Raw genomic sequence first — 144,179 nt, forward strand, 5'->3', positions numbered from 1 at the left:
GATATATGTGACTAAATACTTCCAATGAGATCTAAGTGGAAATGTTATATGGAACTTCTAATAATTTTCCTTAAAAGAAAAGGGGCGTGGCCTTCTATATTTCTCTTTCCTTCTGTGTAGAATGTCCATATAATGGCTGGAGCTCCAGCAGCCATCTTGTACCATAAGGTAGAAGCCACATGCTGATAGTGGAGCAGAAAGAGATGCTGTGGAGCTGTTACACCATTTCAGGACTATCTTCCTCCAGACTTCTTCATATGAGAGGGAAATAAACTTTAACCTTGTTTAATCCATTGTTACTTTGGGTTTTTCTATTATATGCAGTTGAATCTAATCCTAACTAATACACTGTATTGGTGAAAGTATTACCTACACAGATGTGAACTACAGAATAATGCTGCACATCCATGTTCATGGCAGCATTATTCACAACAGCCAAAACATGGAAACAACCTAAGTGTCCATCAGTGGAGAAATAGATAAAGAAAATGTGGTGTGTATACACAACAGTATATTATTCAGCAAAGAAATGAAGGAAATCCTGCCTTTGCAACAACATGGATGGACCTTGAAGGCATTATGCTAAGTGAAATAAGTAAGATAGAGAAAGAGAAGTATTGTATGATCTCACTTCTATGTGGAATCTAAAAAACAGAACAAAGCACCTGAACTCATAGATGCACAGAACAGATTGGTGGTTGGCAGAGGCGGGGGGTGGGCAAAATGGGTGAAGAGGGTCAAAAGGTAAATACTTCCAGTTATAAGATAAACAAGTCCTGGGGATATAATGTACAGCATGGTGACTACAGTTTGAAAGTTGCTAAGAGAGTAGATATTTAAAGTTCTCATCACGAGAAAAAAATTTGTTAACTATTTGTGGCCATAGATGTAAACTAGACGTACTTTGGTGATCATTTCATAATATATATAGAAATTATTATATGGTACACCTGAAACTAATATAATGTTATATGTCAATTATATATCAATAAAAAAATTGAGGTTAAAAAAACTGCTGAAAAAATTAACTACAGGAGTAGTTATACATAGAGAGAGGTGGAAAGCTTGGTGCTAAAATCTTCACTGAATGAAGAGGAGTAAATGGGAGGTCCGTAAATAATTTCAAACAGGAGAGGTAGTGGGTGCTTTAAAGAAGCTGAGGAATTTGAGAAAGCAGGGAGAAACAGCAGTGAGGACCAAGGCAGCAAGGAGGATCAAGGAAGACACGCACCCCACCTTCGTTCCTGCGCTAAGATATTGCCTTTTTAAATCCTGTGTTTGATTGAGGAAATAAGTTATGGATAGGACATGTCACTTGTGTTTCAAACCAAACAGAATATTAGAGATGACATACTGACTCAGATCAATGATCTATTCCAGAATATTTTGTGGAAGAAGATGCTGGACCCACAGACATTTCAAAATGTTAAGTACCCCATAATCTCCTCAATAACTTTTTAATAAAATAAAATTATTCACTATTTTATTTATTCCTTTAAAAACTCATCCATATTTTTATCTCCCATGTTGAACTTAATTAATTAATCGTTTAATTAATCATTGATTTACTGAGGTCTTACTGTGTTTCAGGTACTATATTAGGCACTAGGAACATACAGATTAATTACAAAGTATCTTCCTCAAAGAAATTTACTAGTTCAAGGAGGAACTAGGTGACAGAAACAATTGACATTATATAGTGTGACAAATGATAGTCACCACATATAATTGAGCAATATACCAGGTGCAGTGTGAAGCATAAAGATAGGTCACCTATTTCATCCTGGAGATTTCTAGAACAGATAACAGATTACGTGAATCTTGAAGGTGAAATAGGTTGGGCAAGTGGAAACATAAGAATGTATGTAGAAACATGGAAAAACACAGCACTTTGGGAAATTCCAAGTAGGCAGCTTGGAGGATGTTTGTATAGTATTATACATTATATTACTACTGACAAAAGTAACCATGCACAGATCCAGTATTGAGTAAAATTATCTCATTCATGAATGTACTTGTTATTAATATACCGTACATTTTGCTAGTGGAGACTATTGGCTTAATATGCTCAGCTATAAGAACTTATCTAAGTATTTTAAGAAAATGTGTCTTTTGACCTCATATTACCATTTTCTCCTCTCTACAACTGTAGTCTATACTTATTCAACAAAGGAACAAAATTGTTATAGTAAGTAATAGTATGCTTTATTAGAAGAACTTAATTTGTAGAGTAATCAAGGGAAAAGATAGTAATTTAGATGAATGGTACTATCCAATATTCTTCCTCCTCTGAGAAAATTCCACTAGACTATGCCTCTGGGTCAAATCCTGAACCAAAAGAATACATTTTTTTTTAATAATTTAAAAATTTTAGAATAGTTTTAGATTTAAGAAAAATTGGGAAGATAGTACAGAGTTCCTGTATATCCCACACCCAATTTATTTTATTGTTCACATCTTACGTTACAGTGCTACATTTGTCACAACCAATAAACCAATCAGTACATTGTTATTAACCAGAATCCATACTTTATTAATATTTCTTCAATTTTTACTTAATGTCTTTTTATGTTCCAAGATCCCATCCAAGATACATTACATTTAGACATCAGGTCTCCTTAAGCTCCTCTATACTATGACAATTTCTCAGACCTTCCTTTTTTTTGATGAGCTTCACAGTTTTGAGATGGTCAGGTATTTTGTAAGATATTCTTGAACCTGGGTTTGTCTGATGTTTTCCTCATGGTTAGACTGGGTTATGGTTTTAGGCAGGAAGACCACAGAGGCAAAGTACCCTTCTCATCACATCATATCAAGAGTACATACTATCCACATGACTTTACTATTGATGTTAATCTTGATCACCCAGCTAAGGTAGTGTTTGTCAGATTTCTCCACTGTAAAGTTATTTTTCTCCCGTTACCGCTCTTTGGAAGGAAGTCACTCTATGCAGCCTACACTTAAGGAATGGGGAGTTATGCTCCAACTCCTGGAGGGCAGAGTATTTATGTAAATTATTTCAAATTCTTCCGTATGGGAGTTTTGTCTATTCTACCCCACTTATTATTCAATCACTTATTTATACCATTATGGACTGATGGGTATTTTTTATACTTTATATTATAATCCAATGCTAGGCAATTTATATTGTTGTTCAAATTGTTCCAGCTTTGGCCATTGGGACCACTTTCAGTTGGTTCCTGTGTCCCTGTGACATACCCCCCATCAGTTTGCTTTTTGAGCACTTCCTTACTTTCTGGCACTACAAGAAAGCATTTTTCTGTACAATATAATTGGGAAAATGATACAACCTTTTAATATAATTACAAAAGCAAGATGTGGTAAATTGATGAATATTAATACACATTCACCAGTAGCTAGGGCTTTGTATCTTGAGTTGTTTTGAGTTCACTTTCTTATTCACATCCTACTTCTAGCTTGGATTAGAATTTAACCAATGATTTTTTTTTGGGGGGGGGTAACCTTTCATATTATAAGTAAAATGAGAGAATCAATGAACTTAGAATTACATGCTTTTTATTTAAAGAGGAAACTGGGGTACTTATTGCTGATAACTAGGAATTACATTATCAAAGGACTTTAATTCAACATACTTACATGCTGAAAGAGTCAAATTTATTTGTTAAAAGAAGCAGCTTTCAATTTATTTTTGAACTAGAAGAGTCTGAAGATTAAAAGATACTAGGTCCATTTCAATAGAGGATAAATCCCCAGTATCACAAGGATTATGGAAGAAAAAAGACCTTCTAATTCTCAAAAAGCATTTCCACAGGTGAAATTAGGTGAAATAGCAGGGAATTGTACAAATAGTTACATGATTAGGAGGAAGTTGTTGTTCTCACATTTCTGGTTCTCTTATTTATTGTACATTGGGAAAGATAATGATTTCTAATGTTGTTCTTCCAGTTGTTCAAATTTATTCTTTGGTTAAGCAATAGGTAGCAATCCCAAATGTATTACACCACAGCTTATGAACACACTTGGCTGGTACATCCAGTTCCTTTCTTCATGAAATTAGGTGTGCCAGACATCTAACACTTAGTTAACTACTCTGACAGACAAGAACAGAGCAAAACTTCTAGGGATGAGAAAACAGAATCAACAGCAGCACTTGGACATAAACTGGAGTCCCTGGTTTCATTTCATTTGCTTTGTTTTTCATAACTACAGTGTGTGACATAAGAAGAACTATTATAAGCAGAATACCCCTATATTTAGTTGTTATCAATCCTAATTTATTACATAATTGACCTCTTTGAATACTTATTACTTAGACTCTCTGTGTGGGAGGGTGAGGAGGGGAGAAAGTAGGAGTTGGGGGGAGAAAATCCAATCACATTTGTAGGCCACACCACAGCAGTTGATGGCTACTTATCATAGTTCCTAAGATAAAGTCTTGTATCCTAATACGGGAACTAAGAGATCAAAAAAAGACTGGACAGCTCATTTAAAATCCCAATTTTTCCAGCTAAGTTGGACCTGTTGGCAGCTGCTAGATTGTTAGAATGATCCATGAGCCTAGAAAGTTGAAGGTAGTTTCTTCATTGAGAAAATAGAGATGTTTTGCTTAGAGGAAAAGAGTGAAAATGACAAGGTATCAGACACCCTAGTGAACAGCTAGTGAAACAAAGTGTTTAAGTATCTGTATATCTTATCTTAGATATATATATACAACTGTTATAAATCCATTATTTCCCCTATCTCTCAGGAAAAATACATGTAGTTACAATATTAAAAACAAATAAAAGATTAAACTTCCAGTAGAAAACCAAATACTGTCAGAGGCACAGTTACATGGAGTCACCCATTTCTTATGTAGATATTGGCTTATGCTCCCCACCATAATATTTGATAAATGACAGCAAACATTTATTAAGCACCTACCACAAGGGCAGAGTCAAGGTGATGAACTAGGAGAACGCGGAATTCGCGTCTCTGCACAACTAAGGCACCTCCCAGGTACTGGTGGGGGACCACGGACACCTAAGGGTATGGGAGGAACCCCCAGCCACCGGGTAGGATGTGGGGCATGCGGCATGTGAGGCGGGAGGAGAAGTGAAGGCAGGATGGGACTGGCACTCCTGAGGGGCAGCTGGGGGAAGGGAAGGGATCCCACTCCTGAAGGGGAAAATTGGTCATTGGGAGGGCAGAGGATCAAAAGGGAGCATGCCCAGGTTGCCCCTGCCCACTTGGGCCCCCGGGAGCCTGCTGAGATCCCGGGCCTGATCCTCTGTGCACCAAGGCCCCCACCAGCTGTACAGGTCCTGAGGGAGTGGGAGGGAGGGAAAGGGGAGCAAAAGTAAAGGCTGGACCTACAGGACCAGCACCCCTGAGGGTTGGCTGGGGGAGGGGAGGAGTCCTACACCCAGTGGGGCCCACCCACGGTTAGGGGTCCAGCGTGGATGGGGGAGAGCCTGGGGGAGACCAGGGGAGGGGGGCGTGGAGGAATGGAAGGGAACCCAGCCAGTGTTTTCCCTGTGCACTTGGGCACCGGGGAGCTCCCTGGCCTAATCCTCTTCCCTTGGAGCCTCCCTTCTGCTGCGCAGAGCCCAAGCCCCGCCCCTACACCCCCACCCAGGGCCCTACCTCTACACTCGGAGACCCCCTCTGAAAGCCCCTCCAACCACGCTGGGCCTAAACCCCATCCACACGCCCTCACCCAGGGCCTTACCTCCAAACTCCGGAACTCCACTTCCGAGGGCCCTCCGTTGGAGGTGCTACCTCTCCCCTTTCACGGGCAGGTCCTAAGCAGGGCTCCGCCCCACGCTTGAACGTCACCCTGACTAGGCCGTGCCCCACGCTCAGAAGTCACCCCCACCACTGCCTAAGTTCCACCCCTGCCTAAACTCAGCCCCCCATAGCCAAGGCTTTTTCTTTTTCCTCTTTTAGATTGGGGTTCTGTTTTACCTTGTTGTTGATTCATTTATATTTTTATTTTTTCTAATAAATCTTTTATTTTTCTTATTTTATTTTATTCTTTATACTTTATTATTGTTCTGCTCCTTTTGTCTTCTTCCCCCCCCCCCTTTTTTTTCTTTCTTTTTTCTGTTGTGGTTTTGTTTTACCTTGTTGCAGTTTTTTTCAATTATATTTTTATTTTTCCTAATACATTTTTTATCTTTCTAATTTTATTTTGTTTTTTATTCATTGTTATTGTACTGTTCCTTCTTTTCTCTTTTTAACCATGCCACGTGGCTTGCGGGATCTTGGTTCCCAGGCCGGAGGTTGGGCCTGAGCTCCTGTGGTGGTAGCTCTGAATCCAAACCACTGGACTAACAAGGATCCTCAGACCCCAGGGAATATTAATCAGAGTGAGGCCTCCCAAAGGTCCTCATCTTGGCACCAAGACCCGGCTCTATCCAACTGCCTGCAAATTCCAGTGCTGGATGCCTCAGGCCAAACAACCAGTGAGAGTGGAATACAGCCCCACCCATAAAAAAAAAATATGACAAAAGATATGCTGCAGACAAAGTAGCAAGGTAAAAACCTACAAGACCAAATGAATGAAGACAAAATAGGCAACCTACCTGAAAAAGAATTCAGAGCAATGATACTAAAGATGATTTAAAATCTCAGAAACAGAATGGAGAAAATACAGGAAACATTTAACAAGGATCTAGAAGAACTAAAGAGCAAACAAACAGTGATGAACAATACAATAACTGAAATTAAAAATACTCTAGAAGGAATCAATAGCAGAATAACTGAGGCAGAAGAATGGATAAGTGAGCTGGAAGATAAAATGGTGGAAATAACTGCAGGGAGCAGAAAAAAGAATGAAAAGAATTGAAGACAGTCTCAGAGACCTCTGGGACAACATTAAACACACCAACATTTGAATTAGAGGGGTCCCAGAAGAAGAAGAGAAAAAGAAAGTGTCTGAGAAAATATTTGAATAGATTATAGTCAAAAACTTCCAAAAAAAAAAAACTTCCATAACACGGGAAAGGAAATAATCAATCAAGTCCAGGAAGCACAGAGAGTTCCATACAGGATGAACCCAAAGAGAAACACACTGACACGCATATTAATCAAACTATTAAAAATTAAATCCAAGAAAAAATATTGAAAGCAACATGGGAAAATCAACAAATAACATACAAAGGAATCCCCATAAGATTAACAGCTGATCTTTCAGCAGAAACTCTGCAAGCCAGAAGGGAGTGGCAGGACATATTTAAAGTGATGAGAGAGAAAAACCGACAACCAAGATTAGTCTACCTGGCAAGGATCTCATTCAGATTTGACGGAGAAATCAAAAGCTTTACAGACAAGCAAAAGCTAAGAGAATTCAGCACCACCAAACCAGCTTTACAACAAACTGCTAAAGGAACTTCTCTAAGCGGGAAACACTAGAGAAGAAAAAGACCCACAAAAACAAACCCAAATCAATTAAGAAAATGGTAATAGGAACATACATATTGATAATAACCTTGAATGTAAATGGATTATATGCTCCAACCAAAAGACATAGACTGGCTGAATGGATACAAAAACAAGACCCTTATATATGCTGTCTACAAGAAACCCACTTCAGATCTAGGGACACATATAGACTGAAAGTGAGGGGAGGGAAAAAGATATTCCATGCCAATGGAAATCAAAAGAAAGCTGGAGTAGCAATACTCATATCAGATAAAATAGTTTTAAAATAAAGACTGTTACAAGAGATAAGGAAGGACACTACATCATGATCAAGGGATCAATCCAAGAAGAAAACGTAACAACTATAAATATTTATGCACCCAACATAGGAGTACCTCAATACATAAGGCAAATATTAACAGCCATAAAAGGGGATATCGACAGTAACACAATAGTAGTGGGGGACTTTAACACCCCACTTACACCAATAGGCAGATCATCCAGAGAGAAAATAAATAAAGAAACACAAGTTTTAAAAGACACAATAGACCAAAGAGACCTAATTGATATTTTTAGGACATTCCACCTGAAAATGGAAAAATACACTTTCTTCTGAGGTGCACATGGAATGCTCTCCAGAATAGATCACAAATCAAGCCTTGGAAAATTTAAGAAAATTGAAATCGTATCAAGCATGTTTTCTGACCACAATGCTATGAGATTAGAAATCAATTACAGGAAAAAGAACAGTAAAACACAAATACATGGAGGCTAAACAGTGTGCTGCTAAATAACCAAGAGATCAATGAAGAAATCAAAAAATACCTAGAAACAAATGACAACAAAAACACAATGTTCCAAAACCTATGGGACACAGCTAAAGCAGTTGTAAGAGGGAAGTTCATAGCAATTCAAGCTCACCTCAAGAAACAAAAAAAATCTCAAATAAACAATCTAACCTTACACCTAAAGCAACTAGAAAAAGAACAAAGAAAACCAAAAATTAGTAAAAGGAAAGAAATCATAAGATCAGAGCAAAAATAAATGAAATAGAAACAAAGAAAACAATAGCAAAGATCAATAAAACTAAAAACTGGTTCTTTGAGAAGATAAACATAATTGATAAACCTTTAGCCAGACTTATCAAGAAAAAAAGGGAGAGGACTCAAATCAATAAAATTAGACACGAAAAATGAGAGATTACAACTGACACCACAGAAATACAAAAGATTATAAGAGACTACTACAAACAACTCTATGCCAATAAAATGGACAACCTGGAAGAAATGGACAAATTCCTGGAAAAGTACAACTTTCCATGATTGAACCAGGAAGAATTAGAAAACATAAACAGACCAATCACAGGTTATGAAATTGAAACTGTAATTAAAAATCTTCCAACAAACAAAAGTCTAGGACCAGATGGCTTCACAGGGGAATTCTATCAAACACTTAGAGAAGAGGTAACACCTATCCTTCTCAAACTCTTCCAAAAAATTGTGGGGGGAGGAACACTCCCAAATTATTCTACGAGGGCCACCATCACCCTGATACCAAAACCAAACAAACATATCACAAAAAAAGAAAATTAGAGACCAATATCACTGATGAACATAGACGCAAAAATCCTCAACAAAATACTAGCAAACAGAATCCAACAGCACATGAAAAGAATCATACACCATGATCAAGTGGGATTTATCCCAGCGATGCAAGGATTCTTCAATATACACAAAACAATCAATGTGATACACCATATTAACAAATTAAGGAATAAAAACCATATGATTATCTCAATAAATGCAGCAAAAGCTTTTGGCAAAATTCAACACCCGTTTATGATAAAAACTTCAGAAAGTGGGCATAGAGGGAACCTACCTCAACATAATAAAGGCCATATATGACAAACCCACAGAAAACATCATTCTCAATGGTGAAAAACTGAAAGCATTTCCTCTAAGATCAGGAACAAGACAAGGATGTCCACTCTTGGCACTATTATTCAACATAGTACTGGAAGTCCTAGCCGCAGCAATCAGAGAAGAAAAAGAAATAAAATGCATACAAATTGGAAAAGAAGTAAAACTGTGACTGTTTGCCGATGACATGATACTATACATAGAAAATCCTAAAGATGTCACCAGAAAACTACTAGAGCTCATCAATGAATTTGGTAAGGTTGCAGGATACAAAATTAATGCACAGAAATCTCTTACATTCCTATACACTAACAACAAAAGATCAGAAAGAGAAATTAAGGAAACAATCCCATTTACCATCACAACAAAAAAATAAAATACCTAGGAATAAACCTACCTCAGGAGGCAAAAGACCTGAACTCAGAAAACTATAAAACACTGATGAAAGAAATCAAAGATAACATAAGCAGATGGAGAGGTATACCATGCTCCTGGATTGGAAGAATCAATATTGTGAAAATGACAATACTACCCAAAGCAATCTACAGATTCAATGCAATCCTTATCAAATTACCAGTGGCATTTTTCACAGAACTAGAACAAAAAATTCCACAATTTTGTATGGAAACACAAAAGACCCCGAATAGCCAAAGCAATCTTGAGAAAGAAAAATGGAACTGGAGGAATCAGGCTCCCCGACTTCAGACTATACTACAAAGCTACAGTAATCAAGACAGTACGGTACTGGCACAAAAACAGAAATATAGATCAATAGAACAGGATAGAAAGCCCAGAGATAAACCCATGCACATATGGTCACCTTGTCTTTGATAAAGGATACAAGAATACACAATGGAGAAAACACAGCCTCTTCAATAAGTGGTGCTGGGAAAACTGGACTCCTACATGTAAAACAATGAAATTAGAACACACCCTAACTCCAGATACAAAAATAAACTCAAAATGAATTAAAGACCTAAATGTAAGGCCAGACACTATAAAACGCTGAGAGGAAAACATAGGGAGAACACTCTATGACATAAATCACAGCAAGATCCTTTTTGACCCACCTCCTAGAATAAGGGAAATAAAAACAAAAATAAACAAATGGGACCTAATGAAACTTAAAAGTTTCTGCACAGCAAAGGAAACTGTAAACAAGATGAAAAGACAACCCTCAGAATGGGAGAAAATATTTGCAAACGAAGCAACTGACAAAGGATTAATCTCCAAAACATACAATCAGCTCATGCAGCTCAATATCATAAAAACAAACGACCCAATCCAAAAATGGGCAGAAGACCTAAATAGACATTTCTCCAAAGAAGACATACAGATGGCTAACAAATACATGAAAATATGCTCAACGTTACTAATCATTAGAGAAATGCAAATCAAAACCAAAATGAGGTATCACCTCACACTGGTCAAAATGGCCATCAGCAAAAAATCTATTAACAATAAATGCTGGAGCGGGTGTGGAGAAAAGGGAACACTCTTGCACTGTTGGTGGGAATGTAAATTGATACAGCCACTATGGAGAACAGTATGGAAGTTCCTTAAAAAACTAAAAATAGAACTACCATATGACCCAGCAATCCCAGTAGTGGGCATATACCCTGAGAAAACCATAATTCAAAAAGAGTCATGTACCACAATGTTCATTGCAGCACTATTTACAATAGCCAGGACATGGAAGCAACCTAAGTGTCCATCAACAGATGAATGGATAAAGAAGATGTGGCACATATATACAATGGAATATTACTAGCCATAAAAAGGAACGAAATTGAGTTATTTGTGCTGAGGTGCATGGACCTAGAATCTGTCATACAGAGTGAAGTAAGTCAGAAAGAGAAAAACAAATACTGTATGCTAACGCATATATATGCGATTTAAGAAAGCGGTACAGATGAGCCTGGGACAGGGCAGGAATAAAGACGCAGACTTAGAGAACGGACTTGAGGACACAAGGGGAAGGGGAAGCTGGGATGAAGTGAGAGAGCAGCATTGACGTATATACACTACCAAATGTAAAATGGATGGCTAGTGGGAAGCTGCTGCATAGCATAGGGAGATCAGCTCGGAGCTTTGTGAAGAGGTAGAGGGATGGGATAGGGAAGGTGGGAGCGAGGCTCAAGAGGGAGGGGATACGGGGATATATGTATACATATAGCTGACTCACTTTGTTATATAGCAGAAACGAACACAATATTGTAAAGCATTTATACTCCAATAAAGATGTAAAAAAAGAAAAGAAAGCACCTACCACATGTCAGGTACTCTGCTAAGGACAAACAAAGATGACTAAAAGAGTATCTGAGCTCACAGTCCAGGAATGACTGAAAGGAAAAAGTGATGGGTCCTAAGAGTAAGGGCGTAAGTCAGTACAAATGAAAAGGTGGGATTTCACTGTAGGGAAAAGAGGAAAAAGGATTAATGCTTTGGAAAGAGAAATAAAAGCAGATTTCTGGGCAATGTGAAGCTGAGAGTTGTTCAATCTTGTCAGGTTCTGAAGGCATCTCCAGATCCAGCTTTCAAAGAAAACTGGGACAATGACAATGGAACAGCTAAAAATAGGTCATAATTATAGCAAAGAAAGCCACAGCCAGCATAAACCTGGCCATTGTTATTGTTGAAGTTGTGGAATTGTTGCTTTCAATTACTCTTGTCATTAGCGGCTTCCTGATACGATCTTCTGTGGTGAGGATAGCTTTTCGAGCTCCATCCCACTTTCCAGGGCCCTGTAGCCGATACTGGATTGGAGTACAGGGTCCCCAAAATAACTGTAATGCCAATTTGGGGTCAGTGAAGGCCAAGGACAGCAGATTGGGCCTGACGCCCACCAGATCAGCAAGCTCATCCATGGTATCTATATAGTCTCCCTGAATGGTATGGCGTTGGCTGTCCACATACCTGAAGCAGAGAAGACAGAAGGCATGCCTATTAACAATTCAGTCACTCCATCAATTAGTCAATGCTTTCTATCTGCTCTTGGCTCAATATTGGGCTAGGAGCTGTAGAAAATAGAGACGAAAGAAAAGACATGTCTCTATTCTTAAGGGCCTTATAATCTACTGAACTAGATAAGATAGATACACATGAAACAGAAGAATGTAAGACTTCACACGAAACAGACAAGAATATAAGACTTATGGTAAATCACGTGGTTTTAGACTGCTAAATAGAAATGTAGAAGTGGGTAGTTAAAATAGAGCTATGATAAGTCCTTGAAGGATGTGGAAGAAATAGATAAGCTGAGAACAAAGAGGAAAGTATTACAAGTCAATATATATAATGTAGAATATATATTGTAGAAGTTTGGCAGTGAAAGGAAGGAGGAAAATAGGAGAGCACCTAGAAAGGGTATCAGGGTTAAGTAAAAACTGTCTTTCTCCTCCTTGCAGAAGGGAGAGTTATGCTGGTATAATCAGTTGAAGAAAACCACATCTTTGGGCATGGGATGATTGTGCCTCTGACTTTTCCACAAAAATTTAGGAACTTCATCTACATCAACTTTGTTCAAATAAAGATCACCAAGTGAATAAGCACAAGTTCTGAAATTCAGATTGCTAAATGTGTCCACCCAAGCACTAAAATACTGGCTGATGGTACCACCTTCCCAGATCCTATAGATTACTCATACCAAGAGCCACTGTGACCTGAGTACACTGTCACATGACAGCCAGCAAAGTGGCCTCTGCAGATTTGTAAATCTACCTACAGATTTGTAATTTAACCATATCTACCTCTCATTAATTCATTGCTGCCCTTCCTTCCTCTGGTAGCTCTAACAGCCCTTCAAGTAATCCTTGCCAAAATAATATACCTGGTTTTCTCTCCATGTGCTTTTTCCTAAATGACTTTTCTTTTAGGCCCTAAACATAGAATTTTCTTAAGCTTTTCTCTCCTTTCCCATCCATATTCAAACCACTTGGTGGTAATTCTCTATTCTATTGTCACAAACTATTATTTCCTTTTCCTTCAAAATATAATCTAAATCCTTAAATGAACACAAGGACAATAAATACAGTACAACATTGCTCTTATGAAGAACTAAGTGGGGGGACTTCCCTGGTGGTGCAGTGGTTAAGAATCCGCCTGCCAATGCAGGGGTCACGGGTTTGATCCCTGGTCCAGGAAGATCCCACATGCTATGTAGCAACTAAGCCTTTGCACCACAACTACTGAGCCCATGCACCACAACTACAAGCCTGTGCGCTCTAAGGCCCACATGCTGCAACTACTGAAGCCTGCGTGCCTAGAGCCCATGCTCTGCAACAAGAGAAGCCACCACAATGAGAAGCCCATGCACCACAAAGAAGAGTAGCCTCCTGCTCTCCGCAACTAGAGAAAGCCCACGCATAGCAACAAAGACCCAATGCAGCCCCTGCCAAAAAAAAAGAACTAACTGGGAAAAATTAACCACCTGTCTTCTTGGGAGAACTCTTACCTTTTGGCCATGTCCTCTTGAACCTTAGCTATTTCTTTTATCATTTCATTTTGTGAAGGCAATGTCTTTAACCCTAAAGAGGAAAATCAAAATTTTAAGTGTAAAATTACCTCAGTATGAACACTAATCCTATTAACAATTACCATGCTATGGAAAATTCAAAGGAATACAGGCTAGTTGTCTGTACCAAGGAGGTTACACCTTCACTTGATCACCTTAGCCTACCACCACCAGAATATAATCATATTAACCTCAGTAGCTTACTCTTTTCTACTTGGCCTTTGGAAGATATTTCTCCTAATCTGCTTTCCAACCAATACCTGCCTCCTCCCTAACATAGTCTTTCAATTGGGAAATGAAATATGGACATGAGGAAATGATAAATGGCCTTAAAAGTATACGGAAAATGAGGTACAAAGTAAAAGGGCGGTGGGAATATGGGAAACACATCTGTACTTGTACTCTTAATAACAAAGAGGTTTTATACCACAGGGAGAAGGAAGTAAAAGTAAACTCTCAGTCCTGTTTTATGCCTAAAGTTCCATGGAAGATAAGCCTTACCTTCTAAATTTTTTTATTTACTGAGAGTGAGGGGTAAGGTCAAGGGCAACTCATAATACGCAATCTTAACAGATAAATTTAAGCACCAATGAACAGTTCCAGTAGCAGAAATTTAACTCCAAGGACATGGCTAGACAAAGGTAGAATAGTATTTAAGTCGACATAGACAACTCTCAATTTAAATGATTAGCTTTATGCCCGGATTTACAGGCACTATGCCATGTAGAAAACTTTAGCCACACCCAACTCTGAAGTGTTACTCCACAAAATTCTGGAACGTGTAATTTTAGAATGGGAATATATCTTACCTAATACAATCCTTTTCTCTACAAATACATTCAAGGGGTTATCTCATTCCTCCTTAAATATCTCTGGTGATGGGGATCTCATCACCTGAGGAGATGATTTAATTGTTTGGCTGCTCTACTTGCTGGAACATTATTCTTTTCATTGACCCCAGAACCTGGTTCTATGCAACTGGCACTAGTGGACTTAGCTCTGCCTTCTGGGGCCAAGGAGTCTAGTATTAACAAATGACAGCCTTTGAACCATTTGAGAACAACTGTCATAAGTTCTTTAATTCTTTTCATTAATCAGCCTTAAAGCCTTAACAGTTCCCCATATAACAGGTTTCACATTCTGCCACATTGGTTACCCTTCTCTGGGCACACTCTAGTAACTATCCTGGTGTGTCCCTCTTAAAACATGAGACTCAAATTCAACACTCAAGAAATAGCCTTCTGTGTTTTGCCATGTGTTCTTTTCATTTTAGCCTTGGGAATTATTATATACATAAGTCAATGAGGAATCACTGAAACGCTTCATTTGAAGTTAATCACAGGTCTTAAGATGCTCATGAAACACAGTTTGAAAGTTGATTTCCAAATTATTTCTCATAGTAAAACTGTAATTTTTACTTCTCTTAACTAGAAACATTATGGAGGAGGAGGTGATTTCTTGCCTGTGAGGCAGCCAATTCATCCAAAAAACAAAACAAAACAAAAAACAAAAACCCAACCAAACAAAAAATCACTATAAATTAGATAGGTAGATAGATAGGAATATATAAAGATGTGTACTGTATCCGGTGGTGCAGTTCTTAATTCATCGATACTGTTGTTGCAGTGTTTCCTCATTCAGGCACATGTCATTTTTACCATATGTATCTACCTCCTTCCTATCTTGCTCCTCCTCTTATATTACCAGTTTACATCAATGACCATAGAACCTGAGCAGAATCTTTTTCTCGCTTTCATCTCCAACATACATTCCATCCAAATCTTTTCAAATTCACCAACGAAATTTCATTCAAATTTGTCTCCTTGTATTCCTTCACCTTAGTTTAAAGCCCTCATTACGTCTTTCTTGGACTTTTGTCACAGGCTCGCAACTGACCTATTTCCCATTTCATTTCCCTCTAATACATCTTCTGAATTACAAATCTGATTTGACTCTCCCTCTCCCAGTTAATCCTTCAATTGTTTTCTATTGCCTACATTGAATGTGAACTTCTTGCATGGCACCTAAGGATTTTTCTTGGTTTTGCCTCTATAAATATCTCCAGCTTCATTTTCTTTAATTCCTATAACACTTTGTTTTCCATAATTCTGAACTCCTTATAGTTCTCAGGACTTGGCTTATTTTGTCATTTTCTCTAACTTTGCATAAATATTACTCATTGTTCTCTTCTCTGTTATGGTCAAGATGGCCTTGTCCTTTTAGTAAACGCTTATTTTTTATGGTGTATTTGCAGTTGTAGGGAGAATTGGGTACTTGTTCCTTCCTGCTCCCATCGCCAGCTCCTCTACATTGTTATTGGACCCTTGTTTAGGATATAGTAAATACCTGCTGAATGAATGAACACATTAAATGTCTGTTTACTTGTCTACCTTGCTTGACTCTGAGTTCCATAAAGATAGGAATTTTCTGTTTGGTCATATTTGCATCTCCAGCACCTAGCAGAGGGTCTGGCATATACTAAGAGGCCAGTAAATGTTAGCTGAAGAATGTTGTTGAAGAACAGTGTGGAACTGAAGTTCTGAGATTTCCTAAGGGTTGTAAGACAAGGTTCAAATGGGGTGAGACTGAATTATAACTCTGTGGAACTAAGTCTTTCAGTGGGCTCTCAGGCCTAAGGCAGATTGTATTTATGTAGTCCTGACTAGTCCCTGCACATTAAATGTAAAGATAATGTTACAAGACAAAGGAGGTGTAGCTGTCATTCTGCCCTTTCAGTCCAGTCCAGCCTTTTACCATGACTGGAAATTGAGAAGGTAGTTCACAAGCTGAGATCCTCAGATAAGAACTTTCTACTATAGAGTTTAGAAAACCTCCAAAACTAAATTTGCATTCACTGAATAGAGATGTATTAGCTACCTCCCATGTGCTAGGCACTGGTCTAGTGTTGGAAGACAAAGGCAAATAAACATGATTCTTTTACTTAAAGAGCTTTCAATATACTACAAAGCGAGGGAGGAAATAAACAGGCTTTTTCCACACAAATAACGAGTAAAGGGCAGGCATAACAGGCAGAGAGAACAGCAGAAGCAAAGGCACAGGGTACAAGAGTACCTGCTGTGTTTGCTGCATAGTGGGTAAGTCATTCAGTGCATCTAGAAGATTGTAGAATGGATGGTAAATATGAGTGAAAGATGGGCCTGAGAAAGCAGCCTGTATCCAATTTGTGGAGGAACTTGAATGCCATCCTATGACATAATGCCTCCTTGTGATCCAGAGAATTGGTATCATTTCATACGGTTTACAAGGGAAGAAAGCTACTAAATGAAAGTGGAACACTTGCAAGGGCTCTTGAGAGGGCTACAAATGAGACAAAAGAAAACTAGATTTCTGTCAAGGCAAGCAAGTGGGTTCAGCGTTCTATAAAAGAGTGGAATATTTTCTTGACAAGAGAAGAGTAATTGTAGAGGACAAAGGAAGAAGGGAAACGAGGCTTGGTGGGTAAAGGACAGGCCAGGGAAGACGACAGGCTGAGTTGGGCAGGTGTGAAAGAATGGGAGAAACTAGCTGATTCTAAGGTCTTAAAATTGGCACAGTGAAAGCAGAATTCAGAGATGAGAAAGCAAGGATTTTGTAGGCAGACAGTAGAACAAAAAACTCAGGGTTCCTTTTGGAAACTTGATAAAGTTATAGGGATTCTCTGATGATTCCTTCCTTCCAAGTGTTAGAAGAAAGCTAGAGGGATTAGCACTAAGATTTGCTAGCAGAGGAAACTGGGCTTTTTGTACATTTCCCCTAAGATCCCCTAATCCTATAGCCATAATGCAGAATCTTCCAAATACTCATTTTCCCTAATCCTCTCAATGGTTCACTTGGTCCTGGAAAAGAGTCTCAGTTGTTCAAAGTGTACAAGATGCTGTGGCCTATTTTAATGCAACTTTTTCCTCTTACTTAATTGACCCAATTAAAAGATCCACTTTATATGACTGGAATTAAGCCAACTTAATGGGTTACTTGCATTGGATTGCTGGTCCATTGCTCAAGGAGTACATGATCTACTGGATAGAATTAAAAGGAATTAAGAAATAAAAGAACTTTGGGACTTCCCTGGCGGTCCAGTGGTTAAGACTCCATGCTTCCACTGCAGGGGACATGGGTTCGATCCCTGGTTGGGGAACTATGATTCCCACATGCCCGATGGCACAGCCAAAAAATTGAAAATAAAAAAAGAGATGAAAGAACTTTGGGGAATTTGGAAAAGTTTTTTACCTATCAACTCTAACATCATTGCTTCTTTTTTCTCTGCTACCATGAGGATCTTCAATAGGTAAGAAGAATCTGTAATTTCAATAAGAACTTTTAAAAAACATGTTTATTTATTTATTTGGCTGTGCCGGGTCTTAGTTGTGGCACGCAGGATCCTCTTTGCGGCATGCGGGATCTTTAGTTGCAGCATGTGGGATCTAGTTCCCTGACCAGGGATCAAACCCAGGCCCCCTGCATTGGCGATGTGGAGTCTTAGCCACTGGACCACCAGGGAAGTCCCTCAACAAGAACTTTGAATAGTTTTAATTAAACATTAGTAATGGTAGCAAATTTTATTATAATAACCATAGAATCAAAGAACTTCTTTGTTAGAAGGAACCTTAAAAGTCATTTGATTTCTCCCTATTCTGAGGCTTGAATCTACTCCATACTGGCCTGGCCACAGTTTATTTTTAATGTTAAGCTGATATTGTGCAAACCCTCAAAATTTCACTCCTTGGTTCTGGTTCAACCCTTTAAAGTGATACTGAGCAAATATATAAAACCTTCTGCCATGGGGCATCTCTTCAGGTGCCATGTAAATAAAATATCTGAAGGGAACTTCCATATCTCCCCTAAATCTTATCCTCTCCAGGCCAAACCTCTCCAGCTCCTTTAGTTGTACTTCAAATGGCACATTTTCAAACCCCTTAACCACTCTTGTCTCTCTCCTTTTAACATACTCCAGATTCATTTTTAAAATGTCTGTGGGTGTGGTCTCACCAGTTCAGGGAAGAACAGTTGTAAATTCCAGGACATTATAGTTTTTTTTTTTTTTTTTAGAAATTCACGTTCTTTTATTTATTTATTTATGACTGTGTTGAGTCTTCGTTTCTGTGCGAGGGCTTTCTCTAGTTGCGGCAAGTGGGGACCACTCTTCATCGCGGTGCGCGGGCCTCTCACCATCGCGGCCTCTCTTGTTGCGGAGCACAGGCTCCAGACGCGCAGGCTCAGTAATTGTGGCTCACGGGCCCAGTTGCTCCGTGGCATGTGGGATCTTCCCAGACCAGGGCTCGAACCCGTGTGCCCTGCATTGGCAGGCAGATTCTCAACCACTGCGCCACCAGGGAAGCCCGACATTATAGTTTTTTAATAATGCCAGATATAGTTAAGTCTTTTGGAAGCCACATCATTCTGCTGATTCATATTGAGCCTGCTATCCCAAACCTCAAAGTTTTTTCTCATGTTTTCCTAGCCAAAACTTTCTGAAAGAGGGACTATAAAGGGGGGAAAGTAAGACTTTGAGTGGCTGAATCTTCTTCATTCTGGACTAGTCTTTAACCAGCTCTTAATTTTTGTCTGAAATGAAATCACAGCACTTCTATATTTGACTTTCTCTAACTATAATGAAAGAAGATTAAATTCTTTTGCTTCACAAATATGTATCAGTTGTCTAAAATCTAGATGAGTGGATTTTAATCTGGAGTGCACATTGGAATCACCTGGGGAACATTTTCTCAGCAATCTTATGTCAGTCCCACACCAGACTTATTAAATAAACACCATCAGGAAAAGCATGTCTGTTTTAGGGAAACTTCCTAGGAGATTCTGCTATGTGTCCATTATTATAAGTTACTACTTTATATTCCCTCAAAAATTAATTTTTGAGCACTAAGTTTGTGCCAGGCACTGTTACAATCATACATACTGTCTCAGCTATTTATAAGCAAGAACATAAACATAATTAAACAAACCACTAAGTAATTAGGTAGTCATCTTGCATGGTCACTTACCTTTAAATACTTGAGTGACCCAGCGTCCTTGGAGCTCTGAAATGGGCATAATGGCACCCAAGGGCTGGATCAAGCCTATGATTGCAAGAGTTGGCTTTTCTAGGTTAGGAGGGAAGACCTTTTTATACAGAGATATCTTGTTTTTGACTACTTTGACACAATCTTCAAGAAAAGGAAAGGCAAAGCTATAGCCTGTAGCAAAGATAACAGCATCAATGTCATCCTCCCTGGAGCCATCCTCAAATATGGCCGCTGTCTCTGTGAATTCCTTCACGTTTGTTTTCACCTTCACCAAGCCAGAAATTATACAGTTTGGCAGATCATCATTTATGGTTGGTTGCTGACTCAGAGCTCTGTGAAAGATGATAAAGAAGGAAAAATGAGAGAGATCATGAGAGAGAGAGATCATTGCCATGTAAATAAAATTCTATTTTGATTGAGGTGGTTAATCAATATGCCAATAGTCTCCCTTTATTCATGATATTTGGGAAAGGTCTAATGTATACCAGCTTGATAAAGATAAGGATCTCAGAGTAAAAGTTGGACCCTGGATGGCATTGAAAGAGAAGGTGTTGGAGAAGTGAGGGAAGGATTGTTTTATTTGAAGAGTACATGCATGGTTTCTCAAGGACTAATAATGCTCTCAGTGATATGATAAGGCCACAGTCTAGTAGCTTCTATCCATATATCAAGAAATCTGCAGAACTGGACTATCAGCATTCTGTTGAGTCTCTTTTCCGCTTCAAAGGCCCAAGAGCTAGGCTTGGACCATCATTTTCCAAACGGTATAATAAATTACATGTGTATAGTGATTTAGAGTTATAAACTGTTTTTACATACATTAACGTATTTGAGTCTCACGCAAACCCAACGAAGGAAGCAGGACAGTTGTCATTATCCAGGTCTTATAGATGAGGAAACTGAGGCCTAAAGAAGTTAAGTGGCTTGCCCAAGGTCACACAGCCTAGGATTTTAGGATTTATATCAAAATGTTTTTTTATGAACTCCCTTGAGATACTCTGGGCATGGTAAGTAGTATTTCCTAGAAATAGCATAGGATAAGGTGTAGAACCTTGGACCTTTCTAAAAGCAGTGTGAATACTTGGATCCTGTGTTAACAGGCTCTGAGAATCCTCAGCCCATCACGTTCAGACAGAGCTGGCCTCTTCTTAGGAACAAGATATGTTTAAACAGTATTACTGGTTTGCTGCATTTAGTAATTCTTTGACGCAAACCTTTAGGTACAGATTTTGTTCTCATTCCAACCTCATCATTTCATCTTTCTCTCCAAACTTACTCCTTTTCACTAACAGTACCATCATCCACATTGTTGCCCAAGCCACAAAACTGTGAGTCTTACATCTGATCACCAAGGCCACCCTTTCTCCTCTTAACATCCCCAGAATAGTTTTACTTATTCTGTTTCACCTGGGCCATTACAGCTGTCTCTAGGGCCTCCTGCTCTATCCCCTTTCAATCTATCTTCTACATCATTTTTGGAGTGATTGTTCCAAAATGTATTTATTATTATGTCACTCACTTGCTTAAAATCTTTCAATGGCTCTGGGCTGTCTTCATTCTAAACTTTTTATTTAGCAGAGCATACAAACGTTTTCATGTATCTGCCCAGTGAACCAGGAGATGTACTCAGTCACTCTTCCATCTTCGCCTATAGTCCAGCCAAACCAAACTATGTGCAGCCTCAGAGCATAATGTATTTTTTGCTATTCCAAGACCTTGTATTTATAATTAGAATGCTACTTCCTTCCCCTATTTGTTTGACTCTCTTCTATTATTCCATATAACCTCAATATATTTTGTGATCACCAAAGTTATGGACGCTACAGTTTCCATAATTGGGTGAAATAAATGCCTGAAAGGTTGTTGGCAGACACAGTCTCAAAATATCACCCCACTGATTAATTTCAAAGGAAAAAATATCTTTACAATAAAGAAACCTAGTAGATAACACCTAATCAAAGTGATCAAATTTTACATCATTAATATGCAATAAACTGCTATCATATGGCTCCTGATGTGATCCACCAAGAAGGCACAACATAACATATGAGTATTCACACCAAAATTGTTTAACCTAAATATAATAGAGGAAGAACAACTATGAAAGTCCAAATTTAGAGACTTTCTGCAAAACAAATGGCTTCAATTCTTTAAAAAAATCCATGTCAAAAAAAGAGAGAATTATTTCAGACTGAGAGATTAAAGAGATATGACAACTAAATGCAATTGTGTAATACCTGATAGGATCCTGGATTTAAAAATAAAACAGCTACAGGTAATTCCCTGGCAGTCCAATGGTTAGGACTCTGCACTTTAAGCCACATGGCACGGCTAAAAATTTTAAAAAGCTACAAATATTATTGAAACAATTTGGGAAATTTGAATTTGCAATATATTAGGTAATGGTATTTTTATCAATGTTAAATTTACTAAGTGTGATAATTATGTTTATGTAGAAGAATGCCCTTTTTCTTAGGCAATATATGCTAAAGAATGTAGGGTAAAATGTCTTACTGACTGCAGCTTACTCTCGAATGGTTCAGAAAAAAAATGTATGTATACATGTATGTATATATGGATGCTATATATGTATGAATCTATCTATCTCCAGTGAGGGAGAGGGAAAAAGCAAATATAGTAAACTGTGAATAATAGGTGAATCTAAGTGAAGGGTATATGGGTGCATATTGTACTTACTATTTTATAGCAAGTAAACCTAAACATTGGACTCCCTGTTGGCACAGTGGTTAAGAATCCGCCTGCCAATACAGGGAACACGGGTTCGAGTCCAGGTCCAGGAAGATCCCATATGCTGTGGAGAAACTAAGCATGTGCGCCACAACTACTGAGCCTGCGCTCTGGAGCCCATGAGCCACAATTGCTGAGCCTGCATGCCACAACTACTGAAGCCTGCGCACCTAGAGCCCATGCTCCGCAACAAGAGAAGCCACCGCAATAAGCCCAAGTACCATAACAAAGAGTAGCACCTGTTCGCCACAGGTAGAGAAAGCCGACGTGCAGCAACAAAGACCCAACGCAGCCAAAAATAAATAAATAAATAAATAAATAAATAAATAAATAAATAAATTTATTAAAAATAAAATAAAATAAAAGTCAGAAGGGAAAACAGCATTTAAAATCAGCCTTTGGAAATGCTATCACAGTCTACCTTGTAGGCTGTGTGAGGACTCCTATCCTTCATACTCTCATAGGAATCCATGCATTTCCTTATCACATTCTATTGTCTGTCTTCTTGTTAGATTATTAAAGGAAATATCCATTTCTCCAGCCTGTCATTTATTACTTGTGTGATATTGGGCAAATTAGGTTCTCTAACTGTCAATTTTTATATTTGCAAAATGGAGATCAAAGTAGTACCAACCTATAGGGCTGCTGTGAGGATTAAATGAGATAATGCGGGTAACTCATTTAGTACCATGCTTGTCTTACATTAAGTCCTCAAAAAGGTAGGGTGTTATTATTACTATTAGTATTACTATTAGGTCTTTAGTCTCAGTATTCTCATGCCAGTGTAATGCTTGGCTCATAACAGATGCTCAGTTTGTTGGATGAATGAATGAATGATGCCCTGCCCTCTACTACCATTTTGTTGTTGCTATTGGGCATCATGTAAAAAGAACTGGTACCTCAGGGAATGATAAAATGGTTAATGCCAAGGAGAATTATAGCCTGAAAATTACAGACCAGTAGATCTTGGACTTCTGTGGGGGAAAGGTAGAAATCTAATCTCAGATTCTGTGGATTTGCTTAAAGTACAGGTAGAGGTAGCTATACTATTAGCCTATGTGAACAGTCCTTTTTCTTTGCCTTGGCTGTTACTGCCCACCTCCCAGCCTGGGAACATACCTGTGTTTAGGCTTCAGGCCAAACATTTCATGATCAAACCTTTGGTTCATCTTTTTTTCCAAAAATGTATTTGCTAATGATTGACCACAAATCTTCCTCATAAAATATTGAAATCGAGAAGTCAGCAACACATCAAAAGGATATCCATAGTTTCCGACACGATTGAAGATCCAAGCCCCTCTTCTGGTGCTGAGGAAAACCTGAGGCATGGGAAAAAATGTTTGTTTTTGCCATTCTCTGACTCATTTCTCTGAAGGAATGGGAATCCAGTTTCTTCAGGATGAAGTTCAAACTCATTAGTCTGGCTTTTTATTCCCTGGCAATATATATATATTTTTAAATTTCCTGCCGTTTTCTTCTCAAGCACTAAGCTTACAATTAAATTGGTGTAGTCACTGACCAAGACTATGTCTTGCTCTGAACTACCAGTGCATTTCTGTTTAATGTCATTATGCCTCCCTGAAAAGCCCCCTATCCCCTTCATTCTCCAAAGCCTATTCATTTTTAAGATCCAGATCAAGTCTCCCTCCTCCATGAAGATACCACTGACTGTTCTGGCTGGTAATTTTCTCTCCATCTTCTGAACTTCTCTAGCACTTGTCACCTGTCCAACTCATTTAAAATCGTGGAACAGTAAAGCTGAAAGCAACTGGACATCATTTAATCCAAAACCTTCAGTTTTTATTTTGCCTTTGACATTGTTTACATTATTACAAAAAAACTTATTTATATTGATATTTAACATTATATATTCTTATCTTTTATCTTTCCAAATGTGTTTTCTCCAAGGTGGGAGGTAGAGCATATACACCCTTTAGTCCCCAGCCTATCATCAGCATCACTTCCTTTTGTTGAGAATTGTAACCTGTAAGTCACTGTACTAGGTCCTTTATATTTTTATTTAATCAATACAACAACCTCTTGAGGTAGGTACTGTTATGTCCTTTTTATGGATGAGAAGCATGGAGAGAATGAATAACTTGCCTGAGGTCATGTAGCTACTAAGTGGTAGAGCTGAATTTCCGACCTAAGTCTGACTGACTCCAAAGCCTGTGCTTAAGTAATGTTTCATCGATTATTTAAGGGAAAAACTGAAGATTGCAAGTAGAACCACAGGAAGCTGGTCTGTCTTCCTGTTAGCTGCTGGCTAAAGTCCACATTCAGAGCTGATAAAAGTTTGGTATTCAACTACCTGGCAAAAGCATCACTTTCTCTATATTATAAAACTCTCTGGAGATAGTTTCCATGGTTGTAAGCTATATAAGTGCATTGTTTTATGGTGTTTTGTCTAACCCTTCATGTTAAAAGGTGACCTGTCTATAGAGGGATAATCATGTACTTCATACATATATTCTCACCGATGGTGACCATAACCGCTATCATAAATAAGCACTTTTACGTGTCACAATTGAAAGAGCCTGCGTGGTCTTAGAAATCAAATAGTTTTGTGTGCAGTCTATATAACTTTTTCAATATAGGTTATGAGTAATGTAAATGCTCAGAGCTTCAGTTAAAAAGTTCTCTATGTATAAAATAGTGACAAAAATACATACGTCACAAAGCTCTCTCAGACACAACCACCTTACCTCCACCCGCTCTTGCTGCCTTGTTCTTTGGCAATTTACAATTGCTCAGTGCTTGTAAGGCCCAGCTCCTCTATAACTGACCATTTAACAAGCCAGTGGTATTAAAGAAAGCTCATGCCTTCGGTCCCCACCACATACCTTGTACATTCTTTTATCATAGCACCCATACCCTTTATTGTTTATATACCTATCTCCTAATAAATGCTTGTTGAATTAATTCATGGAGTAATATATGAAATCAGTTTTGTGGGGATAGATGCGGATAGGCCTGAGAAGTGTTATTGAATGGAGTTTGTGGGTAAAGTTCATTTAACAAAGTTGTGGCATTAAATTTCCTTTTTAAAAAATAATTTAAAAACCATTTGTGGAGAAGCACAACTTAATTAAAGTTACTGAAGAACAACCAGGCATTTACGTATTGCCAACAAAATTATGATTCAATAAAGACATGAATAACAAAATATATTAATGATGTCTTTTTCTAGGAATTTATAATTAAGATACTTTTTTCTCAGTTCAAAAGCTATGATACAGGGTTTCCCTGGTGGCCCAGTGTTTAAGAATCCGCCTGCCAATGCAGGGGACACGGGTTCGAGCCCTGGTCCGGGAAGATCCCACATGCCATAGAGCAACTAAGCCCGTGGGCCACAACTACTGAGCCCATGTGCCACAACTACTGAAGCCCACGCGCCTAGAGCCCGTGCTCCGCAACAAGAGAAGACACCGAAATGAGAAGCTTGCACACTGCAACGAAGAGTAGCCTCCGCTCAATGCAACTAGAGAGAAAGCCCGTGCGCAGCAACAAAGACCCAACGCAGCCAAAATAAATAAATAAATACTAAAATAAATAAATTTATTTTTTAAAAAAGCTATGATACAAAAAACAAAACAAGCAAACCAAAAAACGTCAAGGACATAGAGATTGCTTTAGAGTAAATGTAATTCTGTGTTACCTAATTGTATGCAAAGGCTGGGGAGAGCTGCTTGCATGTGCTACAGTGTGGATGCTTTTCATACTGATATCCATGTTGTCTTTAGAAGGATTAGAGTGCTTCTGTTTTCCATTTGGGGAGTGAAGAAGAGTGAAGAGGAAAATTCCCCCAACATCCTATGAGTGAAAAGCTTTCAATGACTGAGTACACTTTCCTTCAGATAAGAGCATGGCACTTCTGCTGGCCAACAGGTGATCCACACTCCGAACGCTGCATTCTAACAAGCTCTCCCAGCAATCACTTGGTCTTCTTAAAAGCCAGAGGCAAAATCTGAAGAGACAGCTGAGTGAGATTATGAGCACAGTCTGTGGTCATGACCAAATTCCTTAGTGTGAGGCCAAATGAATGATGGGAATCTAACTTGTAACCTTGGCTCCATCACATCATCAATCATAATGTTGCCAACTGAGGCAGTGAAACCAAGCCCTGCATTTGCCATTGGCACTGATGGGCTGTGTGCAGGTATCCATACACTCTGTTGGGTCCACCTGCAGCTTCCTTGGTGAAGCAAAGTAAATAATTTACTAATTCAAACCTGCTTGGCTGTGTGGCTAATTTCCACAGCCAGATCGCTTCCAGAATTCCCAAGGCCAATTATAATGACTCTCTTTCCAGTGAAACTCTCTGGATTCTTATAATCTCGACTATGAAAGTATTGTCCTTTGAACTTCTCAATTCCTGCAAGAGAAGGGAAAATAATTACTGGGTGATGGTTTATCTGATATCATTTGTTAAATCATTCATTTTTTTTTGCAGTGTGTAGAGTTTATGCATATATTCTCTGTATGTTCTCCTTTTACTCAGGTGCATTCTTGCCTTTCTGAATATTTTTGCCTGTTTTCTTTTCCCATAGCCTCAGAGTGGAACCTTGTGATTTCCTTATTATAAGTAGTCTGCTTAACTCAGGATCTGTTAGTATTTTAGACCTGTGGACTCACAAATCCAAACTGCTTCCAAAAACCTCCATTCTCTTTTGTCTTTTCATCCTCTTTATTTTTTTTTTAAATTGAAGTGTAGTTGACTTATAATATTATATCAGTTTCAGATGTACAGCATAGTAACTTGATATTTTTATAGATTTTGCAACATACAAAGTTATTACAATATTACAGTCTTTTGACTATATTCCTTGTGCTGTATATTACAACCCTGTGACTGATTTATTTTATAACTGGTAGCTTGTATCTCTTAATCCCCTTCACCTATTTTGCCCAGCCCCCACCCCCTCTTTTCATCATCTGTAAATATCTACTTCCATTCCAATTGGAGTATATATGTTCTTATATACTCTAAACTATACATAGAGTGCTTTTTTCCTCTCAGAATGAAAATCCAGGCCAAAGACTGTAATTAAACTCTTTCTTTAAGCTTTATTTTCTTCCTTAGAAACTCAATATTTCTGTTTATTTCCTCGATTGCTAAAAAAGCCCTCATTCAGGTTAAAGAAGATGTGGTAAATATATACAATGGAATACTACTCAGCCATAAAAAAGAATGAAATAATGTCATTTGCAGCAACATGGATGGACCTAGAGATTGTCATACTGAGTGAAGTAAGTCAGAGAAAGACAAATATCATATGATATTGCTTATATGTGGAATCTGAAAAAAAAATGGTACAAATGAACTTATTTAAAAAAGAGAAATAGACTCACAGAGGTAGAAAACAAACTTATGGTTACCAGGGGGAAAAGGTGGGGGGGACACCTAAACTGGTAGACTGGGATTGACATATACATACACTACTATATATAAAATAGATAACTGATAAGTACCTACTGTATAGCACAGGGAACTCTTCTCAGTACTCTGTAATGACCTATATGAGAAAAGAATCTAAAAAAGAGTGGATATATTTATATGAGTAACTGACTCACTTTGCTGTACAGCAGAAACTAACACAACATTATAAATCAACTATACTCCAATAAAAATTAAAAAAGAAAAAATCCCTCATTCAATCTAACAATCTAACGCATTCAATCTAACGCAGATCAACTTTTATCCTTAAAAAAACTAAAATTATTGTGAAACTAAATATAGAGCCTTCTAATTTTCCTCTAGTCCCCCAAATTACTGTTATCTCTACCTCCTAAATAGCATTAATACAAGTTACCCCATCATCTGGGGTACCCCATACCCCAGAATATGCAGAATTAGGATAAGCCTTATTTCATCCCAAGGTAGGAATCACTCAGACAACAATCCTCCCATTTTTTAGGGATCAGGTCACAGGCATGGTTCAAGTGTCTTCCTTCCTTGTAGGCTACTTACCAGGGAAGCTTTCCAAGGGTAAGTGAGCATTGGTGTGATGGCCAGTGCAAATCATAACTCCATCGAAGACATTCACCTCCTTTTTCCCTTCAGATTCCGTGAGCACCTCCCATTGGCCTGAAGTGGAGAAATCAGGCTGCTTCTTCACACAGCACACGGTGGTCTGAAAAGAAAAGGGGTAGCCACAGGAGACTATAACCACAGCCTATATAGTGGACATCTTCCCTGACAGGACTCTCCTTGCAGAGGGTAAACAAAGGGCTGATACCACATAACAGGCCTCATGCAGGGATATTTGATTTTCATACTCCACAAATCAGATCTTTTTTGTTTGGGGCTGTGGTCAGAGTGAGAAAACTTCCATGAAGCAAGCTAAATAAAACAGAGTTGGCAGACTAATGTTGCACTCTCCTCTGCTTCTAGAAAAGTGCAAATTACTAGTTCTCTTGGACCATACCCTAAGGCAATGTGATACTTGAATAAAGTTTGGGCTTCTCTTGTGTTTCTGAGACACTCCATGCACTAAATGCCTATTCCTCCCCATATCCCCAGACATCCTGAGACTCTCTGATGCCTCCTTACCTCAAGTCCTGTTCTCACTGTCTGGCCTTAAACTTGTGACTGAGCTAGAGGGCTCCCTTTCCTAATAGAGTAGAAAAACATCTCAGTGGCTCATATTTTACGTAAATGAACCTCTCTTTGACTCCCATAAATGCCCATTTTACAAGTAACTATAAAGAAAGGAGGTGTGAGGTAGGATAGTCAGTGGCACAATTTTTAGCTTTAAAAAATAATAATAAATATGGGTTACTCTACCCAGGTTAAGGAAACATTAAGAATGTGTTCCTATGTGCTTCTGGGTTTATGACCATAATGTCTTGGTTGACTAATAGAGATACCCCTCTTGTATACCCGAGCCATCCTATACTATTTTTTGTTCCTCTCTATCATGTTCTTACTTTTACACAGGCTGGTGTTTCTGCCTGGATCATTCTTTTATTCTTTCTTCATTTGGAGATACTCACCCTTCAACATTTAGCTTGCTATTATCTCCTTTAAGAAAATTTCCCTGGTGCCTGATGCCTCATGCCCTGATGGGTTAAGTGTCCCTCCTCTGAGCTGCAATGAATAGATTTCAGTGGCATTTATCACTCTGTAACTCTTTATTTTTAATAATTATGTTTACAATTAAATTTCATTTTTCTATCTCCTTAACTAGACTGTGAAATCACTAATCTTTTTTGTTTTTGTGTCTTCAGTGCTTAGTATGGTAACAAACCTGTTCAATAAGTGTTTAAAGAAGTGAAGAGAAGGACCACTAGGCTGTAAATGACTGACTTTGGAAGTCGTGACTGACTTTGGAAGTCGTCACTGGATATTGCCGTTTTAATTTTGTTGTTAAAGAGAAAGAGTCATGATTTAGTAGAATGATCAGAAGGTAGAAGATTTGGGCTTTTTGCCAGCTGTCAGAAATATCGATTCTTTTGTGGTCATGGTTTAGAATGATAGGAATATCACGGAAGACTTTACAGCAGGAAGGAACAAATGAAGTGATCTAGTACAATCATCTTGTTTTACAAATAAACTTAAGACACATCAACGTTGAGGAACTTACTTGTCTGAAGTCACAAGTTGATTAGTGGTAGAGCAAAGACTAGAACTCAAGTTTTTGCTTCCCAATTCAGTGTTCTTCCCTCTACACCAGAGTTAACTTATTTGCTTCCTCATAACTTTTCAATACCTACTTCACTGGGTTGTTGTGATCACATAAATAATGCACTGGAAAGTACTTCAGAAAGTATGAATGGGCTAAGCAGCAAGTTGTGGAACAAGTGGTGGAACCAGAAGGTTTTAAAGTTCCCATACCTGTCAGTTCCCCTCATTGTTTTATTGTAATCAAATGATATAGAATGAAGGCAATGAAGTGAAGGTGCCTTCCCGGATCTGCAGTCAAAATACATAGAAGAGGGACCTTTCCATGAATATTTTCAGACACAGAGAAGACAGAGTGGAGTCTGGATAGGATAGATACATGAGCATATCAAACCAATCTAAGCACCAGTAAATGAGACCAGTTATTCATTTACTTGACAAACAACTCAGAACACAGAGATATCCACGAAATTCCCTACCTTAAATCGAATATACTTTAGAAGGTCAAATTCATTGGAATACATCCTGAAATACTCCAGGACCTGGGAGTTGTGCATGAAGTTAGGATAGTGATCTGGGATGGGATAGTCACTGAAGCACATCATTTCCTTAGAAGTATTGATGATCACTGACTTGTAAATACTGGCCCTTCCTTCTTCAGGTTCTTCCTGCAGTAAATAAAAAGCATTCAGAGCAACTAGAGAATTAAGGTCATGGTTTATAAACAGCCAACAAACATTTGAAAATGTTTTCTGAAAGAAATGCCAATTAAAGAAAAGTCCCCTCCCCACAACCCTTCACATCTCCCAGTATTTGTGCCCTCATGCAGTCTCTTCCCCTTGAATCTACATTGTCTTTATGACTTGCTTTTGACCAACAGCATGCAGTTGGAATGATACTGAATGGCTTCCAAGACTAAGTGATAGGTAGTCTTGCAACTTCTGTCTGGGTCTCTTAGAAAGCTGGCTCTGGTGGAAGTCAGCAGCCACGTAAGAAGTCCAGCTACCCTGAGACCACCATCCTGTGAGGAAGCCCGAGCTAGCCACATGAAGAGCATGTTTGGGATAGAGAGATGTGCAGCCAGCCCCCAGAAGTTCTAGTTATCCCAGCTGACGTTCTAAATATGTGAGCAGAGAGGTCACAGCACACGTCCAGTCCCAGCTGTTACCTGATTGCCATGACATAAGACTCCAAGTGAGAACTGCCCATCTGAGTAATAATCTTTTAAATAGTATATATATTTCAAAGCCTAGGGAAGTTTCAAGAGTTTCATACACTTGCCACATTGTTCTCCAGGAAACACTGTACTAAATTATATTCTGTCCACTATGTGTTCCCATTTTACCTCATTTTTACTAAATTAAAAGACAATTACTCAGTGTTAGCAAAAATGAGGTGAAATGAGATCTTAGTACAATGTTTTCTGGACAGCAATGTGGCAAGAATATGAAACCCTTGCAACATAGCCTTTTAAAGAAAGATTCAGCATTGTAGACAAAGATTTATGTTAAAGGATGTTAACGATAGCATTATTTATAACATAAAAATGAAATAAGTTAAATGCCTACAATATTGTGATTTATAAGAAATATATATTTGGTTATCCAGATGGTCAAAATATATTTCTCATATATATTTGGTCTTTCTCCACAGTTCCTGGCTTAGAGCTCCCAAAACTCTCCTAATTTCCTAAGTGTTGAGAGTGATACAAAGTGTCTTTTGTTATGTTAGTATGGTGACCTTTAGAAAGCAACTAAAGGTGGGGGCTGGTTACCAATGGAGCAAACCCTGTGATTAGAGGGTTGTAACTTTCAGTTGCCTATCCCCTGACCTCTGGGGAGGAGACAGGGGCTGGAAGTTGAATCAATAGCCAATGCCCAATGATTTAATCAATCATGCCTATTTCATAAATTCTCTATAAAAACCCAAAAGAGTGGGGTTCAGGGAGCTCCCAGGATGGTGAACAGAAGAGATTAGAGAAGAGCAGTGTGCCTGGAGAGGGCATGGAAGCTCAGTGTCCTTTTCCCTATGTATCTCTTTCATTTGCCTGTTCCTAAATTATATTCTTTTATAACAAACCAGTTACCTAGTGAGTAAATGGGTTTCCTGTATTCTGGAGCTGCTCTAGCAAATTAATCAAACCCAATGGGGGAGGGGTTCGTGGGAATTTCTGATTTATAGTCAGTTGGTCAGAAGTATACGTAACAACCTGGACTTGAGACTGGCAACTGAAGTCCAAATCCAAGGAGGGGGTTATTGAAACCTCCAATCTGTAGCTGGTTGGTCAGAAGCCCAGGTAATAACCAGGGCTTATGACTGGTGTCTGAAGTGGGGTCGAGGGGGAAGTCTTGTAGGACTGAGCCCTCAATTTGTGGAATCTGATGCTGTCTCTGGGTAGATAGGGATCAGAATTGAGTTTAATTCTTGGACATCCTGCTACTGTTTGAGAATTGTTTGCTGGTGTCTGGGGACCACCCGCCACCCACATACACACACTGGAATTGGTCTCAGAACCATTTAATGCCCAACAAAATTCACTGCAATTTTGAGACCCACTGCTCCAGATCTTTGCTACCTAAAGTAGGATCTGTGGACTAGCAGCAGGGGCAGCACTTGGGAGATTGTTAGAAACGCAGAATCTCAGGCCCCACCCCAGACCTACTGAATCGGAACCTGCCTTTTAACAAAGTCCTCAAGAGTTTCAGATGCATCTGAAAGCAGAGAGGCATTGCTCTAGCTGACATTTAACCCCAGTTCACTGTTCTTTCCCCATCAAGGTTATCTTCTTTGCTTCCTCAAAAACTTCTAATAACTACCTCACAGGGGTGTTGTAGTGATCACATAAAATAGCACCATATCTACCCAGATTGTTATATTAGTCTGTCACTGAGATATCACAAACGATGACTTTTCAACTCTACTAGAATTTTTAAAAATTGTTTTGATTATGGAAAATTTCCTTAACCAATTTGGACCCCCTCTTCTCTTTTTATTCCAGAAAAAGATATTTGGATGTTACTGAACATTAAATGGCCACAAAGGAGAGTGTTCACTGGTTTTGCCCACATTAGAGATGATTTTCCTCCCATTTTTAGAGAAGAATTTTTCAATTTCAGAAACCTGAATAGACCATTCGCATTTCTCTGCCCTATACTTCAAGATCTCGTTCCCTTTGGCTGCTAAAAATGTTTCCACAAGTCTCTTCTAATCTATCCTACCTATTTCAACCAAAATATTCTTTCTAGGGTATGGTTGTATCTCTGCCCTAATTAAAATTTTAGATGCTGCCCCATTTTCTCTAGTTTATATTTTTCAGCTTAGGATTCAAAGACCTCCATAATGTCTTAGAGTCTATTCTTTATCTCCCCAACTAGACTGTAAGCCCCTTGACTTGTATTCATGATCTTTCCCACAGCATATAAAACTATAAATAGCACTTAGTAGATATTTAATAGATGTACATTGAATTATACTGAGAAAGGTACATATAAAAAAAGGAAATAAATTTCACAAAATGCATAACAAAATAATGAAATACATCAAAATTCATTTCAAAAACAGTTGAATAAGATATTTTTATCTTATTCACAAAAGTTTGCTGTAAGGAAAATTGCAAAATAATATAAAATCAAATGCATAGATATATTCATTTTATAGTATTTAAAATAGCTATTAATTAGAAACCACTTAAAATTCCTCCCTCCCCCCATAGGAAAAGGGTTTAATAAATTATGGTATCTCAATATGATGCAGAATTTACATATCACACCACTCCTTAAGTATCCTGCTAAACTCAAAGCAGATCCTGTCACCCCACTGCTTAATAGCTTCAACTGATTCCATTTGGAAAACCAAATTTCTTATTTTGAAACTCAGCATGTTTCACAATTTATCCCAATCTATCTTTTTATCTTCATTTAGTGCTCTCCTCAGTTAATTTCAAGCTTCTGAGTCATTAAATTGTTGTTGAAACATTCCAGACTCTTTCACAACTTTAAACTTTTGTAACAGTATAGTACTGCTCCTTCATTTGGAAAATTCCTATCTATAATTCAAGAGTCACATCAAATGTCATTTCTTTGGTGAAGTATTTCTTGTTCTCTCCACTGAGTTAAATGCCACAGTCAACCTCCAAGCTGCCAAAACTCTCTGCTCAGATTGCCATCAAGGCAAATTAGAACACACAATATTCTGCATTTCTTTCTATGACTGTGAGGTACCCGAAAGTAGGATTTGTGTCTTATTTTTTGCATCTCTATCATCAAAACAGTACCTCATATATAGTGGATGCTTAATAAGTGCTTTGAAATGAATTAATGAGTGAATTATAGAGATTGAATTTGGAGATACTTAAAACTATGATTTTGAAATCTGTATAGGAACACTGAAAATGGCCTATGATATAACTTTAAGTGGAAAAAGTAATATTACAAAATTAAGGTCACATTCTAATCACCAAATATATAATATCATGTATGCCTAGGGCAATTGTATACCTATGTCTATCCATGTTCATATAATTATACATTGTATAATCTCTCGCCTGTTATATGAGTATATTTTATTTATTTTAAATCAATAAAACTTCAAAGTAGGAAAAAAATTGATTTATTAAGGAGGTAGGATTTTTTCTTTTATTTTTGTAGAAATGTTGTTTATACTACACCTTGATGATAAAAAACTTCAACAAACTAAGAATAGAGGGAAACATCTTCAATTTAATAAAGAACATCTACAAAATACCTGCAGCTAACAGCATACTTAATAGTGAGAAAATGGACAATTTCCCCCTCATAAAATTGAGAACAAGGCAAGGATATCCTCTCTTACAACGTCTACTCAACACTGTACTAGAAATCCTAACTAATGTAATAAGATAAGAAATGGAAATAAAAGTATACAGCCTGGGAAGGAATAAATAAAATTATTTTTATTCACAGATGATATGACTATGTAGAAAATCTCAAAGGTTTAAAAAACAAATTCCTGGAACTAATAAGCAATTATAGCAGGGTTGCAAGATACAAGGTTAATATACAAAAGTCAATTACTTTCCTATATACCAGAAATGAAAAATTGGACTTTGAAATTAAAAAAAACTACCATTTATAATAACACTCCCCCCAAGTTAAGTGCTTAGGTAAAAATCTAACAAAATATGTATGAGACTTATATGCAGATACCATAAAACACAGAAGAAGAAAATCAAAGATATAAATAAATGGAAATATATGCTGTGCTCATAGATTGGAAGACTCAGTATTGTTAAGATGTCAGTTTTTCCAACTTGATCTGTAGATTCAACACAATCCCAATCAACATCCCAGCTAGCTATTATGTAGATATTGACAAACTGATTCTAAAATATATGTGGAAAGAAAAAAGGCCTAGAATAGCCAACTTTGTCCTTAAGTGTGGACTGTGCCTAGTGACTTTCTTGCAAAGAGTATATAGTATGACAAGGGAGAAAAAAAAGAGCAACTTTACAGTGGCAAACCCTGATAAACACCATCTCAAGCCAGGTCGTCAAGGTTAACATCAATCAGTGTGATAAGTTTGATAATGTGTACCATTGATATGATGTGATGAGAACAGCACCCTACCTCTAAGGCCTTCCTCTCCAAAATTCATAACTCCGGTCTAACCATGATGAAAACATCAGACAAATCCCAGTTGAGGGACATTCTATAAAATACCTAACCAGTAATCCTCAAAACTGTCAGGGTCATCAAAAACAAGGAAAGTCTGAGAAATTGTCACAGCCAAGAGGAGCCTAAGGGGACATGACAACTACGTGTAATGTGTTGTCCTGGATGGGAACACCTGGAACAGGAAAAGGCCGTTAGGAAAAAACCTAAGTAAATCTGAATAAAGCATGGACTTCAATTAATAATAATGTATCAATACTGGTTCATTAATTAGGACAAAGGTATCATACTAATATAAGAGGTTAATAATATCTGGGCATGGGGTATATGGGAACTCTGTACTATCTTCCTAATAATTCTGTAAATCTAACACAGTTCTAAAATTCAAAGTTTATTTAAACATGTTGTTTTTACATAGTACGTTTTTTTTGAAAAAATTAATGAGTGGTAGGGTCCTTTTGGAACCAAGATGTTTGAGGGGGCAGGGGTAGACACATTCCTAACTATCAAATTTGACTTCATTCATTCATTCAGTAGATATTTCTAAAGTCTCTCTGTAATAAAAACACTATATTAATGCTAAAAAATACAAGTCTGTCCCTGTTTTCCAAGGGTTCAAAGTTTAGTACAAGGAGTAGAGCCATGCTTTCCACAGCAGGTCTGTTGGGGTCACTAAGCTAAATGAATCACAGATCTTACCCCTGTGACAATAATAATATATTTGTATTCTTTTTCAAGTAATTAAGACAACAAAGTGTTATTGTGTGTCAACAAAAACCTTCAAGCCCTTCTAAACACCTGATTGGATCCTACGTAGGGTTCATTACTGTCAACTCACTGCTTTACAAAAGAGAGTGAGGGCAGAGCAGTACTGGGTCAGTGAGTGGAAAAAGAAGCTTCTGCTCCTGCATTTTAGTATTTCCTACCATCGGCGAATAATCTGCCCTCTAGAGATGTATCTTGATTCTATTTCCTGCCTAAGCACATGACTCGCATTGAGTAGGAAGTTCATACGAGAAAAGAGAGAACGGGGGACGTAGGGTAGTGTAATTGGAACTGAAGGGAATGGAGACAATAGTAAGGGCAGAAGAAAGGAGGAAAATGACTCCCCTTCAGTGAGAGGAGTGAGAACAGTGTGGAGCTTCTGTTGCTTTGACAGACTCTCAGAATCCTGAGGGACAGAAGCTGTCTTAGGACTGTTGTTCACAGCATTGTCTTCACGCTGGACTCATCTGGGGAACTCTAAAATACTAATGCCTGGTCCTTACTCCCAGAGACCCTGTTTTAATTGCTCCTTGTCTAATGTGTAGACAAGGTTGAGATCTGCTGGTAAGAGGTGGTGTGCTGGCCCCGGAAAGCTCAGGGCACCAGAGTTTATCCCATCCACCTCAGAAGTCTTTTCTCCATACATCCTTAGCTAAACTGCAGAGTGCCTGAGGGCAGTGGCAGGAGGTTATATAACTCTGTATCTCCACACCATCTAACAAAGTCTGAGCTTCAGAAATGTTTGTTCAATGAACTGTTATCGATTTTGTTTTAAACACGCAATGTCATCCTCATTTATCACCTGGGAAAGCTGGGGTAAAAGCTGAAGGGCAAAGGTTTCCATGTTGGCTGCACATTAGAAATAACTAGTGGAGAGCTTTATTGACACCCCAGGCCAATAAAACCAGAATCTGGATGGACTGATATCAGTATTTGTTAAAGTTTGTTAAAGTTCCCCAGGTGATTGTTCAGTGTTGCAGCCAAAGCTGACAGCCACTGCTCTACAGTTACCGTCTCTTAAGTATTTTTGTAACCATTCAGTTGTCTTTTTTTGGGGGGGGGTGTTGATATTTAAGAATTAAAAACACCTATTCATCTAAGGGTGTTTATTACTTAATTTCATACTTTAAATTAAAATGTATTAAATATGCCTCATTTTACATTATATTGTATCCGTGTGGTACCTTTGTATCACATATACACTTCAGAACCTCACTACGTGAACTGTAGTTATCAGATCAGCAGCATCAACATCACCTGGGGCTTTACCTGAAATATAGAATCTTGGCACCACCCCAGATTAATGAATCGCAATGTACACCTCAGCAAAAGCTCCAGTGATTCATGTGCACATTAAACTTGGAGAAGCACTGCTTTGGTATACTTTAAGGATTTTTAAAATTCAGATTGACTAAAGAATATTAAAAATTATTTTCCAGCATTACATACTTCTTAAAACCTCAGCATTTCATAAGGGTTTATCATTTTAAGCTATTTCGTTCATAAAGTAATATTGTAGTATGAAAATTAAAGTGATATGTCTCACATTACTACCAACTTTTCACCATCAGTCTGGTCTAATATTAATGAGGAGATCAAGAAGAAAGAAATTTAAACTGAGTCCCTGAGACCTGTTACAAGAAAGAGAAAATGGAAGCCCTGAGTTCCCAGTGGCTTACTGGACACCTGGTAGCAATGGTGGAATTCCAAAGCACTTGAGATGATCCTATATATGAAACCCCCAATGAATTACAGAAAATATAGGGTGGGTAGGATGGGTGAGAGGAAGACTCCAAGTAACAAGCAAGGGGGTCATAGAAAAGCAGATCTCAGAGGCAATTCTTGAGGAAACCAGCATCAGCATGTAAAACATGTTTAATCTGCAATTAATGGATGTTTATAATACCTCAGGCTCCACAACTGTGTAACTGTGGAATATGTGAGAATGAAGGTCTCTATTTCCACAAGCATTCTAAGCAGCCACCCAAGATATTTTGCTTCTCTAGGATTCATTTATAAAATGTAAATATATTTGGTGCCTAATATATGCCAGGCATCCCCCATGGCTCTAGAAATATAGTGGTGTTTGTGTGTGCATTTATAATATATGTAAAATATATGTATGTTATATATAATATAATAGACACAGATGTGGTCTGTCTTAACAGCAGTCAGAGCATTATGATGAAATATAGCTTATTTATTTTCAAGAAAACAGTTTATAAGGTGCTGAAATTTTGCCAAGAGTATAATCAGAAAAAACTCCAAATTGGATCTTTAACAGAGAGGAAGTTTAAACCACTTTGGAAATAAAACCTGACAATCAGGTAGGATGGTGGACCCTTCACTAATTTCATGCCTGGTCAGTAGTTGCCAGACCTGGCTAGGATGCTTACCAGACACCAAATGTGTGGGCCACACTCTAGGCCTACTGAGTAATAACTGATGTTTAGCAATTATTGTGCCACTGTTATTAGTCATGACATAATTATTCATTCACTTAATCCCCACAATAACTCTATGAAGTGGGTGCCAGTATCATCTCCTTCTTAAAGATGACAACACAGAGGTACAGAGAGGTTTAATGGTTTTCCCCAACGTCACAGTAGGATTTGAACCCAGACGTGCTCTTAACCTCTACACTATGTTGTGGCTGGATTTCAAAAGTAAAATTTTCTATTGATTACAAAATATTTATTAACAGTCTTTTCAGCCCATGCCCAAGACTGATTGTGACCGAGGCATGGGTGGTGTGCTAAGGCGTATCCGCCCTAGATCCGAATAAGGACGATTGTCAAATAGAGTTAGTCCCCAAGGCAGAGCCAAGATGCAAAACAACTGTACTGCTGTTCTACTAAGGAATGCTATGAACGAATGAAACCACTTTTAAGTAGCTGGCCAACACCGTGTTCGTTTTGTGAAATATGAAACAAATCTGGACACCTTAATACCATTCACTGGCTTAAAAAGTGAGTTGAAAAGCAAACCCAATGGATGTTGCTTTGGAGATCCGTTAAGGAGGGTGATATTCTTTGACATATAATAAGCTTAACTATCATTTAAGTAAGAAGATACCTTAACTGTTAGTAACAAGTTGCAGGGCTGGGTGTGCATATTAAAGCAACTCAACTTTAAAACTGAGTCTGTGCAAGGACAAGAAAACCCAGTTGCAGGTGCCCTCTGCCCTTCCCTGAAGACAGGACAACTGCTTTGATTTCTCAAGTGAAGGAAAAGTGCAAAGCAAGGAAGGCATTTTATATCCTATTCAAGCACTAGAAACATTAGATAACTGTTTAAAGTAAAGAAGGAAGGAAGCAACAAAGGAAGGAAGGTAAGAAAGAAAAGAAAAAAAACAGTAAGGTTAGAAGAGATTGAAAAGGGGGACTCCGGGAAGGAGTTGTAAGCAGTATTCTAGATCACTTCCCGATGAACGCAGACCAAGAGCAACCACTTTACATGTCTGCCATTCTGCTACACCCCCCGCCACCAAAATTGTTACGCTTTTCTGGATAGCGGCAAAACTCATTACAGACAGTGCCCAACTTGTGATATTTTGACTTTACAATGGTTCAAAAGTGATACACATTCAATAGAAACCACACTTCGAATTTTGAATTTTGATCTTGTCCCCGGTTAGCGATATTTTGTATCATACTCTGGTGATGCTGGGCAGTGGCAGCTTCCAGTCAGCTGGAAGGATCAGGGCGGTAAACAACTGATAGACTTACAACCGTTCTGTACCCAAACAACCATTCTGTTTTATGTTCAATACAGCATTCAATAAATTACATGAGCTATTCGACACTTTATTATAAAATAGGTTTTGTGTGAGATGATTTTGCCTGACTGTAGGCTAACGTAATTGTTTTGAGCACATTTAAGGTAGGCTAGGCTCAGCTATGGTGTTAGGTAGGTTAGGTGTATTAAATACATTTGTAATAGGATATTTTCAATTTACGATGGACTTATCAAGATGTAACCTCATTGTAAATCAAGGAAGATCTGTAAATGAAAATGATCTCTGTGCCATTTTCACAGACATCAGTAAAGGGAAAAACGAGTGATACCTGCGTCCCATTTTGCTGCCAGCGTAGGGAAAGAGGAACCTGCATAGAACCTGAGGTGATGGCTGCTGAGAGGAGGTCATCAGGTTGAAGTCTGGCAGGTTTAATCACTGTGAAGCCCGTCATACTTCCTGACACGAGGTAAAATACCTTATGCACCTAGTTACGGCGAGAGTTCCAAGTATTAAGGAACCAGGAGATTTACCTGAAACCTCCACAGCCCTCCGATGTCATCAGTCCCTTCAAAGCAGACGGGCTCCAAGCCTTCTTCCAGGCAGCACTTGATAGACGTGAGCCCACTCACTCCTCCCCCAATCACAGCAATTCTTTTCTTGGTCATGGTCTCCAGAGATCTTCACCGGGCTGGGTCAGTGTAACCTGTCCTAAAGAAAGGATGACAAAAGACAGAAAGCACACATCAGTTAACATCTTTCAAAGAAGAGCTTGAATGTGGCATTTAGATAAATGCTGCAACAGCAGGTGCCTTTGGGGAACCCAGATTCCAGTGTCCTCGTGGACCACCGGGAACTACTACACCTTGGATGGGTGAGCCCTGCGCCTGGAAGACCCAGAGCTGAGACCCAGAGCTGAGAGCTCTGCTGCGGTACCCGACCTCGCTGCCTTTGCCCCAGCACTGGCAGATCCTTCAGCTGTGATCTGGAGGGCACTGCACTTTCAGCTCTTTGCAAAGAAATGTAAAGCAACAAAGTACAAACAGCAGCAATAGCCAATGTGGAGGGGCTGTTCAGCTCCACCTCCTTTCAGCCAACACACCGCCCACTCAGCAGCACCCATTACCCCCACAGAGGGTATAAAACGTGGGCAAAACCTGCTCTGGGCAGAAAAAATTAACCCTATGACCTCTCTGTTTTTCACATGCAGTTGCCCGCACTCTCAGCTACTCTCAGGGGAGACCCTAGGGGTCGGAATCTCCATCACCCGCCCTTCCCATTCACTTTTAACTTCCTGGTGTTGTCTTATAGTGACAAACTCCTACTGGTGAGGGGAAACTGTCACCAACAACCCCGAAGCAAGTCTTGCTCCAAAAGCTTAAGCGGAGAACATCTATCTTTCAGGAGATCTGTTAGAACACATCCCAGCCCCTCATCCACCTCTCCAACCCAACCCCCAACCCCACAAATCGGATCTTTGGTTCTGTGCTACGGGAAGAAATTTACTTTAAAATACCCATGCACTGAGCTGGGTGCTGGGGTACAGTGAGGAGTGAGGGGATTAAGTTTCCTGCTTAGAGGAGCTTATAGTTTAGTAGAGAAGACTGATACACAAACAGATAATTTCAAAAAAATAAAAACACTGTAAAAAAGCGCTTTCCTCACACAGTTACCTGTGTGATTACAAACACAAAATATCCACTTTTAAAATGTAACAGATTCTTCAAATACAAAATCATGCACGAAATACCAATGTAATGGATGTAAGATTTCACACATCGGGTCAGAATCAGGGCTCATGCAACCCAGGAGTCTGTTTTGACAGGTGTAAGGGCTTCCGGGAGAGGTACGCTGTGGCTGATGCTATGCATCTTTGCGCCCCTTACGTCAGGGACAGGGTAAAGGGACAAATTAGGTACTTAAATAGTTAACCCCACTAGGGGATTGTAAGTAAAGAAAAAAGTATGGGTGACCCCTGTAAGTTAATGATCATTCAAGAAAGCAGGTTTGCTTAACCACAAAACCAAGCAGGCCTGTTTAGCAACAAAACCCATGCAGCAGAAGCATAAGACAAAACATGTCCCAAAACAATAAAACAATGGTGGTATGAGACCCACATCCTGCCCAGTGAGCTCAGTAAGTTAACGACCCCTAGGACATGCTCTCTGCACACTTAAAAAACAATAATTTATGGAAAGGTGACATTTCAAAGTGAAAGACCCTCATTGTACTGAGACCCGAAATAAGTTTTCCATAGTGCCATGACAGTCGTAGCTTGACCATGTAGGGACAAGAAAACTCCCCCGCCCAGCCTGGAGGAGGAGCTGAGATGCAAGCGTGATGTCTACTAAAGAATGAGGAACAAGGTGGTCTTTTCCCCCTCCCCACTTTTCCTTTGATTATAAAACTGTAGCCTACTAAATTCTCAGGGCATGGCACCCTCTGGCCTGCCTGCTTATAAGCTTTGCAAGCATCCTATTCTAATAAATCACTTCTTATCGATCACTTTTCCTCTCACTGAATTCTTTCTGCTTTGAGACATAAAGGACTGGAGCTCCTTGGAGCCCCCCAAAACACCACCTATCAGTTTCACTTTTACTAATGCCTGAGTCAACTTTGCTGAAGGTGATTTGTTGCCAATAATGCCAGCCCTGGGTTTTTTTAATTAATTAATTAATTAATTTTTGGCTGCATTGGGTCTTTGTTGCTGTGTGAGGGCTTTCTCTAGTTGTGGCGAGCAGGGGCTACTCTTCGTTGTGGTACGGGCTTCTCACTGTGGTGGCTTCTCTTTGTGGCGGAGCATGGGCTCTAGGCACACAGGCTTCAGTAGTCGGGGCACATGGGCTCAGTAGTTGTGGCTCATGGGTTCTAGAGCACAGGCTCAGTAGTTGTGGTGCATGGGCTTAGTTGCTCTGCGGCATGTGGGATCTTCCCAGACCAGGGCTTGAACCCGTGTCCCCTGCATTGGCAGGTGGATTCTTAACCACTGTGCCACCAGGGAAGTCCCCAGCCCTGGGTTTGACTTACTGACTTCACCCCAGAAATATCCTTCCCAGACCAATGGTTATTTCTCAAGGGTTTACCTTGTAATGGTGCAAAAGGCAGCATAGGAAGGGACACAGGAATTCCTCTCAGCAACCCCATGGAGAAAGTACTATCAAGCACTTCTTCTGCAAGTAAGTGAAAAGGCAGGGCGGTACACCTGGCAGTCTGGCTTCAGGCCTTGGCTTCAAACACTATATATACTGCTCCCTTATGAGGACATTTTTACGTCTTATTTAGCCACAAGTCCTTTGTCCATTTCTCATCTCTCTATTGCATCCTTATCCTTTGCTTAACTCCTGCCTTTACAGTTTACACTGTAGCTGAACTGCTTTTAGCTGAGCATAGCTTTCCTTATTTCAACTAGTTTAAAATATGTTTAAAAATAGATCTTTGGTTTTGGAAATCATTTGGCTCCATCAGGAAGACTCCTGCTCAAAATATGGTCTGAATTATATGAACACACACACACATGCACACACACAGTGGGGAACACAGGACATCAACATACCCTAATGGGAGAATAAAGGGAAAGAAGCTTAAGGATGGAGTTATATATATTTCTCAGTAATTAAAGTGTTTTTGTGTTTTGATGTGGTTCTGTCTTTTTGATATGGTTCTTATTATCAAAATGTCATTAATCTCTCAATAGTCATCTTAAGACAAGCTAATCAAAAAGTTCGTATTTTTCTTTAAAAAAAAAAGCTACTATTTACTTTTGTTCTGGATTCTCTTCTCACTTTGCTCCAGAAATCCCTTATTTAACTAGTGTTGTCACCATCAAATACCATGAAATAGAATGTCTTTTGTCACCAAATATCTTTTCTTTTGTCTAATGCTACTTTCTCTCAGAAAGAAAAAGCAGGTTTCTTTTTTTTCCAGTTGCCTAAACGCATCTCCCTTGAGATTTCAAAAATATTAATCTCTTGTCTTATCCCTCCCCAAGATTTATGGCAGCAGAAGGGCCACTGAATACTAAAGAACAAGAAGTTCTCATATAACCATCTTGTTTCTATTAGACCATGGTTTATCGGGTGTTGGAGAAGTAAGTGACTTCCTTTGAGTTAATGAGTTGCTGGACCACAAAAAGCCAATCTGAGTCTGAGGGAGATGATTGCAAGTCACCCAGAGATCCCAGAATTTGAGCTGGATGTAGCACCTGGATGGAATTTGGAGTTGTCTCCCTTGGGGTGGGGATGAGCATATCAGGAGAAGGATGAACACAGAATTCTAGTGGCTAGAGGGGTGTCAGACACTGCTAACTCTTCATTAAAATCTGTTTTCCTCCTATTACAGCATTATAGGACTGTAGCTGGGATGGGGCTGCCCAAATAGCAACAGTATTTCCCAGTTTCCCTTGCAGCTGCACGTGGCCATATGACTAAGTTCTCACTAAGTTCTGCCTAACCTATTTAAAAGGCAATGGTTTGCCCTGGACTTCTGCTCACTCTTCTTTCCTGTAGCCTAGAATAATGATAACTAGAGAGGTGTTTGGGGACTATGTATTGAAGTAGGTCCACCATCAGATTGGGGCCCTAAATGACTGGATCTTCTAATCTGGATCTATTAATCTTGGGCTCTTACATGAGAGATAAGTAAATTGCTATTTTGTTTATGCTATCGAATTTTTAATTTTGCTTGTTACAGCAGTTTAGACAACCCTAATTAATATTAGTATCAATATTCTTTGGACCTGTAACTTTTTAGACTGATAACTTTCATAAAATTTTCAGTTATAAATGTGAACTTATACTATAATAGTACTTTTAAAAATAAAATTCTGAAAAGTGTTTTAATGCAACCATTTTACATATTGGAAGTTTAACTTATAAATGAATTACTTGTAAATTGGATAATTCTGAATGTACTAGAGATGTCTAGTTATAGGAAAACTGATGAATACTTTTATAAACTGAATATTAATGTCTCCCTACTGAATCGGTTTTAGAATTTCAGAACAATACAAGAATTACTTTTAAAACTTAGTATTTTAAAATGTAATTTTAATGCTCTACTACTTTTTTTTAAATAAACTTATTTATTTTATTTATTTATTTTTGGCTGTGTTTGGTCTTTGTTGCTGCGCGTGGGCTTTCTCTAGTTGCCCTGAGTTGGGGCTACTCTTTGTTGCGGTGCACAGTGTTCTCATTGCGGTGGCTTCCCTTGTAGCGGAGCACTGGCTCTAGGCACGCGGGCTTCAGTAGTTGCAGCACGCAGGCTCAGTAGATGTGGCTTGCGGGCTCTAGAGCACAGGCTCAGTAGTTGTAGCACACAGGGCTTAGTTGCTCCACGGCCTGTGGGATCTTCTGAGACCAGGGATCGAACCCATGTCCCCTGCATTGGCAGGCGGATTCTTATCCACTGTGCCACCAGGGAAGCCCTGCTCCACTACTTTAATTGTGTTTTGTAATTAATTACTTTTAAACTTGGCAAATATGTTTTATGTTGTGTTTAAATTACTTGTAAAATGTTTTAAACCTTGACTCAAATTTTCTCTGTTTAGGCTAACTGCAAATTTGCAAGTGAGTATATACAGGCTCAACTTTGACTAAAGTTTTTCTACAGACAAGAGGCAGGCAGAGGACATGGTGGGTGGGGGGAGGACCGTAGGGTCCTGCTGCATTTCAGCTGTGCTCCCTGTGCATCCAGTGCTGCATGCCGTGCTCTAACACACAAACACAAGTAATGGAAGAGCCTGCCCTGCGTGATTTTCAAAGATGATTGGAAATGCAGAAAATAAACCCATTAAAAAGACTTAGAGGGGCTTCCCTGGTGGCGCAGTGGTTGAGAATCTGCCTGCTAATGCAGGGGACACGGGTTCGAGCCCTGGTCTGGGAAGATCCCACATGCCACGGAGCAGCTGGGCCCGTGAGCCACAACTGCTGAGCCTGCGCGTCTGGAGCCTGTGCCCCGCAATGGGAGGGGCCGCGATAGTGAAAGGCCCGCGCACCGCGATGAAGAGCGGTCCCCGCACCGCGATGAAGAGTGGCCCCCGCTTGCCGCAACTAGAGAAAGCACTCGCACGAACCAAAGACCCAATACAGCCAAAAAATAAATAAAAAAAAAAAAAAAAAAAAAGACTTAGAGATAATTAAAAATACCATAAAAAACAAGAGGAAAATCTCCAATGAAGAAATGACTGGGTTCTAAAAAGTTAATCAATTTTAATCAATTGTTGAAAATCAGAATACATTTTCCCATAGAAACAATGTCATTTTCCATGGTTAAGGCAGTGGAAATATTGTAAAAACCAATTGAAGCTCAAAAGAAAATCAGTTAAAATTCTGGATCAGTAGGAATGGAAGTCTTGTGGTAATGGCTCATTCACATAGAGAAGAACAGCACTCATATCTGATGAGTTTCTGTGGGCTCTTGTCCTCCCATTCGCTCCTCAGGCACAGGGTCCTTCTTGTGGCCTGCACATCAGAGACAGCTGAGACTTGGCCTAGGGTGGGGACAGTGGAGATCATGAGAAGGAGATGATTCTAGGTATGGTTCAGAGGTAGAATGACTGTAATGATGGATGTGGAGCAGAGGTGTCATACAGAGGGTTTTCTTGTGCACTTTCCCAGCCAATATCCACCTCCAGAGGTAAGCATTGTTTCCTTTTGTTTTTGTTTGTTTTTTATGACTGAGGTATAAATGACATGTAACGTATTAGTTTCAGGTGTACAATACTTGTACATCTGCATATGATATTTGTATATTGTGAAATGATAAACAAAATAAGTATAGTTAACATCTGATGCTTTTATTAGTTCTCAAACTTCATATAAATAGAATTATATAGTATGTACTCACTCTCTGTGCTTGGAATCGTTACACAATGTAGTGATTTTAAGATTTATCCAGGTAGTTACGTGTATCAGTAGGTTGCTCTTTTTATTTGTATGAATATATAATTTGTTTATCCATCCTATTGTTGAATATTTGAATTAGTTCCACTTTTTGGTGTAACGAAGGTGTTTTATTCTTGAACAAGTCTTTTTTGTGGACGTCTGCTCTCATTTTTCTTGTGTGCCTAAAAGTGCAATTGCTGGGTCATAGGGTAGGTTTATGTTTAACTTTGGTTGAAACTGCCAAAAAGTTTTCAAAAGAGGTGCCATTTTATACACTCACCTGCAATATATAAAAGTTCCAGTAGCTTCATAGCCTCTCAACACTTGGTACTGTTAGTCATTCTTGTGGGTGTGTGGTATTATCTCATGGTGTTTTTGATTTGAATTTCCCTGGTGACTAATGATGTTGAACGTCTTTCCGTTTAATTTCTTGACCATTTGTATATCTTCTTTGCAAAGTGTTTGTGAAAACGTTTTGCCCATTTTTAAAAGCTGAGTGGTCTTATTATTGAGTTTTAAGAGTTCTTTGTACTATCTGGTTACAAATCCTTTGCAGATGTATGTATTTCAAAATATTTATTTATTTATTTATTTTTGGTTGCATTGGGTCTTCATTGCTGTGCATGGGCTTTCTCTAGTTGCAGCGAGCAGGGGCTACTCTTCATTGCGGTGTGTGGGCTTTTTATTGCGGTGGCTTCTGTTGTTGAGGAGCACGGGCTCTAGGCACGTAGCCTCAGTAGTTGTGGCACACGGGCTTAGTTGCTCTGCAGCATGTGGGATCTTCCCAGACCAGGGCAGGAACCTGTGTCCCCTGCATTGGCAGGCGGATTCTTAACCACTGAGCAACCAGGGAAGTCCCTCACTTTCTTAATTGTGTTTTTTGATGAGCACAAGTTTTAAATTTGGATGAAATCTATTTTATCTTTTTTTCCTTTATGGTTAGTACCTTTTGCTCTTTTATAAGAAATCTTTGCCTACCCCACGCTCATACAGTCTCCTGTGTTTCCAGCTAGAAGATTTATAACTTAGATTTCACATTTAGATCTGCAATCCATTTTTTAAAAATTTATTTTCTTTATTTTTTGGCTGCGTCAGGTCTTAGTTGTGGCATGCAGGATCTTCATTGAGGCATGTGGGATCTTTTCCTTGCGGCACAGGCTGTTTGTTGTGGCGTGTGGGTTTTTTCTCTCTAGTTGTGGTGCTTGGGCTCCAGGGCGTGTGGGCTCTGTAGTCTGCAGCACGCGGGCTCTCTCATTGAGGCCCGCGATCTCAGTAGTTGTGGCATTCGAGCGTAGTTGCTCCACGGCACGTGGGAACTTAGTTCCCTGACCAGGGATCAAACCCGCATCCCCTGCATTGGAAGGCAGATTCTTTACCAGTGGACCACCAGGGAAGTCCCCTGCAATCCATTTGAAATTAATTTTTGTGAGTGGTATGAGTGTAAGAGTCAAAGTTTATTTTTTTTCTATCTGGATGCTGTGTTCTTCCAACACCATTTATTCTAAGGTCTTTCTTTCCCCTAGAATTGCAGTGGTGTCTTTTTCATTGGTCAGGTAACAGTATATGTGTGAGCCTCTATCTGGACTCTATTCTGTTCCATTGGTCTATTTGTTTATCCTTATGCCTATACCATAGTGTATTAATTACTTACCTTGATAGTAAAATCAATTTGAAAATTGGTAGCATAAATCTTCCATCTTTATGCTTATTTTAAAGATGATTTTGACGATTCTAAGTTTTTTTGCAATTGCATTTAAATTTTAAAATTAGCCTATCAATTTCTACCAAAAAGGCCTCCTGGGATTTTGATTAGGATTGCATTAAATGTATAGACCAATTGGGGAGAAGTGACATCATAACAATTAAATCTTCCTCTGTGAAATAGGCTCTTTCTTCTTTCATTAGGTCTTCTTTGATTTCTCCTTGTTTTATGATTTTCACTGTAGACTCTTATGCATTTTATTTAGTCCTGTGTACCTTATTATGTTTTAAATCCTATTGTAAATGGTATTATTTTTACATTTTCATATTTCAATTGTTTGCTGCAAGTATAAAGAAATACAGCTGATACTTGTATATTGACTGTGTATCACATGGCCTTGCTTAATTCACTTATTACTTCTAGTAGTTTGTACATTCCTTGGATATTCTATGTACACAATCATGTCATTTATGAATAAAGACAGTTTACTATTTCCTTTGCAATTAAAGAATTTTTTTTTCTCTCCTTATTGCACTGGCAGGAACTCCAATACAATGTTGAATAGAAGTGGTGATAACAGATCTCCTTGTCTTGTTAGGGCGAAGCATACACTATGTCACCATTAAGTGTGATATTATTTGTATGCTTTAGGTAAATAATCTTATCAAATTGAGGAAGTTTCTCTCTATTCTTAGTCAACTAATAGTTTTTATTATGAATGGGTTTTGAATTTTATAAAATGCTTTTTCTGTATCTTTTAAAATGATCACATTGTTAAAATAATATTGAATGACTTTTTAAGTGTTAAGCCAGCTATGTCTTTCTGGAATAAACTCACAAGACCATGATGTGTATGGTTCTTACATAATACTGCATTTGATTTGTTAGTGTTTCATTTGGATTTTTTTTTCCATCTGTATTCTTAAGGGATATTACTCTGTAATTTTTTTTCTTGTAATATCCTTGATAGGTTTTGGTATCAAGGTTATGCTGGCCTCTCTGAAAGATATTGTGTAAAATTGTTAAACTTTTTCCTTAAAAGTTTGGTAGCATTTACCAGGGTAGCCATCTGAATCTGGTGTTTTTGTTGTTGGAATGTTATAAATTATGGATTTAATTTCATTAAAAGATACAGGATTATTCAAAATTTCTGTAAGTTGTGTTTTCCTAAGAAGTTGCCCATTACATCTAGGCTGTCAACTTTATTGACATAAAGTTGTTCATGAATCCTCATATTATTTTTTAATGTATGTGGCATCTATAGTGATGTTGCCTCTGTCATCCTTGATATTAGGTATATCTGTTTTCTCTCTTACTCTTTTCCTTGATCAATTCTGTCAATTTTATTAATCTTTTCAAAGAACCATCTTTTGGCTTCATTGACTTTCTCTGTTTTTTTTTTTTTTAATTTATTTATTTTTGGCTGCATTGGGTCTTTCTTGCTGTGTGCGGGCTTTCTCCAGTTGTGGAGAGTGGGGGCTACTCTTCATTGTGGTGCACTTGCTTCTAATTGTGGTGGCTTCTCGTGTTGCAGAGCACGGACTCTAGGCATGAGGGCTTCAGTAGTTGTGGCTCTCAGGCTCTAGAGTGCAGGCTCAATAGTTGTGGTGCACTGGCTTAGTTGCTCCGCAGCATGTGGGATCTTCCCGGACCAGGGATCCAACCTGTGTCCCCGGCACTGGCAGGCAGATTCTTAACCACTGCGCCACCAGGGAAGTCCCTGAGTTTCTCTGTTTTATATCTCTTTTCTATTTCATTAATCTCTGATTTTATTTCTTTCTTTCTACCTTCTCTTTTTTGTACCTTGTTGAGATAGATACTTAATTCATCAAATTTCCATCTAAGAGCTGCTATAGCTGCATCTCACAAATTTTGATATGCTGTATTTTCATTACTGTTACTTTCAAAGTATTTTCTAATTTCTATTGTAATTTCATCCTTGATGAAATCAGTTACTTAGAAGTAAGTTACTTAATTTCCAGATGATTTGGGATTTTCTAGATATGTAACCAAACAGGATCCTATGGGTCCTTCCCCTAACAGACCTCTTCCCTATATCCTCTGCTTTAGCTCCTCTGAAGTATTTTACTTAGATGATTGTATCTGACACACAGTTCTTGAGTTGTTTTATAAATGCTAAACCCCCCACCAAATGGAGGAAATTAACTACTTGATGACTGTGAGCACGTAGCCTGCAGACCTACTGGAGCCTGAGGATTGATAATGTTAACCCCTGTGACACCGCCCTGTTACCTCACCATCAACCAATCAGAGAATTCGGCAGGAGCTCATCACATACACTGGGATGCCCCTCCCTTACCTTGCCTTTAAAAATGCCTTGCTGAAACCCATTGGGGAGGTCAGGCTTTTTGAGCACTAGGTGTCCCGGGTTCCTTATATGGTGCCTTACAATAAATGCTGCACTTTCCCTCACCACAACCCACCAGGCGAGTGGACCCATGTTTTGGTTTGGTAACAGATATCTTATTGTTATTGATTTCTGGTTTACTTTTTCTGTGGTTAAAGAACATATTTTGTATAATTTTAATCCTTTGATTACTAGTTTTATGGCTCAGCATATATTTTGTTCAGTGTTCCATAAGCACTTGAAAAGATGGAGCAACCTACAGCTGTTGAGTACAGTTTTCTACAAGTGTCAGTTAAGTTGCTTAGTATTGTTACTCAAATGTTCTATATCCTTACTAATATTTTGCTTGCTTGTCTATTGATTACTGAAGAGATATGTTAAAATCTCCAACTCTAATTCTATATTTGTCTTTCCCATACAGTTCTGTCAATTTTTTGCTTCATAAATTTTGAAGTTATATTATTAGGTGCATATACATTTAGGATTATGTATTTCTCCTATGGAACTGATCTTCTAATTATTATGAAGTTCCTTTTATTCTCTGTTACTTCTTCCTTAACACCTCCTTTCACCATTAATAATATAGCCATATCAGTTTTCATATGGTTACTGTTTTCACGGACTATCTTTTCCCATGTTTTATTTCAAGTTACTTATATTTAAATCAATTATGTTTAAGTGTATCTCTTGTAGGCAGGATATTGTTGGTTGTTTTTTAAAAAATAGTCTGACAATCTTTTTCTTTTAAAGAGTGATTAGTCCATTAAAATTTTTGTGATTACTGATATAGTTAACTTTAAATATACCATATTTGTTTTTTAATTTGTTCCATCTGTTACTTCTTTCTTTGTTCCTCCTTTCCAGGTTTCTTTCAGGTTAGTCAAGTATGTTTTAGTTCTCCATTTTTCCTCTTTTATTGTCTTTTTACATACATTTCTTATATATTTAGTAGTTACTCTAATGATTATAATATACATCTTTAATTTATTACTGTCTATCTTGAATTAATACTTAATTGCTTCACATACAATGTAAGAGCCTTACAACAGTATAATTATAATTTTATTTATCTTTCCTGAATTTTCTGTTATCATTGTCATATATGTTACTTCAAATGTTATGAACCGCATAATACATTGACAGTATTATTGTTTTAAACAGCAAATAGTCTTTTAAAAAGAGTATGAAGTGAAAATTTTTAAATTTTAAAATTTTAAAATTTTACCATTGATACCATATCAAGATATCAAATTCCTGGGAATAAACCTAACAAAAGATATACAAGTCCTCTATGCAGAAAGTGGGAAAAAATATTGGAAGAAATTAAAGAGACCTAAATTAGTGGAGTGAGATACCATGTTTATGAGTTATGAGTCAGTATTGCAAGGATGTCAGGTCACTGCAATTTAGTCTTCAGATTCAATGCAATGCCAATCAAAATCTCAATGTGTAGACGTGTGTGCACATGTGTATGTGTGTAGCTGATTTTAAAATCTTAGCCAAGGCACCTGAAGAAGAACAAGGCTCACCAAAGAAGATATACAGATGGCAAATAAGCATATGAAAAGATGTTCCACATCATATGTCATCAGGCAAATGCAAATTAAAGTGACAATGAGGTAACACTACACACCTATGAGAATGGCCAAAAACCAAGAACACTGATGACACCAAATGCTGGCAAGGCTATGGTGCAACAGATACTCTTTCACTGCTGGTGGGAATGCAAAATGGTACAGCCACTTTGGAGGTTTCTTACAAACTATACATACTCTTACCATACATCCAGCCATCCAGCAATCGTGAGTCTTGGTATTTACCCAAAGGAGTTGAACACTTATGTCCATACACAAACCTGCACTCAGATTTCCACGCCCCACCACCCAGCTTAATTGAGGTATAATTGATAAATAAAATTATATATATTTAAAGTGTACACCACGATTTGCTACATTTTTACATTGTGAAATGATTACCACAATCAAGTTAATTAACACACCCATCACCTAACATACTTACCTTTTGTGTGTGTGTGGTGAGAAAGCTTAACATTTACTTCCTTAGCAAATTTCAAGTATCCAATACAGCATTATTAACTATAGTCACCATGCTGTACATTAGATTCTCAGAACTTATTCATCTTATAACTGAAATTTTATACCCTTTGACAAACATATCCTCATTTCCCCTACCTTCTAGCCCTTGGTAACCACTGATCTACTCTGTTTTCATGAGTTCAGCTTTTTTCTTTTTTCAGATTCCACATATAATAATTCCACATCCTACTATATGTAATAGCATACAGTACTTGTCTTTCCCTTCTTGTTTACTTCACCTAGCATAATGCCTTCTAGGTTCATCTATGTTGTCACAAATGACAGGATTCCCTTTTTATGGCTGAATAATATTCTATTGTATGTGTATATAACATAGTTTCATTAACCATTCATCTTTTGGTGGACACTTAGGCTGTTTTCATATCTTGACTATCGTGAATAATGCTGTAATGAATATGGAAGTGCACATATCTCTTCCAGATACTGATTTTGCTTCCTTCAGATACATACCCAAAAGTGGGATTTCTGGATCTTATCGTAGTTCTATATTTAATTTCTTGAGGAACCTCCAATCTGTTTTCCATAATAGCGGTACGAAATTACATTCCCACCAACAATGTACAAGAGTTCCCTTTTTGCCACATTCTTGCCAACATTTGTTATTTCTTACATATATTTCTTTTGATAATAGCCATTCTAACAGGTATGAGGTGGTATCTCATCATAGTTTTGATTTGCATTTCCCTGATAATTATTGACGTTGAGCACCTTTTTATCTATCTGTTGGCCATTTGTATATTTTCTTTGGAAAGATATTTATTCACGTCCTTCGCCCATTTTTTAATCAGATTATTTGTTTTCTTCCTATTGAGTTACATGAGTTTCTTATATATTTTAGATATCAACCCCTTATCAGATACATGATTTGCAAATATTTTCTCCCATTCTGTAGGTTGTCTTCTCATTTCCTTTATTGTTTCCTTTGCTGTACAGAAGCTTTTTGGTTTGATGTAGACCCAGTTGTTTATTTTTGCTTTTGTTGCTTGCGATTTTGGATGATCTAGAAAAATCATTGCCAACACCAATGTCAAGGAGTTTTACCTATGTTTTTTTCAAAGAGTTTTATCATTTCTGGTCTTACTTGAATCCATTTCAAGTCAGTTTTGTGAGTGGTATAAGATAGGGGTCTAATTTCATTCTTTTGCAATGTGGATATCTAGTTTTCCCAACACCATTTATTGAAGATACTATCCTTTTCCCATTTTATATTCTTGGCGTCCATGTCAAAGATTAGTTAACTGTATATGTATGCATTTATTTCTGGGCTGTCCACTCTCTTCCATTGGTCTATGCATCTGTTTTTTATGCTTGTATCATACTGCTTTGATTACTATAGGTTTTTAATGTAGTTTGAAATCAGGACGTGTAATGCCTCCAGCTTTGTTCTTTTTTTCTCAAGGTTGTTTTGGCTATTTGGAGTCTGTTGTTGGTACAGATTTGTACCAGCTTTATTTGTTTGTTTTTCATTTTTAAATTATTTATTTATTTTGGCTGCACTGAGTCTTCATTGCAGCACGTGGGCTCTTTGTTGTGGCATGTGGGCTTCTCTAGTTGCGGTGCGCAGGCTCTAGAGTGCGCAGGCTCAGTAGTTGTGGTGCGTGGGCTTAGTTGCAGTATGTGGGATCTTAGTTCCCTGACCAGGGATTGAACCCAGGCCCCCTGCATTGGGAGCATGGAGTCTTAACCACTGGACCACCAGGGAAGTCTCTATAGCAGCTTTATTTGTAATTGCCAAAACTTGGAAGCAACTTGGATGTCTTTCAGTAGGCAAATGGATAAATAAACTGTGGTACATCTGGACAGCAGAATATTATTCAGTGTTAAGAAGAAATGAACTACCAAACCATAAAAAGACATGGAGGAAACTTAAATGCATGTTACTAAGTGAAAGAAACTAAAATGAAAAGGCTACTGTGATGGTTAATTTTAAATGTCAATTTGACTGGGCTAAGGTATGCCCAGATAGCTGGTAAAACATTATTTCTGAGTGTGTCTGTGAGGGTGTTTCTAGACGAGATTAGCATTTGAATTGGCAGACTGAGTAAAGAAGATCACTCTTTACCCATGTGGGTGGGCATTACCCAATCCATTAACGTCCTGAATAAAACCAAAAGGTGAGGGAAGGACAAATTTGCTCTCTACTTGAGCTAGGACATCCATCTTCTCTTGCCCTCACACATGGTTGCTCCTGGTTCTTGGGCTTTTGGACTGGACTATGAATTAAACCATTGCCTTCCCTGGTTCTCAGGCTCTCAAATTGGGATTGGAACTACACCACTGGCTTTCCTGTGCTCCAGCTTGCATGTGGCAGATCAGGAGATTTCTCAGATTCCATAATCAGTGAACAAATCCCTCATAATAAGTCTCTTACTATCTTTCTATCTATCTATCTATCTATCTATCTATCTATCTATCTATCTATCTATGTGTATATATATATCCTATTAGTTCTGTTTCTCTGGAGAACCCTGACTAATACAGCTACAAAGTATATGATTCTGATTATAAAACATTCTGGGAAAGGCAAAACTATGAAGACAGTAAAATGATCACCGGTTGTCAGGGGCTTGAGGGGAGGGAGGGATGAATCGGTGAAGCACAGAGGATTTTTAGTGCAGTGAAAATACTCTGTATGATAATATAATGGTGGATTTATGTTATTATATTATATTTGTTCAAGCCCATAGATATACAACACCAAGAGTGAGCCCTAATGTAAACTATGGACTTTGGGTGATAATGATGTGTCAATGTAGGTTCTTTGATTATAACAAATGTAACACTCTGGTGGGGGATGCTGATGATGTGGTAAGCTATGCCTGTGTGGGGCTGGGAGTACATGGGAAGTCTCTGTACCTCCTATCAATTTAACTTTGAAGCTAAAACTGCTCTAAAATAAAAAAAGTCTAAAAAAATGGAATCAAAAAAATTTTTTTCAATAATTCTTTTTGTTAAAAAAAACAAGGTGGAAGACTTGCTGTACTAAGCTACAACTGTGTTGTGTTGGTGTAAGAATAGTCAAGTAGGTGAATAGGGCACCATAGAGAATCCAGAAACTGGTTCATGCACAAAAAGACATTTGATTTATGATGAAGTTGTCACTGCAAAGCACTTGAAAAAATAGCTTATCAATAAATGGTGTTGGGCGGAAAAAAACCCACAAAGCTTGATTCTTACTTAATATTCTACAAAATACGAATTCCAATTTATAGACATAAATGTACTAAAAATCCTAGATGGTGTAATAAGAAAAAGAACTGGGACTTCCCTGGCGGTCCAGTGCTTGTGGTTCTGCACTCCCAATGCAGGGGGCCCGGGTTCGATCCCTGGTCAGGGTACTGGATCCCGCATGCCTCAACTAAAGATCCCACACATGGCAACGAAGATCCCGCATGCCGCAACAAGGATCCCCTGTGCCACAGCTGAGACCCGGAACAGCCAAATAAAGAAATAGACAGACAGATAAATAAATAAATAAATAATTTTTAAAAAGGAAAAGAAATGAGAGGTATTTAAACTGGAAAGGAAGAAATGTCCCTACTTGCAGAGAACACATTTGTCCATGTAGAGGATTCCAAGGAATCTACACAAAAAGCTACTAGAACTTACAAGTGATTAGCAACGTCACAGTATAAAAAAGGTCAACATACAAAAATCAACTTGCATTTCTATATATTTGTAATAAACAACTGGAATCCAAAAGTTAAAAACGGTACCAATAGCTCTTCACAATTGAAGCACTAGGTATAATTATAATAGGACATGCAGGATCTTTATTTTGAAAATCAAAGAATGTTGATGAAATAAAACAGAGAAGACCTAAATGAATGGTGAGACATACCCTTTTCATTGATTGAAAAATTCAATATAGTTAAGATGTCAATTCTCCCTAAGATGATATAAAGATTTAATGTAATCCCTATTAAAATCCCAGCAGAATTCTTTGCAAATACAGAAAAGATAATTCTAAAGTTCATATGGAAATGTGAAGAAACTGAAGTATCTAAAACAATTTTGAAAGACAAGAACACAGCTGGAAGACACATTACACATTAAGATATATCATAAAGCTACAGTAAAGAAGATGGTGGTATTGGTGAAAGGATAGACACATAGATCAGTAGAACAGAATAGACTCCAGAAATAGACCTTCATAAATTCAGTCTATTGATTTTTAATGAAGATACAGAGGCAATTCAATGGAGAAAGGACAGTCTTTTGCACAAATGATCCTGGAAAAATTAGACATCCATATGCAAAAAAAAGTGAACCTTGAACTATATCTCACACCACATAGAAAATGAATTTAAAATGGACAATAGGGCTTCCCTGGTGGCGCAGTGGTTGAGAATCTGCCTGCCAATGCAGGGGACACGGGTTCGAGCCCTGGTCTGGGAAGATCCCACATGCCGTGGAGCAACTCGGCCCATGAGCCACAATTACTGAGCCTGCGCATCTGGAGCCTGTGCTCCACAACAAGAGAGGCCGCGATAGTGAGAGGCCTGCGCACCGTGATGAAGAGTGGCCCCCGCTTGCCACAACTAGAGAAAGCCCTCACACAGAAACGAAGACCCAACACAGCCATAAAACAAAAAATAAATAATTAATTTTAAAAAAATAAAAATAAAAAAAATAAAATGGACAATAGACCTAAGTGTAAGATGTAAAACTATAAAACTCTTGGAAGAAATTATAGGAGAAAATTTTCATGACTTTGGGTGGGGCAAAAATTTCTTAATACAAAACCGAAAGCATAATCCATAGAAGAACAAATTTATAAATTAGACTTTGTTGAAACTTAAAACTTCTTCTCCTCAAAAGATATTAAGAGAATGAAAAGACAAGCCATGAGCTGGGAGAAAAGTTTACTAATCATACATCTGACAAAGAACGTTTACCTAGAATATATAAAGAACTCTTAAAACTTGAAAAATAAATACAATTTTAAAAACGGGGGCAAAAGATTTGAACAGACACTTCACCAGAGGAGATATATGGATGGCAAAAAACACATGATGAACCCATTAGTCATGACGGAAATGAAAATGAAAATCAAATGGGAAACTCTTGCACACCTATTAGAATGGCCAAAATAAAAAATAATGACAATACCCAGTGCTGGTAAAGATCTATAGCAACTGGAACTCTCCTACATTGCTTGTAAGAATGCAAAATGGAATAATCATCCTGGAAAACATGTTGATAGTTTCTAATAAAGTTAAACAAATACCTATGTGACCCAGCAATCCTACTTCTATGTGTTTAGTCTAGAGAAATGAAAACACATGTCCACACAAAAACTTGTACATAAAGGTTCACAGCAGTACTATTCATAACTGTCAAAGACTGAAAACAACCCAAAATGGCCTTCAACAGACGAATAGATAAATAACTGTGGTGTATTCATAGAGTGCTACTCATCACTAAAAAGGAATAAGCTATTATTACACAAACAACATGGATGAATCTGAAATGCATTATGCTATGTGGAAGAAGCCAGTCTCAAAATGTAACATAATGTACATTTACATTTATATGACATTTGGGAAAAGATAAAACTGTAGTAATGGCAAGGAGATCAATGGTTTCTGGGGATTAGGGGTGGGTTGAGAGACTGATTAAGGAGTGTTAGAATTGTTCTTTATCTTGCTTGTGGTGGTGGTTATAAGGATCTCTGCATTATTAAAACTCATAAAGCAGTAAACCAAAAAAAAAAAAAGCAAAGAGTGAATTTGCTGTGTGTAAACTTTAAAATGATTAATAGATAAATAAGTTGAGATATATTAGTGAAACGGAGCAAGACCCTATGGTCCTTGCCCCACCCCCTGTCCTCAGCCTGCCTTTTGTCTGTGGAAAATCTTTAGCCAAAGAATAGGTTTGATCAGAGAAGTGAGGAAATGCAGAAACCAAGGAAAACAGTCAAAGGAGACCGAATAATAATAGTTTAATCATTAAGCACAGTCAAGGACCTTTAGTTCCTCCTTCAGGGCTATAGATAATACTCTGAGCCATGTCCTGTGAGCTGTTTTGCAGATACTGAAGCCCCCACCAGGTGGAGGAGGATGACTACATGATGACCAAATTGAAGCCGTGACATAAGCTGCCACGGTTCCGAGAAGTGGCCTCAAAGAAATGGGAACAAACCCTGGAACTGAAGATTAACTGTACTTAAAACAAACAAGGTGACACTGATCAGACCACCACATTACCGGTTTCAAGATGACTGTCAGAGCTGACTGTGCTGTTCTGCTCCCTCCTATACAGCCCTGAAACTCCCCTTTAAATCCCCTTCCCCTGAGCAGCAGTCGGGATTTGGTTCTCCGACAGGAGCCCACCCTCTCCCCCGGTTACCAGGCTCTGAAATAAAGCAAGCTTTCCTTCCCTACCAACACTTATCTCTAGAGAATTGACTTTCAAGTGGCAAGCAGTCGGACGTGGGTTCGGTAACATGAGAGTTTAGACTCATCATCTTGGGTCAAACTGAAAGTCCACATAGCCTACAATTTTGTGGCTGGTAGTGCAATAAAATAAGATAGTTGCTATTTATTCTCTCTGGCCCCATATATGCCAGTATATTTTAATGGTTATCTGTCATTCTGTTAGGCATTACTGACTCATTCTTACTCTGAAAACACATTTATTTTACCTTTTAAGCCATTTACTAAAGGTCACAGTAACATGCAGTAACATTTTTTATAAGTGGAAATTTTAAAAATCTAGAAAAATCAACTGAATAACTATTTGTACAAAAAAGACAGTTCAATAAAGGGGCAGAATATAAGATCAACATACACAAATTGATGTTTTTTCCTATATACCTGTTAAAAAAGTAAGAGAATAAAAGATCCCATTAACAATAGCAGGAAAGGGGGCTTCCCTTGTGGTGCAGTGGTTAAGAATCCGCCTGCCAGTGCAGGGGACAAGGGTTCAATCCCCGGTCTGGAAAGACCCCATATGCTGCGGAACAACTAAGCCCGTGCGCCACAACTACTGAGTCTGCGCTCTAGAGACCTCGAGTCACAACTACTGAGCCCACGAGCTGCAAGTACTGAAGTCCATGTGCCTAGAGCCCATGCTCCACAACAAGAGAAGCCACTGTAATGAGGAGCCTGTGCACCTCAATGAAGAGTAGCCCCCACTCACCGCAACTAGAGAAAGCTGGCACACAGCAACGAAGACACAATGCAGCCAAAAAAAAATAAATAAATGAAAAAAAGTCCCTGGAATTCCCTGACGGTCCGGTGGTTAGGACTCCACACTCTCACTGCTGAGGGCCTGGGTTCGATCCCTGGTTAGGGAACTAAAATCCCACAAGCTGTGCAGTGCAGCCAAAAAAAAAAGAGTCCCTATCTTTGCAGGTGCAATGGAAAAAATAGCAGCTCAAATAAAAATTATATAAAAAAAAAAAAATGGAAAAAACCAATAGCAGGGAAAACTAAGCATTTCCTAAGAATAAACAAAAAAGTAATATGCAAGGCCAATTTGAAGAAAACAATAAAACCTGACTAAAGGACATAAAATATGACTTGAATAAATATCTTGTTCCCAGGTAGGAAATCTTAGTATTGTACAAATTATTAAGTTTGCCAGTCTCCCAGCATTAATTGGTAATGTCAAGACAATCCAATCAAAATTTCAGTTGAATTTTTATGGACCTTGATGAGTTGATTCTCAAATTTATATTGAATACTGGAAAAGAAAATGTGTGAAAAAATTGAAAGACAAAAATTGAAAAGAAATATTTAAAAACAAACGAGCAGTATAGTGATTGAAACAGTGTGGTATAGTTGTGTAAAAAGATAGCCTCGTATACCTAAAGAAATTTAGTTTGCAATAAAGATGTTATTTTTAATCATTGTAAGAAAGGATGAATTATCAATAAATAATGTTTGTTATCTATTTGGGGAAAAAGGTAAAGTTAGGTCCTGACTCTGGATTGTATCAAATTCCAGAGATAGATATAAAAAACAAAACTAGAGAACTACTAGGAGAAAATATAAGAGAATATTTGTATAATCTGGGAGAAAAGGAAGGCATTTATAAGTAAGAGACAAAAATCCAAGAACAGTGAAGGAAAAGTCTTACATATGCAAATTCAAAACTTCTGTATATAAATAATACTAAATAAGGAATTCAACAAAAGATTAAAATTCAAAATGTGTGAAGAGCTTCACACAGCTATTAAAAAAAGACAAGTAAGACAATAGAAAAATAAGCAAATGATATGAACAGGCCATTCAAAGAGAAGGAACTAAAAACGGCCAATTAGTTTATAAAATGATCTTCAATCAGACATGTAACCAAAGAAATTTTAGGTAATATTATATCTGTTTTCCTCATCAGATTGGAAAACAAAACAAAAAGATTGGTCATATTCAGAAATGGAAAAGTGATGGAAGTGGGCATGCTCATCTACTGTGGGTGGAAGATAAATTGATTAAGCCTTCATGTGGAACAAGTTTATCAAAACTGTGAGTTCCTTTTACCACCAATTCCCTTCCAGGATTTCCTGCAGAAATAGTTACACATGTGTATAAACAAAGATGTTTATCGTAGCATTGTTTGGGGTATAGCTTAGGTGCTGGAGCCGGACTATGTGGACTCTACCACTAACTACTTTTCTGACCTCAGGCAACTTAATATTTTTGTGGCTCAGCTTTCTCATCTGTAAAATGAGGAATAGAATATTACCTACCCTGTACATTGTTGTGAGGAACAGAGAAAATAATATACATGTAAAGTGCTCAGCACATGGCCTGGCACATCGAGTTCAAGTATCAAGTGGCATTAATAGTGAAAAATTTGAAATAACTTCATAAATGTTCATTAAGATGGGGAAGGACTCTATTATGGGACACCATACTATAGACTAATACAGTGGTCCCCAACCTTTTTGGCACCAGGGACCAGTTTCGTGGAAGACAATTTTTCCACGGATGGGGGGGATGGATCAGGCTGTAATGTGAGCGATGGGGAGTGATCAGAAGCAGCAGATGAAGCTTCGCTTGCTCACCCGCTGCTCACCTCCTGCTGTGCAGCCCAGTTCCTAACAGGCCATGGACCGCTACCAGTCAGCGGCCAGGGGATTGGGGACCCCTGGACTAATATATACTTTTTTTTTGAGTATATTTTTAAAAATTTATTTTGAATGAGACGAATTTATTGTACTGACATGGGAAGATTAGGAAAGAGTTTAACCAGCACAGCCCCTGTTTGGTTTCTATAGCTCTCTTGGCAAAGGGTAGGGACAATTTAAGCAAGCACATTTAAAGCTTTAGCTCATATAGAGTACATCACATCCACTTGTATTCCATTGACCAAAGCAAATCATACGGACCCTGCCTATTGGGAGGCATTGAAGTCTATTAGCTAAGGGCTGGATGTACAATCATCTTATAGGGGAGAAAGTGAATAGCTGAGAACAGTAATACCATCTATCAAAGCTGGCTATCCATGACCCCATGACCCCACCATTGAGTAGACATCCCATACTCTGTGTGTGAGTGTGTGTTTTCTATTTACCTTCAGAATCCGTATCTGTGGGCCACACATATGAGAAAAACACTATGGAACATTTGCCTGTGGATTCCCCGAGCAAATGAGGTTACAATGGGACCTCAACAATGAGAGATAAATCCTGATTTCTTGTGTCTCCACTGGTAAGATGTAGATACTTAGGTGAGCACCAGGCTCATTCCCAACTTAACTTTTTTGTTCCTTCACAATATCCTGGACATTCAAATTTGTGTTTAGTTCCTTGTAAAAAATTATTTCATTTAATTTTAACAACACCATTATAGGGTAGCTATTTTATCCTCATGATAAATTACTGTGTATCATAGGCCTTCCAGAAGCACTCTCTTACTGTTAAAACTCTTTGATTATGAGTATTAATTGTGAATGCCAATTTTGAGTAGTTTGAAGGGATGGAGTTGGGAGAACTCCCTGGCATCAGTGTTATAACAGTGTCTCAGGAATACATGTCTGCAACAGGCGTGCTCATTTTTCAAACCTAAGACCCAGCTTTGTGGGGTTAGGGCATGAGTTGGCTTTGGGCTCTTGTCAACCACAGCAGAAGGGGGTTCTTAAGATTGTAGCCTCTTTCATCCTAGTGCAGTGATTTTCTATCCTAGGACACTGACATAATCCTAACGTGAGCCCAAAGGTCTAAGTCCATGTACTCAAGAAGTCTGTACAAATTCTCACCCATGGTCACAACTTTTACTTAAGCTCCATATCTGACTCACTAGATGCTGCCAGCTAGTGTCCTGCTGTGACCCAACAGAGCAGGGACATAATGGACAGCAAACACAACTTGTTCACTAACCTGTGCTCGATCATGCATGTTTTGGTAGGGTTGGCATATGCCAAAGCCCATCACTGACATGATTTGGATACCATTAATCTTATCAGGTTGCCGTTGGCAGAGGGTGTACCATCTTTGTGGTGTAATCAAAGAATTAATATGAATGCCACGCTTATATAACCTGACCAGTGAATGAAACAGAACTTGGGGTTGTACTTTGCTACCACCTAAAAGAATTAGAAGAAAAAACAAAAACTAAAGTCAGCAGAAGGAAGGAAATAATGAAGATCAGAGAGGAAATAAATAAAATAGAGATTTAAAAAATAGTAGAAAAATAATCAATAAAACCAAGAGTTGGTTCTTTGAAAGGGTAAACAAAATTGACAAACTTCTGGCCAGGCTCACCAAGAAGAAAAGAGAGAGAACCCAAATAAACAAAATGAGAAATTAAAGATGAGAAATACTGGGACTTCCCTGGTAGTCCAGTGGCTAAAACTCTGCACTCCCAATGCAGGTGGCCCAGGTTTGATCCCTGGTCAGGGAACTAGATCCCAAATGCAGCAACTAAGAGTTTGCATGACGCAACTAAAGGATCCCGCATGCCACAACTAAAGATCCCACATGCTACAATGAAGATCTTGCATGTGGCAACAAAGATCCTTTGTGCCACAACTAAGACCTGGCGCAGCCAAATAAGTAAATAAATAAATATTAAAAAAAAAAAACCTTTAGAAAGAGGAGAAATAACAACTGATACCGCAGAAATTAAAAAAAAAATACTCTGAACAATTATATGCCAACAAATTTGACAACCTAGAAGAAATGGACAAGATTCTAGAAATATGCAGCCCACCAAAACTGAATCAAGAAGAAATAGACAATTTAAACAGACTGATCAATAGAAGTGAAATAGAATCTGTAATAAAAACAAAACAAAAAAACACAAAAAAAACTCCCTGCAAACAAAAGTCCAGGACAAGATGGCTTCACTAGGTAATTATACCAAACATACATGGAAGAACTTAGGCAATCTTTCTTAAACTCTTCCAAAAGACTGAAGAGGAGGGAACACTCCCAAAGTCATCCTATGAAGCTACCATCACCCTGATACCAAAACTACACAAAGACAATACTAAAGAAGAAAATTACAGGCCAATATCTTTGATGAATATAGATGCAAAAATTCTCAACAAAACGTTAGCAAATCAAATCCAACAACACATAAAATAGATTATATACCACGACCAAGCTGGATGAATCAGAGGGTCACAAGGATGTTTCAACACATGCAAATCAATCAGTGTGATACACCACATCAACAAAACAAAAGATAAAAACAACACGATCATCTCAATAGACCCAGAAAAAATATTTGACAAAATTCAACATCCATTCCAGATAAAAACTCTTACCAAGGTAGGTATAGAGGGGATATATCTCAACATAATAAAAGATATTTATGACAAACTCACAGCCAACATAATACTCACTGGTGAAAAACTGAAAATCTTCCTGCTAAAATCTGGAATGAGAGAAGGATTCCCACTTTTACCACTTCTATTCAACAGAGGACTGAAAGTCCTAGCCACAGCAATCATACAAGAAAAAGAAATAAAAGTTATCCAAAATGGAAGGGAAGAGGTAAAACTTGTCATTATATGCAGATGACATGATACTATATATAGAAAACCCTGAAGACTCCACACAAAAACTACTAGAACTGATGAACGAATTCAGCAAGATAGCAGGATACAAGATTGACTACAGAAATCTGTTGCATTTCTTTACACTAACAATGAAATATCAGAAAGAGAAAGTAAAAAAACAATCCCTTTTAAAATCACATCAGGGACTTCCCTGGTGGCTCAGTGGTTAAGAATCCGCTTGCCAATGCAGGGAACACGGATTCAATACCTGGTCCAGGAAGATCCCACATGTCGCAGAACAACTAAGCCCATGCGCCACAACTACTGAGCCCACGCACCACAACTACTGAAGCTCACGCGCCTAGAGCCCACGCTCTGCAACAAGAGAAGCCACCACAATGAGAAGCCCACACACCACAACAAAGAGTAGCCCCCACTTGCTGCAACTGGAGAAAGCCCACGCACAGCAACAAAGACCCAACAAAGCCAAAAATAAATAAATAAATAAAATCACATAAAAAAATATTTAGGAATAAGCCTGACCCAGGAGGTGAAAGTCTTATATGCTGAGAACTATAAAACACTGGTGAAGGAAATTGAATATGATTCAAAGAAATGGAAAGATATCCTATGCTCTTGGTTGGAAGAATTAATATTGTTAAAATGGCCATACTACCCAAAGCAATCTACAGATTTAATGCGATCCCTATCAAAATACCATGACATTTTTCACAGAACTAGAACAAATAATCCTAAAATTTATACAAAACCATAAAAGACCCAGAATTGCCAAAGCAATCCTGAGGTAAAAGAACAAAGCAGAAGGTATAACCCTCCCAGACTTCAGACAATACTATAAAGTTACAGTAATCAAAACAGTGTAGTATTGGCACAAAAACAGACATATGGATCAATGGGACAGAATAGAGAGCCCAGAAATAAACCCACACACCTACGGTCAATTAATCTTTGACAAAGGAGGCAAGAATATACAATGCGGAAATGAAAATCTCTTCAGCAAGTGGTGTTGGGAAAGCTGGACAGCTACATGTAAATCAATGAAGTTAGAACATACCCTCATGCCATACACAAAAATAAACTCAAAATAGCTTAAAAACTTAAATATAAGACATGGCACCATAAAACTCCTAGGACATAAATTGTACCAATGATTTCTTAGGTCAGTCTACCAAGGCAATAGAAATAAAAGCAAATATAAATAAATGGGATCTAATCAAACTTACAAGCTTTTGCACAGCAAAGGAAACCATAAACAAAATGAAAAGACAACCTATGGACTGGGAGAAAATATTTGCAAATGATGCAACTGACAAGGGTTTAATTTCCAAAATATACAAACAGCTCAGAAACTCAACAACAAAAAACCAAACAACTCAATCAAAAAATGGGCAGAAGACCTAAATAGACATTTCTCCAAAGAAGACATACAGATGGCCAACAGGCACATGAAAAGATGCTCAACATTGGTAATTATTAGAGAAATGCAAATAAAAACTATCATGAGGTACCACCTCACACCAGTCAGAATGGCCATCATTAAAAATTCTACAAATAATAAATGCTGGAGAGGGTGTGGAGAAAAGGGAACCCTCCTATACTGTTGGTGGTAATCAAAATTGGTGCAGCCACTATGGAGAACAGTATGGAGGATCCTCAAAAAACTAAAAATAAAGTTGCCATATGATCCAGCAATCTCACTCCTTGGCATAGATCTGGACAAAACCATAATTCAAAAAGATACATGCACCCCAGTGTTCACTGCAGCACTATTTACAATAGCCAAGACATGGAAACAACCTAAATGTCCATCGACAGATGAATGGATAGAGAAGATGTGGTATATATATATATATATATACAGTGGAATATTATTCATCCATAAAAAATGAAATAATGCCATTTGTACATGGATGGACCTAGAGATTATTATACTAAGCAAAGTAAGTCAGAAAGAGAAACTCAAATACCATATATCACCTATATGTGGAATCTAAAACATGACACAAATGAACTTATTTATGAAACAGAAACAGACTCACAGACATAGAGAACAGACATGTGGTTGCCAAGGGGGAGGTGGGATGGGGAGGGATGGATTGGGTGTTTGGGACTAGCAGATGCAAAATATTATGTATAGAATGGATAAACAACAAGGTCCTATTGTATAGCACAGGGAACTGTATTCAATATCCTGTAAAAAAATAATAATAATGGAAAAGAAAAAAATAAAAATTAAAAATAGTTTTAAAAAATTAAAATTACATTTTAATAAAAAATAATAATAATAAAAAGAAATATTAACAACTTGAGATCAATAGTGTTCATAGAGTACTAAATAGAAGGAATAAGAAAAACCCATACCCTAAAAGAGAAGAAACTGTACACCTAGACACATTATGGTATAATCTCTAAAAGTCTCAGAAGTTCTGCCACAAAAAGGGCCATTTTAAACATACTTTTGGGGCCTTCCCTGGTGGCGCAGTGGTTAAGAATCCGCCTGCCAATGCAGGGGACATAGGTTCGTTCCCTGGTCTGGGAAGATCCCACATGCCATGGAGCAGCTAAGCCCACATGCCACAACTACTGAAGCCCACGCACCTAGAGCCCTTGCTTTGCCACAAGAGAAGCCACCACAATGAGAAGCCCGCACACTGCAACGAAGAGTAGCCCCCGCTCATCACAACTAGAGAAAGCCCGTGCGCAGCAACAAATACCAACACAGCCAAAGGATAAATAAAATTTATAAATAAATAAATAAATAAATAAATATACTTTTGGAGGAATTACTCAAATAAGAGGAATAAAGCCAGCAGATGCTCCCTAGACAACATACTACCTTGCTAACTTGTCTTACTCCCTCATCCTGCTTGAGGAACTTAGTATGTCTGAGAATCTTTTATTATTCATATACATTTGAATGACTTTTAGCTAAATACGAACTCTGTTTCAAAGGTCTTTCCTTCAGTATTTAAAAATAGAACCACATTGTCTTCTTGCATATGCTGTTGCAGTTGAGAAGCAGAGGGTATGGCAGGGATAAAACCAAGAAGTCATCTCCTGTTTTCAGAGGGAACATATAAATACCAATTTAACAACCCAAAACAAAGAAATCAGGTAAGGAGGAAGAAAACTGACACAGATTGATACCAAAAAATAAAACAGTAGAAGCAAATCAGGATGTAATTAATCAGTAAGTATAAATGGACTAAATTGCCAGTTAAAAGACTAAGTTTATCAGATTGCATAAAGCAAAACAAAACAAACAAAACAAAACAAAAAATATGTAGAGCTACGTACTTAAGACTCCAAATCTGACTGTATCATTCCCTGCTTAAAATTTTCAATAACTCTCATCACTAATAGGGTTCACAGCATCAACTCAATTCACTCTGACTTAGAGTCAGTCAACCAACCTCTCTAGCCTTATTTTCTTTCAGCTACCTTTTTTCATCTGTTTCAATAACACCGAACACTCCTAGTTCACTGCATTCACCATTTGTTTCAGGATTCTGTATCTTTGTATACACGGTTTTCTTGACACACCTAACCCCTTCTTAAGGCTATTAATTCGTCCAAAAGGACTTACTTTAGTTATCATTGCTTCTGGGAATTGGCCCCTAACCTTCAAGAATATTCCAAATATCCTTCTTTTATGTTTTTTAAGGCACCTTGTATATTCCTTCATCATTCTTCTTACCTTAAAAGATCAGGAGTAACAAACAGCAGAATTAGATCCAACAAGCTTTATATTGGAATTATCAGACATAAAATATTAAAAGTATATTTATAACATTTGTAGAAATAAGAGTGAACTGAAAATATGAACAAGAGGTGGGAGGGAATTTTCTGAGGTGATGGGAATATTTTGACGATAAGGATGTGGATTACATAAGTGTACTCATTTGTCAAACTGAACAGCCTATCCACTTAAGATCCGTGCATTTCATTGAGTATAAAACAGTACTTAAGAAAAAATTTTGAAAATACCTTCCAGATTTTGTCCGTCACTGCTTGTTACCTTAATTCAGGCTATAAATATTCCACATTTATTTTGTTATAATAATAAGGGAATTCTTTAAGTACAGAACTGTTTTATTTACGTTCATATCCCAGTGAATGGCCCAGTGTGTGGCACATTTTGTTCCCTAACCAGAAGTCCAGGTTCAAGCCAGTTGCTGAAATATAGCTCTAGCTTAGCCATTCCACAGACATCAAACATCATCTAGTCTGTTCATTCCAGAACTTCAAGCTATTTCAAAACCAGTGAATCTTTTCATTCATCTCATTCATGTCCCCATTTGGCACCATTCAAAATACAAGTTACTTTAATTATTTGTCTTCTCTATCATCACCTCTTTCCAGTAATCCCTCTTCTTTGTTCCCCAGAAGCAACTGCTCATCTGATTTCTATTACCATAGGTTACTTTTGCTTATTCTAAACTTCTTATAAATGGAATTATAAATTATATACTGTTTTGTTTTGGGCTTCTTTTATTTAACGTTTTTGAGATTTATCCATGTTGTTATGTGTATCAGTAGTTCACTTCTTTTTATTGTTGTTCAATAGTATAAATATATCATAGATTATTTAACCATTGTTCTCCTGTTGATGGACACCTGGGTTTTTTTCCAGTTTGGGGCTACTACAAATAAAGTAGTTCTAAACATTCTAGAACAAGGCTTTTGTGGATAGATGTCTCTAGTTCTCTTAGATAAATACCTAGGAGTGTAACTGCTGAGTCATGGGATGCACATGTGTATTTTTAGCTTTTGAAGGAACTGCCAAACTATTTTCCAAAGTGTTTGTACCATTTTATATTTTTACAGCTACGTATGAGATTTCCAGATGCTCTACATCCTCTAAAGCATTTGGTATTGTCAATCTTTTATCAATTTGTGTTTTAATTTGCATTTCCTTGAGAATCAGTGATGTTGAACACTTTTTAATATGCTTATTACTAATTCATGTCATTTTTGTGAAGCGTTTTTTAAATATTTTGCAGACAATTATATGACTTATTATTAGTGAGCTCTAGGAATTCTATGCATATTCTATATGTATTATAAGCCCTTTGTCAAATGTATTTATTATGAATATTTTCTTCCAGCCTGTTATGTACCTGTTTTCTTAACAGTGTCTTTTGATGAACAGAACTTTTTTATTATAACAAAGTCCAATTTATGGTTTCTTTGTCTTAAAAAAATATGAACAAGAAATGAGAGATTATAATAAATGACCAGGCAGACTAGAAAAATAGCCAAATAAACTTTTAGAAATGAGATATAAAATCATTGAAATTAACTCAGTGGAGGGTAGGCAGAATAATGGTCCCCCAAAGATGTCCATGTCCTAATCCCTGGAACCTATGAATATGTTATGTTACATGAAAACAGGAATTAAGGTTGCAGATGGAATTAAATTTGATAATCAGATGTCCTTAATATAAAAAGACTAATACTGGATTATCTGGGTGGGCCCAATACAATCACTTGGGTACTTAAAAATTGAAGAGGGAGGCAAAACAGTCAGTGTCAGAGTGATGGATGTGATTTTCAAACTGGAGGAAGCAAACCATCAGCCAACAAATGTGAACAATTTCTAGAAGCTGGAAAGGGCGAAGAAGCAGATTCTTCTCTAGAGCCTCCAGAAAGGAATACAACCTTTGACTTTAGCCTGGAGACCCATTTAGAAATTCTGAACTATAGAACTGTAAGGTCATAAATTTCTATTGTTTTAAACATTGTTTAAATTTGTGGCAATTTGATATGGCTGCAATAGTAAACTACTACAATGGGTTAATCAGATTAGACACAATGAAAAGAGAATTAGTGGAATGGAACATAGATCTAAAGAATGCAGTGAAGAAGGACAAAGATGGAAAATACAGTAAGTCCCCTACATATGAACGAGTTCCATTCTGAGAGTGTATTCGTAAGTCCAATTTGTTCATAAGTCCAACAAAGTTAGCCTAGGTACCCAACTAACACAATCTGTTATATAGTACTGTACTGTAATAGGTTTATAATACTTTCCACACAAATAATACATAAAAAACAAACACAAAAAATAGAGAAAACATTTTTAATCTTACAGTACACTACTTTGAAAAGTACAGTAGTACAGTATAACAGCTGGCATACAAGGGCACATTCACATCTTTGAAAGTTCACTACTTGAAGGTTTGTATGTAGGGGACTTACTGTATGAAAGAAGAGAATAGGGACAATGGGTGAGATGTAATAGTCAATTCGCTGGAAATTCAATGGGTGAAATTTTCTAAAATTTATGAAATATATTAAAACTTAAGTTTCAGGAAGCAATGATTCCCGAACAGGGAATAAATAAATGAAAAGAAATCCCCATGTAAACATATCATAGTGAAACTTCAGGGCACCAAAGACTAAGAGAAGATCTTAAAATAGACATACAGGAAAAACAAATATAAATAAAAAAACAGAAAAACAAAAATAAACAAAACCAATGAACCAGATAAACTTCAAGGAATAAAATTTATACTGAGAACAAATTTCTCAATAGCAAATGGAAGGGTAAAAATAGTAGAATAATATCTTCAAATTGCTGAAAGAAAATAACCTAGAATTGTTTACTTGGTTAAAATATCACTTAAAAATTAGAACAAAACAGACATTCTCAGGCAAATGAATACCGAAACACCAGGCCCACAACACTTTACAAAAAATTTCTACCAAATAACCCAGAAGGTCACTCCCTTTTTGCATATATACATTCTTCCAGAGGATAGATAAAGAGGTGGTGTCTCTGATTCATTTCATGGGGCCAGTATAACCTTAATAAAACAAAGCCAATACAAGCAAGGAAAATGGTAGGCTATTCTTACTCATGAACATAAGTATAAAAATTCTAAATAACATAAAAACAAATCAAATCTGGCAATGTGTATGGACTAATTCGGTTAAACTGACTTTGTATTTAACAGATTGGTATTAAAAATCTATTCTCATAACTTAGCAAGTAAAAGAACTTAAGGCTTATCTGCCTACTGAGTGCATTGTCCTACATATTTTAAAATGATTTTTTCCTCTACTTTTTACAATTATCTTGTCCAAATGTAATTTGACATCAATTTTTTGGTGACTCATCTTTAGTAAATCTTCCAAAAATGTCAACTTTTTCTACACATTTTATCAGTTTATCTGACACTTCTGGCATATAACAGGTGGGAACAAAGGTGCTGATTCTCAGCTAATACTCACTGTACAAGAGCACTACTTGTTAACAATGAAAAACTTCCACACCAGTTAGTAAAGAGGAATTCTCTACTTACTTAGAATACAAGTTGGAAAGTGACATCAGCATGTGGCAGCATAAGATATTCCTCCTTTTTAATCCTCCTCTTCAATCAACAAATTGGACATCCATAACGAACAAGGGCGCTGCAGTGAAGGTTTCCAGATCTTGCACCTTTCCCCGGGGATCCAAGGGGAATCTCGCCCACCAGTTCAGCCAGTAGCAGACAGACATACCTCCATACAAACTGTGGAACCAGCAGAGCCAGTGAGACTTCCTGGACGCCTCTTGCTACTGTTGAGCAAGAATTAGGTGAGTGCTGAAGTGGCTAGGTACTCACCCACAAGAGAGAACCTGCAGAGTCCAGCCCTCCTGAAGGGAGAATACAATACACCGCTGGAGAAAAAGGAAAAAAAATACAATTGGCCTTTGAACAACATGGGGGTTAGGGGCACCCACCCTCTGTGCAGTTGAAAACCTGCATAGAACTTATAGTCAGCCCTCCATACACTCGTGGTTCCTCTGTATCTACAGTTACACATCCATGGATTCAACAGACCTCAGATCATGTAGTACTGTTGTATTTACTATTAAAATAATCCACATATAAGTAAGTGGACCCACATAGTTGAAACTCGTGTTTGAGTCAACTGTGTTTGAGTGTGGTCACAAGGGAAGCAGGAAGAGAAACTTTCCCAGTGCTACCCCCACCAGAAGGCCCTGATTGGGGCTGATTTATCAGGCAGAGGCGACACCTCTCAATCACCTGGCTCTTGTGGCAGTGGGTCTTACATTCAGGGGTCCCATAGGACTGTAACAAATGGAGAAAGAGTTCTTAACCAGCTGCCACTAAGATGAACCCACCATCTTCCTGTGAAAGGGGCCAATTAGCTTATCTTCACAGCTGTGGCCTTAGGGGCAATCTTCTAATTAAACACATTAGTAGAAAGAAGGAACTAAAGACTGGAGTGGAAATAAATAGAGACTAAAAAGAAAATAAAAAAGATGAATGAAACTAAGAGCTTTTTTAAAAAAAAATAAACAAAAGAGAAAAACTTAGACTCACCAAAAAAAGAGAACTCAAGTGCAATTACAAAGAACAAGGATATATTACAAATGATAATCACATAAATACAAAGGATCATAAGAGAATACTATGAAAAATTACGTGTCAATAAATTGGACAACTTAGAAGAAATGGATAAATTCCTAGAAATGTATATAACCTACCAAGACTGAATTATGAAGAAATAAGACCAACTGCTGGTAAGGGGATTGAATCAGTAATTAAAAATCTCCTAACAAACAAAAGTCCAGTACCTGATAGCTTCACTGGCAAATTCTACCAAACATTTAAAGAAGAATTAACATCAATCTTTCTCAAACTCTTCCAAAAATAGAAGACAAGGGAACACTTTCAAACTCATTTTATGAGGCCAGCACTATCCCGATACCAAAACCAGACAAGGACACCACAAGGAAAGAAAATTATAGGCCAATATCCCTGATTAACATAGATGCAAAAATCCTCAATGAAATATTAGCAAAACAAATTCAATAATATATTAAAAGAATCTTATACAATGATCAAGTGGGATTTATCCCAGGGAATGTAAGAACAATTGAATTGTAGATGTTGAATCAATGTGATACACCATATTAACAAAATGAAGGGTAAAAACCATATGATCATCTCAATAGACGCAGAAAATTCATGTGACAAAATTCAAATCTATTCATGATAAGAACTCTCAACAAAGTGGGCATGGGGGAACATACCTCAACATAAAAAAGCCACATATGATAAGCCCACAGCTAACATCAATTTCAGTGTTTAAAAGCTGAAAGCTTTTCCACTAAGGTAAGGAGCTAGACAAGGATGCCCAATTTGCCACTTTTATTCAACATAATATTGGAAGTCTTTGCCAGAGTGTGTAAGCAAGAAAAAGAAATAAAAGGCATCCAAACTGGAAAAGAAAAAGTAAAACTGTCTCTATTTGCAGATGACATAATCTTATATACAGAAAACCCTAAAGACTCCACCAAAACACAGTTAAAACTAAGAAATTAAGTAAAGTTGCAGGATACAAAAATTAATATACAAAAATCTATTGCATTTCTATACACTGATAACAACTCTCAGAAAAGAGAAATAAAGAAAACACACCCATTTACAATTGCATCAGAAAGAATAAAATACCTGGGAATAAATTTAACCAAGGAGGTGAAAGACCTGTACAGTGAAAACTATAAGACATTGATGAAAGAAATTGAGGAAGACACAAATAAATGGGAAGATATTCTGTGCTCATGGGTTGGAAAATTTAATATTATTACCATGACTATATTACCCAAAGCAATTTACAGATTCAATGCAATCTGTGTGAAAATTCCAATGACATTTTTCACAGAAATAGAAAAATAATCCTTAAATTTGCATGGAACCACGAATAACTAAATAACTGAATAACTAAAGCAATCATAAGAACAAAGCTGAAAGCATCACACTTCCTGATTTCAAACTATATTACAAATCTATAGTAATCAAAAGAGTATGGGATTGACATAAAAACAGATGCATAGGACAATGGAACAGAATAGAGAGCTCAGAAATACGTATATGGCCAATTAATTTACAACAAAGGAGCCCAAAACATACAAAGGGAAGGGAGAATCTCTTCAGTAAATGGTGCTGAGAAAACTGGGCAGTCACATGCAAAAGAATGAAACTGGACCCCTATCTTACACCATATACTAAAATTGATTCAAAATAGATTAACGACTTGAATAAGACCTAAAATCATAAATCTCCTAGAAAACATAGGTGGTAAGGTCATTGACATCAGTCTTGGCAATGATTTTTTTGGGATTTGGCACAAAAAACAAAGGCAACAAAAGCAAAAATAAATAAGTGGGACTATATGAAATTAAAAACTTCTGTACAGGAAATCATCAACAAAATGAAAAGGAACCTACAGAGTAGGGGAAAGTTTTTGCAAGTCATATATCTGATGAGGGATTTATATCCAAAAAATATTTTAAAAACTCATACAACTCAATAGCAAAGAACCACAAACACTACAATTAAAAAGTAGGCTGAGAAACTGAATGGACAGTTTTTTAAAGAAGACATATAAATGGCTAAGTGGTTGATGCAAAAGTGATCAACATCACTAATCATCAGGGAAATGCAAATCAAAACCACAATGAGATAACACCTCACATCTGTTAGAATGGCTACACAGATAACAAGTGTTGGAGAGTGTGGAGAACAGGGGACCCTTGTACACTGCTGGTGGGAATGTAAATTGGTGCAGCCACTGTGGAAAACAATACGGAGGTTCCTCAAAAACTTAAAAACAAAATTACCATTTGGCCCAGTGATCCATTTCTGGTTATATTTCCACATACAAAATATCAAAGAGGAAAAAACGGGAATCTTGACATTTGCAACAACATGGATGGACTGTGAGGGCATTATGGTAAGTGAAATAAGCCTGACAGAGAAAAACTAATACTGCATGTATCACTTATATGTGGAATCTTAAAAGAAAAAGTCAAACTCAGAGAGTAGAAAAATGGAAGCCAGGGATGGAGGCTGGGAGAAATAGGGAGAGGTTGGTAAATGGGTACAAACTTTCAGCTACAAGATGAATAAGGTCTGAAGATCTAATATAAACATGGTGACTATAGTTGATAACACTGTATTATATAATCGAAATTTGCTAAGAGAGTAGAACTTAAATGTTCTCACCAAAAGGAAGAAAAAAAGATAAATATGTGAGGTATTGGTTGTGTTAATTTGGAAGGGATCATTTCATAATGTATGCATGTATCAAATCATCACAATATACCCTTAAAATATCATACAGTTTTATATATTAATTATACCTCGATAAAGCCAAAATTTAAAAGAAAAAAAAAAGAGAATAAATGTTAGTCACCTGGAATAAGCTTAAATATATTAGCTGTCTCAATAGATGGGTGATGGGGAGTTAAACAGAATATACAATTATTTTTGTAGTCCTATATAGAGATAAGTAAATGTAACAAAGAAAAAAAAATCACTGACGAAGAATAGAACCAAAGGTAGATGGTAAATGTAGTAGGCTAAATTACTGGTGTTAACACTTACCCTTTACAGTATCCACATCCTCACACCTGGACTTTGGGTGGCTATATCACCTGCTTGGATCAATGGAATGTGGGTAGAAGTGATAGTCTGCCATTCTGAGCCTCAGTCTTGAGGCCTCAATTGTTTATAGTTGCCCTCTTGCCCTGTGCTATCACCATGTGATCTTCCAATGAGTAGCTGTAATCCTGTTAGCCTGTACCTTAGTGGAACACATGTGAAGCAAAGCTATCTCTGGTTGACTTGCAGAACTTAGTGAGAGGCAGGGCTCCCTCAGCTAAAGCAGAGGACTTGCAGATCCACGAGTGAAATAAATGCTTATTGCTGTAGAAAACTTAGAGTGTTTGGTTGTTTGTTATACATCAAAAATTAACTAATACAAACAATGAGAAAACAGCCATTTCATTTTAACAATTGAGTTAGTAGGTATGATGAAAATGAAATATCTAGCTCTCTCATAAACTTGATCCCAGAATCATAACATGGTTTGCACATACTTGGAAATAAGTCAACTAACATTTGGGTTGTCACCCAGCAAGAACTGCACAGGTGCCAAACAACACTGTATTAAATGGCAAACTACTTCCCTTTTATAATAAAATAATAATATATGGAAATTTGCCAAGGAAATATTATTTGCCAAGGAAATACTAAGAGCAAGAATCAGAATTGGCAAATGTTAATTTTAAACAAAATAAAGTTCAAGAGAAAGCATCAAAGAAAATTACATCACACCGATAAAAGGTATAAGAAAAATATAACTGTCATTAACTGTTTTGTACTTACAACTATAGTTTTAAATGGTTTCTCTTGCTATATCTATCTATCTAGATATATATCATAGATTTATGTGTCAATTATGCTTCAATAAAGCCAAAATTTAAAAAAAGAAAAGAGAAACTTAAGTCACATGAAATAAGATTAACTATACCAAATTATATATATAGCATAAATTGAGGTAATTTTCTCTGTACTAACATATCGAAGGGGGAAAAAAGGATGAGATTATCACCATAGATGCCACAAAAGTCTTTAACAAACTTCACTAATCATTCTGATTTTTTAAAATACTCAAATTAGGAATTGATGGATACAGCCTAAACATGATAAAATATATATACCTTACTCCTACAGCCAATATTTTACTAAATGGGAAAACACTAAAGCCATTTCTAATAAGGTCAAGAACCAAGAAAGATACCTATTATCTCCTCTACTATTTAACATTGTCCTGGAGGTTTTAGCCAATGTAACGAGAAAGAGAAAACAGAGATATAAGAATTGGAAAGATGATGTAAGACTATCTATGTTAAAAGGTGATATGAGAGTTTAACTAAATAATCAATTATAAACTCAGGCAATTAAAAAAATAAAAACCCTCAGTAAAGTAGCAATATATAAAATTTTAACATACAAATTCAACAGTCTTCATATATACAAATGATATATAATTAGAAAACATCAAGGAAGAAGAACACATTTAAAATTCCAATGAAAATAAACCTATATACTAGAAACTACAAAACACTGATAAAGGAAATTGAATATGATTCAAAGAAATGGAAACATATCCCATGCTCTTGGATTAGAAGAATTAATATTGTAAAATGGCCATACTACCCAAAGCAATCTACAGATTTAATGCAATCCCTATCAAAATACCCATGACATTTTTCACAGAACTAGAACAAATAATCCTAAAATTTATATGGAAACATAAAAGACCCAGAATTGCCAAAGCAATCCTGAGGAAAAGGAACAAAGCTAGAGGCATAACCCACCCAGACTTCAGACATACCACAAAGCTACAGTAATCAAAACAGCATGGTTTTGGCACAAAAACAGACATATAAATCAATGGGACAGAACAGAGAGCCCAGAAATAAACCCACACACCTACGGTCAATTAATCTTTGACAAAGGAGGCAAGAATATACAATGGGGAAATGACAATCTCTTCAGCAAGTGATGTTGGGAAAGCTGGACAGCCTCATGTAAATCAATGAAGTTAGAACACACCCTCATGCCACACACAAAAATAAACTCAAAATGGCTTAAAGACTTATACATAAAACATGACACCATAACACTCTTAGAAAAGAACACATACAAAACACTATAGGGCATAAATTGTACCAAAGTTTTCTTAGGTCAGTCTACCAAGGCAATAGAAATAAAAGCAAATATAAACAAGTGGACCTAATCAAACTTAAAAGCTTTTGCACAGCAAAGGAAACCATAAACAAAACAAAAGGATAACCTATGGACTGGGAGAAAATATTTGCAAACGATGTGACTGACAAGGGCTTAATTTCCAAAATATACAAACAGCTCATACAACTCAATATCAAAAACAAACAATTCAATCAAAAAATGAGCAGAAGACCTAAATAGACATTTCTCCAAAGAAGACAACAGATGGCCAACAGGTACATGAAAAGATGCTCGACATCACTAAATTAGAGAAATGCAAATCAAAACCACAATGAGTTATCTCCTCACACCAGTCAGAATAGCCATCATCAAAAAGTTTACAAATAATAAATGCTGGAGAGGATGTGGAGAAAAGAGAACCCCCCTACAGTGCTGGTGGGAATGTAACTCGGTGCAGCCACTATGGAAAACAGCATGGAGATTCCTTACAAACTAAAAATAGAGTTACCATATGATCCAGCAATCCCACTCCTGGGCATAGATACAGAAAAGATGAAAACTCTAATTTGAAAAGATACACACATCCCAGTGTTCACTGAGGCACTATTTACAATAGCCAATACATGGAAAAAAGCCCAAGTGCCCATCAACAGATGAGTCGTTCAGGAAGATGTAATATATATATCACACAATGTAATATTACTCAGCCATAAAAAAGAATGAAATATTACCATTTGCAGGAACAGAGATGGACCTAGAGACTATCCTACTAAATGAAGTAAGTCAGACACAGAAAGACAAATATTATATGATATCACTTATATGTGGAAAAATATTTATATGTAAAAACTAATACAAATGAATCTATATATAAAAGAGAAGCGGAGTTACAGACAGGAAACAAACTTATGGTTACTAAAGGGGAAAGGGAGAGAGGGGAGAGATAAATTAGGAGTATGGGATTAACATATAAAAACTACTATACATAAAGTAGATAAGCAACAAGGATTTATTGTATAGCACAGGGAACAATATCCAATATGCTGTAATAACCTATGATGGAAAATTATTTGAAAAAAATAATATATATATATATATAACTGAATCACTTTGCTCTAACCTGAAACTAACACAATATTGTAATCAACTATACTTTAATAAAAAATAAAATAAAATTGCAACAATAAAAATAAAATATTCAAGAATAAAATCAACATGAAATGAGTAAAACCTATACAAGGAAAACTTTAAAATACCCCTGGGGACTTCCCTGGTGGTGTAGTGGTTAAGAATCCACCTGCCAATGCAGGGGACACAGGTTCGATCCCTGGTCCGGTAAGATCCCACATCCTGCGGAGCAAATAAGCCCGTGCACCACAGCTACTGAGCCTGCGCTCTAAAGCCTGCAAGCCACAACTACTGAGCTCACATACCACAACTACTGAAGCATGTGTGCCTAGAGCCCATGCTCCGCAACAAGAGAAGCCACCGCAATGAGAAGCCCGCACACCGCAACGAAGAGTAGCCCTCACTTACTGCAACTAGAGAAAGCCTGCATGCAGCAACGAAGACCCAATGCAGTCAAAAATAAATTAAATAAATAAATTTTTAAAAATCAGGGTAGAAATGACAAAAAATGGACAAAAGATATGAGCAGACAATTAACCAGAATTTTATTATACTTCACTTATGATTAGTGAAACTCAAAACTCCGCTTATAAGTCATTTCTCATTTATCAGATTGGCAAAAATTCAAATGTTTGACAAAAAGCTTTTTTAGAGAGGTATAACTAAATAGGCACTATTATTATATTGATAGTGGGAATACAAATTCCCCTATAGGGGAATAGCTAACAAAACTACATATTCATTTACTCTTTGACCCATTAATCCCACTTATATAAATTTACCCTGAAGATCTATGTCTACTAAGAAAAGATAAATACACATGATCTATTTGAGCATTATTTTTAATTGCAAAATACTGAAGCTACCTAAATATTCATACCTAGGATACGGGCTGGAAAATTATGGCACAACCACACAATGGAGTAATATGCAGCTGTAAAATTTTTAAAAGCTGGTTCAACTAGTGAAGCAGAATGAGCTGAGGGGTTGCTGAACTGGAGCAACTGAGTTCTTTCCACACCCAAGACTGGGAAAGCTTAAGGAAAGGAGGATAGAGAGGCTTCTTCATTGTAATTCCACTGGAACCAGACAACACCCTGCCTCACTGAGCCACAGGAACAGAGGCTCATGCTTTCTACTTGTGAATCCTCCATCACCTAAGGCAGATGAACACAAGCTAGTTTAAGGAGACAAGAGAGGGGCTTCCCTGGTGGCACAGTGGTTAAGAATCCGCCTGCCAATGCAAGGGACACGGGTTTGAGCCCTAGTCCAGGAAGATCCCACATGCCACGGAGCAGCTAAGCCCATGCGCCACAACTACTGAGCCTGCGCTCTAGAGCCCACAAGCCACAACTACTGAGACCTCATGCCAGAACTACTGAAGCCCGTGCACCTAGAGGCCATGCTCCACAACAAAGAGAAGCCACTGCAATGAGAAACCCGCGCACCACAACGAAGAGTGGCCCCTGCTCGCCACAACTAGAGAAAGCCCACGCGCAACAACGAAGACCCAATGCAGCCATAAATAAATAAATCTGTGACTCTTTTAAAAAAAACTGGACAAAATATAGAAAAAAAGTCTTCAGACATTGGACAATAGGAAGCTCTGAACTGTGACCCCTAAAAGAAAACAGACAAGGTGAATCCTACCACACCTAAGCTTTCTTCTTGCAGACAATTTCTGGAATATGGCACAGGGAAGGAACGACGACAACAACAACAAAAAAGTGAGGGAAACTTGCTGAGTTAAAGAAAATAAACACAATTCAAGAAATCTTGAATTTTTGCACAGAGTAAATGAGGAGGGAGACACGCAGAGAAGTTACTGAAATATACATAATGCGCCCCATGAATCAATAGTTGAATATAAATCTGTGTATGGTAGGGTAAACCTCCATGAGGCTGGGAAAGAACAGATTCCAGGCAAAGAACAGTGACTAGGAAGAAGACAAATAATTCCTAGAGATCACACTGTGCTGGAGATCATTACAGCCAGAGTGGAAAAATGGAGAAATCTCACTGAGTATATAGGGCACCCAATAGAGACATCAAAAAGGCCATGCCTTAGAAGTGGGTCCAAGTCAGCCCTCGAGCAAAGACTACTATAGACTTGCCCTGAATGAATTTTAAAACAAGCCTCAAAAGAATCATACTGAACACAAGTAACTTAACTTCTGGGGAAAATAAAGTTCAACAGTCTTTAAAAACAAAATTCAGTAACCAACAATGTATAATTCACAATGTCCAGCTTCTAATAAAAAGTATTATACATAGGACAGGAAAATATGACCCATAACCAGGAGAAAAATCAGACAACAGAAACAAACTCAGAAATGAAAGAGATGATGGAGTTAGGCAAAAATCTTAAAACATATATTATAATTATGCTTATATGTTCAAAAATGAAAAGAAATATGAGCATAAGAAGGAGAGAAATGGAAGATATAAGTATAAATGGAACTCCTAGAGATGACAAAATATCAGAAATAGAAATATTACTGGATATGGTTAATAGCAGATTAGAGACTGCAGAAGAAATTTTCATTAAACTTGAAGACATAGAAAAAGAATTTATCCAAAATGAATCAAAGAGAAAAAAAGACTGAAAAAAAAAGTTTTAGTGACTTGTGGGATGATGGTAAGTAATATAGTATATCCGAAATTGTTGTCTCAAAAAGAGATGAGAGACTGGGGTAGAAAAATATTTGAAGAAATAAAGGCTCAACATTTTCTAACTTTTTGGAAAAGTATAAACACACAGAATGAAGACTCTCAATGAACTCTTGAGCAAAATAAACCCAAAACTCCAATAGCTATTTTCACTATAGAAAACGTTCTCTCCTTCCTACAAAAGACCATGTCTGCGTGTGCATGTTTCATACTAAGCACTTCTTTTCCTGGGAAATCACAAAAGCCATCCTTTCACTCCAAAGTGAATTGGAGAGTGAACTGGCCCCTGAAGGGGGAGTGGTAGGATCCGGCCACTGGGTGTGCAGTGGCTTTGAGCAGAGATATGACCACGGGAGGTGGTGGGAAGCTTTTCCTCTAACCTGGTGGCCCCAGATGCTCCTCCAGACCTCAGCGCGTCCCCTCAGCTCATCCTCGTGACAGGCTCTCAGCGTGCTCCCGGCTTCTGTCACCACTCAGCACTCTCTCCAGCCTGTTAGCCACGAGCAGGGCCTGATAATGGAGTCTCACTTTGATTGTGGTATTTTGGCCTCCAGGTGAAATCCCTAAGGGCCCTGCCATGCACCCCAGTCCTGTGACCCTTGCCTTCCAGGAGCCATGCAAGAAGCGAAGCCACCAGAGGTCCTTAAAACAGCAGGGAGGGTGGGCCTGCCCCCCTTCTTCACAGCTCCCTGTCTGCTGAGGAGGATCTGGGCCCCACTCCTCCACACCTGCTGGAGGGTCTGGAAGGAGTCAGAGATGTGGCCTGGTGGGGCAGGGCGAAAGGCAGGGGGCCTCTCCTGCAGTTGTTGAGGAACAACCAGCCAAGGTCCACCGGGCCCAGCACTAAGCAAAACAGGCATCGTTGGTAGAGGACCTTGTGGCACTGCTTCTGAACGCCCCAGGGGCTTGGGAACCAGCAACAGCACGTTTCTCGCCTCATCCTCCGAGGGTCAACTCGGGGGAAACGGGACCTGCTTCCTAGCAATGGAGCATGTGGTCCCCACGCTGGAGCTCCACGGCAGATCGAAAAGCTCAGGACTGAGCAGCGGTGCCCCGCAGGACAGTGTCGGCAGGGGCCCGACGACCTGACCCGGGGCCAGCGCGGCTGGGTCACAGTCAGGCTGGGCGTCGGTCTACACTGCAGCACCTGAGTTCTTTGAATCCACGTGGTGAGAGCAGTGATCCCCAGATGCCGTCTCGTGCTTAGCCTAGACCTCCCATTTCTATGCTTTTATGATCTCCAAGAAGTGTACTGACCTCACTCTAAATACACTGTCCGATTTTGTCATCCTAACTTCTCTCTGGGACTTGGGGGCCACTGGCCACACCAAGCCTGTTGAAAGTCTTGTGTAAATGAACCAGTGATCATTTTTAAGTGACATGTGAGCGGCCCCCAGTTGTGCCAAAGCCTAGTCTGTGTCTTCACAGTGCTTTCGAATGTGTGTATGTGTGAATAAATGTATGATTATATATTTATACATGCTGCTATAGCGATACGTTAAAGGCCAGCATAACTGGTGGACAGGGTCAGTGAGAGGAAATGAAACAATCTTTTCGGTGGCTATTAAAGCAAAATGTGTGTAAAGAAATAAGGTTTTCTTCCCCTACTTTGTTTCTAATTTCTGCACGTGTCCCTAGGCTGAGTGGGGAAGAATAGGAAAGACAAACTGTCAGGAAGAGCTCACCTCGCTGTCCAACGCTTGAAGTCTAACTTTAAAAGAATGATTATTTACCCTCTTGACATTTTGTAACAATCCCCTTATCTAAAAATATTAAAGGGCAGTTCTTACAATTAGAGTGCCTCAGAATCAGCTGTGGAGATTACAGAAGCTCCTTCCTGGGTTCCAACCCCCAGAGGTTTCGTTGGTGTGGGGCCCTAGAGTCTGCATTTTTCACGTACACACAAACCACATGTTTCTGATGCGGGTGGGCTGCGGATCCCAGTTGAAAACCTGTTGTTCTGTAAGACTGATTCGAACCTATAAATAAGTTTGTTTTCCTTTAATTAAGAATCCTTAATTGAAAAAGTGGATAAGTCACACCACAAATTGACATAAAGATCTCAAAGCATTCCTTGGGAAAAGTCCTTAGTTACGTTCTTTTGCTTTCCAGCATTAAAACCAAGCACTTGCTCCACAATTATTTCCTAGTAACAGTTGAAAAATTAAAACAAACAACAACATGAACAAAAAAACTCACGGACTTCCCTGGCGGTCCAGGGTTTAGACTGTGAGCTTCCACTGCAGGGGGCACGGGTTCGATCCGTGGTCGGGGAACTAAGATCCCGCAGGCCCCGCCGGCGTGGCCAAAAAAATAAATAAATAAAATAAAGATAAAAAATAAAATAAAAAATAAAACAACTCAAACATTGTCACCACCGCCGCCACCAGTTACCAAAAGACCCATCAAAAGACTCAGGCCTGAGGTAGACACATGCCCCACTTCCGTAGTAGATGAAGTGACCTCGACTTCTGCTTTTACACTTGGTTGTTTAAGTATTTTCCGTAAGTGCCTTTGGCTGTCACTACAGAGGAACTCACCGGCAGAATCAGCAGAACGGATGAAAAGTCAGCCGAACTATGAAGTATTACTTAAAGATAAAGCAGTAAAATTTGAGGACCTCTTGCCCTGTGGTGATGCAAGCATCCCAGCAATTCTTCCTTCCTCCCTGTGCTGCCAGGGCTGGAAGGTATTGATGATATAACCAGTAATCAATGGAGAACTCAAATAATGCTTTTAAGAACTTCATTTTATGGACGTTAACGTTTATGAAAACAACAGCATATGCATCGTGTAAGTCTCAGACCTGGTCAGGGTTGAAACCGTGTACGAGCCCCCGTGTCCTTGTCTTTTGAAGTAAAGACTTAATGATTAGGGAATGTGAAGGTGTAGAAACAAAGAACAGCTGTTGGGCTGGGGAACGGGCAACAATTTAGACTCTAAATCCGCCACATGGCGGAATCACCGAACTCCCAGTTCACTGAAGCTACAGATAAAGGCCTGACACACACTCCTAAGTGGTTTTACAGGGAGCAGACCCCCTCCAGATGGAAAGTGCTGCCCACAAGCACATAGACCCTGGACTGGCTGAAACCAGAAACCAGAAAGTTGATGACGCTTGAAACTTCCCCTTGATGCCAGCCAGTCTGAGAACTGTCCGCGAGCTGATCACGCCCTGCTCCTCGGACGCTGTAAGACTCCTCACTACGCCCTCCAGGGTGGGTCACACAGTCTTGAGGGCATTAGCCCGCCGTGGCCCCCTCTGCCTGGCAAAGCAATAAAAGCTACTCTTTTCTACTTCACCCAAAACTCTGTCTCCGCGTTCCTCTTCGGCACCGGTGAACAGAGGCCAAGTTTCGGCAACAGGATCCAGTCACAAATTACTTTGGGGGAAAATTCCTAAAAGCCAGTCTAGTGTTTCACCCTCTGAAAAGTAGTTCTTCACCCTAAAAAAAAGAAGAAAAAAAAAAAAGTTGCAAAAAATGTATCTTTGGAATGGAGGATTCTACGGTATTTAACTTTCCATAAATTATATTCTTTCCCTCTACGTGTTAGAACCCATTCTTAAAAGCAAATGAAATCAACCTGTGTCACCACCACTGTCTTCCAATTTGCTGTAATTCCAGTGAGAACCATGTTGGGTACACCCGTGCTGGAAGTAGGGCGAGAGTCCTTTAGGGAAAAAACGGAAAGGAAAAAAGATACCTAATGTAATGCTTTAAACATGTACCAATATCTCTTGACCTGTCAACCTAGGACAGACAGACAACCTGCAGATTTATATAGGGTTCATTAGGTCCCCCATCTTATTACTGCTAAGGTGAATGTGCTAGACACTTAGTGAATTGGTGTTCTATGTCTGCCGTAATAAGTGACCATGACTTTAGTGGCTTAAAAGAACACACATTGATTATATTACAGTTCTGTAGGTTAGGAGTCCAACAAAGGTCTCACCGGACTAAAATCAAGGGGTCAATAGGGCTGCCTTACCTTCTGGAGGCTCTAGGGGATAATCTGTTTCCTTGTCTTTTCTAGAGATTTTTCTAGAGATCTTTTTCAGAGATTCTCTGAGCTATTACTCTCCCTGGAATAAAGCATATTTCAGATGAAATGAGCCAGAGTTTATTTCTGATGGCTGCAGAGAGAGAAAGGAGGGGAAAGGGGAAAAGCAGGGGGAGGAAAGGAAGCTTCTTCCTGGAAGTTGGCTGGGTGCTGAGGTCCTTTGTTGTCGGCTCCAGGATTCTCCGGAAGAGTCAGCTTCCCCCTTAAGCCAAAGGCACCCTCAAGGATCAAGTTACTCCGCTCCTTGCTCTCTGGTCTGAAAACACAAGTTGGCTGCCTTCTTCAGCCTCCCCTCGCCCCGCCCTCAGGTCTAACCCAGTCTCACCCAGGAAGAGAAGACAAACGAACAAACCAACCTCGCTCTTCAAGCAAACAGGTCATCTTCCTATCCCTTATTCTGGTCATCAGCTTCTTTTTCAGAATCGTCATTTCTTGTATTCTGTATGGTGAGGAAAGGAAAAACACGGTCCCTGGGATACCACGAGATTGAAGTAGGAAGGACGTGCACAGAAAATACACCGAGTAGCACTCTGAGATGTAACCCTGAATCTACATGTCTACACACAAGACACATACATAAATATACACTTGTATCCATTGTTTTACAACTTCTTTACTTCTTAAAAACATTCTGCATCAGCGTAACACACGATCCCAGAATTCCTTTCCCCGGCGTGCAACGCAGGACAAAAGGTAAGAAGAATTCGAGGAGGCTGGCAAAATCCGCCGGTATCTCAGATAAAGGGTAAGAGGCGTGTTACCTCGGCTTGGTGGGCTCCCGAGGTGGGCGGGCGTGATGACATCACTTCCCCCCTCAGCAGCCGGCCCGCCCATTGGTCATCTCGGCAGGGCGGGGACAGGGCGGGGGTTAGAGAAGAGGCGCCGCCTTAGAGGTCAGGAATGGGGCTTGGCTTATGTAAATCTTGCAGCGCAGGGGTACAATTCCCCGCGAGCCACTTCCCGAGCTGTGGAAGTTTTCCAGAGAAGTTGCCTGGATTTTATTAGCAGAGTCGTTTGGAGGGGCTGAGAGGCGTGGAAGAGGAGGGGGCGCGGAGGGTGGGTAGGGAGCGTGTGTGTACAGTGTAGGAGACTAAGGCTGTACGGGGGGCGGGGGCAAAGTGGTTCATACTTACCTGGCAGGGGAGATACCATGATCATGAAGGTGGTTTTCCCAGGGTGAGGCTCACTCATTGCACTGCGAGTGTGCTGACCCCTGCGATTTCCTCAAATGGGGGAAACTCGACTGCGTAATTTGTGGTAGTGGGGGACTGCGTGCGCGCTCTCCCCTGGCAATGAGTGTGCTAACGACAGAATTAAAATCCCCAGCGGGGCCCCGTGCCTATTAAAGACTCTTTAATTAAAGATAATAGCCGGTTTTTCTCGCGTGCTGTCTTGGGTTGTTGTTGTGTCTGCTAGATTTTTTTTGTGTTCCCAGGCGTAGGGAATACCCCAGCACACCCCGGACCCCGATACGTGTGAGGGTGCGTGTTAGTTCCTTTTTTTTTTTTTTTTTTTTTTTTTTTCCTTTTCGTGTGAGTTGAGCATTAGCGTTCTGCGCAAGCGCCGAGAGTTTGTCTTACTACTTAAGAAGTCGGCCTTCCTTAGTCGGTTCCTTGCAGGACAGGACTCTTTTGAGAGTCTCCCCAGGTTGCGGCCCCAGGTTGCGGCCCAGCTTTGAACCTTGAAGCCGGGGCGGGGGTCACGCCACACGCAGGCACGGCAACTGCATTTGTTCCCCTGCTTCAAACAACAGTCACAGTACCATGCGGGCAACGTGCAAAAACGTTTTCCCGGGGACTGGCCGTCTCGGTCTCCTTCGTAATGCAGTGGATAGCAATTAGCCTGCCAAGGCAAGGAACACGGGTTCACGGCTTCAAGCCCTGATCCGCGAAGATCCCATACGCTACAGCGCAAGTGAGGCCCTCCTCTGACAACGCCTCAAGCCTGCGCGCCTGGAGCCCGCGCCCCGCAACGAGGAAGGCCACCCCTCCCGCTTTCGGCAATCAGGGGATAACCCGGGAGCAGCAACCTCGCCGCAATGCACCCCAAAATGAATAGAATCAATTTGTTAAAAGAAAAAAAAAAAAAAAAAGGAAGAGAGAGGGGGCCTCCGGTGAACGAGGGCAGCGAGTGGTCCCCGAGGGCGGGGAAGCAATGGCTCCAATCTAAGGCCGGGAGAGTTTTCCAACCAAGGCACACGGGGGTCAACGGAGTGGACCTTGTTGAGCTAAGAGTCCAGGAAGGCCGAACGACTTCGCGTCCACAGGACAGACTCCCAGGGAGAAGAGAGAAATGCTAAAAGTAAAGCAGCGAGGAATGCAGCACCGGCCTGACCCGTGCAGCTCTGGGAGGAAACTCCCCGAGGTCGGGGGAAATTTTTGACAGCCTCGGAGACTCGCACAGATAATGCTCCTCCCCAGCAGATAGGCTAGAAGGAAAAAAAAAAAAAAAAAAAACAACAACCGCAACCAGAACACATCGTAATTCAGGAGGGCATAGGGTGGAGTACTCAGGAATGTCTTGCCTCAGTAGCGGAAGCTAGTTAGCCCCAGACTCATCGCTGCTCGGAACCACTTCGCAAATCACAGAAGCAAGAGCGGAAACGACCGAACTGTTTGCAAGTAACTTAAATGCATCCATGAACAAAGCTGAGCAGTTACAGGAACACACACCTTTCCAGCAAGGCACCATTCACCATGCCTGGCCTTCCATCAGAGATTTTGGGGTATCCAATGACCCCCCCCCCTACATCATGCAGAGACACATCGGTCATTTGCCAATGACCCAGAGCTGACACAGATGTTAGAATCACCAGAGAAGGACAATTAAAACATTTATTCCACCTGTATTCCGTAAGTTCCAACAGTTAAATGTACACACGGGAACCATTTAAAAAAGACCCACTCTAACGTAAAGAGGTGAAAACTACACTGTCTGAAAGGGAATGTACTGCAAGGGATTAACAGCGAGCAATTCGAAAACGCAGAAGAAAGAATTTTGAATCGGAATTGCATTGACTCTGCAGATCACTTTGAGTAGAAAGCGGCAGTCCCAAATGCAAGGGCTGAGGCGTCCTGAGATGGGGCGGGGGCTACTCCGCGCGGGTGGTGCCATGGAGCTTGATTGCCGACGTCGCAGCTTGAGTAAGGGATTGCCGCCACCCGTGTGCGTGTGCCTTCATCCTCTGGCAGTTGTCCTGGAACGTACAAGGCAGATGACTTAGTGAGGGCAGCCCTCCACGTGGTGCAGAGAGACCAGGGGCACCAGGTAAAAACCGGGAGCAGGCCGAGATCAGCTGGGTGGAGATTCCGGGAGAGGGGCGCTGGGGAGGAACTGAAAGGGCAGACGCATAAAAGCGACAGCTGAGGCCTCGCTCATCAGATTCCAAGAACCAAGTTCGTCCCTGGGTGGGCTCGAACCACCAACCTTTCGGTTAACAGCCGAACGCGCTAACCGATTGCGCCACAGAGACGAGCCGCTGCGAAGCTTTCTTGTAACATCCTGGAATCAGAATGTATTCCCCGTCCCATCCAACCCCAGCGGAAAGGAGATTCAAATGTCTCTATCTTGTCCAACCTCGCCGGCGCCGGAGACACTGAGTCTCGTGGACCGTGGACACCGAGCCCGAGTGAGCTGGGGGCTCCGACGAAACAAGGCCGGGCCCACGACCATCCTCGCCTGCTCCTGGCCGCCTCGAAAGCGGCCCCTCTACACGAGACGACTGCCGCCTCTCTCGGGCTCAAGTCCTCCATTTCCCACTCGTGATCGGCCTCACCCGTCGCGCTCACCGCAAGTCCCCCTCCAGGCCCGGGTGGTCGTACGGGGGAAGGACAGCAACCGGCTGTGTCCCCACCGTTCTGCCCCCTCTGGGCGCCTCCAGAGAAGGGCTCCACGAGGCACGACCCGGAGTTTGCTCACCAGGCAGCCCCTCGCCCGGAGTAGGGCCTGGCATCCAGCAGGCGCCCAATAAATGCCTCGCGGAGGATGCATTCCGCCGCCGGGGCCAGGGGTGGGGGGTAGACCAAGAATTCTTATGCCACCTGTAAGGTTTTAGTCCTCAAGGAACCTAGGCTTTTTCAGGTCAGGTGTTCTTCAAAACCTTTCTTCCAGCAGCTGATTTAGAACCAGATAAAAGTCCTAGAAGGGCCAGGAGGGCACCACCACGACCGGCTCTGAACTCCCCACCCGAGACGGTGCGGCGGCCTCAGCCTGCGGGCGCAGGTGTCGGGTCTGAGAGGCGTGAAGGAGGAAAGCTGCAAAGGAGAAAGACGGCTGCGCTAACGTGCATCCGACCACAGCTCCGTAGGTCCCCGGTGGAGCACAGTGGTCGTGGTGTGATTGGTGCGGTGATGGGAGCCTGCCTGCTTGGGTCTGAATTCGAATCCTAACAAAACGGGCTTCCCGTGCCTGATCACCACCGGCAACACCGTATGGTTCTACCTTTTGGACTTGGTGCCTTGCCCCCTACTGGCCACAGAGCAGGCGGGCGAGGTGGCGAGGCGCACACCTCACCGGAGAACTCCACGTTCTGAGGACGCCCAGACTCCCCGCCCGAGACCCCCAAGGCCTGGAGTCAGCATTCCCTCCAGCTGCGCGCTCGCTGACGCTCCCGGTGCCGCCCACCCTGAGGAGAGCGCCTGCGGTTCCAAGAACAACCTTCTCCTCTGTCTGGGAGCATTTGTCTGGGTTGATCGGAATCTGCCCTTTTCGGGCCTCACACGTCCCGGAAAGTCCTAGGGCCTAGCGCCGGCCCTGCATGGGCCTGGAGGGGTCACTGTGCTCCTGCCGGTTGGAGCTTGGCTTGCAAAGAAAGGCTCCCGCCGATTTCGATTTCCCTGGCCTAGGCTGTGCATGCTGATCCAAGACTCAGGGGCTGCAGCGACCCAAAACAGGGAACTTCTCCTGTCGTTGTTTTTGCGAATGGCGTGCTCCTATACATAGAAAAATTCTCAATAACCCACACAAAACTACCAGAGTCAACAAACGAATTCTGTATAATAGCAGGGTACAAGATAGACAAAAATCAGTTGGGTTTCCATACACTAGCAGTGAACAATCGTAAAAGAAATTAAGAAAACAATTCAATTTACGATAGCACCCAAAACGAATAAAATATCTACGAATTAACTTATCCAAGGAGGTGAAAGACTTGTAGACTGAAAACTACAAAACAGCTGCAGGTGATTAAAGAATACCGAAGGCAATGGAAAGACAGCCTCTACCTATCTCTTTCTCTCTTTCTCCCTCATACTCCCAGGTTACCTAGCGCAGCCGTCTTTCTCCTTTGCAGCTTTCCTCCTTCACGCCTCTCAGACCCGACACCTGCGCCCGCAGGCTGAGGCCGCCGCACCGTCTCGGGTGGGGAGTTCAGAGCCGGTCGTGGTGGTGCCCTCCTGGCCCTTCTAGGACTTTTATCTGGTTCTAAATCAGCTGCTGGAAGAAAGGTTTTGAAGAACACCTGACCTGAAAAAGCCTAGGTTCCTTGAGGACTAAAACCTTACAGGTGGCATAAGAATTCTTGGTCTACCCCCCACCCCTGGCCCCGGCGGCGGAATGCATCCTCCGCGAGGCATTTATTGGGCGCCTGCTGGATGCCAGGCCCTACTCCGGGCGAGGGGCTGCCTGGTGAGCAAACTCCGGGTCGTGCCTCGTGGAGCCCTTCTCTGGAGGCGCCCAGAGGGGGCAGAACGGTGGGGACACAGCCGGTTGCTGTCCTTCCCCCGTACGACCACCCGGGCCTGGAGGGGGACTTGCGGTGAGCGCGACGGGTGAGGCCGATCACGAGTGGGAAATGGAGGACTTGAGCCCGAGAGAGGCGGCAGTCGTCTCGTGTAGAGGGGCCGCTTTCGAGGCGGCCAGGAGCAGGCGAGGATGGTCGTGGGCCCGGCCTTGTTTCGTCGGAGCCCCCAGCTCACTCGGGCTCGGTGTCCACGGTCCACGAGACTCAGTGTCTCCGGCGCCAGCGAGGTTGGACAAGATAGAGACATTTGAATCTCCTTTCCGCTGGGGTTGGATGGGACGGGGAATACATTCTGATTCCAGGATGTTACAAGAAAGCTTCGCAGCGGCTCGTCTCTGTGGCGCAATCGGTTAGCGCGTTCGGCTGTTAACCGAAAGGTTGGTGGTTCGAGCCCACCCAGGGACGAACTTGGTTCTTGGAATCTGATGAGCGAGGCCTCAGCTGTCGCTTTTATGCGTCTGCCCTTTCAGTTCCTCCCCAGCGCCCCTCTCCCGGAATCTCCACCCAGCTGATCTCGGCCTGCTCCCGGTTTTTACCTGGTGCCCCTGGTCTCTCTGCACCACGTGGAGGGCTGCCCTCACTAAGTCATCTGCCTTGTACGTTCCAGGACAACTGCCAGAGGATGAAGGCACACGCACACGGGTGGCGGCAATCCCTTACTCAAGCTGCGACGTCGGCAATCAAGCTCCATGGCACCACCCGCGCGGAGTAGCCCCCGCCCCATCTCAGGACGCCTCAGCCCTTGCATTTGGGACTGCCGCTTTCTACTCAAAGTGATCTGCAGAGTCAATGCAATTCCGATTCAAAATTCTTTCTTCTGCGTTTTCGAATTGCTCGCTGTTAATCCCTTGCAGTACATTCCCTTTCAGACAGTGTAGTTTTCACCTCTTTACGTTAGAGTGGGTCTTTTTTAAATGGTTCCCGTGTGTACATTTAACTGTTGGAACTTACGGAATACAGGTGGAATAAATGTTTTAATTGTCCTTCTCTGGTGATTCTAACATCTGTGTCAGCTCTGGGTCATTGGCAAATGACCGATGTGTCTCTGCATGATGTAGGGGGGGGGGGTCATTGGATACCCCAAAATCTCTGATGGAAGGCCAGGCATGGTGAATGGTGCCTTGCTGGAAAGGTGTGTGTTCCTGTAACTGCTCAGCTTTGTTCATGGATGCATTTAAGTTACTTGCAAACAGTTCGGTCGTTTCCGCTCTTGCTTCTGTGATTTGCGAAGTGGTTCCGAGCAGCGATGAGTCTGGGGCTAACTAGCTTCCGCTACTGAGGCAAGACATTCCTGAGTACTCCACCCTATGCCCTCCTGAATTACGATGTGTTCTGGTTGCGGTTGTTGTTTTTTTTTTTTTTTTTTTTCCTTCTAGCCTATCTGCTGGGGAGGAGCATTATCTGTGCGAGTCTCCGAGGCTGTCAAAAATTTCCCCCGACCTCGGGGAGTTTCCTCCCAGAGCTGCACGGGTCAGGCCGGTGCTGCATTCCTCGCTGCTTTACTTTTAGCATTTCTCTCTTCTCCCTGGGAGTCTGTCCTGTGGACGCGAAGTCGTTCGGCCTTCCTGGACTCTTAGCTCAACAAGGTCCACTCCGTTGACCCCCGTGTGCCTTGGTTGGAAAACTCTCCCGGCCTTAGATTGGAGCCATTGCTTCCCCGCCCTCGGGGACCACTCGCTGCCCTCGTTCACCGGAGGCCCCCTCTCTCTTCCTTTTTTTTTTTTTTTTTCTTTTAACAAATTGATTCTATTCATTTTGGGGTGCATTGCGGCGAGGTTGCTGCTCCCGGGTTATCCCCTGATTGCCGAAAGCGGGAGGGGTGGCCTTCCTCGTTGCGGGGCGCGGGCTCCAGGCGCGCAGGCTTGAGGCGTTGTCAGAGGAGGGCCTCACTTGCGCTGTAGCGTATGGGATCTTCGCGGATCAGGGCTTGAAGCCGTGAACCCGTGTTCCTTGCCTTGGCAGGCTAATTGCTATCCACTGCATTACGAAGGAGACCGAGACGGCCAGTCCCCGGGAAAACGTTTTTGCACGTTGCCCGCATGGTACTGTGACTGTTGTTTGAAGCAGGGGAACAAATGCAGTTGCCGTGCCTGCGTGTGGCGTGACCCCCGCCCCGGCTTCAAGGTTCAAAGCTGGGCCGCAACCTGGGGCCGCAACCTGGGGAGACTCTCAAAAGAGTCCTGTCCTGCAAGGAACCGACTAAGGAAGGCCGACTTCTTAAGTAGTAAGACAAACTCTCGGCGCTTGCGCAGAACGCTAATGCTCAACTCACACGAAAAGGAAAAAAAAAAAAAAAAAAAAGGAACTAACACGCACCCTCACACGTATCGGGGTCCGGGGTGTGCTGGGGTATTCCCTACGCCTGGGAACACAAAAAAAATCTAGCAGACACAACAACAACCCAAGACAGCACGCGAGAAAAACCGGCTATTATCTTTAATTAAAGAGTCTTTAATAGGCACGGGGCCCCGCTGGGGATTTTAATTCTGTCGTTAGCACACTCATTGCCAGGGGAGAGCGCGCACGCAGTCCCCCACTACCACAAATTACGCAGTCGAGTTTCCCCCATTTGAGGAAATCGCAGGGGTCAGCACACTCGCAGTGCAATGAGTGAGCCTCACCCTGGGAAAACCACCTTCATGATCATGGTATCTCCCCTGCCAGGTAAGTATGAACCACTTTGCCCCCGCCCCCCGTACAGCCTTAGTCTCCTACACTGTACACACACGCTCCCTACCCACCCTCCGCGCCCCCTCCTCTTCCACGCCTCTCAGCCCCTCCAAACGACTCTGCTAATAAAATCCAGGCAACTTCTCTGGAAAACTTCCACAGCTCGGGAAGTGGCTCGCGGGGAATTGTACCCCTGCGCTGCAAGATTTACATAAGCCAAGCCCCATTCCTGACCTCTAAGGCGGCGCCTCTTCTCTAACCCCCGCCCTGTCCCCGCCCTGCCGAGATGACCAATGGGCGGGCCGGCTGCTGAGGGGGGAAGTGATGTCATCACGCCCGCCCACCTCGGGAGCCCACCAAGCCGAGGTAACACGCCTCTTACCCTTTATCTGAGATACCGGCGGATTTTGCCAGCCTCCTCGAATTCTTCTTACCTTTTGTCCTGCGTTGCACGCCGGGGAAAGGAATTCTGGGATCGTGTGTTACGCTGATGCAGAATGTTTTTAAGAAGTAAAGAAGTTGTAAAACAATGGATACAAGTGTATATTTATGTATGTGTCTTGTGTGTAGACATGTAGATTCAGGGTTACATCTCAGAGTGCTACTCGGTGTATTTTCTGTGCACGTCCTTCCTACTTCAATCTCGTGGTATCCCAGGGACCGTGTTTTTCCTTTCCTCACCATACAGAATACAAGAAATGACGATTCTGAAAAAGAAGCTGATGACCAGAATAAGGGATAGGAAGATGACCTGTTTGCTTGAAGAGCGAGGTTGGTTTGTTCGTTTGTCTTCTCTTCCTGGGTGAGACTGGGTTAGACCTGAGGGCGGGGCGAGGGGAGGCTGAAGAAGGCAGCCAACTTGTGTTTTCAGACCAGAGAGCAAGGAGCGGAGTAACTTGATCCTTGAGGGTGCCTTTGGCTTAAGGGGGAAGCTGACTCTTCCGGAGAATCCTGGAGCCGACAACAAAGGACCTCAGCACCCAGCCAACTTCCAGGAAGAAGCTTCCTTTCCTCCCCCTGCTTTTCCCCTTTCCCCTCCTTTCTCTCTCTGCAGCCATCAGAAATAAACTCTGGCTCATTTCATCTGAAATATGCTTTATTCCAGGGAGAGTAATAGCTCAGAGAATCTCTGAAAAAGATCTCTAGAAAAATCTCTAGAAAAGACAAGGAAACAGATTATCCCCTAGAGCCTCCAGAAGGTAAGGCAGCCCTATTGACCCCTTGATTTTAGTCCGGTGAGACCTTTGTTGGACTCCTAACCTACAGAACTGTAATATAATCAATGTGTGTTCTTTTAAGCCACTAAAGTCATGGTCACTTATTACGGCAGACATAGAACACCAATTCACTAAGTGTCTAGCACATTCACCTTAGCAGTAATAAGATGGGGGACCTAATGAACCCTATATAAATCTGCAGGTTGTCTGTCTGTCCTAGGTTGACAGGTCAAGAGATATTGGTACATGTTTAAAGCATTACATTAGGTATCTTTTTTCCTTTCCGTTTTTTCCCTAAAGGACTCTCGCCCTACTTCCAGCACGGGTGTACCCAACATGGTTCTCACTGGAATTACAGCAAATTGGAAGACAGTGGTGGTGACACAGGTTGATTTCATTTGCTTTTAAGAATGGGTTCTAACACGTAGAGGGAAAGAATATAATTTATGGAAAGTTAAATACCGTAGAATCCTCCATTCCAAAGATACATTTTTTGCAACTTTTTTTTTTTTTCTTCTTTTTTTTAGGGTGAAGAACTACTTTTCAGAGGGTGAAACACTAGACTGGCTTTTAGGAATTTTCCCCCAAAGTAATTTGTGACTGGATCCTGTTGCCGAAACTTGGCCTCTGTTCACCGGTGCCGAAGAGGAACGCGGAGACAGAGTTTTGGGTGAAGTAGAAAAGAGTAGCTTTTATTGCTTTGCCAGGCAGAGGGGGCCACGGCGGGCTAATGCCCTCAAGACTGTGTGACCCACCCTGGAGGGCGTAGTGAGGAGTCTTACAGCGTCCGAGGAGCAGGGCGTGATCAGCTCGCGGACAGTTCTCAGACTGGCTGGCATCAAGGGGAAGTTTCAAGCGTCATCAACTTTCTGGTTTCTGGTTTCAGCCAGTCCAGGGTCTATGTGCTTGTGGGCAGCACTTTCCATCTGGAGGGGGTCTGCTCCCTGTAAAACCACTTAGGAGTGTGTGTCAGGCCTTTATCTGTAGCTTCAGTGAACTGGGAGTTCGGTGATTCCGCCATGTGGCGGATTTAGAGTCTAAATTGTTGCCCGTTCCCCAGCCCAACAGCTGTTCTTTGTTTCTACACCTTCACATTCCCTAATCATTAAGTCTTTACTTCAAAAGACAAGGACACGGGGGCTCGTACACGGTTTCAACCCTGACCAGGTCTGAGACTTACACGATGCATATGCTGTTGTTTTCATAAACGTTAACGTCCATAAAATGAAGTTCTTAAAAGCATTATTTGAGTTCTCCATTGATTACTGGTTATATCATCAATACCTTCCAGCCCTGGCAGCACAGGGAGGAAGGAAGAATTGCTGGGATGCTTGCATCACCACAGGGCAAGAGGTCCTCAAATTTTACTGCTTTATCTTTAAGTAATACTTCATAGTTCGGCTGACTTTTCATCCGTTCTGCTGATTCTGCCGGTGAGTTCCTCTGTAGTGACAGCCAAAGGCACTTACGGAAAATACTTAAACAACCAAGTGTAAAAGCAGAAGTCGAGGTCACTTCATCTACTACGGAAGTGGGGCATGTGTCTACCTCAGGCCTGAGTCTTTTGATGGGTCTTTTGGTAACTGGTGGCGGCGGTGGTGACAATGTTTGAGTTGTTTTATTTTTTATTTTATTTTTTATCTTTATTTTATTTATTTATTTTTTTGGCCACGCCGGCGGGGCCTGCGGGATCTTAGTTCCCCGACCACGGATCGAACCCGTGCCCCCTGCAGTGGAAGCTCACAGTCTAAACCCTGGACCGCCAGGGAAGTCCGTGAGTTTTTTTGTTCATGTTGTTGTTTGTTTTAATTTTTCAACTGTTACTAGGAAATAATTGTGGAGCAAGTGCTTGGTTTTAATGCTGGAAAGCAAAAGAACGTAACTAAGGACTTTTCCCAAGGAATGCTTTGAGATCTTTATGTCAATTTGTGGTGTGACTTATCCACTTTTTCAATTAAGGATTCTTAATTAAAGGAAAACAAACTTATTTATAGGTTCGAATCAGTCTTACAGAACAACAGGTTTTCAACTGGGATCCGCAGCCCACCCGCATCAGAAACATGTGGTTTGTGTGTACGTGAAAAATGCAGACTCTAGGGCCCCACACCAACGAAACCTCTGGGGGTTGGAACCCAGGAAGGAGCTTCTGTAATCTCCACAGCTGATTCTGAGGCACTCTAATTGTAAGAACTGCCCTTTAATATTTTTAGATAAGGGGATTGTTACAAAATGTCAAGAGGGTAAATAATCATTCTTTTAAAGTTAGACTTCAAGCGTTGGACAGCGAGGTGAGCTCTTCCTGACAGTTTGTCTTTCCTATTCTTCCCCACTCAGCCTAGGGACACGTGCAGAAATTAGAAACAAAGTAGGGGAAGAAAACCTTATTTCTTTACACACATTTTGCTTTAATAGCCACCGAAAAGATTGTTTCATTTCCTCTCACTGACCCTGTCCACCAGTTATGCTGGCCTTTAACGTATCGCTATAGCAGCATGTATAAATATATAATCATACATTTATTCACACATACACACATTCGAAAGCACTGTGAAGACACAGACTAGGCTTTGGCACAACTGGGGGCCGCTCACATGTCACTTAAAAATGATCACTGGTTCATTTACACAAGACTTTCAACAGGCTTGGTGTGGCCAGTGGCCCCCAAGTCCCAGAGAGAAGTTAGGATGACAAAATCGGACAGTGTATTTAGAGTGAGGTCAGTACACTTCTTGGAGATCATAAAAGCATAGAAATGGGAGGTCTAGGCTAAGCACGAGACGGCATCTGGGGATCACTGCTCTCACCACGTGGATTCAAAGAACTCAGGTGCTGCAGTGTAGACCGACGCCCAGCCTGACTGTGACCCAGCCGCGCTGGCCCCGGGTCAGGTCGTCGGGCCCCTGCCGACACTGTCCTGCGGGGCACCGCTGCTCAGTCCTGAGCTTTTCGATCTGCCGTGGAGCTCCAGCGTGGGGACCACATGCTCCATTGCTAGGAAGCAGGTCCCGTTTCCCCCGAGTTGACCCTCGGAGGATGAGGCGAGAAACGTGCTGTTGCTGGTTCCCAAGCCCCTGGGGCGTTCAGAAGCAGTGCCACAAGGTCCTCTACCAACGATGCCTGTTTTGCTTAGTGCTGGGCCCGGTGGACCTTGGCTGGTTGTTCCTCAACAACTGCAGGAGAGGCCCTCTGCCTTTCGCCCTGCCCCACCAGGCCACATCTCTGACTCCTTCCAGACCCTCCAGCAGGGTCGAAGAACTTCATGACAGTCTATAAGTTTGAGGTCTCTCACTTGTGGAAAAGCCTTAAGATCTGTTTAAAGAGAAGGTGGGGTGACTTCATGATAGCCCTACAGAAATTAAGACCTGTTGAGAAACTATTTCTCCTGTGAATTTTTTTATACACAAAAGAATGAACAATGAGAACTCCGCTTAGATAGTTTTTGGAAGGAGATAGGTAAGTGGTATCAGGACATGTGTAGACAACTTAAGAGTGACTGCTGAGGGGTTGGTTGCTATCAGTGGTGACCTTCACAAGCCCCCAGGCAGCCTTGTGTATTAGCATGGCCTAGGCAACTGGAAGGCAGGTGCCCCCAAGGTTCCATGACCACCCCCACACCTACCAGTTCTGTTATTGCAACTCCAAACGGTAACCTAGCATGCTGGGTCCCCCTCTGTCATTCCTGTCTGAGTGTGAGCTACAGACGGTGCCTTTGGCTCTGAGCGCTGGCATAATGAACCTTGTTTTTGCAGTTACAAACCCTCAAGTTTCTCCCAACAGTAAGTTAAGAATTCCAGTTTCTGTCATCCCTCAGTCCTGATTAAACTTATGTGATTTCACATGTTTTTAATCCATCATATGTTTGGGTTTCTTCTCCCCAGTCCCTGGCTCTACCTTTTCTCCCACATGTCACCATGGCAGTATCTCTTGGCCCTTTATCTGATCCAAGGGTAGAATTTACACTCACGGAAATCAACCAGGAGCTTCAGTTGTAGCTGGCAAAGAACAAGCAGAACTTCCAAGACCTCCCAGAGAAATTCCTTGTATCCCAAGCTACTGCCTACTCCCTGGCCAACCAGCTACAGAAATACAGTTAAGTCCTAGGGGTCGTGGTCACCAAAGTGATGAATGGTCACTGTCTTCCCTCTGAGAAACAAAAACTCTCCAGACTTTGTCTCCTAATCCCTTTGTCATTTTGAATTTCATTCTGACCACAATCCAGGAAAGGTGGAAGTGGCTATTTTACCCTCAGTTCCCTGAGGATGGGAAAACCCAGGCACAAAGAGTTGAGCCACTTTTCCAGGTTTGCGGTGAGTTGTAGGGTGAGATTAGAGTTAAAATCCCAGATATTGATTCTTGGTTCAGGCACTGAACTGCCTGTTTCTCTCAGGAACAAAGCTAAACTGTGTCAGTTGGAATCTGTTCTGTTCTGTATCTGATCCTGCATCACTGTTGGCTAAACGACTGGAAATTGGATGGAGTTCATCAGTCCAAGTTTCCCTGAGGTCCCATTGGCAAAGCCCTGTGCTAGCTACACTGGGCTAACGTGGTGGTTACACATGGGATAGCAAGGGATAGTACCTGCTCAAAAGGAGCTTAAGGGTGAGACTGCCCCTCACTGAAACCATGGCTACCTGTTTGAGTTGTAATGAATAATGAGTCACTTCTGACAAAGCTCTGACAATAGTCCCTGGCACAGTGTAACACAGTAAGTTCAAGTTCTACTATGTCTAATAACACAAACTTTCATAGTATTTGGGCACATTGTTTTCCAGGTCCTTATGGTTTCATGTATTCTCTTTCACACAAGTGTATCCAGGTGAGTTTTTTACCTTTGAGATACTTGTTCATTACTGAAATCCCAGCACAAGGGAACCATCAGTCCTATGGTCCTAGGGGTCTTCCCAACCACACAGGAATCACCAGGAATGCCCCTGCTCAGCGTTTCACCTAAGAGGCTGCAAATATTGGTAAGTGGCCCAGGATTCAGTGTCAGTTTGCCAAACACCAGTTCATCTTGTCTAGTTACTTTCTGTGCCTTGGAGCTTCTGTTTCCTCAGCTCTAAAACAGGGAGTAACCGAATGCCATGCAGGTGGGAGGCTGAGGAATCAGATGTGGAAATCCCTGCGTGGAGCCTGGCACCGAGGTTACATCTGTCCCCGGGATGGACCCTGCCTCCTCCCCTGAAGGCGGTGACCGCAGCAGCCTGTCCAGCTTTCCCCTGAGGCAGCGTCTCTGTTTCCCCAGAGTGTGAAGCATTTAAGGACATCACTGAATCTGTGCTGGGGGAGAAGCTGCTGTTTGAGGCGCTGAGGCTAGCAGAGAAGCTGGCAGAGAAGCCCACGCAAGCTGAGAGGTGAGGTAAGGAGGGCAGAGATGTTCATGGCAGGCACATGGCACAATATTTATAAACCAGCAGGAGAACACCAATTGGTGAATTACAGACTCCAGTTGTTATTCAGAGCCTCATTTACTCCGCTTTTAGAAACACTATTGACTTAAAATCACATATCATGAAATTCACCAAATTCAAGTGAACAGCTCAGTGGCATTTGGTACCATCACAATGTTGTGCAATCAATACCTCATTTACCTTTACATCACAACCCCCTTCTGACTGACTACACCTTATCATCTATTCTTGACCGTGTCATTCTCATGTTTTTTTTCTAATTCACACCAGCTGTATCTGTCCACACTCCTTGGGGATGTTCTCACAGAAATCCCTAAGAGTCTGTCATCTTTGCATTTTAAAATTGTATCTTCTGTCCCACCTTGGGACATGTGATATCCTAACTCGAAGTCAGGCACGAGAGCTGACCCAGTTATGGCGGACATTATGGGAAGTGAAAGATGACTGTCCTACTCCAGCAGCACCTCAAGGACTTCCTCATCCACAACGGCCTTGACAACCACCAGGGGCAGGGCTTCCAAGAGCAGCTGATGGAGGGACACAGGCTGGCAGAGCACCTTGCCCACAAGCTCAGCCCAGGTAAGGGGGCCACAGTACTTGATAGCACTGAGCTGCTCCAAGGTCCCCTGCTCACAAGAGACTCCACACCTGCACTAGGAATGTTTTTTATCAGCCTTCCTGTTTCATGTCCCGTTTGGGGCTATGATAGGAGCAGGACTGGCTGAGTGGGAGAACAGAGGAGAAATGCGCAGGGTGGAGGGCATAGTATTCCAACTGTCTGATTCCTCCCTGATAGACCATGGCCTTTGGGGCAGGAGGCAGCATCCGCCCAGTGTTAAAGCACATAAGGGACGATGTGACAGGAGGCAGCTTGTTAGAGTGAAAAGAGCCCTGCACTAAGCATGAAAGTTCCCAGGGCCCAGCCTGAGGGTTGTCTTTAGTAACAGTGAGTGAATGAGTGATTTTTTTCCTATCCCAGTATCTGTTTCCTCTTCTGTAAAATGGATCAAATAATCTGTTGATGGTAGCTATAGTGATGAAATGGGGAAATATTTACGAATGCACTGCAGAAAAAAGAAAACCCTTCACTGTGTGGTGCCAGATAAGGTAGTTGATGTAGTCAGACTCGGTGTTGGGAAAGTTGTTTAGAATGGACCACTTTCCGTAGAGAGACTTTCCCTTGATAACCAAGAGAAGCCACCTTGAAGAGCCCAGGGATGTGGGACATGGTTCTTCTCCTTAGAGAAAGGAGGGGATCTTGTGAGAGCTGTGAAGATGTATAGAGCCTGTGTCTTTGGCAGAATTTGTGGCAGGATGGATGATCCAGTTGTAGAAGTCAAGATGGAAGGTGGACAAGTATGCAGTGATATAAGGAAGAAAGGACACTTTAAATGTTTGTCCAGTTTCAGGCAGAAGGTGTCATGATGGTGATCCTCTGGTTTAGAGTCAGACTGCCTGATGGATCAGAAATCCATGCTCGGGCAATTGTTTAAAGACAATGCATTAGAACTTCCATACGGTACTAATTCATGCATAGGTATTTATGACGCTATGACCATGTGAGTTCCTGTGTTTGTAGTGAGTGAAGTGGCAAGAAGCTGACTGGATATTTCTGAATTTGTCTGCAGAAATTCATGAAGATGAGGAGGATGAACAAGCACAAGAGACACTCACACCCAGGTAACAGTGAACTATCAGGAGCTGGTAATGGGTAATGCGTAGGTAAATTATGGACAGGGTCAGAGAGAGTCAAGATACCAGATGCAAGGATAAGCAAAACTGCAGATTGTACTGATTTACTTTACTCAACCCACATGGAAATGGCCCTGTTAACTTGATTGTCTGTTGTCTCCGTGCTACTTGTATGTATGACCCAAGGTGAATGCACCACCCTTAGGATTTCCTGCACACACAGAGAATATCTATTCTCTCCTAAAGGAACTCCAAAGTGAGATAAATATCTACTCCTACACAGTTGTTTTAGGTCCTTGGGAGGAAGGTACCTAGCAAAGGAATTAGTAGAGAAGTAACCAGAAAAATTAAGCATCAGGACAACTATCTAGAAAAGAGATTGGTTGTCATGTGACAGTAGTAAGTTTTATTCCTAAAAAGAAGGCATAATATCTCTGGGAGTCTATAATGCCTTAATAGCCATATTCACTTGACTACTTTATCTTAAATTGAACATGACTTAGGACCCCGGGGGTAGCATCTGGTATGGAAGTTCATGTGTGTTTCATGTTCCTGAAGGTACCATACTGGGATGGTTGAGGCTCACGCCTCATCAGACGTTGTGTGGCCAGTGCACGGAGCACCTGCTGGCCTCCCTCTCCTGCCCCGTGGCAGCCACACTCCACTTCACATACGGGAGGATAGTTCCTTCCCTCTTTAGGGGACTGCCCTTTTGGTTTCTCTGACACTCCCGATGCCTCCCATCAAAACCAGCCAGGGCAGCTTGGGGTCGGATCCCCTTCGTTTAATTTTCTGTTATCCCTCTCCCACCTGGCACAGTGTGGAGCTGCAGGAGGTTGAAAAGAAGGAAGTGCCTCAGGAATCCCAGGATGAATGTGTTTTGACTCCTTCAATTCTCCAAGGAAGTTCTGACTTCAACCAGCCTTACAGTGATGGCAAATTTGCATTTGATGAATCAGAAGTGGGCCCTGCTCCGGATGGAGCCTGTGGTTGCTCCCATGCTAAAGAGGATGAAATTCCAACCCATCTCCTAGGTAGCCTCCATATTCTTTGTTCCCCACACCTGTGTAGACTGAGGAAGGTCATCTCTGAAGATAGTCCCTATAGACACATCTTGGTTAAATCAGGGAAAAGGATCTATTATGAAACACAGACATCAGGTGGCTCAGGGAGCCTTTATCCCTTTCTAGGCCCCAGTCATGCCTTTGTCACCCTGGCACCAGTGTCAGGCATTTGGACCCAAATCAGGTGTGACAAACTCTCATCCACCTTGGGTGGAAATCCACAGGAGGTGTTTGTCAGACCTAGTTTGGATCAAATGTGTCTTGTCACCTGCAATGATCTAATTTTTGTTTTTTTGTACAATGTCCCTGGCCTTTCTCTCCCTATCCAGACACAATGGCAGACTTGCATATACATTAGGAGAGGTTGTTTCCCTGCTCTCAGTCCCAGTCTCCATCTTCTCTATGTTGGCTTCTGTTAACTAAGCAGTCATCCGAAAACCAGGACAGACACAGCTGTACCACTGCCTTGTTTGGATGTTTCCATGAAGCAAGGCTGGGCTCTGGCAGTCCCTTCAGCCTTGAATGGCCATGGTTTCTGTGTCGCACCAAAGATTCTTTTTGGTTTGAGGGTTTATACAATTCATCCATCACTCTAGTCTCAAGTATAAATTCCTCTAAACGATCAGCAACCACATAATCTGATGGGACTAACCAATATTGTAGAAACAATTCTAGAAAATAACCCAGCTCATTTTCTAGGATCACTGGGGAAAATATATTATGAACTATTTATACAGGATCAGAACAAAGGATATTGGGAGAGCGCTCTACCAGATCAATAAGAGAATTTCCCTGATGGGTCTGGGGTCCAGTCTAATTCTAAGACTTAAGTGTCCTGGAATGTCTCTGCTAATGTATTATGTTCTTGCACTGAGAATATTAATGTCCTTGTGGTGTGTTCACTGAGTAGGTATGTGTGAGGCGTGATTTGCTTATTGTGACCCACTGTCTCTGAATTTCTTACTAGACAATCAAAATGATCATAAGCAAGTGGATGGACAAGAGCCAATGTCCATACTTTCTTTTTGGTGGTAGAATCTACAGCAGTGCTGTAATGTAATAAAAATGCAAGCCACATATGTAATTAAAATTTTTCTAGTAGCCACAATGAAAAGTAAAAAGTATAAGCAGACAATAATACAAATATAATCTTCTACATAGCTAATTAATGCTACACATTAAAGGAAATATAATTCCAGCAAAGTTTTAAAGTTGTGTTTAATAGAAAAATATTGTGCATGTCTTCAGCTTTTAAGTTTACATTCACATGAATTATAAATTAAATATAATTAAAATCCACTTCCTCAGTCCTACTAGCCACATTCTAAGTATTCAATAGCCATATGTGTCTAGTGGCCCCTATTTTGGACCTGGCAGATACAGAGACTGATGAGATTCACATTTGCTATCTTGGCAAGACTACCTCAGAAGTGGTGTGTGCTCTCTGATCAGGAGGCACATCAAGTCCTGTGTGTCTCTTCTAATAATACTAGCAGCCCTCGGAGTTCAAGGCTTAGATCCATTAACTGATTATGTGGAGTAAAATGGTGATATTCCATGGTCATGTATTATTTAACTGGAACACTTGTATAAAAAGAAACTTCCCTTAAATACTAAATACTGTTTAGTTACTTAGTGGTACCCTCTGTAAAGAAAACTGCAGCTTAATGAGCAATTCCCCAAGCATCCTCTGTGGTCACCAGTTAGTTTCTTTTATTTCTTTTTTTTTTTTTTCCCCTGTGCTAATATGAATTCAAAGTTTCAAACACATTGAAGTATTTCAATTCATTGCAATATAGTCTTTACTGATACTCCAATTATCCTCTCCTTCAGCAGTGAAAGTGACTTTAAGCTGGCTCCTTCATCCTTTTGATAAGATTCTAATAGTCTTTGAGACCTTTCTTGATATCAATATGACAAGGTGCTTCTGTCTCATCCTGAATATTTTCTGCCCCTGACCTGGACTCAGTCATTTCTCTAAGAATCTCTGGTTTCTTTTTATGCAAAACGTTATTCCCAAATCAAATTGTGTAACCTAAAGATACTCATTGGAATTGGTTTCTTTCTAGGCCTTTCCAGTGGACAGAGCTAGGAAATACATACTCATATTTGTATGTACGTATTCACATATATTCACATTCATAATTCAAATTCAGAACTACAGGCTTTTTATTGAACGTCTTTCATCTGAAACTCTTTTCTCTAATACCAGTATTTTTGTCTTTAAGGACACTGGGAGTAATAGAAATACAATATCTTTTACAGTCTCCTTTGCTTCTTCCCGCATTATATAGACAAAAGAATAAAGAAATACCAACAATGCCAATAATAACACAATTGAGGAAAGCAGTTTTTAAAATTTTGTCACGGTCCTGGGGTATATATATTGTGTTTTATGGTCTCTTCAGAGAGTTCTTATCCAATATGGTTGTTCCACAAAAGACATACACAGGTTCATTTGTTACGTTGTGTTTTTCAATGTCTAGAGGTGACATTTATAAATTTACTTATTTATTATGTTTGGCTGTGTTGGGTCTTCGTTTCTGTGCGAGGGCTTTCTCCAGTTCCGGCGAGCGGCGGCCACTCTTCATCGCGGTGCGCTGGCCTCTCCCATTGCAGAGCACAGGCTCCAGACGCGCAGGCTCAGTAGTCGTGGCTCACGGGCCTAGCCGCTGCACGGCATGTGGGATCCTCCCAGACCAGGGCTCGAACCCTTGTCCCCTAGCATTGGCAGGCAGACTCCCAACCACTGCGCCACCAGGGAAGCCCCGGAAGCCCCTAGAGTTGACATTTAAAAGATTAATTTTATAATGATAAAAAAAAATGAATGTGGTTCCCAACTCAAATCAAACCAAACAAGGCATATTCACTACAGTCTAGCCTTGACTATAAGATCTGCACGTGTCTCAAAGGCCTGGGTGGAGGTGGGTCAGGGATCCCTGCTCTCCCCAGACGCCGGAATCCTTGGCCTTCCTCCTCCTTCTGGCTGAGCTTGGGACGAAAGGACGAGGTTTCCTGGAGTCAAGGTTCAAATGTTAGCCTAAGAGCGGCTTTTCTTGTCCAATTTAGATTTAGGAGTGAGAAATTCTGAATAAAATCGGAACAAAGTGTAATAGGATCAATTAAAATTCGGAATAAAGTAGGGCACCTGAACACAATTCAGTACTTCCCATCCAGGTCTGGAACCATAAGACGCTGTCACCCTGGCTGCTCAGCGACGTCACAGCCCCGCCCCGCGACCATTTACTCACCGTGACAACCGCGCAGTTAGTTACAAGACGTGCGGTGCGAAGCCCCTCGCGGGGCAGGACTCAGTGGGCGCAGCCTCTGCCTTCCGCCCCCGAGACCCAGGATGACCCGATGAGGGGGTGGCACTGGCTCGGTCGCTGCGCCCCTGGGCGGCAGGGCCGGGGCCTCCGATAACCAGCGACGGGCAGGATCACTAGGGTCCTGCGGGGACGTCGCGGGCTCGTCCCCCCACCTGCCCGCCACATCCGCGTGGAGCGCGCGAACCGCGCCTCTCCGGGACCCAGGAGACGGAAAGCACGTCCCATCTGAGGAGTAAAAAATCCCCTTCTTCTAACTGAACAGGAAGGTCCCACCGAGATTTGAACTCGGATCGCTGGATTCAGAGTCCAGAGTGCTCACCATTACACCATGGAACCCTCCGCCTCCGGTTCCGCTGCTCCTTCTACTGAGCCAGGACGGGCACAGCTCCGCGGGCCCAGGAGCGGCCTCCCGCCGGGCGCTCTCGTCACCCCTCCCCGAGCCCGCTTCCTCCGCGACGCCAGGAGGAACCTGACGCGCCTGCCCTCCGCCGTCTCTTCAGGTTTCTACCTGGTGGAGAAAGACGAAATCTATTCTGGCTGAGCGATAAGAAATGTTTTCAGGGCTTCTCCCCAATCCACCTGCGCGGTGAGCAACCCTAGTGTTTCCCCTTTAAGTAAAATCCCTGCCAGGAAAAACAAAACTTTTTTCCGTTTTTTTCGCAGTTGTCCTCTTCCCGCTCTCTTGGGAGCTTAGAACATCGTCAAACAGCCTTTGATATTTGGGGGGACGATCTTCCCTTGCGATCGCAAGTTGCTGCCGGCTTCGTTGGGGCACAAAATGTTTTTTTTCTTTATTCTTGGCAATTGGATCAGAACCGAAAAAACTTTGATTACATGGTAGCACCACCGCTACGTGTGCGTTGAAAATGCACTAAAAAATTTCATGCAGAAAAACCGTTTATCACACAGCTGAGTACGAAAACACTCTTACTCAAACCGCCAGAGTTCAAGAAATCACAAAAGGGAGCAGATATGGGAAACTACACACAAAAAAACCTTGCAAAAACTTCTACTACAACGCAAGTACATAAAGAGAACACAATCACAGAAAACAAATTCTTACGCGTTTTATTCCCCCCAGATGTTTAGCTCTACTATTAAACACCAATTGCGGGGGGAAAGCGCGCACGCAGTCCCCCACTACCACAAATTATGCAGTCGAGTTTCTCCCATTTGGAGAAATCGCAGGCGTCAGCACACTCGCAGTGCAATGAGTGAGCCTCGTTCTGGGAAAACCACCTTCATGATCATGGTATCTCCCCTGCCAGGTAAGTATGAGCTATTTTTTCCCCGCCCCCCGTACAGCCTTAGACTCCTACACTGTACACACACGCTCCCTACCCACCCTCCGCCCCCCCCTCCCCTTCCACGCCTCTCAGCCCCTCCAAACGACTCTGCTAATAAAATCCAAGCAACTTCTTTGGAAAACTTCCACAGCCTGGGAAGTGGCTCGCGGGGAATTGTACCCCCGCGCTGCAAGATTTACATAAGCCAAGCCCCATTCCTGACCTCTAAGGCGGCGCCTCTTCTCTAACCCCCGCCCTGTCCCCGCCCTGCCTAGATGACCAATGGGCGGGCCGGCTGCTGAAGGGGGAAGTGACGTCATAACGTCCGCCCACTTCAGGAGCCCACCAAGCCGAGGTAACTCGCCTCTTAACCCTTTATCTGAGATACCAGCGGATTTTGCCAGCCTCCTCGAATTCTTATCTTTTGTCCTGGGTTACACGCCGGGGAAAGGAATTCTGGGATCGTGTGTTACGCTGATCCAAAAATTTTTAAGTAGTAAAGAAGTTGTAAAACAATGGATACAAGTATATATTTATGTATGTGTCTTGTGTATAAACATACAGATTCAGGGTTACATCTCAGAGTGCTACTCGGTGAATTTTCTGTGCACGTCCTTCCTACTTCATTCTCATGGTATCCCAGGGACCATGTTTTTCCTTTCCCCACCATACAGAATACAAGAAATGAAGATTCTGAAAAAGAAGCTGATGACCAAGATAAGGGATAGAAAGATGACGTGTTTGCTTGAAGAGTGAGGTTTGTTTGTTTGTCTGTTTGTTTTCTCTTACTGGGTAAGACTGGGTTAGACCTGAGGGCGGGGAGCGGGGAGACCGCCGAAAGCAGCCAACTTGTGTTTTCAGACCAGAGAGCAATGAGTGGAGTAACTTGATTCTTGAGGGTGCCTTTGGCTTAAGGGGGAAGCTGACTCTTCCGGAGAATCCTGGAGCTGACAGCAAAGGAACTCAGCACCCAGCCAACTTCCAGGAAGAGGCTTCCTTTCTTCCTCCCTGCTTTCCCTCTTTCCCCTCCTTTTCCTCTCTGCAGCCATCAGAAATAAACTCTGGCTCGTTTCATCTGAAACATACTTTATTCAAGGGATAGTAATAGCTCAGAGAATCTCCAGCAAACTGGAGAACCAGGCTATACAAACAGGGAGGAATAAAGAAGGCCAATGGAAGGGAGCACATAGACCAAATGGAAAGGACACTAGTGCCTCCTGCTGAGTGACAGACTCTGTAGCTTTGCACAGGTGACACTACTGGCCCTGGACACTAGACACTGCCAATGGCCCTATGACTTCTGCTGCACCTGGTCGGTGTTAAACTAAGGATCTTGAGGTGGGGAGATTCTTCTGTTGCAGAAAAAATTTCCCCAGGGCCTGCTCCTTGTGTCTCTCAACTCCTGTCAAATGCTGGAGTAGTTGTTGCTGATGGGGATTTGCCAGCTCTTGGTAATAGACCCACATCTTAGCCCCTAGAAAAACTAAGACAGCAAGTGCATGATCCTTAAAAGTTTCAGAATGTGGGAAGTTTCTCATACAAACAAAGGGGGCTCAGATACTAGATTGCCTAGATATGACAAAAGACTCTCCTGTGCCCAACACCCTGCAGCCAGCCCTGTGGGGAGCATTATAAATCCAGTTCTGAAGCCCCTGCTACCCTGTCCCAAACATACACCCGTGCACACCCAATTTTGGATGATGTTAGACGTTTACCCTGAGCACAGGGTGAGGGTTTTGACTCCTTATATGGTGATGGTTGGTATATCACTCAGTATTATTTACATTACCTACACTGAGAATTGAAAAGTTTGAAAGTTCACATTTCTGGGGATAGAGTAATTGTTCTAAAGCCGTGGTAACAAATAGCCACCAGAACTGGGGTTTTTTTTTTTAAATTAATTAATTAATTAATTATTTTGGCTGTGTTGGGTCTTCGTTTCTGTGCGAGGGCTTTCTCTAGTTGCGGCGAGCGGGGGCCACTCTTCATCGCGGTGCGCGGGCCTCTCACTATCGCGGCAGAACTGGTTTTTAAATCCTCTCTATCTACCAATGTCCACTGTAGGAGTTTCCTGTTGCTATTGTAACACATTACCACACACTTAGTGGCTTAAAACAACACACATTTATTATCTTATGGTTCTGGAGATCAGAAGTCCAAGATGCATCTCACTGGGCTAAAATCAATCTGACAGTGGAGGTGAGGTTCTTTCTGGAGGCTCTAGGGGAGAATCTCTTTCTTTGCATTTTCCAGCCTCTTGAAGATGCCCACATTCTACTCTCATAGCCCCCTTCCATCTTCATAGCCAGTCACAGCTGATCAGGTTATTCTCACAACGCATTATTCTGACACCAAATCTTCTTCCTCCCTCTTTCACTTTATGGACCCTTGTGATTCCATTGGACCCTCCAGGATAATCTCCCCATCTCAAGGTCCTTAATTTAATCACACCTGCAAAGTGTCCTTTGCCATGTCAAGTAACATGTTCACAAATTCCAGGGACCAGGATGTGGACATCTTTGGGGAAACATTATTCTGCCACCACAGCCAGTCTCCTCAGTGAACACATTTCTGCAAACCTATCAGTCAGTGGTGGCCCCTCTCTTCTGAAAGTCAGCCAGGTGAAAGCAACTCAGTCCACTGTCTTTGTCAGCCAGTCAACAGCTGTGCCCTGTGTTGAGGCATTTGAGTCAGAGAGAGAGAAGGAGAAAGTCTGTGGGGAGAGGAATCTGAGGACCCAGTGCCTGGGAAGTTCCCAGGGACCAGAGCTGAGAGCTGCAAATGCCTTCTTGGGAGGAGGAGGCTGGGGAGGGTGTTAGGAATTGAATGTATGTGTCCCACCACCCGCCCCCCAATTCATATCTTGAACCCTAATCCCTGTGGGGCTGTATTTGGAGAAGGGGCCTTTAAGAAAGTAATTAAGATTAAATGAGGTCATAGCCTTGGGACCCTGATCTGATAGGATTAGTGTCCTTAAATGAAGAGAGCTTGGGCTCCTGCCCTACCTCAGCTCAAGCAAGGAGAAAAGGCCATGTGAGGACCCAGCGAGGCATCTGCTATCTACAAGCCAGGAAGAGAGCTCGCGTTGGAAACTGAATTGGCAGGAACTTCCAATCTTGATCTTGGACTTCCAGTCTCCAGAATGTGTGAAAACAGATTTCTGGTTAAGGCACCCGGTCTATAGTATTTTTTTCTGGAAACCCAAGCTGACTAATACAGATGGTTACTTAGCCATTGGCCTAAGCACCTTCTCCTACATGGTCCTTTCTGGGATCTGCCCCTGTTTTGTTCATTTCCTGTAATTAGCACTCACCACCTGCTTTGCCCTTCTTAAGGCTGATTCATGACTTTGGAATGAAGATTGATCACCTGGTTTAGGATTTCAATAGCATCATTTGCTACATGTAACAATGACCTGCACCAAGGATCTTCTTAGAGTTTCTTTTGAACGAGTTTGACATCTTTCCAAATGTCAACCTAGTGTGACTTGGACAGCTGGACTGAGATTCTGCAGAGTGACCCCATGACCCCATGTGGCCTGCATTTCCTTTTCTCATGAGAGATTTCCGTGCTTTGGACTCTCCAGACCCACAGACCAGGGTTTGGCTGCTGGTGAGGAATCTGTGCCTAGCTCTGGGGAAACCTAGGGAAAAAGGAAAGAATCCCCAGAATCAGGGCACGGGAGGGGGCAGGGGCTGAGAGGCTGTTCTTCTGTGACTAAAGGAGTTTGGAGGATGAGAGAGGAGGCTGGGGTGTGTGTGTGTCCAGCATGAGGTCAGGGGAAGTTCAAGAGAGGGCAGCTGCCATTCTGGGACCAGAGACTAGAACCTCCATGGCATTCACGCTCTGGTCATCGTCCTCCTTATTCATCCTCAGCTTCCGCCTTCTCCTTCCTCGCCGTCCTCCCCTATCCTCTCCCCAGGCTTTTTTTGTTCCCACCCCTCCTCCTTGTCCCCGCTCCTCTTGTTCCCATCCTCCCCATCCCTTCCCCCCACAAAGCAGGCCAACATGGGAAGGGGCTGCCCCAGTCCGAGAGGACGATGAGGGAGTATTTTCCACCAGCCTGAGAAACACGAATACATTTCTCTCTGGTCAGAACCTGGTTTGGAGGAGACAGAGCAAGATGCTGCCTCAGGAGCTCATCCTCCACAGCCAACCCAGGCAGCACGGGCCTTAGGCCGACCCCGGGGACGTGTGACCAAAAGTCAGGAACCTCTGGACATGGATTGCTGACATCTGGTCCACAAGATTCCAGACAAGTTAATATCTTGGTGCCTGCCTTCTTTACAAGGCAAGTTCCAAGGGAAGGACTGTGGCTCCCCTTCCTAGCCGCCTGGCAAAGGCGCAGAAGGATCCCTCTGTTCATGCAAGGGTAGGTCTGAGAAAACCCTCCCATCTGTTCCATGGAGATCAGCTGAAAGTTCATAGTCAGAAGTTAGTGGGGTCCCAGGTGCACCGACTCCACCACCACCTTCACCTCCTCCACCACTCACTCTTTGTCTCGGATGAGATTTCTACCATCAGAGTCAGGCTTGGAGGGGGGAAAAAGCTACATTTTGGAAAAAAAAAAAATCTAAAGAGACTAGTACTTGTGCAATTTTATGGACAGCAGTGAAGCACTTCTAGGGTTCTAAGCTGACTTTATCTTCATTCACTGGTCTAGATTGTGCCTTCAGGTAGTGTCTTATTTTAACTAAACTTTGTTGAAATTAGAGAAGTTCTTTTTTTCATAGTTCCAATATTAGTTGGCATCTGAGTTAATAGTTTCGTGACCAGCAGAATAATACTGTCTCCCCCAGGATGTCCCTGCTGTAATTCCCCCAACCTGTTCATATATTGCACCACATAGGAAAGGAAACTTTGCAGATGTGATTAGGGTAAAGACCTTGTGATGAGATTATCTTGGACCATTCAGGTGGGCCCCGTGAAATTACATGGGGCCTTAGAATTGAGAGACAGAAAAGGTCAAAATGGTGTGAAATTAGAAGGACTTTACCTGCTGTTCTGGTTTTGAAGTTGTAGGAAGGAGTCAAAAGCCAGGGAATGTGGGAGGCCTCTAAAAACTTTTTAGGAAAGCAAGGAAAGAGATTATCCCTTAGAGCCTCCAGAAGGTAAGGCAGTTGTGTTGACTCCTTGATTTTAGTCCAGTGAGATCTTTGTTGGACTCCTAACCTACAGAAGTGTAATATAATAAAAGTGTGTTCTTTTAAGACACTAAAGTTATGGTCACTTGTTACAGCAGAAATAGAAAACCAATTCAGTTAAGTGCCTAGCATATTCACTTTAGCAGTAATAAGATCTGGAGGATATAATAAACCCTGTATAAATTCTGCAGGTTGTTTGCCTGTCTTAGGTTGACAGATCAAGAGATATTTATACGTTTGGGCTTCCCTGGTTGCACAGTGGTTAAGAATCTGCCTGCCAATGCAGGGAACACCGGTTCGAGCCCTGGTCCGGGAAGATCCCACATGCCGTGGAGCAACTAAGTTCGTGTGCCACAACTAATGAGCCTGTGCTATAGAGCCCACAAGCCACAACTACTGAAGCCCGTGCGCCTAGAGCCCATGCTCTGCAACAAGAGAAGCCACCGCATTGAGAAGTCCTGGCACCGCAATGAAGAGTAGCCCCTGCTCGCCGTAACTAGAGAAAGCCTGCGTGTAGCGACGAAGACCCAATGCAGCCAAAAATAAATAAGTAAAATAAATAAATAAAATAAATTTATTAAAAGAAGAGATGTTTGTACATGTTTGAAGCATTACATTAGGTACCTGCCGTCTTTCTTCCTTTCCATTTTTTTCCTAAAGTGCTCTCACCCTATTTCCTGCACAGAACCCGACATGGTTCTCATTTGAATTATGGCAAATTGGAAGACATTGGTGGTCATGCAGGTTGATTTATTTTTAAGAATGAGTTCTGTTTCTGACATATAGAGGAAAAGAATGTAATTTATGGAAAGTTGAATATTGGAGAATCTTCCATTCCAAAGATACATTTTTTGCAACTTTTTTAATAGGGTAAAGAACTACATTTCAAAGGGTGAAACACAAGAATGGCTATTGGGAATTTTCCCCCATAAGTAATTTGTGACTTGATCCTGACCAGCTCTGAGATCTGTATGATTCATGTTGTTGCTTTCATAAATGTTATGTCCATAAAATGAAGTTCTTAGAAGCAATGTTTGAGTTCTCCAGTGGATTTAGGAAGAATTGCTGGGATGCTTGAATAACCGTGGAGCAAGAGGCCCTCAAATTTTCCTACTTTGTCTTTAAGTAATACTCCATAGTTTGGCCAACTTTTCATCCATTCTGCTGATTCTGTCAGTGAGTTCCTCTTTATTGACAGCCAAAGGCACTCATGGAAAATGCTTAAACAACCAAGTGTAAAAGCAGAAGTTGAGGTCACTCCATCTACTGTGAAAGTGGGGCATGTCTCTATCTCAGACCTGAGTCTGTTGATGAATACGTTTGTTATTGTTGTTGGTGGTTGTGATCATGGTTGAATTTGTTGTGTTGTTGTTTGTTTTAATTTACTACTGCCTCTAGGGTATAATTGTGGAATGATAGCTTTATTTTAATTCTGGAATGCAAAAGAACATAACTAAGGTCTTTTCCCAAAGGAAGATCTTAAGATCATTATGTCAACATTTACGGTGTGACTTAAACACTTTTCAATTAAAGCTTCTTAATTAAAGGAAAAGAAATGAATTTATAATTTTGAATGAATTTATAATTCAGTGTTATAGAGCAATGTGTTTTAAACTGTGATCTGTCGCCCACCTGCATCAGAAACATCTGCTTGTGTTTATATGAAATATGTAGACTCTAGAGCCCCACACCAATGAAATCTCTTGGGATTGGAGCCCAGGAAGTAGCTTCTATAATCTCCACAGCTGATTCTAAGGCACTCTAAATGTAAGAACTACCCTTTTATATTTTTAGACTGGAGATTTTTACAAAATGACAGAGTAAATCATTCTTTTAAACTTAGACTTCAAGCATTAGACAGTGAGGTGAGCTCTTAGTGCCAGTTTGTCTTTCCTATTCTCACCCACTAAGGACTGGTGCAGAAATGGGAAACAAAACAGGCAGTGAAAACTTTTTATTTCTTTATGTACATTTCCCTTTAATAGCCACCAGAAAGACTTTCATTTCCTCACACTGATCCTGTCTGTCAGTTATGTTGGCCTTTAACATATCACTATAGCAACACATATAAATATATATTATACATTTATACACACATAAGCTCATTCTAAGCACTGTGAAGACACAGATTAGGCTTTAGCACAACTGGGGACCTCACACATGTCACTTAAAAATGATCACTGGTTTGCTTTACACAAGACTTCCAATGAGCTTGTTGTGGCCATTAGTCCCAAATCCCAGAGTGAAGTTAGGATGACAAAATCGGACAGTGTATTTAGAGTGAGGTCAGTACACTTCTTGGAGATCATAAAAGAATAGAAATAGGAGGTCTAGGCTAAGCACGAGACGGCATCTGGGGATCACTGCTCTCACCACGTGGATTCAAAGAACTCAGGTGCTGCAGTGTAGACCGACGCCCAGCCTGACTGTGACCCAGCCGCGCTGGCCCCGGGTCAGGTCGTCGGGCCCCTGCCGACACTGTCCTGCGGGGCACCGCTGCTCAGTCCTGAGCTTTCCGATCTGCCGTGGAGCTCCAGCGTGGGGACCACATGCTCCATTGCTAGGAAGCAGGTCCCCTTTCCCCCGAGCTGACCCTCGGAGGATGAGGCGAGAAATGTGCTGTTGCTGGTTCCCAAGCCCCTGGGGCGTTCAGAAGCAGTGCCACAAGGTCCTCTACCAACGATGCCTGTTTTGCTTAGTGCTGGGCCCGGTGGACCTTGGCTGGTTGTTCCTCAACAACTGCAGGAGAGGCCCTCTGCCTTTCGCCCTGCCCCACCAGGCCACATCTCTGACTCCTTCCAGACCCTCCAGCAGGTGTGGAGGAGTGGGGCCCAGATCCTCCTCAGCAGACAGGGAGCTGTGAAGAAGGGGGCAGCCCATCCTCCCTGCAGTTTTAAGGACCTCTGGTGGCTTCGCTTCTTGCATGGCTCCTGGAAGGCAAGGGTCACAGGACTGGGGTGCATGGCAGGGCCCTTAGGGATTTCACCTGGAGGCCAAAATACCACAATCAAAGTGAGACTCCATTATCAGGCCCTGCTCGTGGCTAACAGGCTGGAGAGAGTGCTGAGTGGTGACAGAAGCCGGGAGCACGCTGAGAGCCTGTCACGAGGATGAGCTGAGGGGACGCGCTGAGGTCTGGAGGAGCAACTGGGGCCACCAGGTTAGAGGAAAAGCTTCCCACCACCTCCCGTGGTCATATCTCTGCTCAAAGCCACTGCACACCCAGTGGCCGGATCCTACCACTCCCTCTTCAGGGGCCAGTTCACTCTCCAATTCACTTTGGAGCAAAAGGATGGCTTTTGTGATTTCCCAGGAAAAGAAGTGCTTAGTATGAAACAGGCATATATAGAAGCAGCCTGTTGTAGGAAGTAGAGAGCATTTTGCAGGGACGTCCCCCTGTTAAATTTATGTTCTGTTTACTTGATGAGGAGCGGGAGGGGCCAGGTCACAGGGACCTCAGAGATCATCTAAGTCTAGTGCCCCCTCTTACAGATGAGGGTCAGCAGGCTCACAGAGACTGGGGCCAGCCAAAGCCACATAGCCAGTTAATCACAAGCCTGGGATTAGATCCCAGGCTTGGGGCCTTTCCAGTGGTCTAGGGAAAGTAGAGAGGAAACTTCCAAACTGGTGAAGCCAGCGAGTATGAGAGATTGTTGGGTTACCTTTGCTGGGAGAGGATTAAGGCTTTATAGAGGCAATGTTGAGTGTTCTTCTAAAAAGGCTCAGGAAAGAAAGGAATCATCAGAGGAAAACATAAGGAATTACCAAAAATAAAAAAATAAATCATGGCCCAGCCCCATTCACACTGTGGGCTCCACATTCTCTGAGGAACATTTAGGAACATTCTTACGAACATGCTCAATAGCTTATGGCAAAGCTTTAAAGTCCAAGGTAAAAGTTTTATTTTCTGATTTTTTAATTTTTTCTTTTATTTTTTATTGAAGTATAGTTGATATACAATATTATGTTAGTTTCTGGTGTACAGCACAGTGATTCAGTGATATATATTCTTTTTCATATTCTTTTCAATTATGGTTTATAACAGGAGATTGAATAATGTTCCCTGTACTATACAGTAGGACCTTATTTTTTATCTATTTTTCTGCTTTATTTATAGTTTGTATCTGCTAATCCCAAATTTCTAATTTATCCATCCCCCACCCCCTTTCCCCTTTGGTAACCATAAGTTTGTTTTCTATGTCTGTGAGCCTATTTCTCTTTTGTAAATAAGTTAATTTGTGTCATATCTTAGATTCCATATATAAGTGATATGATATTTGTCTTTCCCTTTCTGACTTACTTCATTTAGTATGATAATCTCTAGGTCCATCCATGTTGCTGCAAATGGCATTATTTCATTCTTTTTTATGGCTGAGTAATATTCCATTGTGTATATCTACCACATCTTCTTTATCCATTCATCTGTCGATGCACCTTTAGGTTGCTTCCATGTCTTGGCTATTGTAAATAGTACTGCTGTGAACCTTAGGGTGCATGTATCTTTTCAAATTATAGTTTTCTCTGAATATATTCCTGGGAGTGGGATCACTGGATCATATGGCAACACTGTTTTTATTTTTTTAAGGATCCTCCTTACTGTTTTCCATAGTGGCCGCACCAATTTACATTTCCACCAACAGTGTAAGAGGGTTACCTTTTCTCCACATCCTCTTCAGCATTTGTTATTTGTAGACTTTTTAATGATGGCCATCCTGACTGGTGTGAGATGGTACCTCATTGTAATTTTGATTTGCATTTCTCTAATAATTAGTGATGTTGAGCATCTTTTCATGTGCCTATTAGCAATCTGTTTGTCTTCTTTGGAGAAATGTCTGTTTTGGTCTTCTGCCCATTTTGTTTGGTTTTTTTTGTTATTGAGTCTTATGAGCTGTTTGTATATTTTGGAAATTAAGCCCTTGTCAGTTGCATCATTTGGAAATATTTTCTCCCAGTCCATAGGTTGATTTTTTGGTTTGCTTATGGTTTCCTTTGCTGTGCAAAAGCTTATAAATTGGATTGGGTCCCATTTGCTTATTTTTGCTTTTATTTCTATTGCCTTGGGAGATTGATCTATGAAAACATTGGTATGATTTATGTCAGAGAATGTTTTGCCTATCTTCTCTTCTTGGAGTTTTATGGTGCGATGTCTTACATTTAAGTCTTTAAGCCATTTTGAGTTTATTTTTGTATATGGTGTGAGGGTGTGTTTTAACTTCATTGATTTACATGTGGCTATCCAGCTTTCCCAGTACCATTTGCTGAAGAGAGTGTCTTTTCTCCATTGTATATTGTAGCCTCCTTTGTTGAAGATTAATTGATTGTAAGTGTTTGGGTTTATTTCTGGGCTCTCTATTCTGTTCCACTGCTCCATATGTCTGTTTTTGTGCCAGTTGCTTGCTGTTTTGATTTCTGTTGGTTTGTAGTATTGTCTGAAGTCTTGGAGGGTTATGCCTCCAGCTTTGTTCTTTTCCCTCATGACTGCTTTGGCAATTCTGGGTCTTTTGTGGTTCCATATAAATTTTAGGATTATTTGTCCTCGTTATAATGAAAAATGTCATGGGTAATTTGATATGGATCACATTAAATCTGTAGTTTGCTTTGGGTAGTATGGCCATTTTAACAATATTAATTCTTCCAATCCCAGGGAATGGGATATCTTTCCATTTCTTTGAATTACCTTCAGTTTCCTATATCAATGTTCTATAGTTCTCAGCATATGAGTCTTTCACTTCCTTGGTCAGGTTTATTCCTAAGGTTTTTTTAAATGTGATTTTAAAAGGGATTGTTTTTTTACTTTCCTTTTCCGATATTTCATTGTTAGTGTAAAGAAATGCAACAGATCTGTATGTTAATCTTGTATCTTGCTACCTTGCTGAATTCATTTATCAGTTCTAGTAGTTTTTCTGTGGAGTCTTCAGGGTTTTCTATATACAGTATTATGTCATCTGCATATAATGATAATTTCACCTTTCTCTTCCAATTTGGATATCTTTTCTTTTCCTTGTCTGATTGCTGTGGTTAGGATTCCAATACTATATTGAATAGAAGTGGTGACAGTGACCATCCTTGTCTTATTCTGGAATTTAGTGGGAAGGCTTTCAGGTTTTTACCATTGAATATTATGTTGGCTGTGGGTTTCTCATACATGGCTTTTATTATGTTGAGATATGTTCTCTCTGTACCCACTTCAGTGAGTTTTTATCATGAATGAATGTTGAATTTTGTCAAATGCTTTTTCTGAATCTTTTGAGATGATCAAGTGGTTTTTGTCTTTTCTTTTGTTGATGTGGTGTATCACATTGATTGAATTGCACATGTTGAACGATCCTTGTGACCCTGGGATAAATCCAACTTGATCATGGTGTATGATCTTTTTTATGTGTTGTTGGATTTGCTTTGCTAATATTTTATTGAGAATTTTTTCATCTATATTCATCAAAGATATTGACCTGTAATTTTCTTTTTTGGTATTGTCTTTGTCTGGTTTTGGGGTCAGGATAATGGTGGCTTCATAGAATGATTTTGGGAGTGTTCCCTCCTTTTCAGTCTTTTGGAAGAGTTTGAGAAGGATCAGTATAAGTTCTTCTTTGTATGTTTGGAGGAATTCCTTAGTGAAGCCATCTGGTCCTGGACTTTTCTTGGCAGGGAGTTTTTTAAAATTATTATTACAGATTCTATTTCACTTCTAGTAATCAGTCTGTTCAGATCATCTGTTCTTCCTGATTTGGTTTTGGTGGGCTGTCTGTTTTTTGGAGACTTGTCCATTTCTTCTAGGTTGTCCAATTTATTGGCATATAATTGTTCACAGTACTCTTTTACAATATTTCACAGTATCAGTTGTTTTTCTTCTCTTATTTTCTTATTTGTTTATTTTGATCTTCTCTCTTTTCTTCTTGGTAAGCTTGGCCAGAAGTTTGATTTGGTTTATGGTTTCAAAGAAGTAGGTTTAGGTTTTATTGATTTTTTTCTACTTTTTAATCTCTATTTTATTTATTTCCTCTCTGATCTTTATTATTTCCTTCCTTCTGCTGACTTTAGGTTTTATTTGTTCTTCTTTTTCTAATTCTTCTAGGTGGTACGTTAAGTTGTTTATGTCAGATTTTTCTTGTTTTTGAGGAAGGCCTGTATTGCTATGAACTTTCCTCTAAGAACTGCTTTTGCTGCATCCCATAGATTTTGTATGGTTGTGTTTTCATTGTCATTTGTCTCAAGGTATTTTTAAAATTTCCTCTTTGCTTTCATCGTTCATCCATTGGTTTTTTTAGCACCATGTTGTTTAGTCTCCATGTAATCGTTTTCTCATTTCTCTTTCTGTGGTTGATTTGTAGTTTCATCCCATTGTGGTCAGAAAACATGCTTGAAATAATTTCTATCCTAATAAATTTGTTGAGGATTGTTTTGTGTCCTAGTATGTGGTCAATCATAGAGAATGTTCCATATGCACTTGAAAAGAATGTGTATTCTGGGCTTTTTTTTTTTTGATGTAATGTTCTGAAAATATCAATTAAGCCTAAGTGTTCTATTGTGTCATGTAGGATCTCTGTTGCCTTATTGATTTTTCTGTGTAGAAGATCTGTCCATTGATGTCAGCAGAGTGTTAATGTCTCTTATTGTATTCCCATCATTATCTTTTCTTTTCTTTATTTATTTGTATACAGCAGGTTCTTATTAGTAATCTATTTTATATATATTAGTGTATATATGTCAGTCCCAATCTCCCAATTCATCCCACCACCGTCAATGCACCCCGCCACTTTCCCACCTTGCTTTCCATATGTTTGTTCTCTACATCTGTGTCTCTATTTCTGCCTTGCAAACCTGTTCATCTGTACCATTTTTCTGGATTCCATATATATGCGTTAATATACGATATTTGTTTTTCACTTTCTGACTTACTTCACTCTGTATGACAGTCTCTAGGTCCATCCACGTCTCTACAAATGACCTAATTTCGTTCCTTTTTATGGCTGAGTAATACTTCATTGTATATATGTACCACATCTTCTTTATCCATTCATCTGTCGATGGGCATTTATGTTGCTTCCCTGACCTCGCTATTGTAAATAGTGCTGCAGTGAACATTGGGGTGCATGTGTCTTTTTGAATTATGGTTTTCTCTGGGTATATGCCCAGTAGTGGGATTGCTGGGTCACATGGTAATTCTGTTTTTAGTTTTTTAAGGAACCTCCATACCATCCTCCAAAGTGGCTGTATCAATTTACATTCCCACCAACAGTGCAAGAGGGTTCCCTTTTCTCCACCCCTCTCCAGCATTTATTGTTTGTAGATTTTCTGATGATGCCCATTCTAATGGGTATGAGGTGATACCTCATTGTAGTTTTGATTTGCATTTCTCTAATAATTAGTGATGTTGAGCAGCCTTTCATGTGTTTTTTAGCCATTTGTATGTCTTTTTTTTAATATATAAATTTGTTTATTTATTTATTTATTTTTGGCTGTGTTGGGTCTTCGTTTCTGTGTGAGGGCTTTCTCCAGTTGCGGCGAGCGGGGGCCACTCTTCATCGCGGTGTGCAGGCCTCTCACTATCGTGGCCTCTCTTGTTGCGGAGCACAGGCTCCAGACGCGCAGGCTCAGTAGTTGTGGCTCACGGGCCCAGTTGCTCCGCGGCATGTGGGATCCTCCCAGACAAGGGCTCAAACCCGTGTCCCCTGCATCAGCAGGCAGATTCCCAACCACTGTGCCACCAGGGAAGCCCCATCTGTATGTCTTCTTTGGAGAAATCTCTATTTAGGTCTTCCGTCCATTTTTTGATTGATTGGGTTGTTTGTTTTTTTGATATTGAGCTGCACGAGCTGTTTGTATATTTTGTAGATTAATCCCTTGTCCGTTTCTTCATTTGCAAATATTTTCTCCCATTCTGAAGGTTGTCCTTTCGTTTTGTTTATGGTTTCCTTTGCTGTGCAAAACTTTTAAGTTTCATTAGGTCACATTTGTTTATTTTTGTTTTTATTTTCATTACTCTAGGAGGTGGGTCAAAAAAGATCTTGCTGCGATTTATGTCAAAGAGTGTTCTTCCTATGTTTTCCTCTCAGAGTTTTATAGTGTCTGGTATTACATTTAGGTCTTTAATCCATCTTGAGTTTATTTTTGTGTGTGGTGTGAGGGAGTGTTTTAATTTCATTCTTTTACATGTAGCTGTCCAGTTTTCCTAGCACCGCTTATTGAAGTAACTACCTTTTATCCATTGTATAGGCTTGCCTCCTTTGTTGTTGATTAATTGACCATAGGTGCATAGGTTTATATGTAGGATTTCTACCCTGTTCCATTGATCTATAAGTCTGTTTTTGTGCCAGTACCATACTGCTTTGATTACTGTAGCTTTGTATTATAGTCTCAAGATGGGGAGCCTGATTCCTTCAGCTTCGTTTTTCTTTCTCGAGATTGCTTTGGCTATTTGGGGTCTTTTGTGTTTCCATACAAATTACAAAAATTTTTGTTCTAATTCTGTGAAAAATGGCATTGGTAATTTGATAGCAATTGCATTAAATCTGCAGATTGCTTTGGGTAGTACAGTAATTTTGACAATATTGATTCTTCCAGTCCAAGAACATGGAATATCTTTCTATCTGTTTGTGTCATCTTTGATTTCTTTCATCAGAGTCATAGATATCAGAGTACAGGTCTTTTGCCTCCTTAGGTAGGTTTATACCTAGGTATTTTATTCTTTTTGATGTGATGGTAGATGAGATTGTTTCCTTAATTTCTCTTTCTGATCTTTTGTTGTGAGTGTATAGAAGTGCAAGAGATTTATCTGTGTTAATTTTGTATCCTGAAGCTTTACCAAATTCATTGAAGAGCTCTAGGAGTTTTCTGGAAGCATCTTTAGGATTTTCTATGTGTAGAATCATGTCATCTGCAAACAGTGACAGTTTTACTTCTTCTTTTCCAATTTGTATTCCTTTTATTACTTCTTCTTCTCTGATTGCCATGCCTAGGACCTCCAAATCTATGTTGAATAACAGTGGTGAGAGTGGACATCCTTGTCTTGTTCCTGATCTTAGAGGAAATGCTTTCAGGTTTTCACCATTGAGAATGATGTTTGCTGTGGGTTTGTCATATATGGCCCTTATGATGTTGAGGTAGGTTCCCTCTATGCCCACTTTCTGGAGAGTTTTTGTCATAAATGGGTGTTGAATTTTGTGAAAAACTTTTTCTGCATCTATTGAGATGATCATGTGGTTTTTATTCTTCAATTTGTTAATATGGTGTATCACATTGTTTGATTTGCATATACTGAGGAATCCTTGCATCCCTGGGAAATATCCCACTTGATCGTGGTGTATGATCCTTTTAATGTGTTGTTGGATTCTGTTTGATAGTATTCTGTTGAAGATTTTTGCATCTATGTTCATCAGTGATATTGGTCTGTAATTTTCTTTTGTTGTAGTCTCTCTGTCTGGTTTCGGTGTCAGGGTGATGGTGACCTCCTAGAATGAGTTTGGGAGTGTTCCTTCCTCTGCAATTTTTTGGAAGAGTTTGAGAAGGATGGGTGTTAGCTCTTCCCTAAATGTTTGATAGAATTCACCTGTGAAGCCATCTAGTCCTGGACTTTTCTTTGTTGGAAGATTTTTAATCACAGTTTCAATTTCATTACTTGTGATTGGTCTGTTCATATTTTCTGTTTCTTCCTGGTTCAGTCTTTGAAGGTTATACCTTTCTAAGAATTTGTCCATTTCTTCCAGGTTGTCCATTTATTGGCATAGAGTTGCTTGTAGTAGTCTCTTAGGATGCCTTGTATTTCTGCAGTGTCTGTTGTAACTTCTCCTTTTTCATTTCTAATTTTATTGATTTGAGTCCTCTCCCTCTTTTTCTTGATGAGTCTAGCTAATGGTTTATCAATTTTGTTTATCTTCTCAAAGAACCAGCTTTTAGTTTTATTGATCTTTGCTATTGTTTTCTTTGTTTCTATTTCATTTATTTCTGCTCTGATCTTTATGATTTCTTTCCTTCTACTACCTTTGGGTTTTCTTTGTTCTTCTTTCTCTACTTCCTTTAGGTGTAAGGTTAGATTTCTTATTTGCTTAGTTGCTCCATGACATGTGGTATCTCCCTGGACCAGGGCTCGAACCCATGTCCCCGGCATTGGCAGGTGGATTCTTAACCACTCTGCCACCAGGGAAGCCCCTTCTTTGATTTCTTCAATGCTCTCTTGGTCATTTAGTAACTTATTGTTTAGCCTCCTTGTGTTTGTGTTTTTTATGTTTTTTCCCCCTGTAATTGACTTCTAATCTCATCACGTTGTGGTCAGAAAAGATTCTTGATATGAATTTCAATTTTCTTAAATTTACTGAGGCTTGATTTGTGACCCATGTTGTGATCTATTCTGGAGAATGTTCCATGTGCACTTGAGAACAAAGTGTAATCTGCTGTTTTTGGATGGAATGTCCTATAAATATCAATTAAATCTATCTAATCTATTGTGTCATTTTAAGCTTGTATTTCCTTATTAATTTTCTGTCTGGATGATCTGTCCATTGGTGTAAGTTAGGTGTTAAAGTCCCCCACTATTATTGTGTTACTGTCGATTTCCTCTTTTATAGCTGTTAGCATTTACCTTATGTATTGAGGTGCTCCTATGTTGCATGCATATATATTTATAATTGTTATATCTTCTTCTTGGATTGATTCCTTGATCATTCTGTAGTGTCCTTCCTTGTCTCTTGTAACATTCTTTATTTCAAAGTCTATTTTGTCTGATATGAGAATTGCTACTCCAGCTTTCTTTGGATTTCCATTTGCATGGAATATCTTTTTCCATCCCCTCACTTTCATTCTTTATGTGTCCCTAGGTCTGAAGTGGGTCTCTTGTAGATAGCATATACATGGGTCTGGTTTTAATATCCATTCAGTGAGCCTGTGTCTTTTAGTTGGAGCATTTAATCCATTCACATTTAAGGTAATTATCAATATGTACGTTCGTATTACCATTTTCTAAATTGTTTTGGGTTTGTATTTGTAGGTCCTTTCTTCTCTTGTGTTTCCCACTTAGAGAAGTTCCTTTAGCATTTGTTGTACAGCTGGTTTGGTGGTGCTGAATTCTCTTAGCTTTGGCTTGTCTGTAAAGCTTTTGATTTCTCTGTTGAATGAGATCCTTGCTGGGTAGAGTAATCTTCGTTGTAGGATCTTTCCTTCCATCACTTTAAATATATCATGCCACTCCCTTCTGGCTTGCAGAGTTTCTGCGGAGAAATCAGCTGTTAACCTTATGGGAGTTCCCTTGTATGTTATTTGTCATTTTTCCCTTGTTGCTTTTGATAATTTTTCTTTGTCTATAATTTTTGTCAATTTGATTACTATGTGTCTTGGCGTGTTTCTCCTTGGCTGTATCCTGCCTGGAACTCTCTGTGCTTCCTGGACTTGGATGGCTATTTCCTTTCCCATGTTAGGGAAGTTTTCAACTATAATCTCTTCAAATATTTTCTTTGGTCCTCTCTCTCTCTCTTCTCCTTCTCGGACCCCTATAATGCAAATGTTGTGTTTAATGTTGTCCCAGAAGTCTCTTAGGCTGTCTTCATTTCTTTTCATTCTTTTTCTTTATTCTGTTCCATGGCAGTGAATTCTACCATTCTGTCTTCCAGGTCACTTATTCGTTCTTCTGCCTTCATTATTCTGCAATTGATTCCTTCTAGTGTATTTTTCATTTCAGTTACTGTATTGTTCATCTCTGTTTGTTTGTTCTGTTATTCTTCTAAGTGTTTGTTCTTTAATTCTTCTATGTCTTTGTTAAGCATCTTCTAGATCTTTGCCTCCATTCTTTTTCCGAGGTCCTGGATCATCTTCACTATCATTATTCCCAATTCTTTTTCTGGAAAAATTATTTTTCTGCCTATCTCCACTTCATTTAGTTGTTTTTCTGGGGTTTTATCTTGTCCCTTCATCTGGTACATAGTCTTCTGGCTTTTTATTTTGTCTGTCTTTCTGCAAATGTGGTTTTTGTTCCACAGCCTGCAGAGTTGTGGTTCTTCTTGCTTCTGCTGTCTGCCCTCTGGTGGATGAGACTATCTAAGAGGCTTGTGCAAGCTTCCTGATGGGAGGGATGGGTGGTGGGTAGAGCTGGGTGTTGCTCTGGTGGGCAGAGCTCAGTAAAACTTTAATGTGCTTGTCTGCTGATGGGTGGGGCTGGGTTCCCTCCATGTTGGTTGTTTGGCCTGAGGCAACCCAGCTCTGGAGGCTACGGGCTCTTTGGTGGGGCTAATGGCAGACTCCGGGAGGGCTCACACCAAGGAGTACTTCCCAGAAGTTATGCTGCCAGTGTCCTTGTCCCTGTGGTGAGCCACTGCCACCCCCCGCCTCTGCAGGAGACCCTCCAACAGTAGCAGGTAGGTCCAGTTCAGTCTCCCATGGGGTTACTGCTCCCTCCCTGGGTCCTGATGCACACACTACTTTGTACATGTCCTCCAAGAGTGGAGTCTCTTCTTCCCCCAGTCCTGTTGAAATCCTGCAATCAAATCCCACCAGCCTTCAAAGTCTGATTCTCTAGGAATTCCTCCTCCCGTTGCTGGACCCCCTGGTTGGGAAGCCTGATGTGGGGCTCAGAACCTTCACTCCAGTGAGTGGACCTCTGTGGTGTAAGTTCTCCAGTTTGAGAATCAACCACCCAGCAGCCATGGGATTTGATTTTATTGTGATTGCACCCCGCTACCGTTTCACTGTGGCTTCTCCCCTGTCCTTGGATGTGGGGCTTCTTTTTTGCTGAGTTCCAGTGTCCTCCTGTTGATGATTGTTCAGCAGTTAGTTGTGATTCTGGTGCTCTTGCAAGAGGGAGTGAGCACACGTCCTTCTACTCTGCCATCTTCTCATCATTTTCTCCCTTTATATTTGTTAGTATTTTTTAGTGTATTTAGGTGCTCCTATATTGGGTACATATATGTTAACGAGTGTAATATCCTCTTTTTGTATTGATCCTTTTATCATTATACAGTGTCCTTCTTTATCTTTCTTTATGGCTTTTGTTTTAAAGTCTATTTTGTCTGATATAGTATTCTTATCCTCACTTTCTTGTCATTTCCATTTGCATGAAATATTTTTTTCCATCCCCTTACTTTCAATCTATGTGTGTTCTTCATCCTAAAGTGGGTCTCTTGTATGCAGCATATTGTTTTTTTAATCAAATGTGCCACTCTATGTCTTTTGATTGGAGCATTTAGTCCTTTGACATTTAAGGTGATTATTGATAGATGGGTATTTATTGCTATTTTAAACCTTGTTTTCCATTTGATTTCGTATTTCTTCTTTGTTGTTTTTCCGTTTGCTGTTTGATGATTGTCTTATGTATTATGCTTGTCTTCTCTTCTTTTTGATTGTTGTGAATCTATTGTACGTTTTTGATTTGTGGTTACCCTGTTTTTCAAGTATATTAACCCATTACTATATCTACTTGCTTTAGACCTGTAGTCATATAGGCTCGAACACATTCTAAAAAAAGATCTACGTTTTCTTACTCTCCTCCCCCGCATTTTACGATTTTGATGTCCTCTTTTACATCTTCGTGTTTATCCCTTTTGCTGTTCACTGTAGTTATCATCACTTTCACAAAAATTTTTTTTGATGTTTTAAAAATCTGTGTACTAGCTTATTTAAGTGATTTATTTTCCAGTTGTGATTTTCTTTCCTATAGATTTCTGCTTTTTTTCTATTTAGAGAAGGTCTTTCAATAGTTTTTGGGGAGGTAAGCTTAGTATTGCTGAATTCTTTTAGTTTTTGCTTGTCTGAGAAATTCGTTATCTCTTCTTCTATTCTAAATGATAATCTTGCTGTGTAGAGTATCCTAGGTTGCAGGTTTCCCTTTCAGGACTTTGAGTATATCTTGCACTCCCTTCTGTCCTGCTACGTTTCTGTAGAGAAATCAGCTGATAGCTCTATATGGGGGTTCCCTTTTAATTAGCTCTTTGTTTTTCTTTGATATGTTTAGAATCCTCTCTTTAACTTCCGCCATTTTAATTATAATATGTCTTGGCATAGGTCTGTTTGGGTTCATCTCTTTGGGACCCTCTGTTCTTCCTGTAACTGGATATCTCTTTCCTTCTTTAGGTTTGGGAAATTTTCAGCCATAATTTCTTACATTTTGATCCCCTTTTCTCTTTCTTTTCCTTCTGGGATGCCAATTATGCATAGCTTGGCACACTTTATATTATCCCACCAGTCTAGCATATTGCTTTCATTTTTTAAAATTTGTCTTTCTGTCTGCTGTTCTGATTGGGTGATTTTCATTATTCTGTCTTCCAGATCACTTATTTGTTCTTCTTATCCAGTTTGCTATTTATTGCCTTTAGCTCAGCTTTTGTCTCAGCAAATGAGTTTTCTAATTTTGATTGGCTCCTCTTTATAGTTTCTAGTTCCTTCTTACAGTAATCTGCATTTCTGTCAATAGTTTTTCTTAATTCCTTCAGCATTTTCATTACCTCCTTTTTGAACTCAGGGTCTAGTAGACTGGAGAGGTCACTTTCATTGTTCTTTCAGGGGAATTCTCTTGATCTTTTAATTGGGAGTGGATCCTCTGCTTCTTCATTTCATTTATATTTCTCTGACTCTACGAGTTTAGGAGAAACAGCTATCTACTGTGGTCTTTTTTTTTTTTTTTTAACATCTTTATTGGAGTATAATTACTTTACATTGTTTTGTTAGTTGCTTCTGTATAAGAAAGTGAATCAGCTATACATATACATATATCCCCATATCCCCTCCCTCTTGCATCTCCCTCCCACCCTCCCTATCCCACCTCTCTAGCTGGTCACAAAGCACGAGCTTATCTCCCTGTGCTATGCGGCTGCTTCCCACTAGCTATCTATTTTACATTTGGTAGTGTATATATGTCACTGCCACTCTCTCACTTCGTCTCAGCTTACCCTTCCCCCTCCATGTGTCCTCAAGTCCATTCTCTACATCTGAGTCTTTATTCCTGTCCTGCCCCTAGGTTCGTCAGAACCTTTTTTTTTTAAATTAGATCCCATATATACGTGTTAACATATGGTATTTGTTTTTCTCTTTCTGACTTACTTCACTCTGTATGACAGACTCTAGGACCATCCACCTCACTACAAATAACTCGATTTCGTTTCTTTTTATGGCTGAGTAATATTCCATTATACATATGTGCCACATCTTCTTTATCCACTCATCTGTCAATGGACACTTAGATTGCTTCCATGTCCTGGCTCTTGTAAATAGTGCTGCAATGAACATTGTGGTACATGACTCTTTTTGAATTATGGTTTTCTCAGGGTATATGCCCAGTAGTGGGATTGCTGGGTCATATGGTAGTGCTATCTCCTGTGGTCTTGAAGGGCTGTTTTTATGTGGGAGCATCCCTGTGTAGCCTTTGTGAGTCTAATATTTTTGGTGCAAGGGCTATTTTTAGTATGGATTCCTGCCTTGTCTTTCCTCAGTGTGTGCTGGCCATTATCCCCTTGATAGGGAATGTAATTGTTATGGTGACCAGAGCTTGCACTGGATGTTTAGTGTGGCCTCCTCTTTGCTCTGTGGTTGTCACAGCCCTGTTCGACACAGGGTCTCCTCCCCAGTTGTTGAAGTGGACACCCCCAGATCCATTTCTGAACTGTGGTGTGAGGTACGTGGGACTGGAGCACTCCTGCTGAGAGAGGAGCCACTGAGTATTCATCCTTAGAGGCTTTCCACTGGAAAGTGCACTCTGTGGTGTTGCCTGTCACCTCTTGTGTGGGCTCACAAAGTACACTGTTTTTGACACTGCCCTCAGCCTTGCCTCAACCATGGGGATTCAGGCAATTGGCCCAGGTGTCTGTCAGTCACTGTGCTGACAAAGCCACTAGCACAGATCCATTGGCACAGAACCGCTGAAGTCAGGCACCAGGACTACTATAGTTGTGTGCCTGGACCCGCTGTGGGATCTACTGAGTCAGCCCAGATCCTGGCTCCACCTCCACATATATGTGCCAGAAGAGCCTGCAGCCAGCCCATATCACAACACCCACCCTAGCCATGGGATAACCAGTAAACTTCTCAGATGTCCTGCAGGCACTGAGTTTATAAAGCCACCTGCAGCAGGTCAATCTGTGAATTGCACAGCCACAGGGAGAAGACTCAGATTTCAGCCCTACTTCTGAATTCCTACTTGGATCGGCTTGGATTTCAGCCCTGACTCCATGTGTGGGCCAACCTACCAGTGTTTGTGTGCTCCCAGAACTCTTAGAGGTGGAGCTGCGCCCACTGTGAGCACACCAGAATGAGGCTGCCATGGCAGGCCCCGCCCCTCCCTTAGTGAGCGTGTTAACAGTGGGGCTGCAATGCTGGACCTTGGGCATCCTCCTGCCCATACTGCTGGTTGTGGCTTGGACCACACGCCAGCCCCTTCAGACTGTCTTTACACAGCCAACCCCAGTCCTCTCTCTGGGTCTGTCCCCTGAAGCCCGAGTTTCAGCCCTCTGCCTCTGCCTATACCAGCCAGTGCGTGTCTTGGGCTGGGGAGTGCAGGGAGGTGGCACGGCCCCTCTGTGCTGGTCTGTCTCTGTTTTGCCCGCTGCAAACTGGCTGCTGCACTCTTCTCTGAGCCTCTGAAGCTTCCTTTCTGTCCTGGCTGATCTCCCTGCCGATGAACGGGCTTCCTAGGGTGACAGAATATTTCCTCTTTCACAGCTCCCTCCCAGGGACGCAGGTCCTGTCCCGATTCCTTTTTTTTTTTCCCTTTTGTCCTACCCAGTAATGTGGTGATCTTTCTTGCAATTTTGGTTTTATGAGATCTTCTGTCAGCATTCAGCAAGCATTCTGTGAGAACTGTTCCACATGTAGATGTATTTTTGATGTATCTGTGGGACGTGAGCTCCACATCCTTTTATTCTGCCATCTTGACCCGGCCCCACTAGCTTCTGATTTTTAAGCCATTTTTAACACCTCACGTTTTCTTCAAAGAGCTTGCTAGAGAATATGTTACTGTTTTAAATAAACATTGAGAATGTCTGCCATATATATAAAATCTTTCCCTTTAAGTTTTAGTTTTTATTATTACCATATTCTCTTTTAGATCAATAAGACCCAACAATTTTCTTTTGTGTTATTTCTAACAGAAAAAGATATGTCCAAATCAAATTGCTTTCTTCACCATGATAGTATACAGTGAAATCAATTTAAAAAGTTATATCTTGCTGTTATTTTTTCATAAGGTGGTATAGGAAACCCCAGAACACATGACAGGACTCAGGATCCCTTTACTGAAAGCTCCTTCAGAGGCAGACCCCATATGTCCTCTGACCTCAAGAATCAACTGAACTGCATTTCTCCCCACTCCTGACCTGGTATAAAGGAGACAGAATTGGAGTAAGGAGAGAAGATGATGACAAAGTAAGAGTCAATCAAGAGGTCAAGGGAGGTTGCTGATTGGGGTGGAGGGCTGATGGGGATGGAATCTAGAGGGATGCTCATTGAGGACCTGAGCTCCCACAGATGGACCGAAATCTCCTCCTGGAAGGTCAGAGCAGGTCAAGGATCACCTGCACACTCTGATGACAGATGGTGATAAGTTTGGGGCGAGCTCTATGGCTCCGACTGGTGCAGTAGTTTCCTTACCTCCAAATTTGTCCTTGCCTTCTTCAAAACATCGTGTGTCCTGGTCACTGAAACAAGAAAGCAGCCCCAAAGGCAGAAATTACCAGTGGGCCCACACTTGCATTGGGTTTGTGTTCTAAAGCTTGCCTTTCTGCACACTCAGCTCGGGGTCTCCCGCTGCCCCCCCACCCCGTGTCCCCTCCTCTGCCTCCACGATTACTGATGGCACAGGAGGTTTAGAGACGTCACATCAGCCTCCCCCATCCCCTAACCTCTCTGGTCTCTGTCCATTCACAGCACAGGTGGAGAACCTGGAAGGACCCCCATTTCCTGTCCCATTCCCTGGCTGGGGGCACCCACACTGGCTGAGGATAAACTGTTCCATGCTCTCCTTCTGCTGGTTGGCGGTCTTCAGATGCTCAGCTGTGCTCTGAAGGAGACTCTCCTGTTTGGATAGTTTGGTTCTCAGTTCCAGAAGCTCCCTTTTCATGGACTCTCCCTGGGAAGAAAAACAGGCTCTCTGTCAGTGGTCAGAAGGCCTAAAGCACCCTGTGTTTGGTGGCTCTTTACAACTCCAAATAGGATTCTACAGTCTTCTCAAGTATTTTTGGAGCAGATTTCCCTCGTTAAAGCCTCTCAATCCCTCCAGCAGGTGATGGCTCAGGATGGGCTATGCGGTGGGAACACTGAGGACCTGGAAGCCCCCGTGCAGATTAGCACAGGCTACACTCCTGTTGCTGCAGAGAACCTGACTCCAGGCCACACTGAAACTCCCAGCTGTGAACAAGAGCTCAGATTTCGTGCTGACATAGTTATATCACTTAGACATCACAAGTAAGACTTGGTCGTTAGGAATATTATACCTGGATATCATGCCTGGGGAGACGGGGCTGGCCTGAGACAGTAAGTTTGTAAATATATCTGCCAACCACAAGATGGCAAAATGCTCCCTCCTTGGAATTAACATAGTTGGGTCCCCTAAAGTGTCAGCGATATTATTTGGGGGGTTAGAACCCCTGGGAGGGATCCTGAAACCTGCCTATCCAAGGTCACCAACCAGAAAGCAGTCAGAGATCTGAGAGCACCTGGGGGAGGCTGACTCTCCCCAGGCCTGACCCTGAGACACAGATGTAAGTGATTTTCTGGGGTTCCAGTGGGAGGCTACAAGAGGCTGGGTGACTCCTGGTGACATTCTGTGATCCTGCCTGACTATGTGGACCTGGAGGTGGGGATGGGCTAGGAAGGGAAAGGAGATGTTGATGTTTTAACATGGCCCTGAACTTCAGCACAGCCAAACTTCAGCAAGTTAAAGAAACGGAACATTTATGGGTTACCAGGGCTCTCGTGTCTCTGCCTCCTCCATGCCCTTTCCTTCTGCTCTTTGATTACTTATCCTGGGGGTCAGGGCCGGGTGGAGAGGGGATGGAGTCAGAGCTGCACTGAAAGCAGCCACCGCGGAGGAGAGGTCTGCCTCCATCCTGACAAAAGAACCAAGGCAAAAGGAAGGCCAGCTTATGCTACCAGGGGAGGAAAAGCGAGTATCTGCTCACCACATGCATACGCTCTGGGGAATGGGAACCTCTATCTGTGCAATGCCCTTGATCCTCTGATTTAATATGGCCCACCTTGGTTTTAGGGAAAACACTCTTCTTCCTGACGCTCACTGTTTTCTAAGTCCTCACATACTCTCTGTGCAGTAATCCATTCTTGAATTTTGCCAAGGATCCACATCAAAATTTCTTGTCTACAGTTTTTAGTATATATATTGTTTTCATCATATTACAAATAGAGCCATCTGTTCTTTCCTGGTCTTGCAGCATCCCTCTGATCTTCATGGTTTCTCAAAGACTATTGACAGGGATTCTGAGAATAAGGCTCCGGTGCTGTCAGTCATCTGGGGTGGAATCACCTGGGCCTGGCAGATTGAGCTCATTAAGGTCTGTCTGGTCTTTCCAGGCATGCAATGGTAGTTTAGAAGTTCTGCCTTCTCCCTTATCTATGACTTTTGTTATCTTCCCAAGCAGTGACCTTTCCTCTCACATCTCTTTCTCTGAGGAGGCTAATTTAGAAATAACTCTTGATGTCTCTTTCCTTTTCCACAAGCATTCTTTCATTCTGGGCTTAATCCTTTGGACAATACTCTTAGTCTTTTATGATATTCAATAAATATTTATAAGTAAAAATAATTTGTGAATTATGATATATTAATTTGATTAAATCAATCAACACTTAGGTCGGACTTAGGTCGGCTCCCCAATCCCCCCTCAGCCCACAGAGGTAACGATGCCCACCTGTGGATGCCCCCTGAATAGTGTTGGGAAAGCTCTCGAGGATGTTTTGCTGGCACCTCCAGACACAACTGTATGGTCAGACCATTCAAGATGGCTGTTCTCTTGCTCTCTGTCCATTCTCTGCTGACCAGCCCCTCCTTCACCTACATGACTATCCAATCTGCTTAATTATAGGGCTTAATCAGTAACCACCTACATGCTTGCCCCCACCCCCAGGCTCTGGTTTCCCTGGTGATTGGTGAGCCAACTTGACGTCAATTCTCCCTATAAATGGTTGCCTCCCTCACCCTTGAGTAGTGGGGATTGTTGCCTTGTTCTGCCTGCTGTTTGCCGAATACTGTGGAGTGTCGCTCCAGAACCCTTTGTTTAGGACTTGTAAGATTCTGTATCCTTTGAACGTTGTTGTTTCTGTCACTGTCTATGGACTGTTTCTTTGGTGTTGCAGCTGGGGAATTACAAGGCTTGCAGACCTGCACGGTGCAGCCCAACAATAATCGTGAGAATTAGTAACCAAAGAGGAGCCCTGAGTGTATGAGTAGGGAGGTGGTGAGGAGATATGGGGACAGCAGATCAGCATGGGAGGGACACACAGAGCTGCAGCAAAATCTGGAGAAACCTGAGAGAGTGTATAGGCCTCATGTTCCTTCCTTTCCTGGGTCCAAACTAGCTGTGAGTTGTGGGCAGGTAGAACAGGCACTAACTGGAATCTAGTTTGATAACTAATGACAGTATCTGCAGGGGGGTTGCACAGAAGTGGTGTATTTCCTAGAGCCCTTGTCCTTGGAGCCTAGGAGTCTGAGGGCCCGTGGTTGGGAATTGTCAGAAAGTAGCCCTTTCTTTTTTTTTAAATTTTATTTATTTATTTATCTATTTTTGACTGTGTTGGGTCTTCGTTTCCGTGCTAGGGCTTTCTCTAGTTGCGGCAAGTGGGGGCCACTCTTCATCGCGGTGCGCGGACCTTTCACTTTCGCGGCCTCTCTTGTTGCGGAGCACAGGCTCCAGACGCGCAGGCTCAGTAGTTGTGGCTCACGGGCCTAGTTGCTCCGCGGCATGTGGGATCTTCCCAAACCAGGGCTTGAACCCGTGTCCCCTGCATTGGCAGGCAGATTCTCAACCGCTGCGCCACCAGGGAAGCCCCAGAAAGTAGCCTTTTTTAGACTGAGAATAGCTATGGGAGTTTAGGGTTGCTGGGTCTGGGTAGCTCTGTTCTCTCCACCTTCTCTCTTGGCTTCTCTAATTGGTGACTGGTGTGGCCAGGGAGGAAAGGGATCTGGGAGTGACCACCGACCTCTGGAAGTATGACTGAGCTGAGCCTGAAGCCTCTGGTTTTCTTCCCTAAGGACTCTGTTCTCATCGTAGAGCTGAGGTGTGGACTCCAGACCCAGACTGTAGAAGTTAGAGGTGGGTCCTGTTCCAGAAAGTGCAAGCAGGCAAGTTACACATTTGGGTAACAGATGCTCTCTGTGTTGCTCATTCTGTATCTCCAAAGATACTATCCCAACCCAGCAGCAAACCCAGAGAACTCGCATCCTGGGCCTAAAGCCTGATGGGCCGAATGCCTGGCTTTCGTGCGGCTCCTCTGAGTGGGTTCTTTGCGTGCGTTATCACGTGCCCTGGCTGTAGCTGTTCAGGAGGCCCTTTCCCCTAAATAGCTGCTGCTGCGGTGTGGGCAGGACAAGGGCGTGTGGAAGGGACGGCTCCAAGTGTCAGCAGCCTGGGGGAGAGTGTGGGGAGGAAGGCCACCTCGGTAAGAGGCTGGAGGAGGCCCTGCAGACCTGGCTCTACCACTTGCCAATCACAGGACCAGGGCACAGAAGTCAGCAGGCAGATATGAGCAGATTAGGATGGATGAGAAGTCAGAGGATTCTGGGGACCAGACCTGGTTAGATCTGCCGTGAGGAAAGCTACTCTCTGAGCTCAGGCACAGCTGCAACGGGAGAATAGTACTTGCCCCCCTGCCTTGCTGACTGTAAGGAGCGAATACAGAAAAGCAGACCTCGGTGCTTTGAAGTCTGTGAAGCTCTGCCTAGGGCTTGCCCTTCCGCAGCTCCCTAATGACACAGAAGCAGGAAGCCCTGGGCCTCTCCTACCGCTTCCGCGGGCGGTGGAGCTGAGCCTGTGTTCCAGCTGCTCGCGCAGGCGGTCGTTAATGCAGATGGACTCCTCCAGGCGCTGGCGCAGGCTCCGGATCTCACCAAGGTGCTCCTCTAGCAGCTCAGCCCCTGCAGTCACCCCGCAGGGCGGGAGGAGGTGGGAGGTGGAGAATCCCGGTCACGAGTGGGGGCCATGGGGGGTGGTGGGGCTGGGCCAGTAAGATCCCTAAACGTGACCGTCCTCTCACATGGGCATCCAGGAGCTCAGCTGACTTTGTTTAAATTGGCATCAGGACAGCTGATGCTAAGCAAGCCCCATGGGCCTCCTCATACAGGGGTACGTGTAAGGGAGTTGCAAGTGTACATGTACAGCTACCAGGGTAACTGGTAAGTGTAAGGGGTTTCACATGGCTTAGAAAAATCACTGAAGACTGTGGATCTCAGTCTAGGACCTAGACAGGTGTGGCCATTTCCTGAGTTGACTTCGAGTATAATAGGGAAGGCCTCACTCTACCCTAATACCTTTCCTCTTACTGACCCTTGACTGAACATTCGTTAGCAAGGGACAGAGCCCTTCGTCCACCCTTAGAGAGAAGGCCTAAGGTAAAAGTTAGTACCTCATGTCAACTCATCCTATGTGATTAATGACTAGTACCCGATGCTTCCCTCAAATTACTTTTAATCTGGAAAAAAGAAACAGTCTGCACTGATCCAGGGATCTGAAGGCTGATGAGAGAGTTGGAGAAAACACCCTCAAGAAAACAAAAAAGATGTGGAAAAGAGCAGTGGGTGGGGTGCTAATGACCAACTACATCAACTGCCTCATTTTGCTTTGGACGCAGCCTTTTTCTGAAAATCACAATTCTCTTGCTGTTGGAACTGGGCTGCATCCCAGCATTCACCGGTACAGCTATACCTCTCCAGCTGGTAAGATGTCTCTCAGGCCTGACCAGGAGGCTTTGGAGGGAGAGGGAGAGTTTGAATTGGGTTTTGTACACAGGATTTATGTAAGGGGTAGGGATCTGTGTAGAAATAGCACCACCACCACCCCCCTTTCTGTAACAACTCCTGATTGATGGAAGAATGTTCTGTGACTGTTCATCCCTGGCATTCTGGAAGGGTCTGAGAGTGGGCTGCGAGGGGACCAGGATGCAGGGACAGAGAAGGATGAATGTGACAGCACAGAGGTAGCCGCTGACTTTCTCATACCCTTGCTCAGCGCCGAGGCCCTGGGCACAGAGGATAACGGATGAACTTAGGAAGGACTGAGCACTGCTAGGGCCCTTTCCTTTTATCCCCACTCTGTGAGCCAGAGACTAGAGGAGAAATGGAAAACACTACCCAGATAGGAAAGGCATGGATCCTAACCGAGATTTCATTTCACTGGCTGACCTGCTCGGCTTTGTGCTTTACCTGTGGGTTTGGAGTTAAGCTGGTACATGGGGGAGCCTGAAGACGGTTCCCCAGATATGCTCCCTTTCTGAGGCCTCATCATGTCCCACTGGCCTCTGCTGCCCAAGTACCCAGGCTCGAGGATGCTGCCTAGTTCTTTGGTGCCCCTCAGAGGAGAGAGGGGCTGGGCAGGGTTGAGGTAGTGGGAAGAGCTGGCTTCTAAATGGTTGGTCGGCAATGTGGCTGGGGAAGCAGGATGAACATTGCTGACACCTGGGCAGAAAGAAACATGAATGAGAAGCAGTATCAGAACAGAAGGATTGGCAAGGAAGCATGTGATTGCTAAGAACAGACACTAAAGGGGACACGTGGGCTATCAGAGGTCCCAGTCTGCTGTGAAATACCAATTAGATGAGGATTCCCATCCTAGAGGCTATAACCTTTCACCCCTTGTATTTGCTAGCATGAGACACCAAGAGGTAGGGGATGAATAACGTATCAGAAAGTCACCAGTGTACACAAAAGGGAAGTCCAGTGGCCCTAATCCTGGCTCCTGTGATAATTCCTCATGATAGAATCCAGGGAAGTTCCAGAAGTAGAACTCACTGGGAAAATCAGAGGTTAAGAGTGTGATGGACCATAGCATTGAGCACACCTGTGAATGGGAATATTTGTGTCCCTATGAGTACTTGCTGTACCCAGAGCTAAACTGCCAGTTTTTTGGTTTTCCTTTGGGGTTGTCAGAAGAGAAAGGGGGTATAAATCCAGCTAAACGTGGTGGCCCCAGTTACTCCAGAGTGAGGAACTTCTTTGCTGAGGCTGGGGGAGGTGCTAGGTAAGGCAAGAGGTGATTTCATTCTTACCCAACATGATTCCATGAACTGAAATATGTCATCACTCATGTCTAAAGAATCATGAACACTCTTCCATGGGGGAGAGAGGACCTTTCATTTCATAGACTGAGGCTTTCATAGATCCTATGAAATCATGGGCCTTCCCATTATCTCTGCTTCTATGTAAAAAGAAGCCCAACTTGGGGGAGAGAGGGAAAGGGGTGAACAGGGCCATAGTTTAGGATATTCACATCCAGAAAACTACTTTCTTCCAGGGATTATCAATATGGGCAGCAGAGTAAACAGGTAGCTCCACCTAAGAAATAGGAGCGAGGAGTGAGGAGTGAAGTCATGGATTAAGTGTTCAGTGGCTTTTATGGCCAAATATGTTGCTAAGGTTTCTTCCAAAATAATGTATTCTTATGCATTTGCTCATTTGCAACTCCAAAGGCCCAAAGCCATATTTCCCTGTTGCCTTGTGGTCCTTGTCATCATCTTCAGTCAATTTAACCTGTAAATTGAAGGTCTCTATATCATTACATAATCTTAGAGACAGAAATATATGTACAGCTTGTCTACCTGAAAAGACTCCTGTTTCTCTGGACCAGTGGAGTTGAGCAGCGCTCTTTTGTTCTCAACAAGTCATCTCAGATTTTTTTTCTAGACAATGATGATTTTTCTATTCATGGTAACATTTTTATAAAGAACATATACTACCTTAGTTGAGTCCTATTGAGAAAATGGTTCCCATTGTACAAGTAGTACAAAATAAATCATCGCTCTCAACTAGCTTTTCCCCACTGGGCAAGTTCTGGCCAACACTTCAGGGGTTTTTTTTTTTTTTTTTTTATAAAGCAGGTAGGCTTTTTCTTTTCTTTTTTTTTTTTTTTAATTAATTAATTAATTTATTTTTGGCTGTGTTGGATCTTCGTTTCTGTGCGAGGGCTTTCTCTAGTTGTGGCAAGCGGGGGCCACTCTTCATCGCGGTGCGTGGGTCTCTCACTGTCGCGGCCTCTCTTGTTGCGGAGCACAGGCTCCAGACGCGCAGGCTCAGTAGTTGTGGCTCTCGGGCCCAGTTGTTCCGTGGCATGTGGGATCTTCCCAGACCAGGGCTAGAACCCGTGTCCCCTGCATTGGCAGGCAGATTCTCAACCACTGGGCCACCAGGGAAGCCCCAGAGGTTTTTAATAAGTTTGGTAATAATTGCTTAATATATGGTCTTAAGGTTATTTTTAGTAACACTTCAAATAGATTAGTGCAATGTGACTTTGGGCAAGTCACTTAACTTTTTTTAGGTTTCAATGATCTCAGTTTAGGAAGAATTTGGTTACCTGTTTTTTTCTGCTACAGATACACTTTTGAGTTTCCCCACACAGCAGTGTCATCCCTCAGTTTATATGGGAGTTGTGATGGAGGTGGGGCCCCAACTTTGAAAAGCAATCTGCTCACTCCTTCCTTCACTTAGTCATGAATGCTTAGTGGAACACTTGGAAATTGTGGCCATTGCCACCCTTGTGAAACCACCAGCCTAGCCAATCCCAGCAGAGTTATAGTGAACACATATCAGGGGAACTTCCCACATTTCAGGCTCACAAACCATGGGATGACGTAAGTTAGAAGATGACTCTCTGTCTTGCCCCCATCTCTCTTCCTGACCCCAGCTGCTGTGCCTCTAAACATTATTGTAACTGTGTGGAATATATCCTTTCCACCCCTGATCATGGCTTATATTTCCCCATGTACATCTGAAACACAACCACAGGTTCCTGGCATGTGCCAATGCAGGTAGATCCAGCACCTGTTGCATAGAAACTGCCCTTGCATCTTCTCCTGTTGAATATACCGGTTGTCCAAAGGCAGATAAAAGTAACATCAGATTTACTACATGTATTCAAGGAGACATATGTGAAACTTTTAAATGCCTTTGACAAGTAGGAAAGAGATCCTATGGAATTGTAATGAAATTCATAAGTTACGTATAGAGTTTAATTCTCATAGAAACTTAAAAAAAAAAACTACAGTCAACAGAAGAGGAAGTAGGGGGTTAGGCATGCCAAAACCGACTTCAAGTTGTATGAAACCCAATATGTTGCCAGGGAGGGAATTTGAGTCAACATTATAATGGGATATATCAAGAATAATAAAGTTGGGAGAAATATACCCTTGCTAAATTAACTAGTCATGAGCATAAGCGAAGTAGAGTATTATTCTCAAATTGTCTCCACGCTCAGAAGTATATGAAAGATTGGTACAGACTAAAAGAAGAATGTGTAAAATTTTACATTTTTCTTTGAGGAAAAGCACCAAGGACAATTCAAATAGAAACAGACTGATGAATGACCTGAATATAGCCCTCAATAAATGAAAGCTACTGGGAAATATTGCTGCCTTGTTGGTTTTCTCTGTACACACAAGACTGAACAAGGAGAAATTCTCAGATTTTAGAGTGTTTGCAAGGATCAGAAATTGCAGGAAGCCAGAAATTGCAAGGGGCTGTAGGGAAGGATGGTCTCCTTCATTGGAGACCTTCAGAGAGGAGCTAAAGAGCCTTTACTCTGACTTATTGAGCCTTGTTCTCTGCGGCCAGCATTCTAAGGTGATGTGGGGTCTGATAAAACTTCCTGACTTACAAGGTGTATCTCAGGGGGCTGCATTTAAACCAGAAGAATCACAGTCTTTTCATTTCCAGCATGATTCAAAAACACCTTTGTTTTCATTAGAGTTATTCACTGTTGCTTGTTTCTCTTCTCACACACTTTTGGATCCTTCACTTCCACCTCATGGCTGTACCTCTCTTTGTCCTCCCACCCACAAATGGCTCCAGAGCTCACATGGCTGAGGAAGCAGTTATCTGTATACCATTCCCTAGGGCTGACTCTTCACTTAGGAGCTGCTTGTGCTGCCATGTTCAGATACGACCTCTTTGTCACCTGACCTCTTTATATATTTTTTTAAATTTTAGTATATATTTTTTATAATATTGTGTTTCAGGTGTACAGAAAAGTTATTCAGTTATACATATATATTTTTTCAGATTCTTTTCCATTATAGGTTATTACAAGTTATTGAATATAGTTCCCTGTGCTATACAGTAAAACCTTGTTGTTTATTTTATATATAGTAGTGTATATCTGTTAATCCCAAGCTCCTAATTTATCCCTTTGGTAAATTTATCACTTATTTCCCCTTTGGTAACTATAAGTTTGTTCCTATGTGAGTCTATTTCTGTTTTGTGAATAAATTCATTTGTATTATTTTTTTAGATTCCACATATAAGTGATATCATATAATTGTCTTTCTCTGACTTCACTTAGTATGATAATCTCTAGGTTCATCTCTTGCTGCAAATGGCAATATTTCATTCTTTTTTATGACTGACTGATTTCCATTGTGTATATATTTTATGTACCACATCTTCTTTATCCATTCATCTGTTGATGGATACTTAGGTTGCTTCTGTGTCTTGTCTATTGTAAATAGTGCTTCCATGAACATTGGGATGCAAGTATCTTTTCAAATAGGGTTTTTGTCATTTCTGAACATACACCAAGGATTGGGGTTGCTGGATCATATGGTAACTCTATTTTACTTTTTAAAGGAACCCATATTGTTTTCCATAGTGGCTGCACCAATTTTCATTCCCACCAACAGTGTAGGAGTCCCTTTTCTTCACACCCTCTCCAGCATTTAATATTTGTAGACTTTTTGGTGATGGCCATTCTGACCAGTGTGAGGTGATACCTCATTGTAGTTTTGATTTGCATTTCTCTAATAATTAGCAGTGTTGAGCATCTTTTCATGTGCTTCTTGACCATCTGTATGTCTTCTTTGGAGAAATGTCTATTTAGATCTTCTGCCCATTTTCCCATTGGGTTGTTTGGTTTTTTTTGATATTGAGATGCATGAGCTGTTTGTATATTTTGGAGATTAATCCCTTGTCGATCACATTGTTTGCAAATATTTTCTCCCAGTCCGTAGGTTGTCTTTTCATTTTGTGTATGATTTCCTTTGCTGTGCAAAAGGAAATGGGATCCATTAGGTCCCATTTCTTTATTTTTGTCTTTATTTTCACTACTCTAGGAGGTGGATCCAAAAAGATATTGCTGCAATTTATGTCAAAGAGTGTTCTTCCTATGTTTTCCTCTAAGAGTTTTATAGTATCTGGCCTTACATTTAGATCTTTAATCCATTTAGAGTTTATTCTTGTGAATGGTGTTAGAGAGTGTTCTAATATCATCCTTCTACATGTAGCTGTCCAGTTTTCCCAGCACTACTTAATGAAGAGACTGTCTTTTCTCCATTGTATATTCTTGCCTCCTTTGTCATAGATTAGTTGACCGTAGGTGCTTGGGTTTATCTCTGGACTTTCTATCTTGTTCCATTGATGTATATTTCTGTTTTTGTGCCAGTACCAAACTGTTTTGATTACTGTAGCTTATTACAGTAATATTAATCAATAATATTGCTGATTATTATAGTCTCAAGATGGGGAGCCTGATTCCTCCAGATTCTTTTTTCTTTCTCAAGATTGCTTTGGCTATTTGGGGTCTTTTGTGTTTCCATACAAATTACAAAAATTTTGTTCTAATTCTGTGAAAAACGGCATTGGTAATTTGATAGCAATTGCATTGAATCTACAGATTGCTTTGGGTAGTATAGTAATTTTG

The 144,179-nt window shown here is 41.0% G+C and overlaps 2 protein-coding genes, 2 long non-coding RNA genes and 1 pseudogene across 12 annotated transcripts; 2 read left to right on the plus strand and 3 right to left on the minus strand.

The window, feature by feature from the left end:
* Nucleotides 1–3,477: 3,477 nt before the first annotated feature.
* LOC309616684 (flavin-containing monooxygenase 5-like) lies at nt 3,478–87,568 on the minus strand. 6 transcript variants are annotated; one of them, XM_082367521.1, is made up of 17 exons: nt 87,390–87,568; nt 87,170–87,252; nt 86,742–86,835; nt 86,337–86,423; nt 86,055–86,197; nt 83,132–85,027; nt 73,008–73,063; nt 72,705–72,914; nt 68,984–69,094; nt 40,890–41,067; nt 30,687–30,875; nt 28,555–28,717; nt 26,816–26,958; nt 23,703–23,902; nt 19,815–20,167; nt 13,759–13,831; nt 3,478–12,221 (listed from the first exon to the last, which is right to left on the minus strand). In XM_082367521.1, exons 10-17 carry the CDS (start codon nt 41,022–41,024, stop codon nt 11,876–11,878), a joined length of 1,602 nt encoding a protein of 533 aa, XP_082223647.1. In that variant the 5' UTR covers nt 41,025–41,067; nt 68,984–69,094; nt 72,705–72,914; nt 73,008–73,063; nt 83,132–85,027; nt 86,055–86,197; nt 86,337–86,423; nt 86,742–86,835; nt 87,170–87,252; nt 87,390–87,568; the 3' UTR covers nt 3,478–11,875. The 6 variants fall into 6 exon arrangements, with proteins under 6 accessions (XP_082223647.1, XP_082223648.1, XP_082223652.1 ...); XM_082367522.1 differs by lacking the exons at nt 83,132–85,027; nt 86,055–86,197; nt 86,337–86,423; ... (1 more) ...; nt 87,170–87,252; nt 87,390–87,568 and adding an exon at nt 76,803–83,121; XM_082367526.1 differs by lacking the exons at nt 68,984–69,094; nt 72,705–72,914; nt 73,008–73,063; ... (4 more) ...; nt 87,170–87,252; nt 87,390–87,568 and adding an exon at nt 41,298–46,470 and having other exon boundaries at nt 40,890–41,062.
* An 8,353-nt stretch (nt 87,569–95,921) lies between these two features.
* LOC309619232 lies at nt 95,922–104,379 on the plus strand (annotated as a pseudogene). Its single transcript, XR_014249638.1, has 8 exons — nt 95,922–95,994; nt 96,741–96,827; nt 97,089–97,110; nt 98,138–98,214; nt 101,686–101,794; nt 102,122–102,430; nt 103,480–103,531; nt 104,102–104,379. The product of XR_014249638.1 is annotated as an uncharacterized misc_RNA (transcript).
* Nucleotides 104,380–106,318: 1,939 nt separating this feature from the next.
* On the minus strand, nt 106,319–109,198 carry LOC309617533. 3 transcript variants are annotated; one of them, XR_014238023.1, is made up of 2 exons: nt 108,256–109,198; nt 106,319–107,385 (listed from the first exon to the last, which is right to left on the minus strand). It is a non-coding gene; the product is annotated as an uncharacterized lncRNA (long non-coding RNA). The 3 variants fall into 3 exon arrangements; XR_014238024.1 differs by having other exon boundaries at nt 106,319–107,694; XR_014238025.1 differs by having other exon boundaries at nt 106,319–107,694; nt 107,859–109,198.
* A 570-nt stretch (nt 109,199–109,768) lies between these two features.
* Nucleotides 109,769–114,952, plus strand: LOC309617508. Its single transcript, XR_014238012.1, has 2 exons — nt 109,769–109,979; nt 114,653–114,952. It is a non-coding gene; the product is annotated as an uncharacterized lncRNA (long non-coding RNA).
* A 17,972-nt stretch (nt 114,953–132,924) lies between these two features.
* On the minus strand, nt 132,925–139,549 carry LOC309607590 (myomegalin; the record flags this gene model as incomplete). The annotated part of the gene is made up of 5 exons (XM_082346293.1): nt 132,925–132,971; nt 133,264–136,602; nt 137,285–137,416; nt 138,701–138,952; nt 139,543–139,549. 4 exons carry the CDS (start codon nt 139,547–139,549, stop codon nt 136,373–136,375), a joined length of 621 nt encoding a protein of 206 aa, XP_082202419.1. The 3' UTR covers nt 132,925–132,971; nt 133,264–136,372.
* Between the last annotated feature and the right edge of the window lie 4,630 nt (nt 139,550–144,179).

Source organism: Balaenoptera borealis, assembly GCF_965194805.1.
Source record: "Balaenoptera borealis genome assembly, chromosome: 1".
NCBI lineage: Eukaryota > Metazoa > Chordata > Mammalia > Artiodactyla > Balaenopteridae > Balaenoptera > Balaenoptera borealis.

Excerpts from the sequence above, each read along its gene's own strand:
- LOC309616684 (XM_082367521.1), bottom strand. The coding sequence starts at position 41,024 with ATGACCAAGAAAAGAATTGCTGTGATTGGGGGAGGAGTGAGTGGGCTC. Across the intron at positions 30,876-40,889 it reads GAGGGCTGTGGAGGTTTCAG|GAAGAACCTGAAGAAGGAAG; the intron begins GTAAATCTCCTG and ends TATTTACTGCAG. Across the intron at positions 28,718-30,686 it reads TAAAGTATATTCGATTTAAG|ACCACCGTGTGCTGTGTGAA; the intron begins GTAGGGAATTTC and ends TTTTCTTTTCAG.